Source organism: Aplidium turbinatum, chromosome 15 (assembly GCF_918807975.1).
Source record: "Aplidium turbinatum chromosome 15, kaAplTurb1.1, whole genome shotgun sequence".
Lineage (NCBI taxonomy): Eukaryota > Metazoa > Chordata > Ascidiacea > Aplousobranchia > Polyclinidae > Aplidium > Aplidium turbinatum.
Genome location: NC_137486.1, coordinates 1092929 through 1237107, shown reverse-complemented (window position 1 = coordinate 1237107; position 144179 = coordinate 1092929). Strand labels below are relative to the sequence as shown.

The 144179-nt window shown below is 38.1% G+C and overlaps 2 protein-coding genes across 3 annotated transcripts; both read right to left on the bottom strand.

The window, feature by feature from the left end:
• Window positions 1-32140: 32140 nt before the first annotated feature.
• Window positions 32141-134160, bottom strand: LOC145784625 (JNK1/MAPK8-associated membrane protein-like). 2 transcript variants are annotated; one of them, XM_082596491.1, is made up of 6 exons: window positions 133844-134160; window positions 101311-101494; window positions 72356-72562; window positions 65697-65881; window positions 46431-46507; window positions 32141-33224 (listed from the first exon to the last, which is right to left on the bottom strand). In XM_082596491.1, the coding sequence occupies exons 1-6, from the start codon at window positions 133905-133907 to the stop codon at window positions 32991-32993; spliced, it is 951 nt and encodes a 316-aa protein (XP_082452617.1). In that variant the 5' UTR covers window positions 133908-134160; the 3' UTR covers window positions 32141-32990. The 2 variants fall into 2 exon arrangements, with proteins under 2 accessions (XP_082452617.1, XP_082452618.1); XM_082596492.1 differs by lacking the exon at window positions 133844-134160 and adding an exon at window positions 129698-129859.
• A 1836-nt stretch (window positions 134161-135996) lies between these two features.
• On the bottom strand, window positions 135997-139377 carry LOC145784786 (uncharacterized). The gene is made up of 4 exons (XM_082596636.1): window positions 138720-139377; window positions 138382-138504; window positions 138108-138255; window positions 135997-137826 (listed from the first exon to the last, which is right to left on the bottom strand). Exons 1-4 carry the CDS (start codon window positions 138764-138766, stop codon window positions 137797-137799), a joined length of 348 nt encoding a protein of 115 aa, XP_082452762.1. The 5' UTR covers window positions 138767-139377; the 3' UTR covers window positions 135997-137796.
• Window positions 139378-144179: the final 4802 nt, after the last annotated feature.

Here is a 144179-nt window from a genome sequence, read left to right as displayed (position 1 = left end):
GGCTCTCGTCCATTCGACGCTCATAGTGCTCTGAAATACTGCAGATGCCAAACGGGGCTCTCTCATATCTGTATCGGCCGAATGGCGTAATAAACGTGGTTAAATCCTTGCTCTCTTCATCCAACGGAATTTGATGGTACCCCTTTACAGCATCGAATTTTGAAAAAATTCCCGATTCTTCTCGTTCTATGCTCTGACATGCTTCCAAAACCGATTTTGTTGGATAGAGTTCTCGTGAGACTGACTGATTTAAGTGTCTAAAATCAACACACAAACGAATTTTGTCCGAGTTCTTTTTGGTAGTAACGACAATAGGGCTGCACCAATCTGTTGGCTTTGTAACTGCAGAAATGATACCTTCCTTAACTAATTCATCCAGTTCGTCTTTCAATTTTTCTTTGTAAGCCATAGGAACGTGTCTAGCATAAGGGACTTTGCATGATTTACAACCACTTTCAAGTTCAATTTTAAACTTTTCACCAGGCATAGGTGTAAGTCTTGGATCAAACACGTCTTTAAACTCTTCAATCAAAGATTCTTTAGTAATCGCACGACCAACGGATTTATTTTCTGACTCAAGATTCATTACCAGTTTACCTTCACCATAAGGGAGCAATATGCTACTACCTTTTTGCAATGGGCATACCTCTTTTTCTGGCACATCTTCGGTTAAACATGGGTATTTATTGATGACAACAATACCTAAACTCTGCAACGATTTTTTAGATAAAATCATCTTGTCTAACTCTTTAAATACCACCAGCTTCGTGTTAATACTTTTGTTTCCAAATCCGATTCTAACAGGATAATATCCAAATGCAAATAATTTTCGACCATCGGCTACTTTGGTATTCTGCATTTCCCAATCTGGAGGCAAGATGTCATTTAGTGATTTCCCTACAGAAACCAACTGCTTCACACCTAAACAATCCCAATCGGACCCTGTATCTATCACTGCTCTGTGATGATGTACATTGCCTTTATCTTCAATTGCAATTTCTACAGTATCTGTGTCAGTAGATACACTATTCAGCACAGCACCAAAGCATTTGCCCTCGCCATCGAATTTGGCCAGAGGCTGACGGTCCTTCTTGCCCTTACAGCTTTTTGTACCAGCAAAATGCCCTGTTTTGCCACAGTCATAACATTCTTTGCCTTTAGCGAAGCAAATTTTCAAATGCTGCGGATTCCATGGTAGGCCACAATAAAAACAAGCCCTACTACGATATTGTTCTGTTTTCCTTGAAAATTTCTGAACAGCTTGCACATTGCCTTCACTGAAAGTTCTTTCAGAATTACTAACAGCTTCAGCTGCTTCAATTATCGCAACAGCTTTACTTAACTGCAAATCTTTTTCTTGAAACAGTTTTTGTCTGGCCACTGGATTATTTATCCCAAACACAACTCTGTTTAAGATCCTCTCTTCTCTTGCCACCTGATGGCAATTGTCACAAAAACGCGACTGAAAATTACACTTGTTAGCGGCAGCGATCACTTCTGTATAGTAATTTCTAAACGGCTGGTCCTCTTTCTGACTGCATGATTCAAAGTTTTTTCTGTGTATCCAAACATTAATGGTACAACCAGCAACATTGTCAACCAAATCTAAGAGTCTTTTTAAATTAAACTTTTGCTCAGCGGGCAAATGATCATGAAGCGATCTTATTTTATCATAAGTTTCGGCTGTAGTAGATGCCTCAACAGCAGCTAATTTATTTTCCCAACTCACGTTTGTTTCATTCAAGTATGCGTTACTAGCGAAACTTTCAAACTGTCTTCTCCAATTAGCAAAACCGGTGTCAGACTGCTGATCCAAATCTAGCTTATGTTTCACAAATGTGTTTAAGAGAGTCCATTTGATTTCTCTGCTGTTTTGGTTTATTCCACCTAAAGCGATTCTAGCAGCGTTTCTTTCATCATCGTTATTTATGGTAAGAAGGTATGTTTCTAATGCATTGTCCGCCATTTTATCTTCAGCACACAAGTTCTTCGAGTAGGCAACAACGTTTCAGCTTCCAATACAACAGTACCACTGTAGCCTAATTCAAATTGTTTGCTCGCAGCGCCATATAAGATAACCACTGGCCCTAAGCTGTAGTTACTTTTATTAATGAACGAACTTGACTAATCAGCTAGGACAATCAACTAACAGCAGTATCGAAGCTCAACTATAACCTTGACCTTACTACACACGAAAATGCCCAGTGACACGAAAAGGTTTCACAATGAATAATAATCACAACAAACACTTGGTGTGACGTCATAATCTTACAAGTGTGACAATAAATTTGAATAGCAGCTTTCTTTAAAAATTTATGCGTCTTAACTTATTATTTCTGCAAAGAGATAAGGTCCCCTAATAATGCCATAAAAATAACATGAACAACAGAAAAACTACTTTTTTGTGCCTGCAACTACTAGAAAGCATAGGCTATGTTAAATAAACGTGTGGCCCGCGGTTTCAGCCAGATATTTATATCTGCACACCCCTGATGTAGGCTACTGTAGATGCTTGATTTTGAATTTAGAATATCTCTGTGATGATGTTCTGAAAGAACATTAACTATATGATATTAATATTTGTGATATATAAAAGTAGTTTTGTTCAAAGGTGCAAGGTTCAAAGGCAGCAGTGGCCGAGTGGTTAGCGCGTTGGGCTCACAGTCGAGAGCCTGCATGTTCGACTCCAGCCACCCGCACCTGCTGTTGTTTCTCTGGGCAAGAAACTTTACGATAATTGCCTCTACCCAGTGATCGATTTCGAGTAATGGGTAGTTCCAAATTTAAGTCATAAGTAGACTAGACAACCGGAAACAGACATTGTCGTCGGCTGCAGCGTGGGTCAGGTGTACGTCGGAAGGCGTACACCGATGCATAGCGCTCAAGTCCGCTTTCCCGCAATGCAGGATAAAGATAAACAAACAAACAAACAAGTTTGACGCGCATAGCATGGTAAACTGTCAAATTCTTTTCAGGTTGCAGGGTTTGAAGTAGCATGAATTAAGCAAAGACTGGTTTGATAAGTAAATAAGCATTTGTTTCTCGGCAGCCGATTTGTAGCAAGAATTGACAGCGATAGACACGTGTTTCGCCCATGTTTTAGTTTTTTTTTTGCAATGCAAATTTTCAAATAACGATTCTTTGGAATATAGTTATAATGAAGAGATTGAGCTACTTTTGGTCTGGCCTGTTATTGCAATTGGGCTGGAGATTTTCAATTTAATCTGACGACATGGATATTCAGCCATTGTTGTCTAGTTATTGCTGAAAATCTCGGTTCAAATTGTTGGTGAATCCATGTAGGCTTGAAATTTTTTGAACCACAAATTGCGGGAAAAACAATACACAGCATCAAAACAGTGAAAATTCCCAAAAATAATTTAGTTACCATAGTTTATTACAAAAAGAAATGTTAGACTTCACGTAGTGAGTTCAAGTAAATTCTTTTCCAATCAATCGTAAGTTCGTGCAAACAAGGTTTTTTTTAATCACAAGTTCAAATAAATATCTTCAAAGAAATTCTTTTTCAACAATAAAACATTTACATATTACAATTAGGGCATACAAATTCATCATCATCTTTTGTTAAACCAACACAGTCTTCATGGTTGTCTACCATATTTTTCAACTTTTACGTTGCCTCATGTCGGAGACTGTATTTTCTAAACATACTGGGCAACACCAATCTCCTACACTTGGACGTCTTTACGGTCTTTGCATATTTACTGTTTTCCCCATTCGTTTTGCCTTTTCTCTCCCTTTTCCATACGTGTCAAACTGAGACTTCGATACAGTTGTTGCTCGATAATTAATGCTCCTTTTTCTTTGCCCCCGCTTCTTGCTTAGGGTATTTGTTGACGGTGTAGCCATAATGCTATGACATGGTGTTGATATGGGGGGCTGTATTGAGATCCCATGACTTGTTGATGGTTGAGGAGAGATCCTATGACTTATTTATATTTGTGGAGACATCTCATGACTTGTTAACGGTTGTTGAGACATGAGACATCTTATAAGTTGTTGATATTTGTGGAGACGACATCTCATGACTTGTTAACGATTGTGGAGACATCCCAAAACTTGTTGATTTTGTGGAGACATCTCATGACTTGTTGACGGTTGTGGAGACATACCACAACTTGTTGGTGGCTGTGAAAACATGTCATGACTCGGTGATGGCAGCTGAGATTGGTCATCGACTGTGTGGCCAATGTTGGTGACATCACTTGGAGCAAAGACATGGTCAGCAGTAGCCTTGTTATTAAATGGAAAAATTCCAAATCCTAATAGGCTAAAAGCGAAACCCAATTTTCGCAAAACTGGAAACAGATAAGTTATTTTGTGCCCTAACCACATGGTGGTGGTGTTTTGATCTGAGGTTGTTCTTGTTAGTTGCCAGTAAGGGAGTATCACCTGCACTGTCTTTTTTCTAACAACCCTTACAAGCCCACAATTGAATGCCAAGAGTACCTGCCCTAATAAGACCCATGGCTGATTTTGATGGGCCTTGTTAGGGCAACTCTTCACAACTACCTAAATACACTATACAAGAAAAGTCAATATGTCAATACATGTTGAAACTTTAGACCAGTGGTTCCCACCCTTTTTGTTGTCACGGACCCCTTTAGACAAATTATTAATTCTGCGGATCTCCACCTAAATTTTGCAGAAACTCAATTAACATACTATTGACTATCTAACTTTGGTTGCACCGCATGCTTTCTATTACGTAATAGACGAGCCAATCTTGATTTGACTGTAATCGACATGCGTTGTGGACTGTGCCTGTGGTAGATGTAGTTTAAAGTCAATGTACATTGTACACACTGTAGGCAGTAGTATAGATTTATTTTAATGCATACCGGTACAGTTTATGCTCGTGGGATTGAGCTTGACACATTTGCATTTAAAGAGAGAAATGAAAGTAAAAAGATCGCTTTTCGTTTTTTTTTCCAAAATTCATCAAGGTAATCAAGGACCCCCAAATGCTTTCTCACGGACACCCAAGGGGTCCGCGAACCCCAGGTTGGGAACCACTGCTTTAGACCCTTTAGCATATCTGAAACCTCTAACAAAGGTAGAAAACAAACACCACTTACGAAAACACGCCGATAGATTAAAGGAATACCATAGTAAAGGAAAAACCTGACTTGGCGATTTTCCACGTTCTTTGTGTTTAACATGCTACTGTGGCATGAAGCAGCTAAATCCGTTTTCGGGAGTTTGCTTTACTTCGTTACGTACCACCAACCTAAGTTGTTTCTGATAGAACACAAGGGTCGACTTGCCTTCGCTGAGCACCCCAACATCGAAAGCTCCCATGTAAGCTCCCATCGAAAGCTCCCATCGAAAGCTCCCATAAAAAAAAAAAAAAAAAAAGGCAACGTCGACCAACGGGTGTGAGGATTAGCGACCCTCCCCCGCACTGGTGACCCCCGACGTTCAGAACACCGCAGGGCACTCTACCTTTGCGTGTCTCGGGCCAACCCAGCCCTCTGACACTGGTGGGGTATTATGTGGCACGAAGCAACTAAATCCGTTTTCGGGATTTTGCTTTACTTCGTTACGTACCACAAACCTAAGTTGTTTCTGATAGAACACAAGGGTCGACTTGCCTTCGCTGAGAAACCCCAACATCGGGAGCTCCCACTCACGCACGCAAAAAAAAAAAAAAAAATCACGCATGTAAGGCAACGTCGACCAACGGGTGTCAGGACTAGCGACCCGCCCCCGCACTACCATAAAACGATTTTCAATAAAATTTTGCCCCATTGCGGTCTGATCAGCATTCCGCGCCGCTTTTGTCAGAGCTTTCAAAACTAGAATGGGCGTGAGCAGGGAAGCGTGCGACTGTACAGTAGGGTGGAGTGGAAATAACTTTTTCGCGAAATTCAAAAACATAGCCCCCTAAAAAGTTGCTTTTGTTCATGAAAAACACATTTGTGAAAAAAAAAGTAATGTCTTGATGAAGCTCAATCCACAAATCAAAGATGGCCGCCAACTTTGCTTGAAAATACAGTAAATTCACCATAACTTTGCCAATACTTGCCCAATTTTCATCATATTTCAACAACTTTCCTCGTTCATGTCATAAAACACTAGAAATACATATGATGACAGCGTGAGCAAATTATGACGTCACCAAATCCAATATGGCCACCAAATTCAGTTTTTCACATTTCCTATCCATGTTACACACTTCTTTTTCGATTTGCTCCTACATTTGACAGTTATATGGTTACGCTGTCTTCTGTCGTGGGTAAGATTGTTCCTTTTGATAATAGTAAATACAGATGGAAGCTTTATTTGGTATAGTATTCAACTATTCATCTAGAAATTAAAAATACCTTCAATAATTGCAACAGAGTAGGATAGCACGTTTAGCCGTTAAGCCCGTAGAATTAACGTTTACAGTTCACGCCACATGGAGGCAATCCTACATGTGAACCTTTTACGGGACAAACCGGGGATGGAATACGTTTGTCGCCCAAGGGCATTCTGGGAAGTCCAAGGGATATGAATTTCACCCCAAAATGACCTGTTTAATGTAACCTTCACTGAAATTCTAAACTTTGAAATCAGCCTTGCTGTCAAACTTTGGCATTTTGCGCCTGCTCTCTAATCGAGCCCTGATGAAACCATCTCTGTTATCTTCTCCACAAACGGAGTTTGAAGCCTCTCTCACAAGCTTAACATGGCGTTCCACAGCCTGGTTATGACTGGGGAAACTTTCAACTGTGAGAGGACTCATCGTGAATGGATTTGTTTTGATCATATTAATCAAATCTTCATTGCTAAGGTTCTTGGTGTGGGGAGGTTCAGTGACATCTTCGGTCTGCCAGTCAATTATTTCTATATAATTCCTAGCGTGAAGGTTCAAGGTTGGCACTCTAAAAACTCGCACTGTACTGCTGCTCTTGCGTTCTCTGGACTTCAGTATTCGCCTGAGAGCCAGTTCTCTGATACTGATGTTGTCGTCTGCCAACATTGCTAGCAGAACGTTTTCAGGTGCGCAAAAATGACATTTCTCTGGATAGCATTCATAACAACTTCATAACAACTCATCCTCAAGATATCTGGCCTTGTCTACCATGTTGTAGACATGTTTTGCTCCATCTGTACACAAAGATGCCTTTTTAAAAGAGAACCACATCGGTGGATACACTTTCAAAATAAAGGTGACAACAGTCTTCAATTTTATGGACGGTGCTTCTGTTGAAATATACAACCGCAATATGCGATTTGCTAAAGTCAGCCATCTTGCTTGATTAATTGTAGCCTACCAGGGCATTTGAGTGAAAGGTCCAATGGAGCAACAACCTTTGCTAATAGCCAGACAGATTTCAAACAGATACTTCTGATGGGTGCTTAAGTCTTTGGGTTGCAGTAGCCTATGTGCTCTAAATCACAAGGTATTTTGTCAAAATTTACCAGTGGTTGAGGGTCACAGCTCACAGGTATGAACGGCTTTTCCGATTGGTCCTGAAAATCCATGAGGGCCAGTAGTTGGACCATATATCTTCTGAAAAAGATACCTGAGAGGAATCTCATTTGCATGCAACAGGCAGATACACCATTGTAATGGTCTACCTAGTGACTCTTCAATTAATCGAATGACTCCCTTCTTTACACTAGTATTGACGACTGTTCCATCAGTACCAATTACATTGAGTTCATTTGTATCTATCCCACTTTTTTCTAAATAATCTAACAACTTTGAAGCTATCTCAGCCCCTGTCCCGTTACTTGCACAAAAATGCAATAAGTAAGTAGTTACAAGAGTAGGTGCTCACTGCCTACCTACAATCCTTCCTCGGTCTGCCTCAATCATAATTGCAATTGTTTCTTGATTTATTTATTGAGTTAGGATAAAAACCTGATTTTGTATAAACTTATAATGGCTTTAACAACGATAACTTAAATCCGTGGTACACATCGGCATTCCTCTAGCTTGCTATTTCGATAATAATAATAATGTTATGGTTTTTATTTATTGTCGCTCTACAACAGCTAAGGTCTTTTAGCGACAGGGCTCATTTTTTATTTATATCAGGTTTACGTTGTTATCACATTAGTACCCGACTTATTTTCACTGCGTTATGCAGGATAGAACACAATCGGTACCGTTTTTAAAGTCTTCGGTTTGACCCGACCTGGAATCGATCTCAGATCTACCAGCACCAGAGCCGAAGGCGAAACCACTCCGCCACTGAGCTGGTCTATTTCGATAATGAAATGAAAACCAACACAATGGCAAAAAGTCTCCAGAAACCACGCTCCCGGCACGCGGCAAAGGCGACAATCAGAGATTAAACGTATTGATCATCAGGCGGGCCACGTCACATAGAACAGTGAAAGAACGCAAATTCAACGTTGCTTAATTCAGCCAGCCAAGTTACAAATTTCATTACAATTATAATCAAAAGGGCAATTAACCCGCCGGAACAGTAAGATAATTCTGGTTTTGCTATAGCCTAATTGTTATGTGTTCCTCTGATATTATTTTACAGTGAAATTTGCCATCAATCTCTTTTGCATTAAACATTAATGTCTTATCTTTTCGGCCATCAAAATATAAACCTATAATCTTTGTGCTGGATTCACCTGACAAAGCTGTGCGTTTCTTCATCCTTTCCCTGCGAACTTTGCTTCTGTCGATCACCAAGGAGTTGCCGCCTTGAACATCAGCAAGAACAGAACTCGCTATGGCTGCTGCTGCCCAATCTGAGACTCCATATCTGTCACAAATTGCTGCCATTGTTTGCAAAGATTTCTTCTTTGGACAGGAAGCATCTATATAATTATGTAGCCTACCACTATTGTTAGGACATTCTGTGTCACTGTTACTATGATAAACCTGAGATGATGCAGACGATTGAGTTGCATAACTTCTTGGGGTCATTTCACAATGCTTTAACAATGTTCTCCTTTTGTTTCTTTTTTCTAGCTTTTGTGTTTCTGCTTTATCAATACTACCAATAATCATTTGCCTGGCATTTCTTTGATCTATCAGAAATTCCTTTTCGACATTAGGCAATTTACACTCTTTTTCACACTTGCAGTTATACAAGAAGTTAGCACACTTGCAAGCCGAAACGTCAAACAGGTGGTCAGCTTTCTCCTTGAACTTGCAAAGTCTTTCTTTGTAACTATCTTTGTCTTTATCTCGCTTATAGTTCTTCAGAATAAGCCTGTATTCCTTGTAGATTGAGTCCATCATTTGTTCCATCCTAAGATACGTCACAATAGGGATTGATGCCTTGTGCCACAAGTATTTCTGGTATAAGATGAACACTTTTGAACAGGTCTGCAATACGCAATCATACCCATTGAAGAAGAGAACGTAGCCTATATAACTATAAAAAAATGAAAAAAGAAATAGTAGAAATGGAAAAAATGCAAAAAAAACATAATTTGGAGGCCATATTGGATTTGGTGACGTCATAATTTGCTCACGCTGTCATCATATGTATTTCTAGTGTTTTATGACATGAACGAGGAAAGCTTGTTGAAATATGATGAAAATTGGGCAAGTATTGGCAAAGTTATGGTGAATTTACTGTATTTCCAAGCAAAGTTGGCGGCCATCTTTGATTTGTGGATTGAGCTTCATCAAGACATTATTTTTTTATTTTATTTTTTCACAAATGTGTTTTTCATGAACAAAAGCGACTTTTTAGGGGGCTATGTTTTTGAATTTCGCGAAAAAGTTATTTCCACTCCACCCTACTGTACAGTCTACGTCACTATAGGCGAGCAATCAGTTGATCGCGCAATAGTTGTTACTGCGGGAGATTTAACTGTAGGCTATGTATGTATGTATGTAGGCTACATCAAAACAGCAGATTTCAACATCAAAACATCAGACAGTTTGCTCAAAATATCAGATCTGATGTTAGTGTTAACGTGGCTTTTGTTATTGCTGTCGATAGTGACGTATTCTCGAGCAGGTTTGCACTTTTTGGCCACTTTGAAAAAAAAATGAAACATTAAACTTTGGGCCTTGCCAGTGCCATCGAAAACATTTTTTTTTTCGGTAATTCTTTTTGAAATGTATTCTTGAATGTTCAGTTTACGCATTTTTATGCTTAAATCCCGTTTGAAAATTTCATTTACTATGCCTTTAAGCAGGCCCTCCAAGAGCCCTGCTGGGCCCCGGTACAGATGTTGCTGCCGGGCCCCGCAGCGCGACATGTCGCGTGATATCTCACCAATCACAAGCAAAATTTGCGGTGCACGTTCTTACAAAGGATAAATTAAGTTAAAGTATTAACACACCATTACTTCACAAACAATGCACTATTGTAAATATAACTTTAAATTTACAGATACACACCAGTTATACACAAAGATAAAATGCTAAAACACTACATAGTGTAAATATAGCCTCAATAGCGTTGTCAGATATGGAATTCTGCCCTAATTTGAGGAAAAGTTTATAGCTGTTGAAAACAAAAACTTGTATTTTGGATATTTTTTTTAGTCCTGGGCAAAGATCAAAACCCTAACCTTTCCTAACTCTAACCCTTCCTAACTCTGGCAACACCTGGTTGTAACTATGGCAACAAGTGGGTAAAATCAGCCATTTTGAAGATAAAAATTGCAGTACTATCCGACATGGCTGACATAGCATTGCATATGTGTGCTTACAGCTTTACATTAACATGCAATACCATTTCTGACCTTGAAATCTGCAGAGACTAGGGCAGCAAACTTAGGATGAATGTGTAGGGACCCGAATGAATTTCCATTGTTTTTAGCTCTCTACAAAATGTAATTCTCACTTAATAATCTCACATAACACTTATGTTTCTTAAAAACTCACTGAACCCAACAGTGAGATTAAATAGTTGCGTTTCTTAAGAAAACTCACTTGTTGTGCACCGGGATAACTTTGATGGATCATTTTTTACTCAAATAACCTACCACCGGCAGCTTTCCTCAAGTGATTTTGTTTAATGGCAAGTCATCGCTTTCAATCTTCTCTGCTTTAACAAAACGTTACATCCGCAGTTCACCCCGTGACGGAATCTCACTAGCAGGAGTTCAACCTAGTTCGTAAACATTGTTGGAATTTGCCAATTTTAAATTACGTAACTGTTTGTTTTTTCCTTTTTCTGAAAGCGGTTTATATACCTCTGCACAAAACAATTTTAACAGAGACTCATAATATTACCGAAAACAGACTCAGACTCATAAGATAACTTTTCAAATTCAAAATCTAAATTCAATTCGAACTCACGAATAAAAGTGCTTGAGACTCATTTGCGTTACGTCTGTTGCCATCGGAGCTTTGTTACGCCAGCAGCGTATCTGCTGTCATCAGGGGAATAAACATTTAAATTTCAACAAAACCTTAAACCCCTGCAAATGCATTGCTATTGCTCATGACATTAAGAAATACCAACTTCAATATAAGAAATAGGCTACCAACTTCAAAATATTTTATGCAAAATTGACCTTAATACGCAAATTTAAACATTTTATTGGCCCCTGAACGCAAAAAAATGAAAATATTGTTGTTCTAAAAAAGGGCATAGGCCTACTCATGAGGGGGCCCACTCAAAATACAAAACTAATACTCATACAAAAAAACAATATTTTATGCAAAACCGACCTGAGCACGCAAATTTAAACATTTTGTCGGGCGCCCCTAAACTCAAAAAATTGAAAATTCTGTAATTTTAAAAAAGGGCATAGCCTAGGCTACCCCTAAGGGGGCCCCATTCGACATACGGAACTAATATAAAAACAATATTTTATGCCAAATCGTTGAAATCAATCTTTTTATCGCGTGAATTTAGACATTTTGTCGGATCCCCTTGAACTCACCGGGCCCTGGTGCAATGTACCGGTTGTCTCACCCTCTTGTGGTTCCTGCCTTTAAGTACTGAACAAACTTTTACTCCTGCAAGATAGCTTTCAGAAATTTACAACTAACTCTGCTGGCAGGTGGTTTCTTCTAGAAAACAAAATTACTTTTCTGTTCGTTCACATGATTATCGCCGCCAATTAGATTACAACAGCTGTTCCTTGCTTGCTTTGGTTTTCCAGATATGAAAGGGTGGGCCTTATTTGGGCAGAGTAGGCTACCTTAGGTTAAACTTCAGCCTTGTTTTGGTGTTGCACGTTTTTTTGCTTGTGTTTTCGCAGAGTTATTAAACTACTAGCCTACCGGTGCCAATTGTCATTTCACGGTAAACACAGATTATTTACGATAAACAGAAGCTCTTCTATTGTCAGAGGTATTAAAAGCCTTCGTATCCCCTTTTTTAGATATCCCTGTTTGCACGGCCGGATTTACCAATAGGCTAGGCAGGCTGACGCCTAGGGCCTCAACATCCAGGGGCCTCAAAATTCGGTTCGAAGTTTGTAATTCTTTTAAAAACTTGACAAGTTTAAACCCTACCTAAAGTATATATATATCAAGCTTTTTAGAGTAGAAAATTCTGTACACAACTGGTTTGACAAACTTTCTAAGCGAAATTAGAGATGAGTTTGATCAGCAAGCAAAAGCAACTTTGCCTAATATTAACTAGTACACAGCTGTCACTAAAAGACAAAGAAATGTAGCCTACCTGACGCTTTAGGGAATGTTCAAATATTACGTAACGCCTACGAGGGGGAGGGGGGGGGTTTATGCAAAGCGTTACATCGGGGGGGAGGGGGTTCAAGCAAAACGTTACGTAACGCTTTCGAGTACGGAATGGTAGTTTTTTGTGCTGAATTCGTAGTAAAAAAGCGTTACATGGGGGAGGGAGGGATTGCAAAAAGCGTTACGTTGGCGTTACATGGGGGAGGGGGGGGGGGTCAAAAATTTGGAAAAAAGGCGTTACGTAATATTTGAACGTTCCCTTAAGTGAACTCTCTTCAAAGAAAAGGTTTAAAGTAAATTCCTTTATCCCTATGCTCGACGCACTTGAAGCAAATTTAAAAAGAAGAGCTAATGTGTAAGCCTACAGTGGCATTGCAGAAATGTTCCTCTTTCTTGGTAATCTGAAAGCAACAAAGGTAGAAATTGTACGAGGCGTAGAACTTTTAACGGAAGCGTATCCGGAAGATGTTGAACCGAAACTTACTGATGAACTTCTACATTTTCATTTGTACGTGAGACAAACACAAAACCAAGGGCTTACCGGCACAGAAGAGCAATATATTTTCTTGTCTCAATGTCTCATGGAGACCTTTATGAAATTATGTGCAAGGAAAAATTAACACTGCCTTTTCTAATGTGGAAGCAATATTAAGACTGTTTCTGAGCTTAACGGTCACTAACTGCTCAGGAGAGAGATCTTTCTCAAGGCTCAAAAATAAACTGAGATCGACAATGTCTCAGAAAAGGTTGTCCGCACTGAGCATTGAGAGTGACAAACTTAAACAGATAAATTTTGATGAACTTTTGCATGATTTTGCTTTGACGAAAGCTAGAAAAATAAAGTGGTAGCCTAGTCTTACTCTGTTTGATGACTGTAACTATTTCTTATGTCCTCGTAAATAAACTTTACAATTATTGTAGCGGTTGTTTCATTAAAGGGCGGGGAAACCCAAATTCACTTTTTGCGAGTTTTTTGTTTCAGCGTGATGTCATTGTGTACAACATGCGTTTTAGCAAAAAAAAAATTCAAATTTTGTTTCCCTCGTCTCGCTAAGGCCGCTTTTGTTTGATACCCGTTTGCGAGGTCTCGCGCGCATCAAGCTGTGATTCTGTTCGCTATGACGTCACAAGGTACATATAGTTGTGGCCAAAAGTTTAAGACCAGGCTTGATTTATGACGATTTTTGCATTACTTCAAAATACTGCATCATATATTGTTTCAGTTGCATCATCTTATATCTGATGCAGTATTTTGAAGTAATGCAAAAATCGTCATAAATCAAGTCTGGTCTTAAACTTTTGGCCACAACTATATGTACCTTGTGACGTCATAGCGAACAGAATCACAGCTTGATGCGCAACGAGACCTCGCAAACGGGTATCAAACAAAAGCGGCCCTAGCGAGACGAGGGTAACAAAATTTGGATTTTTTTATTGCTAAAACGCATGTTGTACACAATGACATCACACTGAAACAAAAAACTCGCAAAGTTAATTTGGGTTTCCCGCCCTTTAAAGAAATAAAATTAAAAGCAAAACTGCCGTAACTAAATTTTTATTCTTATTAAAAATTTGCACCCATGAATGCGAAAAATGAAAAGAACGAAGAGCTTAATGCACTCATATTTTTAACAAGCGATGACATGTGATGTTGTTTAGAGAGAAATTCTGAGTTCAAAAATAGGAAGGGGCCTCACAAATGGAATAGCCTAGGGCCTCTCATGGTATAAATCCGGCCCTGCCTGTTTGAAACTATGTAAAAATGGCTAATAGGCTACATTTGTAAACTAACAAAGGCGGTTTACAGGGAGTTGCACAACTTGCCCCGTCATCAATTGCACAACGTGCCCCATTCACACTTTGTTTTAAAAAAACAAATTTTTTTAAGAAAACTAACAAATGTACGAAAAAACAACTAGGCTACCCGTACATTATATGTCTAGTTGTCTACAGACCCCTACTGCTAAAGTTTGACTAGTTCTTCTGTGCATCCAAAAAAATCAAAATTTCGTTTGCATCCGAATTTAGATCCTAAAACCTAAATACCTTAGGCTATATCGTTGATCAAGCTTAACCTGCCCAAAAAACTGAAACTGCGATTCACGTGCTTCAAAGGCATTATAGGTAAAATATAATAAGGGAACGTTCAAATATTACGTAACGCCTTCGAGGGGGAGGGGGGGGTTTATGCAAAGCGTTACGTTAGCGTCACATCGGGGGGGGAGGGGGTTCAAGCAAAACGTTACGTAACGCTTTCGAGTACGAAATGGTAGTTTTTTTGTGCTGAATTCGTAGTGAAAAAGCGTTACATGGGGGAGGGGGGGGATAGAAAAAAGCGTTACGTTGGCGTTACATGGGGGAGGGGGGGGGGGTCAAAAATTCGGAAAAAAAGCGTTACGTAATATTTGAACGTTCCCTAATGGCGTTAAAGATTCAATACGCTCTTTATTTTCTTTCAAACGGGAACTTGTACAACTTGCCCCGTTGCACAACTTGTCCCACCTTCCCCTTCTTTCTTGACATGACCTACTTTCTTTTGTCAACTACTGACGCAAAATCCAGTGGTGGAGTTAATCCCTCTTCAATTTTACGCTGATTAATTTTTTACTAGTTTTGACTAAAAGACAATAGGCAGTGCTGTGTCAAGGGGGGGGCCAAGGGGGGCCCGGCCCCCGGGCCCACCATCTCAGGGGGCCCACAAGTAATAGACTTTTGCGCGTCAGTGGCATGTTTTTTAGCTGCTAAAGTTTACTGCGTGTACTTCCATTGAGAAGATAATTTAGGTCCGGTACCAATGAGATGCCGGGCCTGGGCCCTTATACCAAAATATCTCAAAAATCACCATTTTATCTTGAATCAAAGTTAAAATAGGCTTCGACAACATTAGTAAAATCATTTGTATTTGAAACAAAACAGGTTGGTTGCAATTGAATGCTTGAAATCAAGAAAGGCCCAATTCCCACAAAGGTGTGTTTAAAATAAATGTGTTGTAGTTATTTTGTGATGGAATTTCAGGGGGCCCACAGGTAATAGACTTTTGCGTTTCAGTAACAGTGTGTTTTTTAGCTGTTAAAGTTTACTGCGTGTAGCCTACTTGTCCATTAAGAAGATAATTCAGGCCCGGTACCAATGAGATGCTGGGCCCTTATACCAAAACATCTCTAAAAACACCACATTATCTTAAAGAAAAGTTAAAATATGACAACATTAGTAAAATTACCTGTATTTGAAATAAAACAGGTTGGTTGCAATTTAATACTTGAAGTCAAGACGGGCCCAATTCCCACAAAGGTGTGTTTAAGATAAAGGTGTTTTAATTATTTTGGTTGTTTATTTTTTCGTATTTTGTGGTAGAACTTTGGAATTGGCAACTGTTGAACTGAAACCACTTTATACACTGGTAGGATCACCATACTTTGTAAGCTACTGTTAAACCACGAAGTAGACAGCTCATTTTAAAAGGATTGTCATAAATGGGCAAATTATATAAGACATTTGCATAACTTAATTGCAATGCCTTGTCTAAATTTTGCAAAAGCATAGATTGAAACCTTTCTTTAGCATACCGGGTAAGGTGAAAGCGTTCATGTTTTGTAGGTTAGCTTCTCTTTAGCATAAACTTTAAGAGTGAGGTACGATTGATTTTGAAGTCTGCCAATAACTAAACAAGACACATAAAATACTTTTTGTAATACTGGACTAGCTGAAAGTTTGGTTGGTCTATTGATATCCCTTTTAACAATAAAGTATTTTTCTACATCTACTGGTATAACATGCAAGGTAAAAGTCTTTTTTGAAGTGTCATAAGCTGCATTAAGGCTGTTGCACTTTTAGCTTAACGTTTTGGTTTTACAGGGTGTTTTGTTTTCTTAAAGGCATACTAAAAGAAAATTTCAAACCGGAATTAAGCATTAAAATGAGTAAACTGAACATTCAAGAGTACATTTCAAAAACAATTACCCAAAAAAATTTGTTTTCAATGGCGCTGGCAAGGCCCAAAGTCCAGTGTTTCATTTATTTTCATTTTTTTCAAAATGACCAAAACGTGCAAACACAGCTCAAGAATACGTCATAAAGTCCAGCAATAACAAAAGCCACGTTACCAATCTGATGTTTTGAGCAAACTGTCTGCTGTTTTGATGTTAAAATGTGCTGTTTTGATGTAAATACATACATAGCCTACAGTCAAATCGCCCGCAGTAACAATTATTGCGTGATCGGTTGATTGCTAGACTTTATGACGTAGACTTTATGACGTTCTTTACAATCGCACGCTTCGTTGCTCAGGCCAATCTGGTTTTGAAAGCTCTGACAAAAGCACGCGCACAATGGTGGTCAGACCGCAATGGGGCAAAATTTTATTGAAAATCGTTTTATGGTAGCATGTTAAACACAAAGAACGTGGAAAATCGCCAAGTCAGGTTTTTCCTTTAATACCCCTTTAAGCTTAACTTCAAAGTGAATGTTACTGGTTTACAACTGGTATAGTCCTGTAGAATTTTCGGTCAACTTAGAAAAAATTCTTATAAAGACGAATTATATATCGTTGGAAAGATAATTTTATCAGCTTTTCAATGATGGGTTTTGTCATTTTTTTTACCTTGGGGAAAAAAAGTTACGGTCAAAATCGTGCCGGGGGGGTAAAACACTAATTTGCTCAATATTATAATACAATTATAAGCTAAAATACGTTACCTTTATAACAGAATACAACACCATCAATTGGAATATTGCTATCAACAAAGCAAACTAACAATCGGAAAGCAAAAATATAAAACATAACCTAATTGGGAGGTATTTATCACACGTGTAAGGGGGTAAAAGTTGACCGAGACGGAGATAACAGGATGGATTTCACCGAAAGAAAAAGTTTTTCTTTTATAAGCAAGGATATGTAAGCAACACATAAAAGCTATCTAGGACGTAGTGAAGAAGGTTTTAGTTAAAACGCTATTTCATAGGGTGTTTTGTTACAAAAACACTGTGTCCCCCAAGTCCTGAGGTGCCAAAAAAGCCCGGTCTTGCTAGGGTTAAACCAGCTGTGGATATGTAAAAACGACATTTACAGTTTTAAGTTCTAATAAAATGTAAACACATTTCAATCAAAGTGATGCAAACGCATCCATAAAATTTCTCTCTTCTCCCAATTCGTCATCAAACACGACTGTAATATTTGTGCATGTCTGATGATAGGCTATACTCTGAGGCCGTGGTGGTATGCAGCTCGTGGTGATTGTGGAAGGAGAGCCGGATCAATGTGAGAACGATTAGACATGACCATTTCCTCGTACTTCTGTTTAGTGATTTGTGGTAAAGTATTGGCCACAGCGGTAAACCATAATCTCTTCGTGGGAAAATTGTAACATAAGATTCCCAAATCCGTTCGTCTGCATGTAGGTGACCGAAAAATAAACACTCTTTCGAAACGTCTTTTCAAAAGTGTATTCCTGTAAAATTAGCCCGCGGCTATCGAAATCGAAATACAACGCCTTGCACCTCTAAAAACTGTCACTACGATACAAATTACTTGGATAAAAGACGGAGAATTTGTCCAGCTAGCAAGCACCAAATAAACCAGTTAAATGTGCGACCGACTTCCAACAAACAACTTCGAGAATGAATCAGAAAAATTTGTGATAACTCAAAGGCACGAGAGCAGTTCGTGTGACGCAATTTCATGTCCAAACAGGTTTCAACTGAAACAGGTTTAAACAGGTTTGACACAAGTCTTACGGACGATGGTGCAATTTTGGCTCATGTTTTAGGAATTTCCATGACGTAATATTCAGTAGACCCGAACGGTTTCTACATGACGTTTGACCAGGCGAACAACCGTCTGGAACATAGCGGCCCCTAGTTATGACAGTCTGACATGGCATAACTAAAAAAGAATTGACGACAATTGTGAGCCAATGAATAAAAACACATGATACACAAATTGTTTGAATCATTCACGTTTAAGTTAATACGCAAATACAAAAGGCATGCAAAGAATGAACAGCAATAAGAATTAACACGACGATACATGAAATTGGTACCATAGGTATTAGGTACATGCAAAAAAATGACGCTATATACCATGGTTGCGATAATAACCGACTGTTCTGGGCTCAGACAAGTGTCGGCCACCGCAGACAAAACCAGGCTCAAACCCTAACACTTAGGTGTTCTTTACGGGGGCGAGGCACGAAATATCCCTCAACACACAGTCTACTTTCACTTTCCCCGTACTCTCATCATAGTTGCAGACGGCAACTTTAGCTCTACGAACCACAGGCTTCCCTTTCCTAATTTGTGGAACTACCTCATGCACCCTCCCAAGTTGATACTTCCCACGTTTACCAATGTCCTGGAGAGAACCTACCACTACAAGTTGACCAGGCTCCAAATTCTCGGCCATTTTTAGCCATTTTTTCCGGCCCTGAAGACCTGGCAAGTAAAAATCAATCCATTTACTCCAAAACTGATGAGAAAGTGACAAATTGAACCGATAATCCCTTCTTAATTGGTCACGATCATGTGGTTGCCCAACAGCACAGTATGGGTCTAAGTATGGGGTCAAAAGTGAGGCAGGGGTGATGACAGTAAAATCCCTAGGGTCGTCACTCAAAGGTACCAAAGGGCGTTCGTTCACGATCCGAACGGCACTGCCTGTGTACGTAAGCAGTTCAATAAAATTGGGCTTACGACTTGAAGAGTCCAAAACGTGAAAAAATGCAATTTTAAATTGTTTAACCATTGCCTCCCAGGCGCCACCTTGCGCCGAAGCATCACTAAACCCATGCAATTGATATGAAACAATATCATCCGGACTGCACACACCAGAGTTTGCAAAATACCATCTCGGTAACGAAAAATCCTTAAGCAGGTCCAAAGAGCGAAGCCACGACTCCCACTCTTTAACAAAGCTATCAGGGACCTCGGTGTCCCAATCAAACTTGTCTATCGCCAATTGCTGAAGTTTAAGGCGTGCTTTTAGAAAAAATGGCGCTCCAAAGCCTAGCGGATCAAAATTTTGTCCAAGCTGACTGAGCATACTTCAGCGCGTGTGTTTAGCTAAGGGCTTTAAGGAACATGCGATACGCATCTCGTCAGACTCGGTTTGCCACACACAACCCAATGTCTTCGCTGATGGCAAAGTCATATTTTCAGTCTGAAAGTCAATGTCACGAATCAAAGGTGAAAGCATCTCATTATCCAAATTTGACAAGACAATCATAGCCTCCTTGTTAGCACTCCACTTACCAAGTTTAAACCCACGGCTATCAAACAAAGCAATTGATTCATGAGTGATTTGCTGAGCTTCCTCTAAGCTATCAGCCGAAAATATAAAATCATCCATGTACATATTATTTGCAATATTGCAGAGAGTCAATTCACCAGCACTGCTGGGATTCTGCTCGATCATTTTCTTTATAGCCAAGCAAGCGATATACGGGCTACTCTTTATTCCCCAAGGGTGTACACAAAAACGAAAGGGTACCATCCTACCATTTTCAAGGTCATCATCTTCAAACCACAATATACGAAACAAATCCCTTTGCGACTCAGGTAACTTTATTTGAAAAAAGCATTTAGTCACATCAGCCATGAGACCAAATCTACCAAGCCGAAATCTAGCCAAGACATCTACCAGAGGGTTTAACAAGTCAGGACCCGAAAACATTACATCATTAACACAAGTTTCTCGAAATTCAGACTTGCCATCGTAAACAATGCGCTTTTTTAATTGTGACGTAACAAAGTATGGTAAATACCATTCAAATCCCTTGACATTTCCTGCTTCACCAGTACGCTCAATATAGCCATTTGATTTAAGATCTTTCATGGTGTCAGTAAGGAAATCACGAAGTTCAGGTTGTTTTAAAGCTTTCTTTCTTAAAGCAGCAGCTCTATCTGACGCCAACACAAAATTGTTAGGTAGATCAATATCTTCCTTCAACGGAACAGGTATCTCAAATCGACCATCTTTCAACTCAATATTCGGTTCAACAAGTTCTCTAGCCAAATTATCATTGCGAGACAATTCACAGGTTTCATTTTGCAACGTCAAATCCTGAATGACTTTATTCAGGTCTGCTATTTCCATATCACGAGACTCAATTTTACGCTGAAAGCCAGAGATGACATCCGACTCTGAAGACGTCTGCACTCTGCACACTTTAGCAACGCTTTCATCTAAGGGTGACTTACCACCACAAGCCAACCAGCCGAGAGGAGTGAGCAAAGCATGTGGTTCACTACGATTTTCACCAACACGCTCTTTTTTTGCACACATCAAATAAGCGTTGTCGTTGCCAATCAGTACATCTACAGTACTACAATCATTCAAATGAAACATATTCACGTCATGAAAATGACGGAAACCATTTAAATCTTGTTTATGCGGTAAAGTTTTAACATCATCAGCCCAAGCTGGGTTAACCACCGAGGTTATATCACAAAACAGTTCATCTGTCTCTAACGACTGGATGTTGAGTTTGACAAGGTCAGCACAAGTAGCTTTCTGACCAGCTAGGGTATCCATTTTAAACGACGCTTTATCGTACGGTTTAAGATCAAGTTCACACACCAAATCACTTGAAACAAACGTCAACTGCGAACCAGGATCATGCTGACAATACACCAACTTCGATTTGCCAGTCATTGGATTCAAAACACGAGCAGCAGTAACGCGGTTAAAGGCTGCTTTAACATTTCCAATCTTAACATTACGCACAGGAACTCTGGCACCAGTATCATCTTTGCCAACCGAATCCAGAGAATCACGTGACGTCACATAAAAATCATGCAGAAGAAAATAGTGTTTCCTATCGTTGGTAGGCCCACACTTACGACAGTTATTTGCATGAACGCAATCCTTAACCATATGCTGGCGCAAACAATTCAAGCATTTGCCAGCTTTCACAATGACATCTCTCCGATCTTTAGGTGTCAAGCGCAAAAATTCTTTACAATTAGACAAAAAATGATATTCAACTTGACCACGTGACGAACAACAAATGCATGCCGGTAGGTTTTTACGTCTGGCTTCACCACCGCGCGGTGCGCCAACAACAGTCGAGTACTGCGAACTCCCTGACATCACATCATCATGGGGTTTTACGGACGTCTGCCTAACCGGACATGAAGGCAATTTTCCTTTGCCAAACTTTTTAAATTGCTGCGACTCACCAGAATCGCCCATTAGCATAATGCTAAAATCAGTCGACTTACGCGTTTCCTCCCGTACTACAAATTCAAACAAACTCTGAAAAGTAGGCTCACCTAAAAAGTCAAGATAACGCTGCTTAGCGTCAAACGGGAGTCGCTTAGCCAAATCCAAAACAAAACGTCCTTCCAATTTGTCACGCTGACCATAAGCTTGCGCGTAAAGCAAACACTGCGATAATTCATCTTTAAACTCTTTCAGATCACTGGAAGAGGTCGAAGTCAATTTGCTACCATAGCGATACTTTCTAATTTCCGGTTCTGCAAAAAGACCTCCACGAACCCCAAAACGCTGGGACAAGCGAGCTAACGACATTTCTATCCTGTCTTCCTCTGACAAGCCAGGGGTGTCAGAAACCAAATTAGCAATCGTTTGCGCAGCTGTCCTAACACAAGCTGCTTGTAACAAAGTCAAACGAGTCCCCTTAAAGGGCGAAGCTGCCATTAAGGCCGTAACACGATTTTTAAAGAAGATAAATGGCATATTATTACCATCGTAACCAATCAAGGCCGCCTTATCGAAAAACGTCCTACTATTTTGGTATTCAAAAAAGCAATCCTGCTGTTGAGAACTCGATTTAGCGGGAGAAGACAAGCTATATCCCTTAAGGGGCTGAGTGGGCTCAGTCACATGCACAGCCCGATCACGATCCTCACACACGTTAAAATCAGGAGACGTGATACGCTTCTCACAACCACCCAAATTACGTGTAGCTGGGCGATCCACAACTAGCGGCGCAGAAAACTTTGAAGGGGGCAAAGCATTACTGCTAATGGCGGCCCCGTGACCTGTACGCTCTGGGGGAGGAGTTCGGTTGTAATTCACAGACCTTGGCTCTACAGCATTCGGAAGACCCTTAGCCGCGGCCCCGAGACCTCCTGAAACAGCTGGAAAACGTGTGGATTGCCCTGGTCCACTCACAGGTTGAACGGGCGTTTGGAAAAGGTTATGTAAATTAAACTGCGATTGATGTTCATTTCTGGAATGCCTAGAAGAGCTCTTCTTAGAGCTACGCCGGGAGCCCGCCTCTGATCGATATTCAGCTAAAACTACCTCTTTTCGTTGTTCAGCCCTCAACTGAGCGTCTTTGAGTGCGAACTCAGCAGCTCTCGCTTCGGCTCTCGCGGCGGCCTCTGCAGCTCTCACAGCAGCCTCAGCTCGTATGGCCTCAGCTCTCGCTTCGGCCTCAGCTTGTATCTGGAGCTCCTCTCGTTTTAACTGTAGGTTAATTTGTGTAACTATCCGTGACGAGCTCTCAGACATCCTAGTGCTTACGTTTGAGGCGCTATCCTCAGGATGTATGTCAGCATCCAACCTATCTGAGAACTCACTTTCTTTTTGTTCGAAGTTATGTTTTAAAGAGTTAAATTCGGGATCTACCCTATCACGAAGTTCTGCCAAGATTGCAGAGGTAAAGATTTTAGTCAAAAGAGCATGGAAATGCAGCAATTCCTCTTCTAAAGTAGAGAACTTAGATCTAAAAATTAACAGTTCCTGCTTATCACTCAAAGAACCTAGGGCTACAGAAAGTTCCCCAATTTGAGTCAAAATATCCCGTCTAAGATGCCAGGCCTCTCGAACTGACTTAGCCTCATCGTTATTGGGTCCCTCCCCAGAATGGCCTGCCCGACCGCAAAGAACATCATCAGGCTTAAACTCAGTCGAGTCTACGGCGGTCGAGTCCTTGTCGCCACCGAGTGTAGACATATTAAATGTTGGGGCTAAATTAACAATTAAAAAAATTAAGTTACACAAACACACAAAATTATTAGGCTACAGTAGTTATAAAAAACTTAACTGCCAAGACCGTAAAAATACAAAATAGAATTTAAATGCACGATACCGTAGCTGTACGGGTATGAAGTCCTAAAGTCCACAAAACTTGCTTGGATTCTTCCACTTGAATCTACAAGCACAGATGGATTGTCTTTTAATCTTCTTTCTTGCCAATGAATGTCAAAGTTATTTTTCTTCTGTACCAAACTGAGAAGAATTGTCTTTACTTTTCTTTGCTTCTGTAAGAGTGTAGACTACCAACCAACAAATCTTCTTTTATTATTTCTTGTACTTCTAAGTAGTTCTTCTGCACTAGCTGACAACAAACACGTCGTTTATTTTTATGCCTTCAAGTGCTTCTTGGCCTACCAGCTAACAAATCGTTTTTTTATTTTTTTTTGCTTTAATTTCTTCTTGACCTACCAACTGACAAGAACTCGTCTTTTATTTTTTATGTGCTTCTAGTGCTTCTTGGCCTACCAGCTAACAAGAACTCGTCTTTTATTTTTTATGGTCACAGCGGTAAACCATAATCTCTTCGTGGGAAAATTGTAACATAAGATTCCCAAATCCGTTCGTCTGCATGTAGGTGACCGAAAAATAAACACTCTTTCGAAACGTCTTTTCAAAAGTGTATTCCTGTAAAATTAGCCCGCGGCTATCGAAATGCAACGCCTTGCACCTCTAAAAACTGTCACTACGATACAAATTACTTGGATAAAAGACGGAGAATTTGTCCAGCTAGCAAGCACCAAATAAACCAGTTAAATGTGCGACCGACTTCCAACAAACAACTTCGAGAATGAATCAGAAAAATTTGTGATAACTCAAAGGCACGAGAGCAGTTCGTGTGACGCAATTTCATGTCCAAACAGGTTTCAACTGAAACAGGTTTAAACAGGTTTGACACGAGTCTTACGGACGATGGTGCAATTTTGGCTCATGTTTTAGGAATTTCCATGACGTAATATTCAGTAGACCCGAACGGTTTCTACATGACGTTTGACCAGGCGAACAACCGTCTGGAACAAGTATATGTAGACAAGCTTAAAAGTTCGAAGAACCGTATCCAAGCCCTGCCAACTTGGTGTGGAGACATGTCGTCTTCGTAGAAAACATCGGCAACATTTCGCAAACTTGCTTGATTTCAACTTCTCAAATAGACATCTTGCCGAATTTATGAACTGCTGAAGTTGTATCACAGCCACTCCAAAACAAGAACTTCTACCTTCGCCATAACATCTCTAACTCTGTAGCACTGTCTTTGCTGGTAGTTTTTCCCTCTTGTAATGTTTGGCAAGAAGATATTAGAATAGTCACGGATGCACTAGTAAAAAAAGGACATCAGTATTGTCGGAGTACACAGTTACAGGTGTCCTACCTCCCGAATCAAAGCAACTTGAACGATTGTTGTATCTGCAACACTAGGGCACAAATGAACTTTAAAACCATTCAACTCCAGTTGTTTCGTTAAAGCCAGCACAAATCTTTGTTTGTATAGTTTGAGAAAAAGATGTTCCTTTCAGTTTGGCAAGAATTTTGATCATTCAATTCAACAGTTTGAGACGTCGTACCAGAGCGTTTTTGATGGATGGAATCTTTGGTTGACACCGTGTCATTCCTTGCTTGACGATGTGCATGGTGAGCCCGCTTTCCGACAAGAGCAGCGTCTGTCACATGATCCCTTGCAGCCACATCGAAAGATTTTCAAGACATCTTCTGGTGCAGCAGCTACATCCGTCATGACTGGAGAAAACATGTCATCTTTCTTCTGCCAACCCAATGACAATGGTTTCAAATCTGAGTTGCTTAAAGTTCTCCAAACTTTCAGCTGGTGATATACTCTGAGGCCGTGATAGTATGCAGCTCGTGGTGATGGTGGAAGAAGAGCCGGATCAACAGGTGAACGATTAGACATGACCATTTCCTTGTACTTCTGTGGTCGTTTCCCATGTGAGTCCACCCCGATAGCTTAATTGGTTAGCCCGTGACTTCGTGAACGAAGAAGCTTCATCAAGCTGCGCTGGTTCGACTCTCGGTGTGTGCGCTTGAGCAACGCATTCTAAGGACTGCTTTCCATTCAGTGGGACCTAATGGATGGAATAATTTCCCGGCAATAACACTTCAACAATCGAAAACTTCACTCTGTCAATCTCGGTAAACGGCCCTGCGTCAAAAGCCTCTACAAGTAGGCTATGCGAAACTATCAGGAATAACCTATCCAGGCTTTGTCAGTTCGAGGATGAAGATGCAAAACCAACCCTGCAGCCATCAAAAACAATAACGTTGGCGCGCAAGTGCTGAAGAAAACTGATGTACTTTTTGAAGAACTCATGGAACTTCTCATTCTTCTTTCAGTCACAACACCACAACAAGGCACCGCCATCAATAATTTTAATGGAGTCAGGTTCTTTTGTCATTTCAACTTTGTGCAAGATGTATGACTTCAGTTTTGATTTTTGCGCAGTTCGTAAAACTCCATTTTTGAACAGTGACATTGGGTACGGTGATAACTCGTAGAAGAAGTATCGGTAGTCTGCAATTTCGTTTTCTGGCTTTCTCTCTATGACAACAACCAATCTCAAAAAGTGTGTTAATGGATCAATGGTGAATGGTGATAGTATCATGACCAATTTTTAGACTGGCATAAAGGCTCTGTCTGTATAGCATTTATTTGCTTCTTCCTCTTGAAGGAACAATTAGTAAAGGTTTTATCATCAAGTTCAATTTGGATAAACGCCCCTATCTCCTCAGATCGGTCACAGGTCACATACTGTTGTTGTTATCAATCAACCCTGAGTCTAGAGCCATAAGCTGAACTCCAACAGATTATGTGAACAAAACCAGGTTTGTAGCCTACTTTTTTTAAATCATCATTATCATGTTTGATTCTTCCAGAAAATGCCTCTTTGTGTTTATCATCAGAATTTGACAATGATGAGACTGTACTGAGTGCATCTGTCACTGTTGCACACCTGCGCATGGTTTTATTCCACACCCTTAATACATCATGCATGGTTTTTTATTCCACACCCTTAATACATTATCGGTGGTGCCCTTGCCGATGACTCCGCCTTTTCCTTTTAAAGAGTTCATGAGAATCAGTTCAGAATTCTGCCCATACAATTGTTTGTTAGAACGCCTGACGGTGTGATTTCCGTACATAAATTGCTGGTAGACATCTGGGGGACTTGTTTCCAATTCTGCAACTGTTTAAAGATACAGGCGACATGTTTTTGCACAATTGTTGTGACCTGTGGTAGCAAATAGCTTCAGCATGCTTTTTGACGCAGAAACGTGTAGTAACCAGTGCTTGTTCTCTCTGTTTGAATAAACTCCAGCACAACTGAAACGTAATTGACATAGCTCAACTACAGAGCTGATGTACGTGATTCTCGTGTGAACTGCTCCTTTTCATCGGTGAAAAATGCCATCATCTTATGCCCAATGTTATCATTATTATGATCAGAAGGACTGTCTGAGTCATACAATTTCTCCAAGGCACTCTGCTCTCCGGGCGTCAACTCACTCCAAAATTCTTCCAACATAAGGGACAGAATAGCTGTTGCGCATAACAGCTGACCTCGAACAGCGCGGGAAACTGCCTTCCCACTAAACATGTGCCCTACCTACAGTTACAGGAGCGTATGCTGTCTCAAGAGCTCTTCTCAAGCCACTTCCTTCCATAAAAGAACCAATTGATCCCAGAAAACTCATTAGCTGGTGAAAGCCGCCCAATCGAACAAATACGCTCATGTTCTTTGATGATTCTATGTCGTATGCATTTATATGAAGCTGTTGGTCGAAGGTTACACATGCCATTCGGACATTCAGTTTTTGGCAATGTTCAACCACAAACGATAGAAACGAGTGTTAAGCTGTTAAATCTGTGGCGTGTAAGTCGATCACCGGTAACATGGTTACAACAGACTTTGGCTTAGATTGCGATGTTGTTTTCGCACTCATGTATCCAGACCAACTGGGTGGTGACTTCTTGAAGATGTAAGATGCGCTCCAGAGAAGATCAATAAAGCGATTGTGAAGGTCCTCCTGAAAGTAAATATGAAAAACAATAGGCTACGGTTTGTGTGGCATTCTGTAATCAAATCATGATTCCAATCCTATACTGACAACGGTGTACAAGTCCATTATCATGTTCCATTTTTTTACATACAGTATTAAACAATGTCATTTTTTCAGTGTATGTTGGACGACCAGGTGTTGAATACCGAGCAGGATTTTCAAACCTTGTTCTGGATGGTAGGCCTACATGGTATCTGGCTTCAGCAAACACCAGGTTGTGTGCACTAAGCAGTCGTTTCTGAACAGTTTTAGCAAGTTCATCGTCTCTACTTTGACATAAAGCAAGTGTTACGTAATATATTCCTGACGATTTTGTCTGCACCTCTTCAAATTTATTTCGACCAGGGTGCCGTTCATCAAACATACAACTACTGTATATGGTTTGGTTTGGAATCTTTATCCTCGGACTGACAAAGCCTTGATAGGTTATTCCTGGTACTTGTTTGCATACTTGTAGAGGCTCTTGACGCAGGGCCGGTTACCGAGATTGGCAGAGTGAAGTTTTCCGATTGTTGAAGTGTTGTTGCCGAGAAATTATTCCATTCACTAGGTGCCGCTGAATGGAGAGCAGTCCTGAAATGCGTTGCTCAAACGCACACCCCGAGAGTCGAACCAGCGCCGCGTGATCTTGAACCCGGCGCGTAACCACTGAGCTAACGGGGCGGACTACAGTAATCCACAGTAAAAACACTGCTTTTTAAAGTCGAACGACTGTTGATCTGACCAGTTCGATAATGTCTTGCTACTGGATTGTTCATTGCTTGAGGCTGGACGTTTCTTGGATCTCGCATGGTTTCTCAAGAAATTACGGCATGATGTATGGATGTATGTAATATGGCCATTTTCTCTATTTTTCTCCATTGCAACCAACGTTTCACAATCCATTTTCAAAGCATGACCAATTATAGTGTCCAAAGGGTGTGTGGTAGGCTACTATCACTCTCGCAGAAATAAGCTCCAACATGACACAGTGAATCACCAGTCCGATAGACACTTAACACAAATTGCTGTTTCTTCTTGACTTGAATCTATCTGCAATGCATCACACTAATCGTAGTAAGTAAACTATAACATAATAAAGTTATAATGAACAACGACAGCTTTACTGGTGCCCCCCCCCCCCCCCGTCTTGCTCACTCTTACCCCCTGAAACAGATATATATTTCTATTTTCATTTATACCTTTTGCATCTATATCCTGCTTTTCTGTTGATAATTCATAAGTTTCTAACCTTTTGTTCACCCATTACAGGAATAATAAGAAAATAAATATTCTTATGTAAATTTTTTTTCCTAATTTCAATTTTTACCCCTCCGGCACATTTTTGGTCGTAACTTTTTTTCCCCAAGGTAAAAAAAATGACAAAACCCATCATTGACAAGCTGATAAAATTATCTTTCCAACGATATATCATACGTCTTTATAAGAATTTTTTCTAGGTTGACCCATTTTTAGACCAAATTCTACAGGACTAGTAGTCTAGTTCTAGAATGGTGTAACCTTGCTATGTACCAAGATTTCATTCAGCATTTCACAAAGAAGATGTCTTGTTTGAACTAGCAACATTCTTGCTTTGAACATTTCAGATTTATAAACAAAACTCTCAAAGAGGAATTCTTTGAAATGGCTGACCATGGAGGTTTGTCAGAACCAAGCAAACTTTGCTTTGCCATTATTGCCATTGAAGTACATTCGTTTACTATGATTACCAATGGTGCAGACGTGCTGCAAAAGTTTTGCAGATGTTCCAAACAAGGGAATGTTTTTCTCAAAGCTCTTTGCATAGTTTTTTATTTTAAAAGTTATGTTGAGCCAAATGTTAAACCTTGAATGTACCAGAAACCATGAAGCATTTAATGCGATCTTTACCCATGTCTTTAATTGCTGTGGTAAGAACCAGATAAAGTGACCAGCAGGCCACAAGCTGAAGAACGACCACCAAAAGTAAGGCAAACAATTCAAAACTGACCTCAAAGGTCAGCAAGTAATAAGCGGACATTGAGTAGTGTAATAATCAATTCACCTGCCTTTAGATGTAGGCCATAAAAATGTTTGTCTTATTTTTAGTCTATTCCATTTCTGCAGTCATATTTTGTTTACTGCTAAAAAATTGTAAACAGTAAACAAAATAGCATTTCTCATAGATTAATTAGCATTTCATTTTTAGCATTTACAATCCCGTAATTATAAATATCCCTGACTTTACAGAGGTAGCTATCAGCAAGTGTAACCAGCATACATTTAGATACCAGTATAGTAAGTATTTTATGACAGTTGCCAGGATTTTGTTTGTGATTTCAAATCGTTGCTGCTTTATATTTCATTTCTTTCATTCCAAGCAAAGATGAAGCTATAACTTTATAGACCTGTGTTTACTATAAGTTATATTTCTGCTGTGTTCTGTACACTGCTCGGTTGATGGTTGTTTATGAAGTTATAAAAGTTTAACTAGGTAGTAGTTATTGTGCAGTAAGCATTACAACATTTCATTAAGCACCAGTAACCTATGAAGGCTTTCTGAGTACTGCAAAGTTGTCAGTGAGTTATGAAGCTGTTAGACCTTACCTAGAAACCTCTTAACTAGTGTTGCCCTGTAAATATTGCTCCGTTTTGTTAAAGTTCATAGTAATTTTCTTATGTATGCTGTGATTCCTGTGAAGTAGTTGCAACATGTGATAAAGTTATTAAACTTCATCTACATAAGTCAGCATTCATGCCCATTGCCCAATGCCCATGCACCATTCCAATAACAGCTGTTTTTAGCATGACCAATGGTGTTTGCATATGAAAAAAATAATTACATGTAGTAAAGTTAATTCAACAGTTAGATTACAGCAACTGCTGCTCATAATAATTGTGCTTCTTAAATTCAACAACCACAATGTTCCAAAAATAAAGCAATTAATAAAAAAAATGTTTTAGTGAAATATAGCATGATTAACAACAGGTTTCTAATAATAGTGTATCTTGTGTGAGTGGGCCTAGTTAATAAACCATGTACGCCATTCTGTGCTGTTATAAATTAACACTGTTCTGTTGTGAATTGAAAGTATATCACTAGATTGGTAACTACTGTTTTTATCATACTAAAGTTCCTGATTATGCACATTTGAGTTTTGAGTACACTTGAGTTTTCCTGCTAGCATTTTGAATGGGTACTTGGGTAGCTTTTTGAAAGTATTGTAATGGTGAGTGGTTTAATCAATCAATCACTGGTTTATGTTTTTTCACAAAATATTACATCAAACGCACTGGGACATTACATAAAAGTGAGAGAGGAAGGAAGCGAAAGACCGTATGAGGTCACCAAGTCAGCCTCCACCCCGGTGATCCTATAAGGCAAAACATAATTACCACTTGGTGAAAGTGTTAAAATGTTGTTTGTTAAAGCATTTGTGAATTCACTTTTTTTTTGCACTTCTAAACTGTTTTGCTATGTTATGGCTATACATTTAAAAATAATAGGTTAGTGAAATTTCAAATGCCAATTGTAATTTTTGGAAAAAATTGCTTTCAAATGTATATAACTAACCAATTTAAAATTCTCATAATTTTGTCAATTCTTGTTAGATATAAAAAATTGTATGAACTCAATGTGATAAGCATGTCAAATCTTTATGCTAACTTCTACTGTATGATATAAGATCTGGGTTGAATGACCCCTACGCTTCATGACCGTTGCCAGTATGTTTAGAAATCGTTAACACTTTTGGCTTTCATTGCAAGCAAAGGTGTAGCTATGACTTGATAGACCTGTGTTTGCTCTTATTTACATTTGTATTGTTTTCTCAACTGGTGAGAAAGTCTAGTGAAGTGAACCACCTTTCCATATCAGTGCAGTTAACATACACACTATATTATCATAAGTCTGCTTGCCGATAAGGGGCCCAAAATTATTTTGGCCCCGGGGCCCACCAAGGGCTTAACACAGCACTGACAATAGGCTATAGGCCTACTACGCAAAAATGTCATTTTATTACTAAACCAAAGATGAATAAATTTTAGGAAAAATCATAAAACTTCAGTTGATTTGAGCCAGTTGATTTGAGCCAGTAGCTTTTATGTAATCGATGAAAGTTTTAAGTATGGATGGAACCCGTCCACCCGTTAGTCCGAATAGGGTTAACCGTAGGCTACAAACTTATTTTGGAAAAAGCATCCACCGTCTTTAACCTCAGTGGCATGTTGGAGATGTAGCCAACTGCATTGACAGCAAATAAATAAACCTTTGTTGACTGATACCACTATATGTGCAATGTAAGTTGTAACTAAATTACCTCACTACCTCTGTAACTAAATTAGTGTCGATACTTTAGCTGGGTACAGCAGCTAAACAGAATGTATTTTCTTGTAATTTACCTCTATCAGGTCTTTTTTTTAATGTGTGTATCTAATAATTGTAGCTAGGGCTGCTAGGCTATGTTGTGGTTGTAGGCTCTACCGGTACTTAGGTTGTAGGCTACTGACTGTGAAAATTAACAAGAGCTGGTGTTTATTTATATCCAAGTTTTCAAAATTTGTTTAGACCACGATAGTTAACGCTGTTTATGAAGCATTTTAAAAAGTTGAGAAAATTCAGATAATACGAAATCAAGAAAGTTTCCAGAAATATTTGATAAAACTACCATTCAACGTTTTATAGGCAGAGAAAACTTTTTCTCGAACCGTTGAAAATTTCATGATTAGATCACCGCTTCAATGCGTGATGGCTGTTTTTGCTTTGAACATTAAGTTTGTTTTAACAAAAAAAACCTTAAGCGAGTAATGTCGGTCTGGAATTGCATGCGGGAAGTTATTTTCTGATGTCTCTGGATTTATTAATATTCAATTGAACACTGAGAATATGTCCTTATAATGTTTGTAATGTATTGTATTGAGTTTAAGTTTAACCGTTGTTATTGCGTTCATAAACATAGTTGCACTGATGATAATTTAATATTCGAAAACGCATTCTGCAACACTGTTTTTTGCACTCTGCAATGCCTGATGCAGATTTATCTGTAGATTTCCATCATGCATTGAAGCGGTGATCTGATCATGAAATTTTCAACGGTTCGAGAAAAAGTTTTCTCTGCCTATAAAACGTTGAATGATAGTTTTATCAAATATTTAAAAAAGTTGTGATACCCATTTCAGGTTTCAGTGACGGTCATGCAAGGTGGTTTTACGATCTGCTTTGTTTTTTGAAGCTTTATGGGCCCGGATTTTTGCTTGGTACTGGGCCCGAAATGTTCTCTTCACAAACCTGCCTATAGCCTATCTGTTGTTCATGTAGTTCTCAAAGATCCAAGATTCTTTACGCCTTCCAAATGCAGCGCACCGCATCTACAATATTCGGCCGACCGCCTCAGCAATCACGTGGTGTGGATGTGAAAGCCGTTCGGTGACCATGAAAAATGCAAAAGGAACAGGCACTAGGCCAAGGTAAGAAAGGTTGGACGGACTGGAGGGGTGCGTTGCATTTCCGATCGCAATAACCGCGTATGAGAGGGCCACCAGGTGACAAGTGATAATAAATAGATGCTGCATCTTATCGTTGGCGAGGATTCGTTGAGGAGTCTGTAAAAAATAAATAGCCACTGAACGTAATTGAAGATAAGGTGATTAGTTAAGAAAACATGGTTGGCGTAACTCTATTATTGTTAAACAAATATCAAACAATTACAGCAAATTGTTGAGGATTAATGTGATTCGTAAATTATTAACCTTGACTGTATCCTCTCCAAGGTTCACTATAACGGAAAAAAATTATGTGCTTCTTACTTTTTACTCAAAATAGTTATCAGTGCTTTTCAACCAGTGGGATGGTACAAACTCGTGCGGAAAATAAAAATTTTTGTGCATGATTTTACTTTTTGCCATGTGTAATAATTCAATTAAGCCATATAAAGTATTGTAAGCAATAGCAACATGTGTGCAGAGGTGGGCACCCGCTACTTCTTCCACTACTTTTGTGTAAAATGACACTAGGAAACACTCAAGTCCCTAGTGACGCAAAAACGACCTTTAACATTCGTTTACGCTGTCATTTTGACGTCGTTATAGAAAAAACATTCTAAGGGAAATTTATTGTTACGCATCTTTCAAAAACATGAGCATTTCAAAATGAAAGCCACTAAGTCCTGCCCGCTTTCGCTTAAGCACATCGTTTCCAACAGAGAAAAGTGAAATGGGGGACTTGGGGGTGTTGTATTTAATCAACAGATGCTTTAACTCGGTATTCCAAAAGCTAAAGGACTTGCTCTTGTCCGAAAAAAAGGCGTCTACAATTGCTGCTTCCTTTTGCACGTTTCACGGGATGGCGCAAACACTCCAAAAATACATCCTCGGGGTCATGACTGGTGTTGGTGTCACTCTTCTCGGTATCAACCTGGCTTGATGTCTCCCGCAACAGTCGAATTACACCTGTCTTGACTTTTTCTCGCAGTGCGTCAGCATCATCCGTGGAAACGTAGTGCACAAATTGTAGCCACGACGTCTTGAAGGAGAGATGACATGATGCCATAACGCATTTCATGTCGTTGAAGCACTTGTTGAATCGTTTCTTCACCCCTTCAAGGACTTTCACTTTCAACTCCTTACAGGTCACAAGATCACTGATCTCGGTCCACTTCTTCCCACAAATTGTGATGGTTGGAAGCAAGACTCCGTAATATGCCTTGGACTCGCCCTGGAAAATGTCTAAAGCCTAGCAGATAGGCTTCATCACACGGAGATATTTGCCGAAGAAGTTGACGTCAGCTAGAAAAGACCAAAACTTTGCAAATTGCAACCAAACCTATTATATGCTATAGCTGCTTGACCACGCCAGTATTGCAAAAAAAAACAAGCATTTTTTTCAAGTTAAATTAAAATGTAGCGGGTAGCGGGAGTGCGACTGAAAAAAAGTAGCGCCTCTCCAGCTACCGCTACTTTGGAAAAAAATAGCGCCGCTGCTGCAGCCGCTACTCCAACTAAAAAGTAGCGCCGCTTCCGCTACTTTTACCAAAAAAGTAGCGCGCTACTGCCCACCTCTGCATGTGTGTCAGTATTTTCATGCAGTTAATTGGAATTTTGTAACTACATTTGTCCGCTTGTCAGTTGGCACTATTTTTAATCCGCCGGCTGACGTTGGCCTCACATGTAGGTTCAATGGCTAACAGGTTTCTAACAGAGTTACGGTCTTCCCCCAGAATTGAACTAGTTTTGAGTCCAAATCGCGGGAAAAGTTCAGCATTTGGGATAGTTTTGCTTTTTATTGCGGTTTTACAGTTTATTTGTTTATAACTTAGAAGTGCTACTTGTTCAAGTTTACACTAGAAAAGAGCGTGAAGCTGTTTTCTAACACGTTTGCGAGTTTGGTTAAAATGATGTTTTTAACCGTAAAAAACAGTCTGGATTTTGGGTCTTAAAATCTTAATGGATCCTCGTCATCCAAACACTTAAAGTTTCTCGTGCAGTCTCACTACCTGTTTAGCTGAAAAAGAGGTTAGCGCATTACTTGATGCAGAAAACGAGTCGTTAATGTAATAAAACTGAAGTTTCAAAACATCAAGTTATTGAAGTTTTAGTAATGACTCGTTTGCTGCTAAACATTTCAAAAAAAATTAAACCAGTTAAGCACAACATATTGCTCTAATTAAAATGACCACTTCTTTTTTCGTTGTGCTATCAACTAGTGCGCTAACCTCCTTTTTAGCCAAAGAGGTAGTGAGGTTTTTAATAAAAAATAAAGAGCCCAAAATGTAGATACTGGACTTATATTCAGCAAATGTTTCGAAAGCTATACTGTCATTTTCAGTGCTACAAATGTACGGTAAGCAATCCCTGGTGCCGCTTAGTTTCAAATTAAATTGCCTGTTCTTTTCCATAAAACTACAGAACTTTCAATACGTTTTAATGTTAAAAACGGATTCTTGTTCACTTTCTTATTTGCGATCTTCCATAATTTACCTTTTTTGTGCATCACGATTGATTTGTATTCATGTTCTAAAACTTACCTTGGTAGTTGCAATTGTAGGCTAGGCTCTCGTTGAGATAAGTTGCTGCATCAAACACTTGACTTCTGTTACGTTTTTTACTTCTTATTCATCATCGTGTGTCACACGGCCGTAGCCCAAAGCATCAAGCAAGCTCTTGCTGTAACGGTGAACTCGGCCAAATCCTGTGCATAGCACCTTGCTTTTAGGTCAGGGCATTCGAGTAGATGTAGCATCGTTTGCTCCTGTCCGCATTTGCAACTTGTGCTCCCCATGGAATACCCCCAATCCCCCATGCAGTGTCTCATCAAAGTTTTACACCTGCCAATGTCAGTTCCTGAGCAGTTGAGGCATCGCCAATACTTTCACGGGTTATGCTTTCCGGGTGGAAGGCCCTCCACGGGTGAGAGCTCCATATTGGCCAATATCGATCCGGCTACAGTCTCTCCTGCCATAATTGAACCTGCACATTGGCGGCGACATCGACTTGACCTAATGAGACAACTGAGGCAAGGAAACTTTTTCTTGACTTCAGACGCCTGTGTGCTGGAGTTTGACCGTACAGTGGGTGTCTTAAATCCATGTCCTGGCAAGATCTTTCCTTTCTGCTGGTCACGCTTCTTCTGATGTTGGGGGGAGCAATTCCAGACAGAATGTGCAGCGACGTGATGTTGGTTGGTTTGAGACAACCTGTAATCGAACGGCAGCTTTGGTTTAATAAGGGGGTCGATTTTCTTGGCAGGTGCTGAGCGTTCCCACACTGCGCAAGCATATTCTGCAACCAAATAGCATGAGGCTAAAGCAGTTGACCGTATTGTATCAGAGAGGGCACCCCAATCAGAGTTTCTGAGTTTCAGTAAAATATTATTTCTAGAAGCTACCTTAGCTCTTACTAATACTTTGTTCGTTTTTTTCACTCACAATAGCTTATTGATTAGTCCTTGTGACGTCAGCCGGAATTTAAAACGAAGCGGCTTTAGGGATTCTTACTTTTATAGCATTGAAGACAGTACTATAGTTTTCGAAACGTTTGCGGAACACGAGTTTAGTATCTTCATTTTGGGCTCTTTATTTTTTGATTAGATTGAACAGGCGTTCCAACTATTATAATGAATTTTTTGTTTCAATCAAAAGCAACCTTTCTAATATGCAATGAAGTAATCACACAGAAAGAGTGCAAAGGCCATTGCGAAAGTTGCCACAATAAGTTCAAGTTACTTAGCAGAGAAGTACGTACGTAATCAAAAGATTGTTACTTTGAAAAAAAATCAATCTATCTAACATTTATTTGTGCGCCGGTATCGGCTTTTCTTTGTGCTAAAATGGCCCCTCATACAAAAAAGGTTGACGACCCCTGTTTGTATAACCGCAGACACACAGAAACCAATTCAACTTCGACAGCAACATACTTCCCTTGTGTATTTTTTACCAACAGCTGGATAAAAAGAATTCCAGAAATGCGTAGGGGAGAGTGGGGCACAATTGGACAAAAAATAGTAAAATAGAAATCCCGTCTTTCTTAAACGTCTAACAAAATCCAACTTTTGCACAATAACAAAGTATCACACTGTTAACAAAATGAGACAGTGAAACAACACTTAAGCCTGGTCTACACTACAAAATATTTTGAGCTGAGCGTGGCTCATTCTTTGTTTATTTCAGTTTGAGCTCAGGTCTTGGCATTTTGTGGAACTTTGGTGGAAAGGCAGTTTCAGTTTTCTGGAAAGATGGTACTCTGTTTCAGTTAATAGGTTAGTTGGTGTGTGTAGATAAAAATTAAAAGGTTAGGTTTAAAAAAGTCTTACATATAGGCCTACTTAGCTGTTAGTTTGGTTAAGGTGGCACTTCACTAGGCTTTTGGTATGATTAAAGTTGGCCTTCCAGCTAGTATGGTAGTCCTACCTCTTAGACTGATTCAAACTTTCTTTAGTTGTTGGTCAGGTTCAGGTAGCACTTCACCAGGCTTTTGGTCAAACTTGGGTTGGCCTACCTGCTAGCCTTGCATTGATTGCACATTGCAGGGATCAACTCTACAAGTTATAGGATAGCTCTAGGTCTACAATACTATTCTGGATTATTTTCAGTTGACCTATTACACTGTGTCAGTACAGTGATGGATGCGTTTGATTGATAAGTTTGAATCAATTGAAGGCGAATTTCCAGCCAGATGACGTAAACAAGCAGAAAGTGACGTTGTTAGCGCTTGAATGCCCCCAGTCGCAAGATCAAATTTGCCAGAGTAGACAGCTTTTAGTCAGTCGAGGCTTGACAATGCAGGCGTTTGCGCTTTTCGGGCTTGTAGTGTAAACCAGGCTTTAGGCAATGCATATTAAATACCTACTATATTCAATTGAAAAAATATTGTTTGTGTCCAATTGTACCCCAGTAATGGGGCACATTTGGACATTTGCAAATTTTATCAATGGTTTAGAAACAACAGTTTAAACCAACACAAAAGTAATCAAGAAAGTGACAAGGACTCTAATAAATAGATTTCACTTGTTTATTGCGGTAAAATCAGGGACGTTACCACGGGGGAGGGGGTATTGGAAAAGCAATTTTACCCCCTCTCCCCTTAAAATTTTATCTTGTCTTTCAAAACATGGATTTTTAATGTTATTACAACGTTTAAATGACATTGTATTACATGAGACCATACACCATTAAAACAAACATTTTTACAGTATGATATACCACGTGTGTTGCTGTCCAATTGTACCTCAAAATTTGTGTCCAATTGTGCCCCACCCACCAACATCGATTTAAAGTTGGACAGGGACAACTTGTTCTAAAAGCCAGGTCAAAGCAAAGGCAATGAAAAGATACTTTACTGTAGGCTATATGGCTTAAACAGAAAAAGAAACTAAATTTTTTTAGTTTACATAAAAAAATTACGATTAAAACAAAATCCACAAAAAATACTATACAGTTGCTAAAAGACTTCCCACCGCCAAACTCAATACACGACCAACACAAACTCTTAGAATTTTCATAGTACAACGATTGATGTGAAACTAATTTTTTGCGGAGGCATGGAGTTCCAGAGTTTCCAATTTTTTCTATATAATACGATGTCCAAATGTACCCCATGTCCAATTGTGCCCCACTCTCTCCTACGTTTACAAAGAAGACGTTGAGCGTGTTCGGTTCAACATATTTAGGCTTGTCCACCACTAACCAGTGAACTCTAATCAAATTTGACCTACTGAAATCAAGACGTCAGTTTCATCCTTCACATCAGGGTAACACAGCTGTGTTTTACAGAATTTTTATATGTTTCAATTTATAATGGTTAAGCAGATAACTGATATGACAAAATACTTAAACCTGCATATTGCTTTGTTGTATAAAAATTATATTAAATAACACAATGTTACTGCATAATGCACCACTGTTCGAGCAAAACAAGATTATCAGATATTGTTGGCTTGCGAGCTCTTCCGCATAATCAATTTTGGACACCCCAGATATAGGGCGAAAGCTTTTAGGGTTAGTTGGGTCTTTTTCTGGTTTCAACAAGGCAATAGTTTTGGCTTTTCTCCATAGCTTAGAAGTTTGGTTAGAGCTGAGGCAGTTATTGTAAAGTTTTAGCAACCATCCGAGAGTGATTGTGTTTTTCCAACATGTTTCGTTATGGCTGAAATTTTTTATTGTAAAAATTTGATCAAAACAACTGAAAATCAAATGCATTGCTGCATAATACTTCAATAAAAATGGAATTTCTGCCAGGATTCTTGCTGTATTGCACCTTTACTTGTTTGTTATAGCCTATAGTGAGGAATCGCAAGACGTCAGCAGCATATAATCTCAAAACGAGCGTAGGCAGGCTGCGTAGTGCGTAAAATAATACGCAGTAACAAATGCATTTCTAAAATAAGAAAATGGTTGTGCGAACTAGTATTTCATGTTGGCCATTCAGTTTCTTTTATCATACAGCCTTTTTTTTTTGAAATGTTTAATTTGTTCTGTTCGAATGCCATCTAATCCAGCAGATTTATCTTGTTTTAGAGATTCAATGCCCTTCTTCAGTTCATTAATCAAGAAAAGATATGTTAAGACTAGGGTTGCGTTCATTTGAAGTCTCTCAAGTCTCTTCAGTCGGGGCTAGACTGCTTTTTTATGATATTGTTGTTATTGCCATGATTTAAAAGATGTTGATGGGCAATTTGATTGTTTTCCAGGCTTTCTGACTGCCATGGGACAGATCTGTGGATTCAATCATATCTTGCCACATTTTCCTTTTTCGCTGGCGATAGCTGCCATCACGCTTTCTCCTGCTTCAACTGTAGAGTGAGAGAAAGGATCCAATTGGAACGTTTGTTTGTAGTCTTCATAGAGATCTGCTGAGTCTGAATTCAGAGCAGGGATGTTACGTGTCCTACAGCCTCTAGGGATATTTTTTCTTGATGCTCTTCGTACAGCTTCTATGAAGAGTATTTATCTGGTGACGCATGCAACTTTGCGATGTGGAAGTCCAGATTTGAAGTAATTTCCTTCCAGTTAGCTTTTCGAAACTTATGTCGTCACTAATATGGGACATTTTTTGGAGCGATGACTGTGTAGCGGCACGATTCCAGCATTCTAACGTGACACCAATGAAGTGAAGCGCGTGACGTCAGAGAAAGCTCTCGGGCGCTACAACTGCTTTGATTTGAAGGCAAATTGGGCGATGTTAAGTGTGTGGAATTGGATCCAAGATATGCATCACACAGCCCGGAGTGATCGAGACTTGCAAAGATGAAATCTGGGTTTGAACCTCGCTTCCATCTTCAGCTGTTAAAAGAAAATGGCAGCTTGGGGTCATGTATGAAGTGCAGGTTGCATGGGTCATGTATGAAGTGCATCACCAGCCAACTTTTTAACAGCTTTTAGTGGTGTTTCTATAGCCCCAGCTCGAGCTGTGGCTGTTGAAATCGAAGATAAACAAGCCAGGCGTGCTGCCACTTTGGACCATCAGATCGTTTGGTATGAAGGGTTCATTTGGGGGCTTATAGACAGATGTCACGTCTATTCCATCGAGGTGGAGGGTCAGGCGTTCGATGTTATTGCTATCATCGGACAAAACTGAGTAATCCGGATCTTATGTAGATAGCACTGCCGTGTTTCTCAGGAGGGATTTAGTTGACAAGGTCCATTCCAGGTGTTCTTGGCCTGTGGTGTGCAGCACTTCGGTGAGCTTCCTGTGGGCAGAGGACATTGCATTGGTGTTTTTTTTTTTGCAGAGTTCAGCAAGGATGGTTGATTTTTCTGAAGAAAATCTTTCGATGTTAGCCAAGATCACCGTTAGAACAAGCCCTGCAAAGGATTGGCTAGGCTCAAGAGTAGGTATGCTTGTCGAGTGACGTGGTGAAGACATTGGTTTCACTTCCGGTGCTTGTTAGCTATGTTCTAAGTTACTTGCAGAGAAGGCCACGTAAAGGCTTCTTCATCTTCCCTGTTTTAAGATCTTGTTTTGTTTGACCAACATAAATTATGTAACTGATAAATTAAATTGCAATCAACACAAAAGAGCTTTCAAATATCAACCTCAACCCCCGGAAAAATCTTATCCTTGCATGCATGCCATAACTTTAAATGATAAAATAACATGGAGCAATTCTAAAACCGGAAAGTGATTAAATAATCAAAAACAAATGTTTTCTGAGAGTTGGTTTATCAATCAAAAACCTCATGTAATGACATATACAACCAAGCAACCACACGGCATTTAACATAATCGATTAAAATTGAACAAAACTATAAGCTACAAACGTTTTCGGCCATACACACGTTAGCCCTTATCAAGTAACAAAAAATAACTGCTTATCATATCTACAATGAAAATGAATAACTGATCTAAACACTGAATTGAAAAACGAAATGCAAAATGAAACGGCAGAACATAGGAGAAAGGCACATCACATGGCGTTTCAATTACACCAGGCAAAGACGCATCATATGACGTATCAAGAAAAGACGTTGAGTAAATAAGAAGCACCTGAGGCAAACAACTGTGTATTGAGGCGAGGATTGTATGATTTTATTAGCAAAGCCTCGTGGATTTTAGTGTCGAATTCGGTGAAACATTTATGCATAATTCTAAAGGACTCCAATGATGGTTTGTTACTTGAACATGTTTGACAATCGAATATGTGATCTTTAATGGCACTTTGCTTGTTCAAATTAGTTAAATCCAAGTGCTCCCTCACTCTCGTGGCCAAATGCCGCGTAGACATACCGATGTATGTACAATTCGCGTCATGCGAACAAGTGAACTTGTACACGACATTTAAACACAAGTAGGAGGGAGTCCTAGATTTAAGCTGAAAATAATAGCCAACTTTGAACGTTTTATACACAGGAACAATATCCACGTTGAACTTCATTTTGATAAAACTTGACATATTACTGACAATGTATGTAATGTAATGAATAATAATGATGGCATCTTTTTCCTATTATTTATTTTTTTTAAACTCTTCCACGACCTGGGTCGACACGTTGTGGTCGTGTGGAGGCTTGCAAGCATCAAGGAATCTGTCAGGCAAACAAGGTCATTGCCACAATCATTATGCATAGCTTGGGCAGCAAGCTACATTTTTGTTCTACAATAGGTGAACTATTTTAGTGCGTGATTCTGTTGTAGTGTTTCGTCGAATACTGACCGATAGCAACCTTTAGTTATGCAATCTTTTATTGTGAAATCTGCTTCTAGAAAATGTTTGTATACATGACAGTATCGAAGCTTCTTTGACTTGTTGACCAGAAGAATGAGTTGTGAAGTAATATTACCCTAGTCTCTGGAAGTTTCTGGTCCAAGCAAACCTGTTATACAATAAAAAGCCGGTGATTTGACAACAACTATTAATAGAGTTGTGTATCATGGGGATAAAAAGTTGTAATGAAAAGCGTATTGAAAACGATTGTAGAGTTCCAACCGATATTGAATAGATTGTAAAAGTGCCAACTGCAAAATTGGAAGTTATTGCCGATTGTAAAGTAGCTGTTGCAAGCAGTAAAGTAAAGGTCCCATACTCAGATACTGAGCTTTGGGGAATGAGAAGATAAGGTTCTCATTATATTAAGCCTTCGGCACTAACGAGAGTAGGGTGGCCAGTTCTTTTCTCTCGGCCACCTTTACTTCAGCAACTCCGCCCCCCTATTACACCCTGGACAGAGGTGAGCGGTGTTTTTCAACAACCAGCTGAAGCCGGGAGTCGAACCAGGTTTGCATAATTGGAAAGCTAACGCCTTATCCGTTGCGCTATCCCACCATGTATATTTATTTTGAAATCGACAAAGACGTTTGCTGTTCAAAATTTGATTTCTTTATGTGCTGGAAGTGGTGAACCATTTGTCAGTTTAAGAATTTTCATCTATCATCTCACAAGTAGAACTATTCGACCACTTATTCGTCTGTTTAACGTTTGACATCGCAATAAATTATGTCATCAATCTTTCCAAAGTCTTTTCGTAAGAACTAGACGGAATTGTGACAGTCATTAAGCTCCTATACTTTTATACTAATTTTTAGCTTGCAATGATGTTTACCGTATTTTGTGAAATTTGGTTTGAAATGAAGCCAAACAAAATCAACTAACACACAGCAACTGCTAAAGTTTTTCCAATTGGCAAAAATTTAAATTTAGTTTTGTGTTTATTTTATTTTATCTTGTGCGGATTAAGCAATGCAGAGAAACACGGGACAGGAGTTCAAGTTTAGCAAAAAAATACATTACAATACGTAAAAACAGTGAAATTTGTTCTCCCGCTTAATTGGACTAGTTTTGCTTGGTCCCAATGTGGTCCGATTAAGCGGGATTGGTTTGTATGTGCACCTTCAACTGCATAACAGTAGCAAATGATAGTCTACCTTGTATATGATTATTATACAACAAAATGATTACAAACCAAAGGTCAAGCACGTAGGGTTGTCTGCGTTATTTTAACCTGTTGGTCTTGCAGGTTAATAAAATACTTTTATGTCTACTGCATTGGGCAACAAGTTTTGACCACCTATTTACTGGTCAAAACCCCTTTAGTGTATGAATCAAGTTGCTTTTCAATTGAACTAAAAATATTACCCTCCATGTTTAGTAATGATGTTCAACTATATTTTATTTTTGATCAACAATAACCTAAATGCTGGATTTGGAACAAAAAATATTCAATTTCTCTGTTTATTTTTGATAATTCAATCAGTTGGTTATTTTAATTATTGAGAAAATTCAAATTCTACAAATAAGTTTCTGATGAACCAAAAAATGCTTGATAGAACAATGAACCATTTGCACAGCCAACTGAAGTACAAGAATTTATTCCAACAAATTTTTTTTATGAAAAACATTTGCCATCAATTTTGCCGTAAAATTTGCGCAACAATTGCCTTCCCGTTGCGTAGCACATAAGACGTAGCATGACATGTAATTAAGGTAGTAGTCTTAACGCTGTTTGATGTCTTGTTTTTGGCGGCGCTGAAACAAGAGAAAAATCCAAGATAAATATAATCTTTCGTACAAATTTTACAGGCAGCCACCTGTGGCTGCCTGACAGGTTGGTATTGGCGGCCATTAATGAAAGTTCAGGCGGCCAGGGCCGCCAGCATATCAAAATGGTCACAACTCACAACTGCTTTTATATTTCCTAAATAGCCCATAGCCCAGGTAGCCGACCATTCACTACATAAAAATATTTTTCTGGGTTTTGACTGGTTTAAACCTAGTTTTCACCGGTTAAAACCAGGTTTAAACCGCTTAGTGGTCAAAACCAGTTTTGACCACTTAGAGATCAACCCTGGCTTCAACTACAAAAATTTAAAAAAGTCCGGAAAGTCTGTCCACAACTATAAGTTTTCTTCATCATTATGACGTAATAACTTAAGTAGATTTTGACAAGGCCCGCAAATATTAATTCCACGAGTCGCACTTTGGGCACCCCTGATTTAAAGGTTGAAAAGCACAGCGTTAACTCAACCAAACATCCACTTTAGTAGAGTTAAACAATGGAGTGATTTCCTCAAAACTATTTGGGTCATTGTACAACAAGTGGTACAGAAAAACAGCCATTCATAATCCACACAAAGAATTGAAATTTAAAACATTCAGAAATCATCTTGGCTTGAAAAAAAAAATAGGTACGGTATACAATTTCATAATTGGAAAAGAATTAATGAAGTTTTCACAATTTTAATTTGTCAATATTTAGGCTAAATTTAGAACAAATATTTTCCCCAACTTTTCACAACTATTTAAAATTTAATTTACTTAAAAAGGAAAATGGTCAGAAAAGATCGCTTAGGAATATCGAGTAAGGACTACAACATAAAACAAGATTGATTTTTCCCCGCGCTTTTTGGATGTCGGAAGCAAGATGTCTGCTCTCCAGGTCCAAGTTAAAAAACTGGATTTGTGCAAATTTAGGACCTGGAGATAAGCAAACTCAAGAAAATATAAAGGAAAAATTACAATTTTCAAGAGTTTGCAAGGGAATTACGAAGCGGAATGTCAGAAAAATGTGAAAAAAAAGAGAAGACAAGAAATAAGCTTTCCAATGGGAATTCGGTCATATCAAAAAAAGCTGCCTGTGTTGGACTGAGATGTGATTATTTATCCTTAAAATACAACTTTAAATTGTGAAAATTAGTTCTTTTTGTCATCAAATTGCTCATTAAATTATATGTTGAATGGTGGCCTAACTATATTTTTAGAAGTAGTGCTGCCAGACCTTTTATATTTTTTGTACTAAAATTCGTATTATCAAAACTACTTTACTTTTGTAGCTTTAATGTTTTATACAGATTGTTGCAACTACAATCTTTCTCCTTAATTTGCTTTTGACTACAATTTTTTTTGCATTTTTATCACTACCTTTTTGGTGAAAATATAATTGCATTTAAATCGCCATAAAATTATTTCATTTGTAACTTTTGTAAAACTTTTTGAAAATGAAATTGATTGAACAAAGTTTATTTGAACAAAAGTAGTATATCTGTATTTTATTATATTTAATTATATCTCTATTTTTATTTACTTTTTTCTGAATCCCATGGTCACAACTGAGACGGTTTCCTGCAGTTTTTATTTTTCTGAGTCTTTTATCACATCACAACCAAGTTTTTGAATGCAAGACTTTCAAAGTAAAAACTCCGGAAAACTTGTCACTTTTTGAATTTCTTTTGTGTTAAATCGCCCTTGTTGCTCTTGCAAGTGTTAATTGTAGGTCTATTTTCAATTGACGAAATAAGTTTTCTTTTTTTACTTTCTTTTCTAGGTTTGGTGGCTGTGCATTTTTAAGATTATATTTTTCAAACATTGTTTTATTGATGCATATTTTAAACCTTGTGGTTTTGTCATCTTTTCCTTTTGTTGGTGTAAAATTCGCATGTTTACTTTATCGTTCTCTACATGTTCGCGCCAGTAATGAAAAATAAATTGAATTGAATTGAAAAATATTGTTTTATTTTTTAAGGCTTGACCACCTTTTCATGCAAAAGTAGAATAGTTTTATTTTTTGTTTCTTGGAATTGTGTTTCGTATCAAAAACGAGCTCATAAAAGGAAATTGCATAACACCGAGTGAAAATGAAACAGCAGTCAGACATGACCGCTTGGTATTTATAGATATTGACTTAAATATTGCACAAACTATAAGTGTTACAGAAAAAATTATCCCATCATTGTGAACTTTAACAAAAATGAATTATCAAAAGCCATGAACGGTCAAAGTAAAGATTTTGAAAATGACTAACCGTCAAAAATGATCGCTTAAAACTTCTGGCGGGACAAGCTAGACACTTCATATCATCAACAATAATAATAAGTTACACTCACCAGAGCTTCCCAATGAACACAATATATCACTAAACCCAGCAGCGCTCCAATGATCATAAGGTAAGCATAGGAGTAATCTGCAAGACAAGTAAACCGATTACGTTAAAAAGCAGGCAAAGTACAGCAAGCACCAAAAAAAGTTCAGCTAGGTATCATCCTTCGTCAAAGCAATGCATTAAAAAACAGGGAGTGTGTGAAGTATTTGTTGTGAGTTTTTAAATTTTTGAAGTAGCAGCATCGATGAACCCCAACTCTTTGGCAAGTAATTTAGCTTCTGCTGCTAATTTATTTTTGCTGACATACAGTTGAGCAAGCTGAAAGGTGTTTTGAGAAATTCTGTTTTTTTGTTACTTTTCCCATTGTGTCTCATTACGACAAATGCATTGTGACTGGCAACATTAATCAAATTGCAATTGATAACCATTGGCCAACGATTTGTTATATATGCTTGTTATAATCCATGATAACTGAAGGTTTCTTGTGGCAGTCTTGACAGTTTGAAACGAAAGAGTGTGAAGATGAAATCATGAGGACATTCCTGTTTCGTTTTGGTACAGATGACAACAGCAATATGTTGTTCAAATGGTCATACAATGCTACAGTATTTTCCACCTCTCTTGTCCCTGCTGATTTGAGTTGCGATGCTACTTCACGTCAATTAGACAATACTGTTCCCAGGGGTCCCTATCTAAAAATTCAACCTTTTTATGATCAAAACAAGGCATTTTTAATGATTTTTTCATGATTTAAATTTTATGATTTTAAATTTTTCTTTTATGCCTTGTAACAATTTTTTTAAACTTGGGGCACAATTGTAACCACATCAATTTTTTAAAAATAGTACAGACTACAAGTCAAACAGAAACGTTCATATTTTGGTCACATAACGAGAAGCACATCAAAGGAAAAAGACTTCATGCTAAGTTTGGTCAGCGGAGGAAGCAAAAAAGGTCGTCTCAAAACGAGATAGCTCAACATAGTGACAACATGGGATGGGCATGAAAGAGCTGAAGGGGGGTGGGGAATCAGGAGCTATGGAGGGTAAGGATACATAGAGTGACTGTGAACCAAAATCGACTGAACGGATGATGATGATGGCTACTAACCACCTCCATGTTGGTTGATCTAATCTTTGACAAACCGTAAAGATGCAATAGTATTTCCTGTACCAGGCCTCGAAATTCATGGCGGACAGCGGACATGTCCGCCGTCACAGCATGTGATGTCCGACTGTCCGTGGGAAGTACCATCTAGATCGGTCATATTTGTCCACCGAGAAATAACACAGGAACTAGCGATATAAATCGTCATTGCATAGCCTGAACAATTGTTGCCAGAATATAATTACCAGTGCATTCTAGCGCGCATCTAGAAAATGTGAATAATGTATCCTTTTTAGCTTCCATTCAAGCAGGAAAACTTTCGATTTTTACGTTGCTTCAACGATTCATGACATTGAATCAGCGTAACAAAGGTGAATTATACACTTAGAATCGATGAAAGTACAGGTACTTGTATACTAATCATGCGCAACTTAGTTCAAGTCTTACGTCACAATGTCTGGCTTTGATCTACGAGTAATATTGATAAGGCAAGGTTGGTTACAAAATTAGATCATATGAGTAGGCTATTACAGCAAGATGCAGCAAAATTTGTTAAGTTTTGGTATTACAGTAAGAAAAGGCCCAGGGAAAATTCACTTTTGCTCACATGACATGCAAAAATAAACCTAGAAAAAGCCTAGTGAAACTTTGCACAGCAGAAAAAAACGGTAGTAGCGTTAGTGTAGACGTTTTCCGACTCGTGTCCAGAGCATTGTGACGCAAGAAGCCACACGACCTCGATCGGTGGAAGTTAATCAGTTATGTGACGTATTAAGCAGCTGCACGACGCTTTGACTCTTTAAGCGCACATCGTTGGTCTGGTGAAAGCCTTTCAGAGTTACTTCGCTGAAATTTGAAAAAGGCCTTCTAAACCGTACCTATAGTTCTCAAATGGCAAAGAATTATCAAGATAAAGTGATTAAGCATGACGATCGATGTTAAAACCTGTGTGTCCGCCGTGAGCCTTAATTTGTCCGCCGACATAGCTGCTCAGACCGGACACGGTTGTCCGTCGTCAACAAAAACGAATTTTGAGGCCTGCTGTATTGTGAAATCATGACTGATCAAAGCTTTATTGATTAAAATACTTTGGTCAAGAACAGCATTTCCATAACTTATTGAAAAAAAAAACAGCAAAAAAAATTTTCATCAATTAGCTTGTGACATGATGCTGCAGTTTTACTTTCAGTAAGATTGAATAAACCATATCTTCCTAAGGCTTCTTGCCAGTAAGACGTTTACGTTTGGCAGTTCATCCTTGTTTTTAGCACTAGTTGCAACGTTCATGTGATGAAAGTGAAAGTAAAAGCAACTACAAACAGCTTGATTTATTGCTTTTGCACACCATCACAATGCAATGCACGTTTCGCACACCATGACAATGCGCATCCTCAGTTCAATTGCTTTTACATTCACTTTCATCAGATGAACGTTGCAACTACAGTAGTGCTAGAAACGATAATTGTCCTGATAAACACCCAAACTTTTCAGTACCGGTATTCAATTTAGGCAGTGGCTATTTGACCGGCTCCGGTCTTTTAATCTGAAACACTATTTGACCGGTCAGGACGTCACTATCTAGGCACTTTTTTCTTTTCCTCTTTCAAAGCAACAGACGAGAAAAGAAAAAAGTGCCTATATAAGTTGTAAAGTCCATGTAAATTCCAGTTGTAATATTCAACTGGATCAGTGGCACGTATGATACTTCTCGGGCTGGTGTTCCAGAGGGAATGAGTTCAATACTACCCAGAAGCATAGGCGCCGACTATTATTTTTGCACGGGGTGGCGGATAGCACATGGCAATCTAAAAACTTTCAAACTGCATGTTTTTGTTTGATTTTTACTAAGCGTGTTTCGTAGATGCAATTGTCTTATCACACCTGATTTGTAGCTCAATAATATACAAAGCAACTTTAAAACAAAGCACAGGAGGTATGTCGTAAATTTTATTGTTACGTTGCTGCTCTGACACTTAACATATGGCAAAAGTATTTTTGCGAACAGCAGCTCTTTCAATCCAACTGTTAATCAACTGGTCAAGTTGTAACCGTGAAGCTTCAGCTTGATAAACATTTAAAATTAGGACGTGGTTCAATCGCTGTTGCGTCGTGGTAGATCGCAAGTAGGTTTTTATGCGCCTGAGTGCACTAAACGATCGCTCCGCCTCGCAGGTGGTGGAAGGCAACGATAAGTATATTTTCACAATGCAGACCACGTTTGGAAGCATTAATGAAATTGTTTCATTGCTTGCAAATAGATCAAACAGTTGCGACATAGTTGCAAATCGAACAGAATGCTCTATCTTTGCATCTATCGTATTCTAGCCACGGGAATTCGCTCTCCCACGATTTTTGATAGCTTCTCCCTTCAACAGCGATTATCCTGCTCGTGCTCGGTTCTTCCACCTCCCTGATCGTGCTAACGTCTTTTGGCAGTGGCACACTTGTTTCGTTCAGGCGTTTGGTCACTTTCATGCTGGCTGAAATCCTGACTAGACGCAACAAAAATGACTCAATGGAGGGCTTCAATTTTGAGCGCTTTTTCGGTGGCATCATTAAGCTGAATAAAACTGGAATGTCGGCGAAAACTTTTACTGGACGACTTTTTGTAATTTTTTCTATGATGTAACAAGCAACTCTTATGTCAGACCAATAAATTCCCGCCTCAGACTTTTACAGGACAACTTTTCGTAATTTTTTCTATGATGTAACAAGCAACTCCCATGTCAGACCAATAAATTCCCGCCTCACAGTTTGTCACAGTTTGTCACGCATTGACACGGTGACGCAATATTACTGCATGAAGTAGATAAAAAAGTAGAAATTAAAGCACGAAGTAGATGACAGTACACTCCAATTGAAATCGGAAAATAATTCAAAAAATCTTGAGTAATTGAAACAGGTTGCTTTTATTATTGGGAATTGGCAGGGGGTGTAGATTTCCTCAAATAGAATCATATAAACGTGTAAATTTGCGGAACGTTAAAACTGCTACTTTACTAAGTGCATTTTTTAAATAAAACTCAAAAAGCTTCAAAAATTGCATTTTTTTAATGAAATTTGAAAATATATATTTATTTAGGGGGTGGAGCTATCAATCATCGAGATAATTTTGTTTCCAAGTATTTTATAGTTGGCATAATTTATAGCGATATTATGAGCAGTTTAAAAAATTTCAAAAAGATTTTTGAGGGAGGCAATAGAAAGATCGTATTTTATTGATTAATAAATCCCATTGTAAACCTAACAAATGTAACAATGACTTATGACAAGTAACAAATAAAACGATCGCAACAACAACAAGGAAAAAACTCGTAGCCACGTGTTGCGTAATCTTCACGTAGCTTGCTTGTCTGCTTTATGTTACGCGAGTATCATGCTTGTGACAAAAACAATCATTTTCTTTGCAATACTGTATTGGTTCACCCCTTGCTTTACTTGACTTGAAGCGAAAACCAATGATAAAAAAAAGATTTAAATGTCCGTTCAAACTACATTTATTTGCAGTAAGTAATGTAACCTAAATGGGGTGGCGCCACAGCGGTTACACCCCGTAACCCCGTAAGTCGGCGCCAGTGCCCAGAAGCGTTATTTTTTTTAACTAAACTTTGACCCGAAGTGACTCAATCGTTAGGCTGCTGCATTTTTGTGGTCAATTTTTAATTTGAGTAGCCTACAGCCCAATTTTTTATGTCTTTTCAAACATGAGTAATAAAGTTAGAGTTTTTTTAATTTGTTGGAATTTGAAAATTTCTCTGGGTAAGTTTCCGTTCGTCATTCCATTCAATTTTATTTTTTGCTGCTGGCGCAAATATGTACAGAACGACAAAGTAAACATACGAATTTGACATCAACAAAAGGGAAAGATGGTAAAACCCAAAAGTATAAATATACATCGATCATAAAACAGTACTAGCTAAACTACCACTATCTTAAAATTGTACAGCCACTAAACCTGGAAAAGAGATAGAAAAAAAAAATGTTTCTCATAAGAGGATGTGACCATGTTTGCTGAGTGACGCATTACATTTTTGCAAAAATATCTGCTGTGATTTTTGTTATTTTTTGGATTGCTAAAATTTATGTCTTTCCTTCTAGCATTATAATATTGGAAAAAAAGTGCTAATTTAAAGACTATGTCTCCAAAAATCCATCTATATCAGTGGTTTTCAACCTGTGGTCCGCCGACATTTGCCTGGTGGTCCACGAGCAAAGTCTGAAATCGTTGTTTTTTTAACACTTTGCATAAAAGTTGTGAATTTTATCATATCAAGCCTTATCCACCAAATTGTCGACTCTTTGCTTCATTATGTTCGAATAAGGATCTTGATCATGAACAGCTACTGATACATAGGCTATACTCAAGTTTGTTAGTTATCAAGGGGAAAAGTGCTTAACAGGCTATTTGAGTTAGGTGATGCTGTGAGAGAGTTTCTTGAAGAAAAAAAATGCAAGCTTGTTGCGCATTTCATCGATAGCTTTTGGGTTGCTGTTCTGGCTTACTTGGCTGACATTTTTGAACAACTGAATAAACTTAATTCATCGCTGCAAGGAAAGCAGACAAATTTGATTACCCTCAGTGATAAAGTGTCTGCTTTTAAGAAAAAACTTGATCTTTGGAAGACAAGATTATTGCAGGGTAACTTTGACATGCTTGATCAATTGCACGAATTCACTGAGAAACCAGAAAATGCTGAAATCAATAAACAACTGTTGATGAGTTTTATTTCTGACCATACTCAGTCACTGCAGGATCAATTTAATTTCTACTTTGGGGATTTGAACATTTAAAGTTTTTCGTGGGTTTCCAGTCCGTTTCTTGCACACACTGATTCATCAAAATTACCAACATTGGAATTAAACAAATTCATTGAACTGACCAGTGACACTACGGTACTTTGAATATGTTGCATCCGAGAGTGAGCTGGTGAAATTTTGGATACAAGCTTCACATGAGTATCCACAACTGTCTCAGAAAGCTTTGAAAATAATTTTACCTTTAGCAACATCTTATCATTGTCAACTTTTTGCACTGCACTGGTTACAATAAAAACAAAGTATTGTTCCCGATTTGAAGTCGAATATGAACTCCGATTGAATCCTTCAAATATTACACCTCGTTTGGATATGCTGTGCTCAAATGTGCAAGCTCAAGGCTCGCACTAAATGCAGCATTCTTTGTAATACTAACTACAGTTTATGACTTAGTAAGCAATAAGTGACATTTGTTTGTTACAAGGGGAGGAGGAAGGGAAGTAGTGGTCTGTGAGTGAAACACAATTTTTTTAAGTGGTCCTTGAATCTCAAAAGGTTGAGAACCTCTGATCTATATAATATCATATGCCAACTGAGACATTCCATGTCTAAATGCAGTGTGTACAAGATGTAATGAACACGTCCCAAAATGAACAAAGGAAGTGTCATTTTTCTAAATGTTTTACAAGTCTTTTTTGAAAGCACTTGTTAACATTTCGCCCATCCATGGCGATATGTAGTAGCCTAATAACTCTAATGACAGATCTTCAACAAAATGGTCAAAGTGATCCAAAAGTTGGTCACTTCCACAGTCGGTACACAACATCTGGGCGAGATCATGTGGGCGACAGTAGCGAAAGTTCAGCTGTTTGGGACGGTGGTGACCTATATAGAATACTTATCTAGATGCTTTACCCACTCAAGCAGAGCTGCATGGAAAACCTTTAATCGCTTTACAGGCCGCACCTCCAATCCTAAACGATGCCCTGTAACCGCTAACGCCATAGCACAACAACTCCTAGCCAATGGCAAATGTAAAGTGGCAAACAAGAAGCACACCCTTGCAGTGAAGCAGGAATGCAGCATGCTCTGGAACGCCCCAAGCGCAGATGGCCATCTGTCAGCCCCTTTCAACACCAGAGAACTTGCGTCTGCCATCAAACAAGTTAAAAGCGTGAAAGCACAAGGGCCTGATAACATCCCTCCAGAATTCTTGAGGCACTGTGGCTCTAAATGTCTGGCATGGTTGAAAAGGTTCTATTCTGCTTGCCTGACCCTCCAGGCCATACCTAAAAACTGGCGAAAAGCAACTGTAGTGGCTAGTGGCAGTACCTAAACCAAACAAGCCAGCTGATGATCCCAAGAGCTAACTAGACTAGACTCGAGCCAGTTGTTGATCTCCAGCTACCACAAGAACAAGCTGGATTTCGGCATGGATGCTGTACGACTCATCAAGCAGTCAAGCTGACCGAGGATATAGAGGAAAGTTTTGAAAAGGGCATCAAAGCAGTAGTTATCTTGGTAGACCTCACTGCTGCCTATGACACTGTGTGGCACCAAGGGCTAACTCTAAAGCTCCTCCGCATAATCCCAGACAAAAAGGTAGTGCGATTTCTCGCAAATATTCTTGCAAATCGAACCTTTTTGCTTAAGACGAGTGACGGGCAGTGCAGCCGGCCCCGCCGCTTAAAAAATGGTGTTCCGCAAGGATCATGCTTACCACCCCTACTTTTTAACATCTACATTAGTGACATGCCACAGACCGTGACCCGACAGTTTATCGAAAGACAATTTATCGAACGACAGTTCATCGAACGACAGTTTATCGAAAGACAGTTTATCGAACGACAATTCATCGAAACGACAGTTTATCGAAACGACAGTTCATCGAAACGACAGTTCATCGAAACGACAGTTCATCGAACGACAGTTTATCGAAACGACAGTTCATCGAAACGACAGTTCATCGAAACGACAGTTCATCGAACGACAGTTTATCGAAACGACAGTTCATCGAACGACAATTCATCGAAGGGGCTAGGAGTTAGGGGCTAGAGGTTAAGAGTTAAGGTTAGAATTAGGGGTTAGTGGTTGGGAGTTGGAGTTTAAGGGTTAGGGGTTAAGGGTAGGGTTAGGGGTTAAGGGGTAGGGTTAAGGTTAGGGTTAGTGGTTAGGAGTTAGTGGTTAGGAGTTAGGGGTTAGGAGTTGGGGGTTAAGGGTTAGGGGTAGGGTTACGGTTAGGTGTTAGTGGTTGGGGGTTAGGGGTTAGGTTTTCGATTAACTGTTGTTCCAGGCCCCTAGCCAACAGGGGGCCAGGGAGGCCTCGCCCCCCCCTAAAAACAAATTCGCCCCCCCTGGCAAAATCCAAACATTCAAGAGCAACAGCTACATTTATAATGATTTTGCCCATTTAAATTTTTTCGGCCCTCCTTAAAAAAAGTTGGCCCCCCTTGCTCTGCGATCTGGCTACGGCCCTGTGTCGTTTGATAAATTGTCGTTCGATAAACTGTCGTTCGATAAACTGTCGTTTCGATAAACTGTCGTTTTGATAAACTGTCGTTCGATGAATTGTTGTTCGATAAACTGTCGTTTCGATAAACTGTCGTTCGATAAACTGTCGTTCGATGAACTGTCGTTCGATAAACTGTCGTAGTACCGCCACAGACTACATCACGCCAGTACGGCTATGCTGATGGTACTCAATTCTGACAAGTCCTGGCATGTGGTAGAGGAAGCACTTACAGATGACATGGCCCAAATCGTAGACTACCTGAAACTGTGGATGCTGAAACTGAGTCTGGCAAAGACCACCGTCACACATGTTCATCTTTGCAACATGGAATCTACGCTCCAATTGTCAGTCTCTCTCGGACCGGAACCCACTCCCACAGTCTCTCTCGAACGGAAAACCACTCCCACACAACCCGTGTCCCACCTACCTAGGAGTGAAGCTCGACCGACAATTAACCTACAAACACCATGCTAAGCTATCAGCACGCAACAACCTGCTGAGATGCCTAGCTGGAACTTCATGGGGTGCTAGTACATCCACACTCCGTACAAGTGCTCTTGCACTTGTTTACAGCACCTCCGAATATGCTTCCCCCACTTGGTGCCGCAGCGTACACACTTCCAAAATTGACACTGCCCTCAACATTACCATGAGAATAATCACCAGTTGCCTGCTTCCAACTCCCACTGACTTTCTGCTGGTACTATCAGGCATCGCCCCAGGTAGACTTTGTAGGGAAAACCACGTACGTAGTCTGGTCCTACAATCTATGTCAAGGGATGACCACCTCCTCAACCAGATTGTTCTAAACTCGCACTCCCAAAAGCCCCGGCGCTTGAAATCTCGACGCCCATTCTCCCAACATGCTGCAGCTATGTGCAAATCAAACTTCCACATTTCCGAAGTTTGGAACCGTGAATGGAGAGAAGTTGCGAGACCAACCCAATTCACAGTCCTTCCCAATACCAACACCCCACCTGGAGCAGAACTACCTCGAAAGGAATGGGTGAAGCTCAATCGCCTGCGGACTGGAGTGGGCCGTTTTAGCAGCAACACGTTCCAGTGGGGCCTCGCCGATTCACCATCTTGTGCGTGTGGCTCAGATTTTCAAACTGCACATCACATTATCTATCAATGTCCTGTATACCAACCACAAGATAGACATGTGGACCTAACAATGCTCGATGAACACACAATCCATTGGCTGCTGCGCCTGGATGTAACAACGTGATCTGTGGCGGCCTCAAACGCAAGAAGAAGATCTAGATCAGTAGTTCTTAACCGGGTAGGCGCGCTCCCCCAGGGGGGCGTGAAGCATCTCTCAGGGGGGGCGCGAGCTCTACAACAATTTCAATTTTTTTAATTACTTTAATGTCTTCATCTTCGAAGCATTGAATACTCTCAACCTTAAGCTTCAAGGAAAAAACATCAACATCATTAAGCATCATGACATCATTCGAACTTATATAGCCAAACTCGACCTCTGGAAGAGTCGAATTGAACAAAGAAATCCAGCGAGCTTCAGTAACTTGGATTCTGCTCTTAAAGATGGTAACTTTGAGTCTGAGTTGAAGAAACAAATAGAAACCCACTTTAATGAATTGAAAGCGAAGTTTGTCAAATACTTTCCAGATCTGGATGAGAAGCGTGAAACCTGGCAGTTCATCAGAAACCCGTTTCAATGCGAAGTAGTTGATATTTTCGAAGAAGGACAAGAAGAGTTTCTTGAGATGAAGTTCAACTCCACAGCTAAAAAAGAATTCAAAGAACTGGAACTTGAAATGTTCTGGGCCAATTACCTTCCTGTTTACCCTCTTATCGCAACTCGGGCTCTTCGAATTCTAACAATGTTTGGATCCACGTATCTTTGTGAAGCTGCATTTTCTGCTTTCGTTTCTATCAAGACCAAGTACAGAAACAGGCTGAGAGTTGAAGGAGACTTACGTTTTTCACTCTCTGGAGGTAAACCTCGCATTAAAAATCTAGTCGCTAAGAAGCAGTGTCAAGTATCTCACTGATGTGTACAATAATCAGACAAAAATGCAATTTTTCTGGTATGATACTTATTTAAAATCTAGGGGGGGGGCGAGGCACATGACCATTATTGAAGGGGGGCTTGATAGAAAAAAGGTTAAGAACCACTGATCTAGATGCTTTGTGGCGTCATGGTTTATTGTGAAGCTTAAGAGAAACCCTTCAGAAAAGAGACAAACGAAGACCTCCCGAGAAGAATAGCTGAAAAGCGGTTGAAGTCAGTTATGAAAGCTCCCTAACTGTTGTTGAAACTTGTCAGTCGTAATACTGATGCTGATTACTGATGATGCATTCTGTTGAAACATTTTTCGGTATAAGCGACAGGCAGCAGAATCATCCGGCAACCACTGCAAAGTTCTGATTCCATGTGATTTCAAGTCTTAAAAGGTAATGACTGTCAGTCACAATGTGTTCTGTAAACTGCTGATGCACCTACGCAGCGTCTAGAGCAGGGGTCGGCAAACTGCGGCCCGCGGACAAACTTTTTGCGGCCCTCGAACGATCTTACTTTTAGTGCATAAACTAAAGTTTCATCAGTATCTACGCATGAATTTATTTTATATCATAACAAAAAGCCCTTTAACATGTGTCCCGAATTTACTCGGTAACTCCATGTACGCTACAAAATGTCTCAAAATTATGGTCTGACGTTACTCAAAATTATGTAGGCTACCCCACTGTCGAGGAATGACGCAAGCGAAAGCACTTATTGATTATGTGTAATTACAACGTAACAGAAGCGAAACTGATTTCTGCAGTAATTTTCCACGATTCAGTTCCAATTGCCAACTTTTATAAAGAATATGTCCATAAATCCACCTATCCTCATCTGTATGACAATGCAAAACGTGTAATGTGCAATATTGTGCATGTTTGGAAGCACATATTGCTGTGAGCCAATGCTGCCACAGCAAATTTAGAAAAAGCACAAGATTTAAGAAAAAAAAGCACAAGATTTGAATACAAAAGCACAAGGTTGCAAAATTGAACCTTTGCGACCCATTTTGTGCCAATTTGAAGAATAACATGACTCTGAAATCAACAGTTTAGAGAAGATACATGCTTATTTATCACTGTCTCAAGATTTCAATTCGTGGTCTTTAATTTAATATCATAAATCTTACAAAAGGCTGCATATCGATCAGTTTTGTCTTCTTGTATTGAACTTTTAAAATCAGGATCATTCAACCATTTGACAATTAAAATGCTGTTTCTACCACTTTTTTGTTTTGTGAATTGGTGAATGATTGTCATTATTTGATGCTGAATGCTGATGTACTCTTTTCGTTGCTCTTGTTATCTATCAACACAAGTCTGGCGACGAGCACATATCGTACTCTCTTCAGATCAAATTTTTAGCTCATCTTGTCAGGCTTGCTAACTCAATATGTAAAATCGGTCAATATGCCTAAGTACGGTACTAGAAACCTAGTTACTAAATCCTTGTAGTGCCAGTCTTTAATTCTCTACCAAACTCAAACCATGGTAGCAACGTTTAACTTGACTTTGATTAAAAAACACAAGATTTAGTCCAAAATTGATCGGAAAGCACAAGAGCACAAGATGAAAAGTAAAAACACAAGATCTTGTGCTAAAACACAAGCCGTGGCACCACTGCGTGTGAGCAGCTTTTTTCAAAAATGAATTACGCAAAGAATAAACTTCGCACTCGCCTGTCAGATCGTCATTTGAATGACGTATTGCAAATATCATCAACAAAGTTGCCAGTTGATTTAAACACCTTGGCCATGACACAGAAACAACATCATCTTTCACATTGATAAATGATAAGTAAATAAAAACCATGCATTGCGTTTTAATACGTGTTTGATAATAAATATGAAACAGCAACAAACACGTCTCATTGTGCAATAGACACAGAAATAGGAGTTGCAGGCGCGCCATGATTTTAAGGATAATGTGGCGATTGTTTATAGGTTGAAATTTATGCGGCCCGCACGTTACCGGAAGTTTGTAGATTTGGCCCAGTAGTACAGAAAGTTTGCCGACCCCTGGTCTAGAGCATTCGCATTAAAAATATCAGTTGGTGTTCAGTAGCAGAGGACACAGCTTGCTGTACTAACCACATGCAAACCAGTAGATATTGCTGCAGTAAATGATTTTATTTTAAGTGCACAAGTTAAAATTATGACTTGTGTCTCTTAAGAAGTCCACATAGTCTGTGGTGGATCATGTCCATTGCCAATAAATCGGTCAACGAGGCGCATAATGCGGTTATCAGCTTCTTTGTATTTTCTTCGTTCGCTGGCTGTTCGTATCCAGTGATCATTCGTTCGTAGTCCACATCACGTAACTACTAACTTTTGGATTTTATGAAGAGCGTTGATGAAGTTCCATAGGGATGGACTGTGAGTGTGACGTGACTGCCGTGACACCGCAAAGCAACTAGGTAAATTATATAGGTCACCACCGCTTCAAACGGCTAAACATTTGCTAATGTTGCCCACATGGTCTGTCGCCCACTTCGGTCATCGCCCACATGGTCTCGCCTAAGAGGATTTCACCCAAATGTCATGTACCGTCCACACTCCACAGTGCCCAACAAAAAGTGAACCACAATACATGTTGATCACTTGGTGACCAATACTGCAAGTGTTCGTCAAATTGTTTTTTTTTTTTTGACTGGTGATGATCTCATCAAACTTAAAACTAAATAGCTTGTTTTTACACCAAAAACAAGCATTTTTTAAATGGGTGTAATGCCGAATTGAATATGGAATTTGATTTTAGTGTCTGCCTGCTTATAATTAGTGTCTGCCTGCTTCGTGCAATTTTTTAATCTGCAATTTGCACAGCAATTTTAGCGTTTTCTTTTAATGATTTTATGCTGAATGGGACCCATGTTCTTACCATGTAAGATTTTCAAGTAAATAACTGCAAATCAGACCATGAGATGCAAATATAATGACTGGAATTGAAGAGAATGCACGATTGCATGTGCAACTTTCTTAAAAGCAGCCGGCTATTTATATGCGATAACAGCCAGCTTTTACAAAGTGATTTCAACCTCCCTATTTTCAAGACTATCTATTGTTTTTGATTGTTGACAATTGACATTTTGTCAACACATGTGGCGATTAAGGTGAAATATAAATAACTCATTGTGAAAACAGGTCACCATTTTGAAATCTCTACAACAGTAAGCAACTCAGAAGCCATCTAGTCCAGTCGCTGAATGATTTAACCCGGAAAAAAATAATACCAAGCTGAAACTTTGTCAGGAGGTTCGATTGGTGATGTGTAGTCACCAAAAAAAAGCCCCATGATTCCCCCTTGGGAATAGTGAGTTTTGGCCATTTTTCCATAATGGCCACAGCCCCCATAAGCCAAAAATTCGAAATCGTCTAAAATTGATGTTTTATACCTCATTCAAAAGATAATTTCATACTGAATCACTTTCACAAAAGAACTATGTTTGTTTGTTTGTTTATCTTTATCCTGCATTGCGGGAAAGCGGACTTGAGCGCTATGCATCGGTGTACGCCTTCCGACGTACACCTGACCCACGCTGCAGCCGACGGCAATGACTGTTTCCGGTTGTCTACTCTACTTATGACTTAAATTTGGTACTACCGATTACTCGAAATCGATCACTAGGTAGAGGCAATTATCGTAAAGTTTCTTGCCCAGAGAAACAACAGCAAGTGCGGGTAGCTGGAGTCGAACATGCAGGCTCTCGACTGCGAGCCCAACGCGCTAACCACTCGGCCACGGCTGCCGACTGGTCTGCCGACAACGGCTGAAACGGCTGCCGAAACGGCTGCCGACTGGCCACTATGGTCAAAAAATGCACACAGTTGAAGTTATTAGCCATTAAATGCGGACTATAAGGCAGAATCCAACATTAGGCTTTAGCCTGGTGGATTTTTGTGAGGAGTGACAAGCAATGAATTACTCCATGGTTAAACCAAAGCTTACAAAAAAGTGCACAATTTCCCATCCGAAGTTACTCCTCAAACTGTATTAGGAAAACCTAATGTATAAACAAAAAGTCTCCATAAAAGTGGAAAATTTAAACCAATTGTAGGTGTAGAAATTCAAAAATTGCTGAATCTATAATTTTTGCAATATTTTATCCTGAATTACTCCCAAACCAATATTAACATATTTTTGGCATTAAAATACACCACACTGAAAAAATGTTGACCGGTAAATAGCAAAATTGTAGAAATTATGTAAAAATGTTGCATATTTTATACTAGAATAAATCAAAGATATTCCGTCCATCATCATCGTCGTTATCATCATCACTTGATTCGTAAACTTCGAGTATCTAAAATTAATAATATTGATCTTTATGAAATATCTGATCTGACTGCATGTCACCAGACATAGCCTATAAATAGTTGAAGTCACTCCATACAACTAAAATGATGGTCACATGACTTGCTTCTGTTGTAGCCTAATGAATTATGGCGAAATACGCTTATTTTCATCTTAATTGACTAAAAGCTTGATTGTCCAAGAAATTAGAAAACATTGAAGTGAAGGACTGTTTACCTCTTTATTTTCACATCCTTCACCATGACAACCACTGCATGTTGCTACACAACTGAGGCCATGCTTCTTACATGAACATCTCTTTGTACCACACTGATTCTTCGTTGATTGGCATTTGCATCTTATAATCTGCAGGAGACACTCTGGAGCAACTTTATTGTCCGTCATTATTGGAGAATAATTGTTGTCTTGAAGTTTCCAGCCCCACTCCTCTTCCTTTGACTCTATTTCCCTATTGCTTAAAAATTTCCATATGGTTACTTGATGATGTGCACGAAGAGCATGGTAATGAGCTGCTCTGATTGTTGATGGCATTTTTCTGGTTCTAACACACCCTGGGTTGCCATCTCCATATACTTTCTATCACTATGTCCAAAGTAAAATTAGTAATGGAAGGTATATGAAATAATAACTTATTACAGGGATGTTTAAAAGATCAAGGAAATTATCTTAAATTGCCTCTCTTCTGCGTTAATTACCGGTACTTAAAATGTTGCACCCTTATTCACAAATGCAATGTCTTTGAGATTCGTGCTAAAATGCTGATTTGTTATGTGGTTCTTTAACTTTCTATAGGCTACTAGGGTAATATAAAGTGATCTTCAGTGAGAAATACATATGTATACACAAACAATAACTGACTGAGCCAATACTATTAAAACTAACCTGAGATTCGTTAAGGTTTCAAATTTCTTTCCACCATACATTGCTACAAAGGTTGGTTCTGCTAACATTGCAATTTGAGCTTGGTCTTCCCAAACATCGCTCAGTTTTATGGATAAATCTTTCAGTTCATCAGATTTTTTCACAAGCTTGAGAAAGCTTACTTTTCCTTTTCCAAATGGAGCCGAAACAGTATCACAGGCCGACTATGCATCACAGCCGGAACCATGCAACAGTATCACAGCCGGACCATGCAAACAGAGGATGCTTTCTGATTGTCTCCAGTGGAGGTGGTACAATTTTCATGCTCCATCCCTTCTGAGCCCTTTCTTGGAAAAATACAACATCTTGAAAATCTCCCTTCCAATGATAAAGTAACATAACAATGATGTCTGTGTCGTCGGCTACAACAACAATAGGATTTCGTCTGCTTGCAGAAAGATTGATTGCTGTTTCCACAATTTCAGTGTCAGCATCACCATCACAGTTCACCGTAGTTACTTGCTGTCCATCTTTCTTCAAACTCTCAGAAATCAGATCAATAAATAGAGCTTTGTTGTGTTCATTCGAAAGAAAACAATCTTGTGTAGCTGGTACAGAATTGATAGACGCCACTTCAACATTTAGACACTTTTTACTAGCAGTTTGTCAATTAATATGTTCATATGACTTTGTACAGTAGAAGCGTATTTATATCCATCAAAGATAACATGAGCAGAACCATAGTATCTTCCATCATAAGATACATAGAGTTGAGCCAATTCAGCGAATGTTGAGTCTTTCAACCATCTGACTCTGTGAAGTAGGGTACCTCCATCAACAGCATACAATCGGGTCCAATTACCAACAGCTTCTGTATCATTCATTAGTGCTGTTCTCAAAGCAACTTTATCAGCTTTTCTCATAAGTCCATCCTTCAAGGCTTCAACAGTGAAGGAGGATATGGTATCATTTTGAATGAAAAGTAGGCTACTTCTCAACATCGTCTTCACGTTCTGCAATAGCGGCCAGTCTTGTAAAATGAATGATTGGAATGACATTTACGTGTTCCTTGTCTATCTTTACAAAAATTCCAAGTACCTCAAGTGGTTTAATGCAGGTTTTGTGTTGAATAGTTGCAGTTGCTAAACTTTGACCATCCAATGTTTTTTGAATGATTGCTCCTATATCTTCTGATCTCTCACAATTAACCAAATCTTCTCCAGATATAGAAACCCAGCCGGATGTCAAGGAATGTAGATGCTCATCAGAAAAAGTAAATTATGGATTGCGTTGTTCAAGCCAATCTCTAAACATTACATAATCATCATAGTCGCGCTTGCGTCTGGAGTCGCCCATATGTATGTGCTGTTCACTTGACTTTATATCTAGTGCGGAAAACACCAGGCTAAAGCCTAATGGTGGATTCTGCCTTATAGTCCGCATTTAATGGCTAATAACTTCAAATGTGTGCATTTTTTGAACATAGTTCTTTTGTAAAAGTGATTCAGTATGAAATTATCTTTCGAATGAGGTATAAAACATCAATTTTAGACGATTTCGAATTTTTGGCTTATGGGGGCTGCGGCCATTATGGAAAAATGGCCAAAACTCGCTATTCCCAAGGGGGAATCATTGGGCTTTTTTTTTGGTGACTCCACATCACCAATCGAACCTCCTGACAAAGTTTCAGCTTGGTATTATTTTTTTTCGGGTTTGACCATTTTTTTCAGTTCAGCGACTGGACTACTCTTTTGTCACTGAGTGTTGCTGAGCTACTGCGTGCGGGGCAAGAGCATGACAAAATGTCAACGCATGTGCTGATAGGGGCTAAAGCAGACAATCTAAGTTTGAAGTATCGAAATTGTGTACTTGCTGTCAAGTTGCTGTAAATGCTGAAAAGTTCAACTAAACAGGTGTAGGTGCACTCATCTCACCAAGTTGTATTTACTTGCTTAAACATACAAAAGTGCTTAAATGAACATACAGATTTGGTATATTAAGATAAATTCATCATAATCAACCAATTTTGATTATACTGGCCATGGATTTATCCTCATGGAGAGGTTATGCCCTGTCAGTCTGTCAAGAGCAAAGCTAAGCTAACCCTTAAAAATGATATCAACTTGTACTTCATATGAGATACTACTACGTATAGGTTACCGGTATTATCACAATAAATGCTACAAAAAGTACTCAATGCCAAGCGAAAAACCAAGCACAGTGAGTTACATCAAAATTAGTTACGGTACTACAGTGGTTCACTAAACACCTTAACAGCTTATTTTACCTAAAAAAAATCAGAATGAACTTATTCAAATAGAATCTAGAATTTATTTAAATAAGTTACTTCTGATGATCCTATTCAGGCAGGGGTGCCTAAAGTTTTTTAGTTACGAGCCACATTTTGCTATTTGTGAGTCTTGGCAGGCCTCATATTGTAGAGAAGGCAGTCACGAAACGTTTTCAGTTATACAATCAACCCCACTTAATTGGGTCATGGTTAATCGAACTACTCGCTTAATCGGACCATTTTTTGTTCATCTCAAATCTAAATTGATTTTTGGTGCAATTTTTCTCACTCAATTGGACCATTACTTTGATCAAATGAAACACCTTCCCACTAAAAATAGGCTTTGTACTTAACGTGTTTTCCACATGTGTTTGGCGAGATTACATTTCTTTGAAATAATAATCATTTTCTCACCGTGTTGGAAATTTTCTACACTCAATTGCTAACTTTCATTTCTTGGGTGCTACTATTTCTGGTGACTCACGGTAAAAGTTTTTCTTTGCTTAATTTTGTTTGGTAAGGGTAACAGTTGCGAAGCACTGTATCCATTGATGGCTCCATCTGGTGTTAAACTGAAAAGTGCAACAGAGTTGAGCTCAAGCTTCTTATGTGGGCCATATTGAATTATATTTTCAAACTTTGCCGCGAGCCAATAAAAACTTCCCGCGGTCGTAGTTTGGACGCCCATGTATTAAGGTGAAACAGGCTGTTAAGGTTTTTAATGAACTAGAAATTAATTTTAATGTATACCGTAGGTAATCGCATATAGATTAGTGGATACTTTGTTCTACTGAACTTCAAAGTTATAAGTATTTATTTTTCACATACCAACTCACCTATGATAATCGAATTTGTTGATTTATTATTTGATAAAATGTCAAGATGATGTAACGTCATTAAGCTGATTTGAAATATAATTTCCTGATGTCATATGGACAAAAAAACTTTCACAAGTTTTATGCTCCGTTGAGAGTCAAAAAGAAACACAGATGATAAGTATTGGAGAAATTAAGTCTACTTTACAATTTAAGAATCGAGTAACACTGTCGAAACAAAACGTTTTGTTTGAATGAAAGAATCACTGCAAGTAACAATACTAAAATTTGTGCCCAAGAAACCTTGGAAGTGTGAGATATCAAGCATTTAAACAGCTTGTCAGTTTCCTACAGCAGTGTGGCGCTTTTACTAGCCTGCTTCAAAAAATGTATATATCTTCGCTGATTGTTAAAAAGCCGCAGCGAATGCATTTTTTTGCATTTTTATTATCGACCTCTGCGTAGGCAAAATTTAGTTGATACCGATATCACTGATACATAAATAATAGCCTATACGTACAATCGTACATGGTTACTTTGATTTAAAATAAAGAAATGTATGAAAATACCAAAAATGTATGACATACTCACAAACAAGTCCAGCTGCAAGAGCATGTACAAGAACAATAAGAGGATAAAAGTACATGGCGGCATAGAACGACTGCATTCCTATCTTCCTGGTAATGCTTTGATTGATGAGTTTGAATAATACCACAAGTCGCAACAACAACATCAGTAAGAGAGAGAACAGGTAATATATAAACACAATGGAATATCTGTATTGTGAGGAAACAATGCTATAATTAATGGCAATAGAACAAACTTGGGCTCTAGCTAGATTCTGATTTTATTTGTAGCAATGTGCGAAAAACTTATTGAAGTTGTGTGTGGCCTGCAATGCTTGACGGAATGACAAGTTTCAGCGAATCCAATTCGGAGAAATCCCAATTTGGAGACAGCCTTTATTGGAGACAAACGATTCAGAGAACTTTCGAGAATTTGTAAGGATTATTTATGTAGGCGGTTTTTGTGTTTACTATTCCATACCCATGCAAAAGGTCTTTTAGGGAATTAACAACCTAAAACACTGGTCAGCAAGAAATTTTTACCAGACAAACTAACAATCGTCGTCGTGTGAGCCTCTGGGGCCGAGGGTTTATCGTTTTACTACCCCAGATTCACGATGTTTCTGGACTATACTGGAAGGCTACTAGAGAGCAGCCAGTCTTTGGTTTCATCATCCATGATGTGCAGACCTTCCACTCCGTTAGGTGGCTTGAAGATTGTACAGTCACTGATGATGTAGTCTGTGGTCTGTTCCTCGGCACCACATTCACAGGAGGAGGAAGAGGCCATTCCCCATTGGTGCATGGTTGAGTGGAAAAGCCCGACGCCCATACGAGAGACGCATTCATGCCTGTCAAATAGGAACAAATGGAGTCTGGTGGTACTTGAATTCCATTTATGGTCCGCCCAAGTAACTGCATAGATATCTTGTTTATCACTATCAGCTTCGTTGAGCTGAAGTTGAGCAGCTGGCTGACCTCGTCCCCCAGCTGGAGCCTGCCAGACGTTTGAGTAGCGCAAAGCGGGATGTCAGTTTCTTGCACAGTGACATCAAATGGTGGCGGTATGTGAGCGATCTGTCTGGTGTCACCCCAAAATACCTTGGTTTGAGGCAGAAGGACAGAGATTTTCCATTGTTCTGAACATGTAGCTCACGATCAGCTTCCCGATTGTGTAGGTGGAAAGCTGCAGCTACAGTATTGGTTTTGATGAGTTTCAGTCACCAGTTCTGGAGATAAACTGAAAGGATTTTCATGTTCTGGCTCAAGGTGTCAAGCAGATTTTCCCACGACTTTGTGGAGTACAGAATTGCCATGTCGTCCGCATTTTATATTTTGCGGAGACCGTGATTGGCAGGTGGTGGGTGTAGATGTTGAAAAGAAGTGAAGCCAGGACCAATCTCTGTGGGACACTGTTTTTCAGACGTCTCAGTCTGCTTTGCCGTGAGTTGCTGGTGGTGAGGGTGCAGCTTCAGTTCCTGACAAGTTCCATAATCGTATGGAGTATTCCATAATCGGTTCCAATACGATTCCATAAATCCATAATCATATGGAGTATGGACCATATGTCAGTCAGGAAGCAGGCAAAGCAGCTTGCAAGTAAGGCCACGATGCCATACAGTGTCATAGGCAGCTGAGAGACCTAGAAAGACAGCACCGGCCTTCTTTTTTGCCTCAAAGCAGTCCTCAATGTCTTGGGTCAAGACTGTGACCTGATCTACAGTGAATTTTCCGCACCGAAACCCAGCTTGCTCTTTTGGAAGGAGCGGGTCGACGATTGGGTTGACTGGGGCATAGATCAGCCTTTTGAGAATTTTGAAAGGAACACAGAGGAGGGATATCGTACGACAACTCCTTTGGTCCTCTAGTGGCTTGTGAGGCTTACGGATTGCAAGTACTAAAGCTCTTCTCCAGATTTTTGGAATTGTGAGGTGGTGCAGGCAAGGAAGAGAGGAATCTACGTAACCAGGACTTGAGGGCAGGGCCAGCAAGGAGCACAAGCTCAGGGCAGATCTTATCCGGCCCTGGAGACTTGTGTGGTTTCACTTGGAAGAGGGTGGTGGCGAATGGGTTTGTCCCTGTTCCCTAGCAACTGGAGTGGAAATTGGCTGGTTTCTTTGGATTGAATAAGAGAGCATGATGGTTTGTAGAGGCCCAGTCAGCCAGCGATTCTACGTCGCTACTTGTGTTGTTGTAGCCCCAGTCGGTGTGATGGCAGTTGAAATCGCCAGCATAGAGACTGGGGGAGGGGAACGTTGGAAGGGATGGTGGCAACATTCGCGAGGGTGGGGGCTTGTAGATCGTCCGAGATACAAATGCACACTTAATTTCGGCATCAGTTGATTGGTCGACAAAGGTCGACTTCAGACTCTCTTGCACAAACATGGCAATGCCGTGCTTCCTGCTCAAGGTAGACCTGGTTAGTGTGTAGTTGGGAATAGCTAGCCTATCTGCAGTGGGTGTCTACGAGGAGGATGACGAGTACCCGCCACCCGGTTAGTATAAGCAAGCTACTCCACAACTTTGATCTTGCTTGTTGTGTAGCTTTCTATAGGCTGCAGAATGGTATCTGAACTTATCCATTACCCCTTGCAGCTGTGCCGTCCGTGTGGACTGTACAGGCCCTTTGTTGAAAGTTTCGTTTCTCATCTACTTATGTGCAGATGGTACTCACAAGATGGGAAATAAGGAGCCACTTGTCTTTCATCCCAACAATCATTTCCAAATAATTCTGGTGCCCAAGTAAATAATTCAATACTCATATGCAGCCAGTGCTATGCTTGGTCAAAATTAGCATGGTTTTTGAAAACTTAAACTGTATGACGTAGCTTACAAGTTGCCTTATTTTTTTTATTATCATCACTGGCAGGAGCGACTGCAACAAGCATGAGTGCTAGACCAAGTAGCTCAAGATGAGGTGGATTGAACATCGAAACAAATTTTTGCTTCGTATGCGGAGAGTAGGTACACATTTACCTTTTGATTCTGCAAAGCTGTCCACCAGCCACAAGCTTGCCTGGGCTAATAAAATTAATTTATTACGTTTTAAGGACGCGATTGTAACGAAATGTAACAAGTATGGATGAGCAATTTGGAATTGGATCTTTGCATGTATGTCTTAAACGATTATGGCTTTGCCACGTTTTCCTTTTGTTGGTTATGCCACTGTATTTTATTTCCACAACATCGTTTCTTCTGCATTTTGACAAAGAAAAATAAATATATACAGGTTACAACTGAAAATAATGTACGTTTTAATGGAGAGGCTATAATCTATTGTCACAAACCAAACATTGACTTTAATTTGTGTTTGCTTTATTTCCTATGGTGGAAATATATCAAATCGCATTAGATGCAGGCCAAATTAGGCTACTCTAGCAGGCCTTTAACCCTTTCGCTGCTATAGGTATGTATAGTCCCTGTGCTAAGCTCTTTTTTAGGAAAAAATATGCATTTTCAAATGAATGTACAAAAAGTACTACAAGAGCTTTTTTGAAAATTTTTTTTGTGTATTAGATTTTAAAAAAGGTTGGACTAATAAAAACAGGCAAAATTTTAGAGTTTTGCGCAGTTAGATTGTCACGTGACGTCATGGTTTGGATTTTTTCATTTTTGTAAAATTTGTGAAGAAAACGTTTTTTTGTAATGAAATGTAGTTAGAAAGTCTTTTTGCTTACTAAATATGGATAAAGATACACAAAACGAACAAAATCAATTACTGAATAACATTTAAAAAATGAAACTGGTAAAAAAAATAATAAATTTAAAAAAAAAAATTTAGAAAAAAAATATGCATTTCATAATGAATGTGAAAAAAATAAGCTCCTCTTAGAGCTTTTTAAAAATTTCTTTTATGTTTTAGATTTAAAAAAGGTTGAACTAATAAAAAAAAGGAAAATTTTAAAATTTTACGCAGATAGATTGTCACGTGACTTCGTGGCAGCCATTTTAGATGCTTCAATTTTTAGAAAATCTGTAAAAAAAGTTTTTTTCTAGTAAAATGTTGTTGGAATGTCTTGTTGTTTACTGAAAACGGATAAAAATACACAAAACGGACAAAAAGAACCATAGAATACCATGTAAAAAATGAAAGATACATTGAAAAATAGTTATAGTTTGTAGGCTACATAGTGATTGTAGTCTTCTATCACATAGGCTAATGCTTTTCAATAAACGTTTTTGCTTTCTTTCACAGTACAAACTTTAGGCTGTTGAGTTTGGTGAGAGCATAATTTGGACAATTACTCATAGGCTTTAGGTTACGTCTAATGAATCTCTGTTTTTTCATCAGGTGCAGCCAGGCCCGGATTTAGGGAGGGGGCAGAGGGTGCAGATGCCCCGGGCCCCCTTTTGAAGGGACCCCCGACGTAGAAAAAATGTACTTTTGTGTTTTTTTTTTCAGCCTTTGAAGTTTCTGCAAAATGCTGTGCAGTGCTGGATTACTGCTACTGTAGGCTACACGTAGAGGAGAGAGGTGGTTTATCACGCCGACGGAGCTAAAACAATTTTTGCACGGGGGCCCCCCGATCTAAAAGTGCCCCTGGCCCCCCATCAGCTAAATCCGGCCCTAAATCCGGCCCCGGCCCTACAGAATAATCCAATTTTATGTGGTAAACCCTAAAACAATCTTTATCTGCCTACAGGCCTGGCTGGCTTGGACAGTCAGGGCAAACTTGGGCGGACCATAAATGCGGCTACTTGGGCTGCCCATAACTGGAGTTCTGAATGGAAGTCAAACGCCACCAGACTCTATTCGTTCAGCCCCGACGCCGACACACGCCCCATCGGCCTAAGGCTACCAAGACAGGCATGGGTGCGCCTCAACCGTCTTCGTACGGGCATCGGGCTTTTCCGCTCAACCATGCACCAACGGGGAATGGCCTCTTCCTCCTCCTGTGACTGTGGTGCCGAGGAACAGACCGCATACCACATCATCAATGACTGTTCCATCTTCAAGCCATCTAATGGAGTGGAAGGTCTGCATGTCATGGATGATGAAACCAAAGACTGGCTGCTCTTTAGTAGCCTTCCAGTGTAGTCCGGGAACATCGCAAATCTGGGGTGGTAAAAGGATAGACCCTCGGCCCCAGAGGCTCACACGACGACGACGACCACCCTCTTCATCATAATCGGGAGACACATCCATGGATCCATCGTCAAGATGTAAATCATAAAAATCATTCAAATCACATTGCCAATCACTCCCCGGGCTGTCATAGTCAACATGCGGAAACGAATCTTCTCTATCAGCAATATCAAAATTGTCCTGGCTGTCTGTGTCAGCAAAAATCTGACCTACCGCTTCCTCCGTATTGAATCGACTACCTCGCATATTGCTCCCCGACATTTTAAAGTTTGACGTTTTTAAACAGCTACAAATAACTTCTAGTGCATAGAAACAAGCCAAGCTGGCGCGTGCAAGTCAATAACTAGCTTTTTTAACAAGGTTTTAACTGACTACCTGGTATTACCGGGTACATGCATTTCACCGACATGTTGCTATACCTGGTAACACCGGGTACACGCACTGAAAGGGTTAAGCTCGTTTGTTTTTCCGGAGGCCAAGCATGGCCTACCAGAGCTGTTTCCTGGTGGCCAAATTCTCACGCTTGGCAGCCAAAACAAAAAATCAGTTAATAAGTTGTGTTTATAAAAATCTTTTAATTGATAACCTATCGTGTCTTTGTGTTCACTCAGAGAACAATGCAAACAAGGACTTGAAACATATTTGCAGTTGTATTTAAATGCACTGCTTCCCACGTAGGTGTAGAGCTAGTGTTCAAGTTTTTATAGGTCAACAGAGATGCTCATAGTTTGCCTTGGTGCTGAAAAAATATTGCAAATGCGAGTGAAGAGAAAAACATTTCAAATGCCATCGGAATGGAGAAATGTTGGCTTGTGGATGCTGTCCCTAACATGGCCTACTGGCGCGGTAGTTTCGAAGGCCATTTAACACTTGATAACTGTTTATTTTTTTCTTGTTGAGACTTTAGTTGACACTTTTCTTACTTACTCACTGTTTGACCACTGCTTTTTTTGGTGAAGAGTTTATTTAATTAATCTCTATTGTTAATCATGAAACGCCATTGGATAACTGTTTTTTCTTGTTTAGTAGAGTTTTTTTTGCTGACACTCTACTTGGTTAACCTCTATTAGAAGGTAATTCATTTGAAAAAACAGATGCCGCTGTGGAATTTTAGAGTTCTCCAAAAAAGGCTTTCTCTGAATCGGATTCTCTGCAAAGCACTCTTCAAATAGTAGCAGACCAAATACTGTAAAGGAAATAACAGACCACTCCTACTAGTGGAAACAAAATGGTATTTGAACGGTGATTCTGTTCAGTACCAAACTGTATTTGATGAAATCGTAAGATTATGTAGACGTAGAGTGAAGTTACACTTAAGTAGTATATACTGCAGTGAGAGAATTACTCAGAAAAAACAGCAAACCAAAAACGCTGCTTGAACATTAGCCTACAATTAACTGCTAAGCTAGCAAACATTTAAACAAAATGAAAAAAAAACCTCTTGACTTAGCTGGCAATCATGTTTTTCCAACATCAGAATAGACTTTAAAATACAGTGCAAGGCTACAAATAACCAACAGAACATTTCAATTATACTTCCGTTAATTTGTAGATGTAATGTAATTTAATGTTACAGCAAAACTATAATTTGAACTTACAAAGGATACACAGCTTCCTGTGCACAAAATATTGTCTCAGTATACTTTATTTTCGGATTGTAAAACATAGTGTACCAATCCGACAATCCAACCACAGTGCAAGATGTCAGTGCCAATTCACCTTTTGGCTTGTTTACCAGCAATGAAATAAAAACTGAAATACCACTTTCGAATAAAGCTGATAGAAGTTGCAAGTTGACATGGCGTCTGCAAATACAAACTTTTGTAAGACTACCATTTGTCTGATATATTTCAAAATGGGATACAGTACACCACCTATTTATTATTACAAGCTACTTCAAAAATGGTGTAGGCAATGCTCTATTTCATTTCAAGCTGTGAAGCTAGCTGAGTGTGCACGCCTTGATCGTTGGTGACATTATACTCCAGCACCAGCTAACCTGACATATTCACTTTGTCACTTCATTTTAGGTAATTCTATATGAAAACAGCTAATACAGTAGAACTCGGTTAATCCGGATTCGGTTAATCCGGATCTTCGCCTAATCCGGATAAAACTGGAAGTACAAATGATTTGTAATCTTTTTCTTGAGAAACAGCTTTGGATTATCCGGATTATTTAATCCGGATCTTTGCCTATTCCGGACAAAAGTTGCGCTTTCTCTATCGCTTTATCTAGATTTTCCCGATTTTTTTGTAATTTTACATGCATACTGCATTTCAAAAGAACTCTATCACTGGGTCGCTAATGTGGTGATTGCGCGTCTCGGAATTGGCAGATAACCACACTAATGCGTTCAATTTCGGTGATTTTTACCGATACCCTTCTATCTAGGTGACGTCATGCTTGATAGAACCGTCATCGGTTAATCCGGACCTTCGCCTAATCCGGATGGAATCGCCGGTCAAATCGAATCCGGATTAATCGAGTTCTACTGTATAAAGATATCTTGTAATTGTATATGGAATCTCTCAGATTTTGCAGAAAAGTTGTCATACCATGCCTTAGGTTACCAAACGAAAGAATCGTAAGTTTAAAGATCAATATCTGAAACGGTTTTTCCATGGCAACTATTTGAACTTCGGGTGTTACCCTTGGGTGTTACCCTTTTGACTTGCGGGGATAGCAAATAGCAATTTCAGCCATTTTCAGAGCCCCATAACTTCTTGTACAGTAGAATTCGCCTATAACGGCACCTCTAGGGGATTGCAAAAACTGACGTTATAACCGAATTGGCGTTATAGACGAACTACCGCAAACTATTCCAAAACTGTCTTTTGATTAAAGAAAGAGGTGTATACTGTATAATCGAGGTGTATAATCCAATCAGGTTTACTGTGTACCACCAAGCTCACAAAAGTCACGCAGAAAATACAGTAAACAAATACAGTAAACAAATACAGTAAACAAAAAAAATGTTTAAAAAAAAATAACCTACAGCGAAAGGTACAGGAAATTTGCGCAATACAGCTCGTTACATAGCCTACAGTAGTAGAGAAGTTTTTACACGTGATAGTTTTTCACGCGGAAAAAAAGTTAATTCAGTTAACTAAAGTCCCTGCTGCGAACGACGTAGCAAAATAAAGGGAAGACATTTTGCAAGCAGCAGCGCTAACTGGATTAAAAGACTGACCGTTCGTGGTGAAGGTGATGGCGTAAAGCAGGGGTTCCCAACCTTTTTAAGTTCTCGTACCACTTAGCCACCACGGATTGTCAACACGTACCACTATTTTCAAAACAACTAATTTGATCCAATATTAAATTATTTGCAAGATGATGAATCTGGATGTAAAGTCAGCAAAAGTAGCAAAATTACCAACAGAACATCACAGAGTCCATTACACCACACAGCACAGAACGCATCAGAATAACAAAGAAAAAGACACAACTAAACACAAACACAATACAACTAAATTTAATGAGATTTTTGTTTTCGTTTATCTTTCACCAGTTGATCGATGCGTGGCATAACTTTGCTAATACAGTAGAATTCGCCTATAACGGCTTCGTTTATAACGTCAATTCGCCTATTACGTCACATTTCGCTCGGTCCCGGCAGAATTCCTATCTTTTACGTACATTGCAGTTCGGCTATAACAGCATCGCCTATAACGTCAATTCGCATGTAACAGCACCCTTTATTGGTCCCCAGACCTCTTTTGTTCGTTTATAACGTCACTTTAAGCTATCACCTTCACCACGAACGGTCAGTCTTTTAATCCAGTTAGCGCTGCTGCTTGCAAAATGTCTTCCCTTTATTTTGCCACGTCGTTCTCAGCAGGGACTTTAACTGAATTAAATTTTTTCCCGCGTGAAAAACTATCACGTGTAAAAAGCAGCTCTACAGTTGACCTTTAAACAACTCAAAGCAACAGTTGTACGTGCAGTACTGTATAAACTAATTAACTGAATTAACTTTTTTTCCCGCGTGAAAAACTATCACGTGTAAAAAGCAGCTCTACAGCTGTGTCAAATCCGAAACAGCTCAAGATCAATGCCTTTTTTGCTAATAAACAATGAACTTCTCTACTACTCTATGTAACGAGCTGTATTGCGCAAACTTCCTGTACCTTTCGCTGTAGGTTATTTTTTTACAACAATTTCTTTGCTTACTGTATTTTCTGCGTGCCTTTTGTCAGTTTGGTGGTACACAGTAACCCTGATTGGATTATACACCTCTTTCTTTAATCAAATCACAGTTGTGGAATAGTTTGCGGTAGTTCGTCTATAACGTCAATTCGGCTATTAGGGTCATTCCATATCAACTCAGCCACCCATGTATATGGCACCTCTCAGACTTTTCTGAAAAGTTGTCATACTATACCTTAGGCTACCAAACGAAAGAATCTTAAGTTTTAGATCAATATCTCAAACGGTTTTCCCATAGCGGCCATTTGAATTTCAGACGCTACCCTCGTTTTTGACTTGGGGGGGTAGCGAATAGCAATTTCAGCCATTTTCAGAGCTCCATAACTTTTCTTGTAATTGTGGTAGAAGACTAAAAGTTGCTGTGCTAGTTCATTATCAACTATACTACACAATTCAATAGTAACAAACAACATCTCTTGATGCATAAGTGTTAGGTGGGTCATCAAAATCCTGTTTTTTTGCCTCGTATAAGTGATTTTTTCAATTTTCAAATGCTTCTACCACCCAAACCAATCAAAATATTTCTCTAAAACCTAATTATTTGTAATATTTGGAAACTTTTCTTCTGCCAACTTGAATTTAGGAGTTGTGGTGCCATTAACAGAGATCTTATAGGGGTCTGAAAACCCTATCAGGCAGAAATGGCCCTTTTTTACCCCTATGTTTAGAGCCCTGAATGACCGCGTGGGCATTTTATGGTCATGCTGAAATTTATACCAGACAAACACATCCATTTATTCTTTCATTTCATGAAATAAAATCTTTGAGTATCAAACTCCTTCACTATAAATTTTATGTTTTTAAAATGTAACATTTTGGTCATTTTTGGCAAATAATCTCAAGTCCTTAATGTAGGTCAGAGAAAATTCAACAATGATTTATCATGAAAACAGTGAAAATAAGTAGGTACTATGCTTAGTGATCATAAACATTGGAATGTTGACATTGTTGACCATTAATTTATGTTCAAAATGATGCTTTTACCTCTTCTCACCCATGAAAAAGTACCCACCTGCAATCAATAAGCTATTATGTAGAGATAAAATTGTAGGAAAATGATCTATCCGTTTTCAAAAAATAAATTGTTTTCAGTTTGCACTATAATTCTGCATTATGTAAAATGCTTCGGAATGGCCCGTTTTGGCTAGTCTGATTCGGCTAGTTCCCTATTCGGGTACAGTCTTTCTCGGCTAGTTCCCTATTTGCCAAATTTTTTGAAACTTCAACCATAATCCTTCTGTAATCCAACAAAATCCTTTCGTAAATCTAACAAACCAGTCGAAAAAGACTGCAGCCAAATCGGACTAGCCGAATAGTAGCAGACCCAAAATGCTTAGCTCAAATCAATATTCCAATTGTGCGGTTGTTGGTACACCACTCTCACCAAGCAGTGCACAATGCTTAGGGATCTGTAGATGGGTCCTTTTAGGAGTATTTTTTAGGTAGATTTCCAATTTGGCAAAATTTTCTATTCACCTGATTTTGTATTGTTTTTAAGATATTTATGATTTTTGATTTGTCATACTTGATCCAATGTTACAGGCTACAGCACAAAATGAAAGGGAATGCATGATCCATCTTTGTGACTCACTCTTGTTACCTCATCTAAAACAGTTTATCCCAAATCTGCACAAAGTAATCTATTTTAGCAATAGTGCAGCTTCACAATATAAAAATTATAAGAACTTCACCAACCTGTGCTATCACAAACATGACTTTGGTATTTCTGCTGAATGGCACTTTTTTGCCACTTTGCAAGGGAAAAGCCCATGTGACGGAATTGGAGGCACTGTCAAGCGTCTTACAGCACGTGCAAGTCTTCAGGCCCCCAATGCAAACCATATTTTGACACCATTACAGATGTTTGAATGGGCAACAACAAACATCAAAAACATTCAGTTATTCTTCATTAGTGCAGACAATGTTAAAAAAAAATAAAGAAGAGTATTGTCGTTGTTGTGTGAGCCTCTGGGGCCGAGAGTCTATCATTTTACCACCCCATATTCACGATGTTACCGTACTACACTGGAAGGCTACTAGAGAGCAGCCAGTCTTTGGTTTCATCATCCATGACACGCAGACTTTCCACTCTGTTCTAAAGGTGACTTGAAGATGGAGCAGTCATTGATGATGTGGTCTGCGGTCTGTTCCTCGGCACCACATTCACAGGAGGAAGAAGAGGCCATTTCCCATTGGTGCATGGTTGAGAAGAGTATGAATAGGAGAGACGTTATGCCTCGACAAAAACTATTAGGGGAACACGTTCACACCATTGCTTTATTCCAATTTCCATCAATATAGTACGAATGAAAAGAATGTCACATAATTCAATATTCACTGACATCAGTGCAGAACAAATCGGTGATGCAAAACATTTGGATGAAGAACGCTTGCTTTCAGATCAAACAAAAATCTCAACTCTGTTCCAACCAGGAATATACATTGCTTGTATCTATGATGATGATTTGGTTCACTGGAAATATTATTGAACGTTCAGATAAACATGGTGATTAGAGTGGTTCAAAAAAATACAATTTTCTCAGAATCTTCCTCCACAAGGCTTAAAATGTGCCATTTCCCCATAGAAGTGCCCTTGCAAAAAATTAGACTGATTGGAAGTCGTTTAAAGGTCAATCAGATTTTCACTTTTTTACCACATTCTGCCTATGTCAAACCCTATCGCACACAGGCCGATATTGTGTACAAGAATTACAGAGGGGGAAATGCCCGCTATCATCTTGAAAACCACAGCAGAGAATGAGCTAGACTTCTATATGATGCAGAATTAAACTTAGTGTGTATGTAAACAGATTTATTAACTTAACACCCAACAAAGCAAAAATCTTATTTCCATACTAAACTATCGGCAATTCGGCATCTACCATTATTATTGAAAAACACTCGAAACCGGCATTAGTCTCATCAGTCATCACTTCAATCATTTTCATGAGACTCAGAAACAGTACCAGTACCTACTGCAGTTAGTAAGCATCTACAGGAAAAGGTTTCCGGTGCCAACCAAAGCAACCCTTAATCTCAACAAAGCCTGAAATGAGACTGTGACGAAAACAGTGGCCGAATGTCATATCTGATTTAACACCACAGTCCTTGATGCTAACATTGTATTTTAATTCATTTATCGTGATATGGATGTCTCTTTGTGATAAAAGGAAAATTGTATTATGTTTAAACTTATTTAACCTATCAAAATATTTGAAGTGATGACTGATGAGACTACTGCTGGTTTCGAGTGTTTTTCAATAAAAATGGTAGATGCCGAATTGCCGATAGTTTAGTATGAAAATAAGATTTTTGCTTTGTTGGGTGTTAAGTTAATAAATCTGTTTACATACACACGAAGTTTAATTATGCATCATATAGAAGTCTAGCTCATTCTCTGCTGTGGTTTTCAAAACAATAGGGGGCATTCCCTCTCTGTAAGTCTTGCACACAATATCGGCCTGTGTGCGATAGGGTTTGACATAGGCAGAATGTGGTAAAAAAGTGAAAATCTGATTGACCTTTAAACGACTTCCAATCAGTCTAATTTTTTGCAAGGGCACTTCTATGGGAAGATGGCACATTTTAAGCCTTGTGGAGGAAGATTCCGAGAAAATTGTGTTTTTTGAACCACTCTAATGGTGATGGTGATGTTTTCGTAAAATTCATGAAGCGTGTAAACAACATTTTAATGTGGCTGCCAGACCAAAGACAAATGCCTTGTTGGGTGCTATTCCAACATATAATTTGTTGTGTCGGTGTACCAGAAACCTAGACACAGTGCTCGAAAATACAAACTTTACCAAAAAGGTTGTGACACTACTTCCACAGTTTCTTAGACAATAGATGATATTCAAACTCAACTGAGCTGATTTGAGCTATGCATTTTACATAATGCAGAATTATAGTGCAAATTGAAAACAATTTAATTTTTGAACACGACTTGATCATTTTCCTACAATTATATCTCCAAATAATAGCTTATTGATTGCAGGTGGGTACTTTTTCATGGGTGAGAAGAGGTGAAAACATCATTTTGAACATAAATTAATGGTCAACAATGTCAGCATTCCAATGTTTATGATCACTAAGCATAGAACCTACTTATTTTAACTGTTTTCATGATAAATCATTGTTGAATTTTCTCTGACCTACATTAAGGACTTGAGATTATTTGCCAAAAATGACCAAAATGTTACATTTTAAAAACATAAAATTTATAGTGAAGGAGTTTGATACTCAAAGATTTTATTTCATGAAATGAAAGAATAAATGAATGTGTTTGTCTGGTATAAATTTCAGAATGACCATAAAATGCCCACGCGGTCATTCAGGGCTCTAAACATAGGGGTAAAAAAGGGCCATTTCTGCCTGATAGGGTTTTCAGACCCCTATAAGATCTCTGTTAATGGCACCACAACTCCCAAATTCAAGTTGGCAGAAGAAAAGTTTCCAAATATTACAAATAATTAGGTTTTAGAGAAATATTTTGATTGGTTTGGGTGGTAGAAGCATTTGAAAATTGAAAAAATCACTTATACGAGGCAAAAAAACAGGATTTTGATGACCCACCTAACACTTATGCATCAAGAGATGTTGTTTGTTACTATTGAATTGTGTAGTATAGTTGATAATGAACTAGCACAGCAACTTTTAGTCTTCTACCACAATTACAATAAAAGTTATGGGGCTCTGAAAATGGCTGAAATTGCTATTCGCTATCCCCCAAGTCAAAAACGAGGGTAGCGCCTGTAATTCAAATGGCCGCCATGGGAAAACCGTTTGAGATATTGATCTAAAATTTAGGATTCTTTTGTTTGGTAGCTTAAAGCATAATATGACAACTTTTCAGCAAAATCTGAGAGGTACCATATACAAGATATCTTCATATTGGCTGTTTTGATATGGAATGACCCTATATAACGTCAGTTTTTGCAAATCCCCTAGAGGTGCCGTTATAGGCGAATTCTACTGTAGCACATCTGAAGTCAAGTCCAGGGGCACTTAGTCGGTTTCGATTTTTTGATTTGATGTTCATAAGAATAGAAAATCCCTGCTCGCATTTCCAAGTAGAAGGAAAAATCAATAGTTGTGGAACAGCGTGGGAAGCTAGCGTTGGGTATGAAGAAGCCATACTAAGCCAGAAGTTTATTGCAGAACAATCTTTGCGTTGTTTTTTTGCTGTCTGATCCTCCTGCATGTCTATCAGTTCCTCTTGTTCACCTGTACCGACAGGTAGGTCGGCTGGGTCCACTGAGAAAGGATCTGTGATGTATGGGCAGCTTGTGGTATCTAGAAAGTAATGCTGTAATTCAGCAGTTAGCAGCGAGAGGTGCTGGGTAATTTCTCTGGAAAAGTCATCACTGATTTCTATTTCAAGGGCTGACAGAAATTTAAACATACCATAGCGCTTGTTTTCCACATTTTTCCTCCATAATTCCACCTTTCGAATAAAAGCTCCCAGTTTTGAAACAAAGTCTACGACAGTGCAGTTTTGCCCTTGAAATGACAGATTTAAATGATTGAAAGCTTCAAATGTATCTGACAAATAAGCCAATCTTGCAATGAATTCCTCGTCCTCCAGATCGTTTTGAAATTCATGGTCTTTCTGTTGGAAAAATAAAAATAATTCATTCCTCATTCCAAAAAGACGCTTAGTTGTATTTCCTCGAGAGAGCCAGCGCACTTCTGTGTGATATATAGAGGAGACAAGTGTGGTCTGAGCCAAGATCTTCATAAAGAACCTTAAACAATCGAGTATTTAAAGCTGATGTTTTAACAAAATTTGCGATTTTGACTACCCTGTTCAAGCACATTAACAACTTTGCAGGAAGAACCTTTGTGCAAAGAGCACACATGTGTATGAAACAGTGAACACTTATGACGCGAAGTGACACAGCTTTGACATGAGCTTGAAATCCAGACTTTCTACCGAGCATAGAGGGAGCCCCATATGTCGTACATCCGACAAGATTTCCCCAATCCAGTTCATTTTTCTTGAAAAAATTATCCAAAGAGTTGAAAATATCTTTTCCTTTTGATGTAGTGGACACCTCATGATTCAACAATAATTCCGTTTTTACAGCATCGTTCTGTGTAAAGCGGACATAGACAAGCAATTGGCAGCAGTTTGTGACATCTATGGATTCATCAAGTTGTAAGGCAAATCCAAACTTCGAATCTCTTACTCCTGCAATCACTTGGTCAGTGATATCAACTGACATTTCCTCGATATGCGTCGTTTCACAGTATTGTTAGAAAGCGATACACTATCCAACTTTGCCACTGAATCTTGTCCAATCAAATTTCTGCCTAATATCATTGCTGCTGGAAAAACAAGTGACTCCGCAATGACATGAGCTTTTTTGTTTTGGGCCACCTGAAGAGATACTTCATAGGATGCCTTCACAATTCCGGCATTATTTCGGTAAAACTGGCCTGTGTGATCCATGCGCTGTCGCTTCACGTTCTTCCCAAGTCGCTCAAAATAACTCTTATCTCGATTCATCTTATCTGCATGATTGGACTCAAGATGCCGCTTAAACAAACTTGGTTTCAAAGCTGCATTTGAAAGGGTTTTCATACAGATCACGCACTGAGGTAAGCTATCTCCACGATGTTGAATAGCAATGAAGCCATACTTAATATAATCTGCGCTATACTTTCGCTTCGACGTTTTCAAATATTTAGACAAACATGCAATGCTGTTCAGGATTCAGCCACTACACGTCGAAAAACCAACATCAGAATAAACGCAATTCTGCAATTGCACAGACCACATTGCACACATAATAGCTTCGTCACAGACACCATTAAGTTCGCACAGCGGCATTGTATTAATAACAATGACAGCCGGGAGCAAGATCGGCAAAAGTAGCTTAGGCTACTGAGTGCAGAGAATTTAGTACGGAAAGAAATAAAAGTGTTGTTCGCATATTTTAGAAACTCAAAATTAAATAATTGTTGCAATAGGCCTACTTTATTTAACAATACTACTACATATCGCATGCAACGGAGAGCTGCTCGCGTACCACCTGAAAAGCTCTCGCGTACCACTAGTGGTACGCGTACCACCGGTTGGGAACCCCTGGCTTAAAGTGACGTTATAAACGAACAAAAGACGTCTGGGGACCAATAAAGGGTGCTGTTACATGCGAATTGACGTTATAGGCGATGCTGTTGTAGCCGAACTACAATGTACGTAAAAGATAGGAATTCTGCCGGGACCGAGCGAAATGAGACGTAATAGGCGAATTGACATTATAAACGAAGCCGTTATAGGCGAATTCTACTGTAATTAAGACAGAAGACTAAAAATTGTTATGCTAGTTCATTATAAACTATACTACTACTACAGTATCATAGCCGATGCGGCCTTTGATGAACTAGATGCTCAGTTCATAAATTCTTCCAATGTTCCCTTTGTCGTGCAGTGTCCCAGCCAAACTATACTACACAATTCAATAGTAAAAAACAACATCAATTGATGCATAGGTGTTACGTGGGTCATCAAAATCTTGTTTTTTTGCAACGTACAAGTGTTTTTTTCAATTTTCAAATGGTTATAACACCCAAACTAATCAAACTAATATTTCTCAAAAACATGATTATTTGCAATATTTGAAAACTTGTTTTTGTTTGTTTGTCGTATCCAGGCTTACACCCGGTGGTTGAAGATTTAGATTAAGTGGACAGGAAGGCAAGGAACCCAATCTTCGTGTCCACTTTCAGGCATGCCTTTAAGTGTCCTGCCACAGACACAGCCGCATGCTCTTGAGCTGTGTCGAACCGGTGCCCTTTCGATTGCCGTTTCAGTGTTTGAAAACTTTTTTTCAGCCAACAAAAAAAAATTGTGGTGCAGAAGATATTTCGACTGTTTTTAGCTAATTTGTGGTCGCTGATTTCGAAAATGCAGTCAGTTTTTGTGTATCAGGTATGAAATCTATTCACGAGTCAAATATATTGTCAAAAGACATAAATCAATTTCAATAAGCCAACAAAGAACTTAAAAACGTACACACAAACATAGGATTAATAGACCATGGTAGCTTCTTATTCTTCACCTTGCTTAAGTGTCTGCCATAAACTTGCGCTTAAGAGATCTATGAGAGTGAACTGCAAAAGCATCATCACGCTTAATAGACCAGCAATAGTCAGCTAGCATGTTAGCATCCCATCTCCCTTGATATCTGACTTCTATCTGACTTCCATCTCACTAATTTGCCAACAAATTCTTAACAATTTTCACAAAAGCATTCCAAGCACTCAGTTCTTTCTCATTCATAGAAGATGGGAAGTTTGGATCATTGACAAATTTTCTGATTTGACGCCCATCAAATATGCCGGCTTTTAACTTTTCAATTGTTAATCCTAGAAATTTTGTGCAAATATATCTGAAACAATTTCCATCTTTATCCATAGTGCTTTTACAAATTGCTTCATTATGCCCAACTTTGCTACGCAATTTATCATGAAGGTGAAAAAAAACATTACTGTGCTTGCAACACTATCATTATTATATTAATGTGAAGAAGAGGTAACGCAATTTTTGATCCTTCCACCAGAGAATGAGCTTGAACATTTTTCTTGCCAAGAATCATTTCACTTTTCATAGACCAATGTTTTTCTTTTTCCAATGCTGATCTCTTGCCCTGCTGTCCCCAAACAGAAAAAAACAAGGAAACTTTGTGTATCCAGTAATCCACCTTGAATTCCAAGCAGAAATCCAACCATTTTCAAATCAGCGCAAAAGTCCAATTGTGTTCATAGTATGAAATTTTTTCCAAAATAAATTTGACTTCGTTGTACTTTTTTTTGAGAATTGTTGAATGTCCAAGTGGTACAGATCCATAAACATTTCCATTATGCAGTAAAACACATTTTAGACTTCGTTTATAGCTGTCAATAAAAAGTTCCCAATCTTGAGGATTGTATTCTGCTACACCAAACTTTTTAAGAAGACCTTCCACAATACAATATCATTTTCTGAGAAAAATAGGGCAAAAACTTGACATGGCGTTTCCGATAAAAAGTGATTAGAGTACCTGATTCAAAAAGATTTTTTTCTTTAGTCTTGAAGCCAGTAACTCAGAAGATTCCTTTGATAAATTTAAATCCCTTGCCAAGTCAGTGAGTTCTCCCTGAGAAAAAAGTTGACGAGGTAAAATAGCAGGAGAAAATTCGATTTCAGCAAGGGTGGAATCGAGCTTGCTCATCTTCGCTGTCAGAAAGTAAAGTCAATTGTGGCAACTCTTCAAAACCAGGAATAGGAAGTTTTTCTCTGTAGCACAGGCCTGATTGCTGAAGCGAGGTTTGGATATTGCAAGGAAGTCTTATTTTTCCTGTTTATGCCTTTTATGTTTACTGCACAAAAATAGCAGTCGCTATTATGATCTTTTGGTTCACGCCACACTATTGGAATAGCAAACCTTAATCCTTTTCTTTTAGCTCAAACTTAACGATAAAGGCTCTGCGATATAAGAGTTACAGGCATTGGAATCTATTGCTATTCACTGTTACTTTGATTATTTGTTGGAAGTGCTGAGACATTCGTTAAAGTCCTCCAAGAATTTTCATTTATCATCTTGCTACTGCTAGTAGAACTACCCAACCATTTATTTGACTGCTTTTCGTTAATATTCCATTAAACTATGTCATTAATCGTTCACAAGTCTCTTTCCTGAGAGGAGATAGAAGTAACTGTGACATTCTGAGGGCTCGTCAGGGATCATACCGAATGAACAATAAATCAACAAGCTGTCAAAATGACGGATATCGTTAAAAATGAGATGATTGAAAACTTATGGAGCATGGCTAAACGAATGAGGCTGAGTGGCAATGAGAAATCTCAGTTTGTGATAGAATATTACAAGATAATGTATCAAAAATTTCAGAGAGAAGTTGACAAAAAAGAAAGAAGAGCTGCTTGCGAAATAAGGAAAACAGAACTAGAAGCTGAAGAGAGCACAACGCGAGTGACTTCCTTGGCCAGTGGTCTTGTCCCTCCAAAACTCAAACATGCCATTGTTCGTCTACACTTAAAAAAGCATAGTCTAAAGAAAAGAAATTTTCACCTGTGTCCAATCTATCTTTTGTGTCAAAAATATTGAAAAGAGTAGTTGGCAGACAGTTAAATGATTTTTTAAACGTGCAAAATGTATTTGATATCTAGCTTATGGTCAACATCACTCCACAGAAACATCTTTAATAAAAATCCATAATGATATTGCTACTGTACTTGACTGTAATCACAGTGTTGTTCTACTTTCTCTTGATCTTTCAGCTACTCAATGTCTTCTGCAACATTCCTTTCTTCTGGAGTTGCTCAGGGTTCTGTTCTAGGCCCTGTCTTGTTTTGCCTTTACATAAAACCTCTGTTTGACATCATAAAGCGACATGGGCTTTCATACCACTCATTATGCTGATGATCTACAATTGTACTTGCATGTTAGTGATGAAGATTTATTGTGTTGTATTAAATCAAATTCCGAAAATGTATATAAAATGGTTGATATTTCAAATTGGATGTACTATATATAACATGTTGAAACTGAATCAAGAAAAATGTGAGTTTATTGTATTTACTCGAAAATGGTTGATTTCAAAGTTTAAACACATGACCCTTATCCCTATTTTTCTCATTCAATTTTCCAGCTAAATTGCTTGGTGTAACATTAAACCAACATTTGTGTTTAGAAAACTTTGTCAGTGACACTGTTAAATCTTGCTTTCTTCATCTCAGAAATATTGGTTCCTTGTAACATCCAGGCTTGATTATTGAAATTCATTGTTAAATAACATTTCGCATTGTACTATTTTGCCTCTTCAAAGAGTTCAGAATACTGCCGCTCGGGTAATTACTTTAACATATAAACATGAGCATATTGGCTTCAAAATATGTCTATAATTTATAAAGTTTTCCATAGTTTTGCTCCAAACTATCTGGACACTTTGCTTGTTCATTATAAACCTGCCAGAACTTTGCGTTCTCAACAGCAATTGCTCTTGTGCAACCCTTCATGTAAGACGCAATATGGAAATCGCACCTTCCCAGTTGTTGCTGCCAGTTGTTGCAAAATGTAAGTGAATTCAAAACTCGCTTGAAAACGTTCTATTTCAATGAACATTATGATTGAAAGTACAGTTTTATTTATTACCATCGTCATGTACAGCGCTCAGAAACATATTTTGCACTGTGGATGTGGCGCTATATACATTAGGCTGTGCCAAAAAATGGCGAGGTTCATGAATTTTTCCTTAACTTTCTGAAAAGTTGTAGTCTAAGTTTTTTTTTTGCAGACACTTTTCGGTCATTTGTCCAAAATGACTTGAAAAAATTCGGTCATTTTTTATTTATTTCAGTCATTTTTAGTCACTTTTGGTCATATATAGTCAATTGACTATACATTTTTTTGGACATTTTGACCGAATTGACTATATTTTTTTCAAACATTTTGCTAAAAAATCAATGACCGAAAAAAAACAGGTTGTAGTGGACTTTTACAAACACAATTGTGAAAAAAAATTGAAAATAATGATGTCACACGGTCGCACTGGGTGTTTCTATGGTTACCAGTACCCATTTTTATAAAACTTGTCATATTTCAAAAACCACTGGAGATAAAAAGATGAACGTTACATCAAAATCTGCAGAAGTGGCATGTTTATATCTGCTCTAAGAACACTTTTTATTCTAGGACTATTCGGAAAATATTTATAAGCAAAAAACTCAACTTTAATATTTTTTTGTAGTATAGGGGAGATGCAGGACCTATTAGACATTTTTTCATTTTTGCTCTCATTTCTTCAGCTTCAAAATAAAACAAAATTTTTAGAGAATACGGTCAAGGTTTATTGACTGTGTAAATATCTTGACAATCGAATTTATTTTTGTGAGGTTAAAGCTTATACAGTAGAATTCGCCTATAACGGCACCTCTAGGGGATTTGCAAAAACTGACGTTATAGCCGAATTGACGTTATAGACGAACTACCGCAAACTATTCCAAAACTGTCTTTTGATTAAAGAAAGAGGTGTATAATCCAGTCAGGTTTACTGAGTACCACCAAACTGACAAAAGTCACGCAGAAAATACAGTAAACAAAGAAATTGTTTAAAAAAAATAAGCTACTGCGAAAGGTACAGGAAATTTGCGCAATACAGCTCGTTACATAGGCTACAGTAGTAGAGAAGTTCGTTGTTTATTGGCAAAAAAAGCATTGATCCTGTCCCTGCTGCGAACGACGTAGCAAAATAAAGGGAAGACATTTTGCAAGCTGCAGCGCTAACTGGATTAAAACACTGACAGTTCGTGGTGAAGGCGATGGCATAAAGTGACGTTATAAACGAACAAAAGACGTCTGGGGACCAGTAAGTCCCTGCTGCGAACGACGTAGCAAAATAAAGGGAAGACATTTCGCAAGCTGCAGCGCTAACTGGATTAAAACACTGACAGTTCGTGGTGAAGGCGATGGCATAAAGTGACGTTATAAACGAACAAAAGACGTCTGGGGACCAATAAAGGGTGCTGTTACATGCGAATTGACGTTATAGGCGATGTTGTTGTAGCCGAACTACAATGTACGTAAAAGATAGGAATTCTGCCGGGACCGAGCGAAATGTGACGTAATAGGCGAATTGACGTTATAGACGAAGCCGTTATAGGCGAATTCTACTGTACAAACTTTTTTGAAGAGTGTATACTGTAGTGTATAATCGGTCCTGCCCCTGAAGGACCTATTATACACCAGCAAACATTGAAAAACAAAACATGTTTTCTCACTTTCATTGCAAAAACAAGCACATAAAAATGTGAAATAATAATACTTAGTGTCTATAAACATTTTAATTGTCAAACTAAGATTAATTATAGCTCTTAACTGTTTGAGAATTATTAAAATAAAGTTCAACCAGCCTCATGTTTAAAAAGAATATATATTTCGCTACATAATGAGCATCTTCAGTTCTTATTCAAATAGAATCTATTATTCAAATAGAAAATGATTCTATTTGAATAAGAACTGAAGATGCTCATTATGTAGCGAAATATATATTCTTTTTAAACATGAGGCTGGTTGAACTTTATTTTAATAATTCTCAAACAAAATTTTCGATGTGATCAAGTCAACCGCTTCTTGCTGACGGTGTGCCAGGGTTAGGTCTCGGTGTCTCAGAAGACATTCACTTTATCAGCTCTTAACTGTGTAAGACTGTGTAAGACTTAACTGTGTAACTGTGTATAGCTCTTAACTTGCATCAGCCGAGATAAAAGATTTTGACCTCAAACCTGCTATCCATCTTTGGAGGACATCTGGCTCCGGCTCATCTAAAAGGTCCAGGAGGCCTAACACGGGATATGTTTTTACGAGGACTGACAGGAAGAAAGCATATGCTGATTCTGATTTTGACATGATTTTGATTCTGACATTGATTTTGATTCTGACAGCGAAGAAGAGCTTGTTGTCACTGTATAATATTAATACATTCCCAATAGGCTGGCGCAAAATCTCGAAAAAAAAAAAATTTTCTTTCAAATCTTTCGTCAGTTTGTAATATTGTTCCTTTTGGTAAATGTATGTCCTACACCAAATTTCACAAAAAAATATTAACGTTTGACCCTGGTTCACCTGGTTTGAATTTTTTCAAAATATCGAGTTTTTGCTTATCCCTGAAACTGCTCACTCGCTATCTTCTTAATGGACACAATAAGGGGCAGTAACACAAACTTGTAGCAAGAAAACTAGTTTAATTAGCAACTCCATGAACACTGACACGTGTATTACTCTCAAAATGTCGAATTCTACCACATTTCAGACATGATTTTCTTTGTGCACCGTTCACCGTAGTAATATATCTACTGCTTTCAGTTTCTTGAATCATTTGACGATGTTTATCGATTTTCAAAGGCCAACAAAAAAAACTATATAAAGGCACGACATGTGAGAGTCATTTTAAGGTATTTCGAGGCCCCTGATTCTGAAAATGCACTAAGTTTTTTCGAATTGCTCTAGATTTTGAGATACAGCAAAAATATTCTTTCACGATTTTGAGCCCTTAAAATTTAACGTCGTGTCGTTTACTATATAGACAAAACTGGAAGTAATCCCAGGCACATTTCTGAGTTGTATAAACGCTATTTGAAACCAATCACGTTGATTACAACCCAAACAAACAGCTATTTAACGTTTACTGGCCTAGTAACAATCAAAATATGATGTGAAGTAAGCCTGAGGAGTGAGGATGCAAGATGTGCGTTTTGCGTTAATATATTTGTTGGTCTTCAACAGCATCAGACTTACTAACTAAGCTACTAAGTACAAACAAAATGTACCGTAAAACGCCCTAACTTTAGCCGTTTTTTTAACTGCTTTATCAATTATTTTAACAATGGTCCTTGAATAAACAAAAATTCTAAAAACATGAGACTGGTTTATTCTTCACAATTATGGTATTTTAAGACTGATTACAGTTAGCCGCATTAATTAAACTGCTTTAATTAGCCATATGGCTGCTATCTTTAACTTTAGCTGTGTTTTTCATATAATTAAGGGGGGACGTGAGGGAGGAGGGGTAAAAAAAATTTTTTTACTCAAAGTTTACAGCAGAAACACAGAAAATGAATCACAGTTTGTAAATGTACTGAAAACCAATGAACAACAGACAGAAAATCAGTCAACAGTTTGTGCATGTACTTAAAATCAATCAATGGGAAGACCTAATCACCACATCGACAGCATTTCAGATTTAATTTCAAACACCCCCTATCACTGTACGGTATGGCACATTCGCTTGAAACCTTCCCCATCATTAAATGCTGCATATTTTCTTTTATTAGACATTTTAGTTATGGTACTTAAGGGTAATATAGGCATCTGAAATGTCAAGAAAGTATAAATAGAACCTTGGTATACCATCACTGAACCATACGAATATGGATTAAGTGGCGGCCAAAGTTAGGGTATTTTGTCTGAAGTTGAGGTCCTTACTTTGGCCACCCATTATATTTTTAGTTGAAGTTGGAGTAAACTCATCAAATTTTAACATGTTACTCTCTGCCATATTACAAATCTTTCTAACTTACTGATTTTTTTCTGGATACTCAGAAAGTACATGAACCGGAGTCAGTTTTCCAGGGTGCAATTTTTCTGGTTTTAGTGAGTTTTAAAAATTGTTGATTATTAATCCCCCACATAGCTGGAGATTTCTCCAAACATCTTTAAACAATCCACATAGTCCCTACTGAAGTGTATATTAGAGTGGTTCAAAAAAACACAATTTTCTCGGAATCTTCCTCCACAAGGCTTAAAATGTGCCATTTTCCCATAGAAGTGCCCTTGCAAAAAATTAGACTGATTGGAAGTCGTTTAGAGGTCAATCAGATTTTCACTTTTTTACCACATTTTGCCTATGCCAAACCCTATCGCACACAGGCCGATATTGTGTGCAAGACTTACAGAGAGGGAATGCCCCCTATTGTTTTGAAAACCACAGCAGAGAATGAGCTAGACTTCTATATGATGCATAATTAAACTTCGTGTGTATGTAAACAGATTTATTAACTTAACACCCAACAAAGCAAAAATCTTATTTTCATACTAAACTATCGGCAATTCGGCATCTACCATTTTTATTGAAAAACACTCGAAACCAGCAGTAGTCTCATCAGTCATCACTTCAAATATTTTGATAGGTTAAATAAGTTTAAACATAATACAATTTTCCTTTTATCACAAAGAGACATCCATATCACGATAAATGAATTAAAATACAATGTTAGCATCAAGGACTGTGGTGTTAAATCAGATATGACATTCGGCCACTGTTTTCGTCACAGTCTCATTTCAGGCTTTGTTGAGATTAAGGGTTGCTTTGGTTGGCACCGGAAACCTTTTCCTGTAGATGCTTACTAACTGCAGTAGGTACTGGTACTGTTTCTGAGTCTCATGAAAATGATTGAAGTGATGACTGATGAGACTAATGCCGGTTTCGAGTGTTTTTCAATAATAATGGTAGATGCCGAATTGCCGATAGTTTAGTATGGAAATAAGATTTTTGCTTTGTTGGGTGTTAAGTTAATAAATCTGTTTACATACACACTAAGTTTAATTCTGCATCATTTAGAAGTCTAGCTCATTCTCTGCTGTGGTTTTCAAGATGATAGCGGGCATTTCCCCCTCTGTAATTCTTGTACACAATATCGGCCTGTGTGCGATAGGGTTTGACATAGGCAGAATGTGGTAAAAAAGTGAAAATCTGATTGACCTTTAAACGACTTCCAATCAGTCTAATTTTTTGCAAGGGCACTTCCATGGGGAAATGGCACATTTTAAGCCTTGTGGAGGAAGATTCTGAGAAAATTGTATTTTTTTGAACCACTCTAGTGTATATCCTATATGAATGTGATAAGCAAAGCAGTTTTGCTCCAGTACCCTTTGACATCACAAATCCGGTTTCGGCTAAAGTTAGGGTCCCGTCTAAAGTTAGGGCGTTTTACGGTATACATTGTTTTGCTTAACAAACTAGACAAATAAGCAAAACAAAGCTATCGATGAACAAACACAACTCTTTATTATGGTAGGCCTACTGAGCAACACCCATCAAGGTATGAAGGCGATATATGTAATTACAGAATACAAAGTTATGTTCTTCAGTAAAGTAGCTGCTTAGATTTTTATCCTTGTTGCGAAGAACGTAATCTTGGCCTTGGAGTCAAGAATGTCACGTTGATCGAGATGAGCCAAGATTCCAGCTACCACTTTTGATAAGTAAATCTTTTACTACTACAGTAGGTGGTAGAAATGGTTTTGAGAAAAAAGGTTGACCTTGCTCTGAAACATTGCTGAAGGTATTGAGGTTACTCTCAGTCATGCCCGTTTTCCTATTGTTTCAAGCAAATCGTCCACGCAATGGCTGCCTTGCACACTCCATGATGTTCCAACTTCCTTCGAACATGGTCACCGTGCAGAAGTATCAATTTTCATGGTGATTCCACGGCTCTCTTTATGCCATGGCACTCTGAACTTCTTCTTAGCTTTAAGCCCATCAAAAACGGGTTTGAGTGCAATGTTTGCATACTTTAGGAGGAACCCAGGACTTATCTTGGATCACCCAGCTTCATGTCAAAGTAATAATAATGCTTGTTTTTATATAGCGCTGTATCTATCGTAGAATGCGTTACTCCTATGCGTTGCCTCATGCAGTAAAATATATCTGGATTGTTTGTACAGCATCCTACTTGTCAAAGGCATATTTTACTAGCCTATATGTCACTTATTAGCCTAATAGACCAGAAAAAAAAACGTCTTGCAGCAAAGACTTGGCCTTAGCAAAGGCTTAGAGTAAAATTTCATTTGTACAAGTATCCATTTCAGTAGGCCTACCTTTTCAGTATAAGGCTGCATTCCCAAACACATTTCGGGCTATTTTTCATGTGATGTAGGCCTACTAATTTATAACTGTTGTCATTGAGTATTCATGTTTCCCTTACGTTAATCACAGTTCATTTCAACCCTTGCTTGCGTTTTGAACTTTCATACCATATCAACTAATTGAACTAGACAAATGCAATTATGACATCATAATAGCAAACAGGGCTGAAAATAAGTAATTTTTTAATTGAAAGGTTTTGAGTAACAATTTCAAAAATATTTTCATTGTCGAATATCTCGAAAACTAGAACCAATTCGAAAAAACTAAGTGCATTTTCGGAATCAGGGGCCCTGACATGCTTTAAAATAACTCTCTCCTTTTGTGCCCAAATTTTTTTGTTGGTCTGTGATTATAGATTCACTGACCGCGAAAAGGCTGTAAAATGAACTAAAAGGATACTAAAAGCATGCACTATTAATGACTCTCAGACTTGGAGCAGGGTGAAGATGTTCCACGTGGAAATTAACAGGGGAAGTGACGTCAAAATCACGTGGTCAAATTTTGAGAAATCCCCTGTTCAGATACTGCTAAACCACTTCGAAATTTACTAATTTTTCAGAAAAATTTAGAATTTCTCCTTGAGTGAACCAGGGTCAAAGGTCAAAACCCAACAAAAATTTTTGGTTTGCAAATATTAGTGAGCAAAATGGAACATTATTCCAAACTGACAAAAATTTTAAAGAACATCAAGGAAAATGAGCCACCCTAATCCCCAAGCTTGAACATTTTTACAAACAATATTTCATGTGACTTTTGTTTCGTTTTTTCTATCTTCTTTGGATTGCTACCTTGTCGTAGTTGAAGAGCACGTGTGCCTCCGTGACCTAAAGAGTTATGCTGACCCAACAAGCCAGACAGGTCTGACGGTAGAGGCCAAACCAAACGCAATCCATCCAATAGTCCATTTCTTTTCACAGTGAACGAATATTATGTATTGTACCACCCTGGCGAGCGGCTTGTTATCTCGTACTAAAGATGCACACAATGTATTATTACAACATAAATAAATATTAAGCACACACCGCATGCCACATTTATTTTTGATGTTTTAAAATTGCATTGTTTGCGTCTGTAGTACGAGAAGGCGTTTTTGTGCGTACTGAAATCTGAAAGCCTTTACTTCAGATAGTTTCAGTCTAAGCCAAAACACTTATCTTAATGCGTCATCAGACAAGTGAAAAGTCAGTAAACTGGTCTGACTAGTGAAAAATTGTGCGGGCTAGTGAAAACGGGGAGCAACTAGTCCGGTAGGCTAGTGAAAAAAAAAGTTAAGATCGACCCCTGCTTTATGTATGACATACATAGTTTACTGGAGGAGTTGGGGATACCGATCTACAACTCAACTGAACAGCGATTGTTCATAACCATAAGGGGAGCTAAAGCTGCGTCCTCCTCCATATTGGCAATTTATATGGTGTGGTCCCAATTGAACATACAATTAGTCTTCGTAAAGAATACGAAAACATAACAAGTCATTGAATTTTAGAAGTATTATCACAAACACATTTGTGATGATCTTATATCAAATATAGTTACTATTGTCTAAAACCTTTACAGGCTGTTTCACTCTAAAAGGGGATCATCAGAAGGCCCTTATTCAAATAGAATCAGTTAAATAATTAATTAATTAATTAAAACAACAAAAACTATTAATACTACAAAAAGTGGTCAATGCTAGCAAAAAGGCAAAGCAGAGCAAATTAAATTAAATTGATTTAATTAATTAATTAAATATATAATTATAGAATTAATGTAATAGAATAAATTAGTTTGATCTTAATATCATATGTGTCCTTCTTAGTCAGCAGCAGCAGGGATACACGAAGTAGTATCTCTACTATTAGACCGGGAGCCCGCGACGTCCACCCTAGGTGAAAAAGTTACCAATTTCTATTCATACAGCGATGTCCGGTGGTATGTGGGTACTCATAATCTGGAAGTCTGCCGGGCCGCCGGTGGTGGGTATGGGAATGGGGGGCGTTTTTCATGGCCCAAAAAATGCGCTAGGTCAGCTGAAATAGTTACCGCTTGAAACTTAGTTGGTTGTAAAGTAAATTGTTTCTAGATGATTGTCTGGTATGTGACAGACATTTTCGGTGGTGGGGGGGCTCTGACAGACAAGTTTTATACCCCCCAAAATTTGCGCTAGGTCAGCTGAAATAATTACCGGATAAAACCAACTGATTATTAATCTGTGAGTGTTAAGCTTCACAAAAATATATGTGACAGACAAATTTGGTGGTGGGTGTCCCCTGACAGACGACCTAAAGTAGGTGACCCCCCTAACTGTGCTAGGTCAGCTGAAATAGTTACCGGATAAAACCAACTGATTATTAATGTGTGAGTGTTAAGCTTTACAAAAATATATGTGACAGAAAAATTTGGTGGTGGGTGTCCCCTGACAGACGACCTGAAGTAGGTGACCCCCCTAACTTGAGCTAGGTCAGCTGAAATAGTTACCGGATAAAACCAATTGAAAATTAATGTGTGAGTGTTAAGCTTCACAAAAATGTATGTGACAGACAAATTTGGTGGTGGGTGTTCCTTGACAGACGACCTGAAATAGGCCTGGGTAACCCCCAGGTTTGCACTAAGTCGATTTATAGGAGAGATTTGTTAGCTGTGCTTTTGAAGTACGGTATACTAAGTAACAGAACGTGATTTATCTACTTCATTTGTCTACACAAATAAAAATAGTTTCAGTGCAAGGAACTTTATCAAGCGTTTTTGCATCTGCTTGGCTCACTACAATCTCAGCCAGTAAATCAACCGTTTTCTACATTGGTTCAATTGGTTCGACGTTGAATCAATTTAAAAAAGGGTTGATTTGCTCTCTGAAATAGAGAAATACGGTTGGCTTACTTTTAGCGAGTTTTGTGATTGGAATTTTACAGCCCAAGTGCAAGCTGTTAAATCAGTTTGAAAGGAATCATTTGCTTTTGTGTCACAGTGGGCAACGAACAATTCTAAGAACATTACTAACAATTCACTAAGAACGATGATTACTAACAATTCACTCCTTAAAGCGCTTGATCATCTGACTATACCCTAACCATTTAGCTATGTGATAACACTTTTTTCGAAACTCCTTACAATAAGCTACTGCTGTATATGACATCACAATGATAAATAATCATGTACTCTACGTTTTTTATTCCTCCAAACCTTTATTCCATGAACAAGACTTTTTAAAGAGGCAGTCAGTGACAATTTAGTTTAAGCTACGCAACAAATCAGCGATCTAACGAGTATGGATAAATATTAGTAGGCTAAGTTGAAGAATATGATACAAAAACAGTGTAAAAAACATCCTTTCGAAAAAACATTGACAGCAAATCAACCGTTTTTTACATCAATTCAACATCTGCAGACGTTGAATCAATAAAAAAAAAACGGTTGATGTGCTGTCTGGGAGTAATTAGTGTACGTTATTAGCCAATACAAGTATTGCAACTATTTGCTCCTATAGTTTGATTTACCGTACTGCATGTCTGGTAATGCCCACTGCCCAGGTAATGTCTGCAATAGGTAGGCTACTCTAACTTTACAAGAATTATCAGGTGACTTGGCTACTTTATTATTTTCAAGCCAGTAATGTTTCGCCTATCACACCAAGGTTTTATTTACCGTAGCCATAATTCTAGGAGTTACTCAAAAGATAAGCAAGATTTTTAGCAGGTCCCTGATTTTTAGTAACAAACATGTTGGAAAAGCAGCAGTAACTTAACTGGACAGACTTCAAAAGAATGTCCGAATTTCGGAGTGATATTTTACAGACAAACAATTACCAAATGGAGGAGTGTGTCTTTGATCAGTTGCCTACAATCATCATAACTCCGCGAACCGATGAGGATGCGAGTGCGACTAAGGTACCGTATAGTAACTATCATGATAAAGAATGGTATTTCGTACGCGATATGGAAGCACTTGACATGAGATTAACTCGTATACAATTACTGTATATCGCGATTTGCAACGCAAAACTATAGATTAGTAACCAACATGTTGCTAATTTAACTTTAGGTTGACGTACGTCAAACTCTTTAGGCTCACAACTATGTTTTATTTGCTGAAGCACGACTGCAGGCGATGCAAAATGTAAAGTTTGGAATGTAACAATCAGGACTTCATGGAAAAACATTGCCAGCATTCGACTACAATTATTATCATCCGATTGCTTTTCTGTCACCACACGTAAAATCATTCAGACAAGTTCCTCTGCGTTACCCACAGGTGTCTATCATCAGCCATGTCACAAAAAGTTTACCTGTAGGCTACAGCAGTTAAAAGAACATTTCAACCTGAGGCAGTTGCTTTATCTTCTGCTAAAGTCGCTAAAGTTGAAACAAGATGCAGAAGCTCGCTCCTTAAGTCAGACAAAATAGGTTTATTGAAAGGATCCTGTATATTTTGCGGCCGTAAGCAAAATACAAAAAAATAAAATACCGTTGAGGTCTCAACGATGGATGGATGCGAATCATTTAAGTCAAGAGCAGTGTTTTCTAAAAACGAAAGGATTAAATCGCTAATTCGTAGTGGTGTGGACTTAATTGCCTTAGAAGCAGAGTATCACAAGTTTTGCCGGGTTCATTTTGATAGAGAGACTAAAAGCAATCCCTAAACCACCACAAACTGGAATATTTCATCTCGCCAAACTCACTTCCTTCACCAATACCACAAAGAACCTTGTGAGGAAAATTTCTCATAAGTTTGGTAAAGCACAAACAATAAGTAGGCAATTTTATTTACACCTCACTTCTCTCCGCCCAAGAAGAAAAATATGCTCTGATAGGCGATTATAGTGCCAATCAAGATGATCAGATTCGAGCAGTGGCACTTCTCTTACGAGATGAAATATTGAACTTACGCGCTACTCAAAACCAAAACCCCAAATCCAACAATCATAGATATCTTGAAGGATATGGTCCCAAAACTTCCCGAATGATTGCAACTCTTCTATATCCCACTATTATGCGGGTTGAAATCCAAATTCAGTGATTCTCGCACAGACGCAATGGAAAGAAAAGTAGAATCAATGTAGTCAGATGCTGTGTATAACGTCAGTCGAGGTCATGTAAAGCCATGGAAGCACACAATACTTGGTTTAGGAGCAATGACAGGTTCCAAGTTAACTTTGCAGATACCTAACAGGAAAGGCCACACAATTAACTACAATGATGTAAAAAGTTTAGAGCCGGAATTTGCACACTCCGCTTTAGCACAGGAAGAAAGTAAGAATCACGTTCCGTGGGAGAGAAGCATCTGATCATATTCAGGAAATAATGGATAAAGAGTCCATCTTAACATGCAAAATGAAGCCGCTAGATATGTATTGGTTCAGCAAAAGTAGAGATTTTGCAACTCCACTCTATGCTGGTTTCATGAGCAAATATAGAGTGGATTGCCTACAGCTACAGCGAATATGTTACATGGACTCAATAACAAGATCACCAACTAACAATAACGTTGTTAAAGAAACACTGGTTACTGGTTAGAACCATGAAGGTTGCAACTGAAACTCATCAATAATATGCCGTGGTGACGTATGACGTAGCTGTTGCACACCCCTGGTTGCACAAAAAGCCTACTTTATTCAAGCCATTGAAGCCCCTCTTTTTAACAATCTCCTCATTATGCTTGGGAATTTCCACATGGATCTTGCATTTTTCGGAGCAAAAGGAACCTTCATAAATGATTGCGGGATAGAGTCCATATTGTCGGAGTCAAAGATCCTTGCCGAGGGATTATTACAAGGGTTCATTATAGGAAATTTTACAACAGGTGTACTGTACTCGTGTGCACGAAATTACAGCCAAGGTCATGGAAAGAAAGCTATACGATCGATTCTTGACAACTTTAGATGCAGATGAAATTGACAACTTCCAGCAAGTCATGTCCACTATTCCAACTGACCCTGATAAAGTAAAAGTATGCTTGGCCTGTTGGCCAATCCGGTCGTCACCGAACATCGGAAGAAGTATGAAGAATGCTTTAACAGGTCCATGAATGGAGTGTTTGGTGAAACCTGTCAGTTCTGGACACTATACGTGTTCTTAATAAACCGACTCTATCGAGAAGTGCAGAGATGCGTCAGGATGAACGACGTAAGTGGTTACATGGTTATTGAACCAATACTTTTAGAAATATATTTCGCTCTGAATCGTCCAAATTATGCAAGATGGGGATCGTTGTTTTACAACAAACTAAAAAACGCGGATCCGAAACTGAGGGCTATACTGGATAATTGTGCTTTCTTAGTTAGGCGTACCAAAAAGGATTACTCTAGGACGGCAGTCGACCTGTCTTTAGAGCAAACTGCGAATAGAGACGCTGCGTCGCAGCTAAAAGGAATAATTGGCTTTAGGAACTCAAAAAGTGCCATAAAAAGATGTTGTGTCACAGTTACACAGAGACCTGCTTCTGTAACAGAGTTAAGATATCTTGCAGGCTTAGAACAAGCCGAAGATGCCGGCATGCCGCGAAACAATTACGCAATCACAGAATTTGTTAAAGAAAACGAGCAAATGTCACTATTATGGCTGGTCGAAAGCAAATGAAGTTATCATTCCAAGCTGGTTTGAAGGCGCAGCTATACCATCTGAGCTATTTAGTAGGCTAAATCGGAGGAAAGAAGTGCTGAGGATAACATTGAGAGTTGTGATGAACAGTGGAGCGTAGATTTCGACTCGGAAGATGAATCTTACTTGGAATTATTTTTTCAGTCAATGACTCACCACCATTGCCAAACATTTTTTCTTATATAGGCTAGACTGTTCAGTGTTGACGAAAAGTTCAGACAAAAACTTTTCAAGTATTAATAGGCTACCCTTAACAGTGATTGTTATTATAGATCTAACTAACCCTAACCCAAATTGGGTGCTTGCTCAATTTGCATCATTTCTATTCTGGTATTCCATTAGTAGTTACATTGCTTGTTATACGTAATACTTATTTTCTGTTGTGCACACATAAAACAAAACACTTCTTCAAGTTTTTTTTAGCGGTAACTCCTGTCATTGATTTAGCTCAAAAAGGGAAGGGGTTACCTAGACCTACTTCAGGTCGTCTGTCAGGGAACACTCACCACCAAATTTGTCTGTCACATACATTTTTGTGAAGCTTCACACTCACACATTAATTTTCAATTGGTTTTATCCGGTAACTATTTCAGCTGACCTAGCTCAAGTTAGGGGGGTCACCTACTTCAGGTCGTCTGTCAGGGGACACCCACCACCAAATTTGTCTGTCACATACATTTTTGTAAAGCTTAACACTCACACATTAATAATCAGTTGGTTTTATCCGGTAACTATTTCAGCTGACCTAGCTCAGTTAAGGGGGTCACCTACTTTAGGTCGTCTGTCAGGGGACACCCACCACCAAATTTGTCTGTCACATATATTTTTGTGAAGCTTAACACTCACAGATTAATAATCAGTTGGTTTTATCCGGTAACTTTTTCAGCTGACCTAGCGCAAATTTTGGGGGGTACAAAACTTGTCTGTCAGAGCCCCCCCCACCACCGAAAATGTCTGTCACATACCAGACAATCATCTAGAAACAATCTACTTTACAACCAACTAAGTTTCAAGCGGTAACTATTTCAGCTGACCTAGCGCATTTTTTGGGCCATGAAAAATGCCCCCCATTCCCATACCCACCACTGGCGGCCCGGCAGACTTCCAGATTATGAGTACTCACATACCACCGGACATCGCTGTATGAATAGAAATTGGTAACTTTTTCACCTAGGGTGGACGTCGCGGGCTCCCGGTCTATATCTGTGTATGTGGAATAGCAGAGAGAAAGATTACTAGATATTGGATGGATAGGAGAAAAAAATTATTTACCCACTTATTAAAGTATTGTCATTTGTCAACTTATGGCAATTGTTTAAAATAGGCCTACCTCATTTTGGTAGATACTTGTCCACAAATTTGACAGCCAATCAAAGATAAACTTTTAATAGAAAAAATGTCAAAACTGGAAACAAAAACTTGATTATCATGTAAGAACCTTGTCAAGGGCTATCTTGAGACCTGTGTAGAGGATTACATGAAATTGTTTGAAGGTCACATCGCCTCAAGAATAGCATGGGTATTGGGTAAAGATTTATTTTTAGCATAGCCAGCTTGCTAGTTTTCCGAAAAACCTTGATGTGTTTGAAAAAGACTCCACAGAGATTTAAAGGTGATAGAGTAAAAGTATCCCTATCAGGAAAGATAAGATTTACATAATTATGGTGGCTGACTATTGCTGGAGTATTAAGCAAGACTGTCTACAGCTTGAGCAAGCCAGAAAAAATAGGCTACTGCACAAGGGTAAATTTTTGCCTAAATCTTGCATTTATATTGGCCTGCAAAAGCAAAATCCATTTAATATAGCAGAGAATAGTTGTACAAATGTTTCAGTTTAAAAACCACTGAAGGACTTTCTACTGCATGTAAGGCTTAAAACGTTTTATAGTGCAGATGTTTAAAAAGTTGTACTTTTGTGGGTTATGAAACAAAATGATAGATCGTTAGCTCAAAAATGACGTGATTCAAAAAAATGATTCAGCGTCCCAAAATTAGCTAAAAACAACTGTTAGATCAGTCACCAAAAATTGTGTTTCTCAGTGCAATCTATAAAGAAGATATTATCAAAGCTGGAAGATTCAGCTTCTGGCTGGGATTGCACTTCTCTAGCCAACATACGGCCAAGATATTGCTGCTGCATCATCATTCATCACTAGAACTAAATTAAATGGTGACAAAGTGAGTGTACTTATTTTGCATGTGCCCAAATGAGGTGTTCCACCAGAACTTTAAGACTTAGGCTATTGCATCATGTCATTTCAAAACAGGAATATTAATTTAAAAAAATTTAAACTAACAAAAAATATTAATCTGTAGACTGTAAATTTTACAACACATACTGCCATGACTGATGATAATAAAAAATGTAAATCCAGTTTAAGCATAGAGGAAGCATTGCCATAAAACCAAGATACATCCATTGATATAGCGATGGGACAACAGAACATTCTTCACATTGTTTCCGGCTATTTGTTCGAAATCCGGCTGGGCACATTGAACATTCACTCCAAATTGTCCGGTTACCTGAATCAAAACATAACAACATAAAATTCTACATAAAGATGCATAGGCGCCGGGTTTTGAAAATTGCCGGGGGGGCAAACTTTCTAGCCGACTGATTGCTTACATTCAAAATGCTGATGTTTGTTTGTCAGCATTGATGTTTGTTTGCGTCTAAATGACATTGTATATCGCCAAGCTTTATAATGTAAGCTCAGGCCTCGAAATTCACGTTGGACATCGGACATGTCCGCCGTCGCAGCATGTGATGTCAGCGGGAAGTACCATCTAGATCGGTCATATTTGTCCATCGAGAAATAACACAGGAACTAGCGATACAAATCGTCATTGCATAGCACGAACAATTGTTGCAATAATATATTTTCCAGCGCATTCTAGCGCGCATCTAGACAATGTGAATAATGTATCCCTTAGCTTCCATTCAAGGAGGAAAACTTTCGATTTTTACGTTGCTTCAACGATTCATGACATTGAATCAGCGTAAAAAAGGTGAATTCTTTGCTAAGAATCGATAGGAGTGCAGGTACTTCTACACCAATCACGCGGAATTTAGTTCAAGTTTTACGTCACAATGTCTGGCTTTGATCTCCGAGTACTAATGATACGGCAAGGTTGGTTACTAAATTATATTATACGAGTAGGCTATTACAGCAAGATGCAACAAAATTTGTTAAGTTTTGGTTTTACAGTAAGAAAGAAAAAACCCAAAAAAAATTCACTTTCGCTCACATGACACGCAAAAATAAACTTAAAGAAAAAAGCCTGTGAAACTTTGCACAGCAGAAAATAGTAGCGTTAGTGTAGAAATTTTCTGACTCCTTCCCAGAGCATTGTGACGCAATAAGCCACACGACCTCACTCGGTGGAAGTTAATCAGTTATGTGACTTTTTTTTCATTATTTATTTGCAGTGTTGTACGTTGACACCGTCAATTTGACATGTAGAGATGTATCGATATATCGGCCATTTTATGAGTAATACTGTATGTCCAAAATTGTTTGTAATTAAATTTTTTTTTTTTAATCTTGTGGTCCTTACAAGCGCTCGTGTGGTTTCGGCATTTTTATTCCCGACGCTAATGCGCCATTCATGCATCCGTGTCGGCAATTGCAAATTTCGAAGATTGATAATGAATTAACAAATTTGATCGTCACAAGTGGTTTGGTGGTGGTGAACAAATACGTTTTGACTTTGAAGTTCAGTGGAACAAAATATCCACTTTAAAATTGATATGTAATATATGTAGTCAAATCCCATATCAAATGTCCATATTTTTAAAACGGTTTATTTCAGCTCCAGAGATCAATAGGCACAGCAAGACTTTTTACTGATTGGTTCAATGAGGATTCGTGGGCCCATTGCTCTCCTTTTTAGTGAATTGACTCGCTTGCAATTCATTCTTATAAGACATTACGTAATGAAGAAATATGTGATAAGGTTAGAAGACATTACGTCAGGTATTTTCAATACAAATTGAAGTTTAAAATTTATTCTTTTGTTCATAGTCGTAACCCACCTTTAAAGCGGTATTATAAAGAACAATTTTCGATAAGGGCAGGCATCAAGAATAAGTCGACATGATTTTTAAGGTTTACATCAGCTCCAGAGATTAGTAAAAGATAAGGTTGTCATTTTAGGTGCAACAAGACCATTTATTGGTTGGTTTAGTGAGGATTTGTAGTCCCATTACTTTCATTTTGAGTCTATTAGCTCTGCCACGCTTACTTACTCTGCCATGACATTGTTTAAGTTGATAAGTGTATTACAAGGAAAGGTGGAAATTAAATCACAAACTGATAGAACCAGCTTAAGCCTACTAAAACAACCAAGTTACATGGGTTTTTTAAACGTTTAGCTACGTTAAAGCTGGGTTTAGACTACATGCGTTTTCTGTGCGTAAGCACTCCGACAATCGCAAGCCGTCGCAAGCGATCCGAACTGAGTGGAAGCTGAAGCTGTCGCAACGAATCCTAGGTCGCGTATTTGTTAAGTCAGTCTAGGTAGTTTTGCAAAAAAACACCGAGGTAGGTTAGTTTTTTGTGAAGTATTGATAGTAAAATTGCTTTTTACATCAAAAGTGACTTGTTGGGCAGATTTTGCTGAAGTTTAGACTTTTTGAAAGGGTTTTATTGTATTTTTAAGCAAGATAGATGCCTCTCAGTAGTGTTTTTCTTGGTCAAACTTAATTTATTTTTCATTCTTCAAGGTTTAGGCCACCGTTTTGAACTTTATTTTCGATAGATTGTTACACATAAAAAAATCTAGGCTATGATTATGAAAGTTTTGAAGTAAAATCAACCAGTGATCACCATGCTTATGTCATTATGAGAGGCTACCATAACCAGAAGGTGAGTAAAATGACTAGTTGACTATCAAGTTCCTACTACCTAAATGTTATTTTAAAGTATGAAGCTAATGATCATACCAAATAGCCTACCTATTCTATATTTGGAAGTGCTGATTATTTCACTTAAACCATTATGGTTTTGCCACCTTTTCTTTTTGCTGGCTTTATTGCTGTTTGGTTGTTGAATCTTTATTATCCTCTGACTGAAAAATCCTTGATAGGTTATTCCTGGTAGTTTCGCATGCCGGTACTTGTAGAGGCTTTTTTTGACACAATATTGCTTGATTTGCGTTTCAACAAAGAAAAATGAATTCAATTGAAGGCATATTTAACATTTAAAAGTCATCGCAAACATGCTAGTTATGTCCAGTGGGAGATCTATAAAAATATTTGGGGGGACACCAAAGTTTAAAACAAATGAAAATTTGTAATACAACATAGACAACGCAAAAGTTCTGAGATGCTTGCCCCCCATAAAAGTTTACCTTGCTTTGGTGTCGTTTCATGCACTTTAAGGCCTAATAATGTATATTTTGTATTAAGACACACACTTTATATTTGACCAAGTTCATTAAAACTGGACTTCTATAGAAGTTTGTATCACAAATCTTGATTTTAAATTGAAGCTTTGTTTTAAACATTTTATTTTTTATCATGGCCACAAAGAGTGACTGGTGTTTTGAAGGTTTGTATAGTGCTGTGTTGGCTTTCAATAGAGTTTTGAAAATTTGCTAATGTTGTCCAAACTTCCCTTATAGTGTAGGCCTACATGGCACATTTCACCTCATACATTGAAATAGGCCAAATTAATTGTCAACTAGTTGAGTGAGCAATGTGTTTGTAGATTACTGCTATGCCGTTCCTAATTATATTATACAACCTAGTTTATATTGGTTTGTTGTAGGATGATATTTCGGCCCCAGAACCTCATACAATTATGATCTTATTTCAAATGCATATCTTGAGCATACTGCATAAAAACAAAGTGTAGCTGATAGTTGATACAATTGCCATTATTACCAAACAGTGCGAACACTATTTTGGCTTGTCCATTGTTCTTTGTAGACAAAATAAAGTAATATTCCTTCTCAGAGGTTTATAGGCTATGTCTCTCAGTCACATATTGCTATGAACATAAAAACTGCATTTGTGTGTATCTTCGTTGATTGTAATTTCATTTGTTTTGCAGATATGTTTGTGGTCTTATCGGACTCATGATGATTCTTCTGCTGTTGAAATTTGAAGTCTTGCACTTTCTACATCAATATAAAGTCCATGATAAAGAATTTGAACTGCATAATCATTGTACTGTCATAGACATATATGTACTATATCAGAATTAATACATTACACCTACTCTAGTATGATACAATATTTCAAAAGTATACATGTAGACTTGAGGTGTACATTTGCTTATAGCCTATTTCATTTTGTTTTTGTATTTCAGTTTTGAAGTTATGGGTTTTTATGGTTACTTTGACTATGTGTTTTATTACAATCACTTTTAAAATTAATTATTCTGAAGTCATTTGTTCTTATGATTACTTTGGCTGTGCATTTCATTACAATCACCCTTAAAGGAATTTGGTGGTTAGAACACACACATAACATATCATGTTATAGTATGTGTTCTTAGGCATTACAATTGATTTGACAAAAGTATAATATTACCTGACATTATTCCATACATGTGTGACACAAACATGTCAATATAGAATATTGTAATTGCCATCATTAGGCAGATTAATACAAGAAAATTTGTTTACTGAAAATTATTTGTTGTGATGAATAACTGCCATTGCTGGCCTATAGATTTGTTGATAAACAGCCAAAAATTGTCAACTATAATGGTGGTTTATTATTATCAACATTGCTATTACAAAGAATTCTTTGTCCATATTTGTCATTGTTGTGACTTTGCAACCTTTTTAATTCTGTTAGTGCTATTTTATTTGCTTCTACCAAATTTGTAGCATCTACTTTTTTCATTATTTGTGCATAGCCTATAAACAAGTATATAATACAGAAAACTGCTAACATGCAAAAATACTATGTTTTGTTTTGATTCGCTGGTGACAAATAAAGTTGAATTGCATTCAGTTTTTTTTGTTTTAGCCTATTAATATTTTATGAAAGCAGAAAATAAACAGCTATTAAACTATAGCCTGTCATAATATCAGAAAATTTAGTCCGTCACAAATGGTAGTGATCTGTGAGGTCTCATACACCCTGTATTGTATAGTGTATATTTACACAAATATACAATTGCATTGCTCAGTGGTTTACATTGCCGGCATTTTTAGTGCTCTTTATGCTGAGTGCAAAGTAGGAAAGCAATTTTTAGCAGTAGACTTGTGGTATAGTTTTAACTTTTAACATTTAAATAAACAAACCAATCTACTAAAAAGCCAACAAAGAATTCAAAGTTATTCCTCGAAGGTTATAAAACAAGCAAGGTTGTTGAACAAAGATACCAAGGTCAGGGGTAAAATGGTTGGAATGCAAGGTCAATCTAATCAAAAAATATATTATATAGCCCAGAAATAGACAGTTTAGTTTTCGAAGTGTTTGCTAAACATAAGTTTAGAATCCAAGGTTATTCTAAAAACATAGCCTGTCTAAAAATTCCAGTGATACACTCTTGGTGTTGGTCCACATGTAACAAAGTTTATTTTAACACAAGAACCCACTCGGTGTAATTAAATGTATCTGGCATTGCTTTAAAATTCTGGATGGTTTGAAAAACCTGGATGCCACTCTGCACTCCATATTGATAAGTAATTTTTTTTTGGCTTTTCCACTCGCAATATATGACCCTCAAAAGTGTTCTACTTTGATATCATTGTGTGCTAATAGCTAGTGTAGTCTAGAGTTCAATTACTTGTGTTATGAGCTTGTTTCTTTCTGTGAAAGTCATTTGTGCAGAGGAAGTAAAACTCAACATGTATTACGATTTGCAATGATCGCATTGACAGAACTGAAGTGATGTCAAGTAGATCAGCTGATTGACATCAATGTAGGGGAATAACCTATATTTTCAAAATGACGTAACACTGGACGCATGAAAACCGCAAGTAGTGTAAACGCGAGCTGTTTGAGACAACACGCACGTAAATCGCAACGCAACAAAACCGCACGTAAAACGCACGTAGTCTAAACCCAGCTTAAAACAATGTAAAATTATACATTTTTGCTACCTGGGTAGTCTTGGCTTGGCAAAAGCTTCTCAACCAAACGACAAGCGCCCTTAGGTTGCACATTACTTGTAGAATAGTTTTTGTATGACTACACAAGTGACTTGGTTCACATTTCACATCTTATCAATTATGATAGCATATTTGGAGAGTTTGCGCAATTGCGCAAACCGTGTATTAATTTTTCAGAAACCCCAATTATGATGTAGACTAATGTTTCTTCCCTTATACCCCAGTCCTCAATCACGATGGCATTTTATTTCATTACAAACGAAATCCATAAGCGAAAATAGAATGTCTCTTTTTTGCTTAGCATAATTGTCTCCTCAGTCTTCGAAGCTAGCCTAGGCAATTGCCGACGCAGATGTATGAATGGCGCGTTAACATCGGCAATAAAAATGCCGAAGCCACACAAGCGCTTGTAAGGACCACAACATTTAAAAAAAAATGTTTCTTAGACTACACCAGACTAGGATGTTGATTCAATCTTATTATTGCTGGATGTTTTATTTGGGTCACTTCCTACTTCACCAGCGCTTAGACATGCGCCCAGCTGGGAGAATTGAATCTTTTATAGAAATATCACCCTATTTACATTGATTTAACGCCAGTTGACATCAAATTATTGTAAGCATCTACTCTTCATTGCGCCTCGCTTTCCAATATCTCGTTCAGCTGATACAGCATCTGACTACGGACTTGCTCCTTATCAAACAGACTTTTTGTTTTCGCAGTGTCGAAATTGTGCCAAAATTATGTTAGCTTATGCGTAAATCTAGGCAATCTTCTCGGTGTCTGCTACTATTCGGCGAGTCCGATTCGGCGAGTCCGATTAGGAGAGTCTGATTCGGAGAGTTCCCTATTCGGAGACAGCCTTTTTCGGAGAGTTCCCTATTCAGAGATTTTTTGAAATTTCTTTTTAAATTATTGTTAATTATTATTAATTTTAAAAATTAATTATTTAAAAATTATAGGTTTACTCTAAACTGCCACTTAGGTTTTAACTTCATCTTTAATGGCAAACGCTATTTGGCAACTGTCTTTTTTTAGTTGACACGTTTTCGCTGAGACTTTATCTCAGTAACCCCTATTGTTAATCATGAAAACTGTTGTTTTGATGTAAAACACATATTTTGAACAAACCCAGACTACAAAATTCGTCATTTTTATATTGATTCGAACGTCTGCAGACGTTGAATCAATGTAAAAATGACGGATTTTGCCGTCTGGGAAGGCACTCAAAGGTAAACACTGGATAAAATGCAAGAATGCAAAAGAAACGTTATTGTGAAATAAAATAAAAAATTCTCTAAATAAACAGAAGAATCGGACATACATCTCTCTGTTATCATTTTTAATGTAAAAATTCCTTTTTGTGGTCCCTTTGTCTGGAACAAATAAAAACTGTGCTGTTGAAATTTCCGATTGTAGTTTTGGTCACAATCTCATCATCATGATTTGGAGTAAGATGTTTGTTAGGTGATTCACAAGGCTAATTGTTCTGTGGAGTGAGCAACTGAGCATTCTGTTGCTCCGGTTTTCTTTGATTACGTTATGAATATGGAACGTACCATATCTCTAGGGTCTTTCCAGTGTCATAAATATGATTTAAGATCTCAGTGGTTAGGTCTAAAGTCTAAACCCCTCTCATCTAAAGCTTCGAGAATTCCAACTATAAAAGAAACGATATTGTGGAATAAAATACAAAATTCTCTACTATAAATAAACAGAAGGCGTCATTGGATTTAGAATTTTGTAATAGTTGAGGATTCTAATATATTCTAAGTTTGCATGCACAAGGCGATGCAGGATACACGTCAATTTTATCTGAGCAAACATTAATAGTTCAAAAATAAATTGAATTCGCTTTTTATTTTTAAGATCTCAATGGTTAGGTCTAAACCCCACTCATCTAAAGCTTCGATAATTTTAACTATAAAAGAAACGATATTGTGAAATATCCTAGTCAGCTAAAGTTCTCTTTCCTACATGATTTCAGCGTTTAGCCACGTTAAAACGATGTAGAAACGGCAATTTCTGCTGGCAGGCATAACTAGGCTACGGTATTTCAACGTTTAGCGACGTTAAAATGATAGGCCACACATTTAGTTCTCTGTTACTAAAATGTAAAAATGAACTGTTAGGCTAACTGGGTTCTTGGAACAAATTTTTACTGGTTGGGATAACTAGGCTACGGTACCCGATAATTTCCTTTCAATCCAAGCTGTAGGCCACACATTTGTTGATCCAAACCAGCGGCAATCATTTTAACTATTCAAAAGTACTAACTTATAGACATAAACATGATTTTTTTTTGTAACATCTTCTTTTTTTTATTTTCCCTTCATATCTTAAATTTTTCTGAAGGTGTTACGGCCGTGCCAAATTTCTTTCAACTCAATCACTTACAGCTACCGCAAAATGACTTCGGACCTTTTTAAATTTTCAAGAAAAACAAACATTTTCTATACAACAATATCTTTTAAAACATCGACTTTTCTTAATATTTTGTCATATTGCCCTTGTTTTTAATGACCAATTGCAGGCGATTTGGCATGTATCACTTAAACTTCCAAAAGATTTTCGGGCGATATCCTGCACCAAACGTTTTTGAGCTCCATCTTGAGTGTGTCCAGATTGGGTGTCTTCTTTTATGCCATTTTATTTTCATTATTTGCCAGCAATTTTCGATTAGATTCTAATCTGGACTGTTACCAGGCCATTGAAGCACATCAATCCAATGTTGTTCTTAAGAAACTTCTTAATCTTTGTGGCATGGTGTACCACCATGCATAAAGACCTCGCAGTCATGAATTTGGAAGATCAGCATGTGCTCCTCCAACACTTCCTGGTAAACATCAACATTCGTGTTTTTGTTCTACAAGAAATGCATGCCTGTCCTTCCTTCATCATCAAAATAACTTCTCCACACCATGACCGAGTCTGGATGTTTGACAGTTGGAATGGTATCGCAAGAATCAAAGCGATTAGATGATCTAGGGTGCCTCACTGTGGTGGAGCCCATCCAGAAATCTTGGAAGTTGCTTTCATCTGAAAACATTACACTCCTTCACTGCAATGCACAGTGGGCATATAACTTCGTTGCAAACGCAAGACGTTTTTGCTTCATTTGCTCAGTGATGAGAGGTTTCTTGGAAGCTTTGCGGCATGGCAATGCCAAGTCCTTCTGGAGGCGGTGCTGGATTGTTCGGATCTTGTCCGGATCGTGATGGTTTCCAGCAGATTTGAAGATTTTTGACCGAAAAGAAAAACTGAAACAAGCTTTTCACAGCTTTGGTAATTGACTATTATCTTCATATTGTTAGTCATAAGACCTATTGTTAGTCATATGATCTCATACAAAACGCACAGCTAAAAACCTATAAGCGTAAAATTTGCATTACGCAAAAAGGTCCGAAGTCATTTTGCGGTAGCTGTACTTCGATCACAAGCACGTTTTAACGTTCGCGTTTTGTCTATCTTTTTCTCGATCTTTGCTATGTTGACGTGTATTGTTTTTGATATGATGGCCACAAATAAAAACAACTCAACTGACATGACAAATTTTCATTTAATTGTTCAAACATTTTATTTCTATTTTCTCTGCACGATTTCAACTTTTAGCGACGTTGTAGGCGATGTAAAAACGGCAATAATAAATAGGCTATGATACCCACCCACCGATAATTTTCAAAAAAAAAATTCAAAAAATCTCCGAATAGGGAACTCTCCGAAAAAGGCTGTCTCCGAATAGGGAACTCTCCAAATCGGACTCGCCAAAACATGCCAATCCGATTTTCTCGCAGGGAGCTATTAATTTGTTACCGGTACCTGATTGAGCAATTAACGTTATTTTATGATAATTCAACGTCGCTAGATGTCGAAATAATGTAAAACAAAACATAAATTTTTTATTGGGCATTGTTGTTACGCAATATAACCTGCCTGGAAAATTAAATTGATTTGTGCTGACTCGAACGTTGAATCAACCCAAAATTAACTTACAGTACGGTACTCCAATACTCCCCCTCCCATGAGTTACCGGTATTTAACGTGAATTACAGTAACAGCGTGTGTATCGCGTTGCTCGCTTTATCGCTACTTTTGGTATTAAATCACAACAAATCAAACAATGCAGTCGTGATAGTCTACTCTAGCATATTTTTCGCTTCTCGGTTTACATGTTTTGGTACAATTTTATCGTAATAACTGTTCACAGCAATTGCCGAGGCAATCTCAACTTTTGCCGCTTGGCCCGGCCAACGTTTTTGCCGAAGTAAAAATATGCTAATTTCGAAGACTGTGTCTGCAATGTTCAAACGCAAAATAAAGCAAAGGTGAGACAGACGCAAGCGATCAAAACAAAGACTAGTGTCTGTAATCCCAGGCCATAATCTTACGCGCAAGACATCACACTGCAAACAACCAATTTTCGCACAGCTGGGCTTCATTAAAACAGAAGAGCAGACAAAAGGAATAATCCCACTTCCCAATAAAGAATGTTTAAATCCTTTTGATGTCATCCGTAGGCGACTGGCCTTCCAAGAAATGGACGCGGACAAATTATTTCAGCTTGAGAGGGAAGTGTTGGAAAGCATGTCCAAAAGTTTAAACCAGAAAACTTTGGAGAATTTTTTTTAAATTGCTGAATAAAAGTTGCCTACTGCTGTGAAATGTACAGTAGTGCGTAATTTCATTTGTGCAGTTTCGTTCAGTTGAAGAACATTGCAAATTAATTATTTTACAAGACAGCGAAAAAAACTTTTGCCTATCAAAACAAATAGTCTAAGCAACAACACTACATTTAACATTATAAAAACAAAAAACAACAAGCGAACGTTTTCGGCTAGTCATATAGCCCTTTTCAAGCCTACAAGAAAAATACATTATTGAAAGAAATGCTAAAGAATCATATAGTATCACAGCAAAAAATATGGTCAAATCTAAACATTTGAGAAACTGCCTCGCTCACACAAAATGATAACTGAAAATTACACAGCGCAACGGGTCAAGTATTTCAGAGGTAAAATTAATTGATTGTTCAGACAAGGACTCAGGCAGATTACGCAAGAATGACAGAAGCACAAGAGATAGTGGCACAAAACAAAGTAATGCGAAAAGCACAAGACGTCATAATTTAATCAAAAAACTGTTAAAAGGTAAGAAGCTCCGCAAGCAAATAATTGCCTGTTGAGCCCTGGGTTTAAAGATTTGATGATCAATGCCTCATGAATTTTGGTTTCGAATTCGGACAAACACTTACGTACAATTTTGAAAGACTGCAATGACGGTTTATTATTTGAGCACGATTGGCAGTTTCTAATATGGTCTTTAATTGCACTGTTTTTATTAAAATTAGCCAAATTCAAATGCTCTCCCACTCTCGTCACCAAATGTCGCGTGGTCATACCAATGTATGACGATCTCGCATCATGCGAGCAAGTGAACTTATACACGACGTTAGAACATAAGCGGAAAGGAGTTTTGGACTTTAACTGAAAATAATAACCAGCTTTAAATGTTTTATAAACGGGAAAAATCTTAACGTTGAACTTCAATGCAATAAATCTGGACAAACTTGTGGCAAAACGTTTGGATTCCTTGCCAACAAACGGGATTGTTAGAAAGTTTTTGAAATCAGGCTCCTCAACTGGAGACGTAGTGGAAACCGAATTCAAAAACCCTCTAAGAACCTTATTAAAAAACCAAGTCGGATAATGATTAGCACCAAAGTATGAGCGTAATTTATTAATTTCATTATTGAAACAGTCATTGTTCGAGCAAATGTCTCGAGCTCGCGAGATAAGGCACTTGATCAAAGCAGATTTGTAATTAGACGGGCAAACAGCGCTGAAATTAAGGAAAAGATTAGTGTTTGTCGGTTTACGCCAGACCCAAGTATCAAATCCATTACCATTTATTTTGATTTCTACATCCAAAAAAGGTATAGTCTCCGTGGCTTTTTCTACAGTAAAATTTATGTTTGGATGTTGCGTATTGAGTACTTCAAGAAACTGTGAACAAGAATTATCGTCATCAAATATGGCAAAAATGTCGTCAATATAACGTAGGTAAAGCTTGGGAAAGAATTGGGAAGTATTTTCAGAAAAAATCTTATTTTCAAGGTGGGCTAGAAAGAAATTGGCAAGAGTGGGACCCAGAGGCGAACCCATAGCCACTCCGTCAATTTGCTTGTACAGTTTATCTTTGTATAGAAACATGCCCTCTGTGGCTAAATGCATCAATTTGATAAAAATGTCTTTTTTGATGACATCTTTTCAACAATTACAGTACGGTAAATAGGTGATACGATTAACCGACTTCGTCTGTATTATGATACAACAATGGCTAATTTTAATAAAAACAGTGCAATTAAAGACCATATTAGAAACTGCCAATCGTGCTCAAATAATAAACCGTCATTGCAGTCTTTCAAAATTGTACGTAAGTGTTTGTCCGAATTCGAAACCAAAACTCATGAGGCATTGATCATCAAATCTTTAAACCCAGGGCTCAACAGGCAATTATTTGCTTGCGGAGCTTCTTACCTTTTAACAGTTTTTTGATTAAATTATGACGTCTTGTGCTTTTCGCATTACTTTGTTTTGTGCCACTATCTCTTGTGCTTCTGTCATTCTTGCGTAATCTGCCTGAGTCCTTGTCTGAACAATCAATTAATTTTACCTCTGAAATACTTGACCCGTTGCGCTGTGTAATTTTCAGTTATCATTTTGTGTGAGCGAGGCAGTTTCTCAAATGTTTAGATTTGACCATATTTTTTGCTGTGATACTATATGATTCTTTAGCATTTCTTTCAATAATGTATTTTTCTTATAGGCTTGAAAAGGGCTATATGACTAGCCGAAAACGTTCGCTTGTTGTTTTTTGTTTTTATAATGTTAAATGTAGTGTTGTTGCTTAGTTATGTCTGTTTATGGTTTAAAAAAGTTACCTCTCTACCCAAATTGTAAAACAAATAGTGCGCATGAAAAAAGAACTTCAGCCGTCAAAGTTTGCGTTGTGACGTCAGAGATTGGTGAGGTAAAAAAAAGAAGTCCGATTGCCGCAGTTTGCAGAAAAATGCTTTGATCATGCATGCTGGTACCATCGCTGGACGCTGGTACCATCGTGCATGGTACCATCGCTGACAATACAGCATAGTGTTACGTAACACATATATAACTAGTAAACTCTTTAAAGTTTAAACCAGAATTGTAAACAGTTGTAGGAAGTAGGCTACCAGTTGTAGTGTGCATTGTAGCCTAGTCAGCACAGACATCTTTTCAACAATTACAGTACGCCTGTTCAGGACAAACCTTTTTTTTAGCAAATTTGTTAAACGTATGAATCGTATATAATAATCGAGTATCGTATCAAAACGTCTGGTAAATAGGTGATACGATTAACCGACTTCGTCTGTATTATGATACAACAATGCGGTTGAGATTGGATTCTTGAATCTTTAATAAATAATGCCAATTCAAAGCTTTTTTTAATAGTTTTATGCAAATAAGGTAAAATTTAATATTTGATATAATTCCTTGCAAATATCAAAATTGCTTCTTTTTGTAACACTAAAGTATCGGCCTAAAAAAGTGATCGATATCGGCCAAAATATTGGCATCGGTACATCTCTAATTCTTCATAATATACAAGCTGATCTGTAGAAATTGCAATACACGAATAGTCAAATAGGTCTGCACATTAGCATTGCTTTTGCATAGTAAGAATAGCTATTAGTAAGAAGATGGTAAAAACAAGAATAGTGATTGTGTATTAGGGTGGCCCTTAAAATTTAAATTTTGAAATGTCATGCTCCAATCGTCTAATTCTTTTCCTATGCCTGAGAAAATGATTTTATGAAAGTTTGAAGTGATTCGAACAAAGTTTAGAACTTACACATCGACGTTGAAGTTTTAGGGAGGCATCGCAGCATATCGCAAGGGGGCAAAAATGCTAAATCGGCCATATTGTTTCTTCTACACAGCCTAAATCATGTTTGACCACTCAAAACTTGTAGAATGATTATGGTTATTCACTGGACTTACATAGAATAGCTTTTAATTTTGTTTAAAACCACAAATTTAGCAGAAAATGAAAAAAAACTAATTTTTTAGCAAAGTTTTGCTTAAACGGTTGGATATTGCTGTTCATATGGGATAATTAGGAATTTCTCAGAAGTGAATTACATGTGCTGAGAGCTTTTGAACATCTAATTGCAAACCTACTATAGTTGTTGTTGTTGTAATGCTTTTACTCCTCTTTCAAAACACTCTAAAATGTCTACTGTCTAGCTACAGTTAACTTAACTCCTGAAAAGATTCACATTTTTTTCTATTTAATTGCGAGGTAAATGTATATAAGGTAAAAATTTACGCCAAACTGATTTATTTCTATACTTCTAACACATTTAATGTACTGATACCAGTAACGACAATACAGCAATACAAAAACGATCTTTAAAAAGACAAATGATTGAAAAAGAACGGCAAATTCAATGTGAGAAAGACGCTATTGCAACTTCCAGCAAAGTAGGATTGGAATTATCTTCTAGCGGCAGCGATACAGACTCAACATGTGATCATGATCAAGCCACAAGCGCTGTGCAAGAGGCAAGCTTTCCGAAACAACGCAGAGCAACCAAGAATGTTTTAACTCCGCAATTAGCTATGGCTCTCGACAGGATAAAAGTAACTGACAGATGTGCTGCTTATGTTTTGACCGAAACAGTTCTTTCAATTGGTCAAGACCCAACAGAATTCAACATTAATCGTACTTCTATTCAACGATTATGCAAACGTCACCAGAAGTCAATTGCAGGATCTCTGAAAGTTGAATTTCATGCTGATTGTCCTTTAGTGGTTCACTGGGATGGTAAACTGCTTCGAGACTTGACAACCAGAAAGCATGTTGATCGCTTGCCAATTATTGTTACTGGCAATGGTGTGTCTCAACTGCTAGAAGTAGCAAAATTGCCAAATGGTACAGGATTACAACAAGCAAAAGCTCTTGATGATTGGGATCTAACAGATAAAGTTGCTGCTATATCTTTCGATACTACAGCTTCCAACACAGGAAGAAATCAAGGCGCATGTGTCTTGATCGAACAAGAGTTACAAAAAGATCTTCTGCATTTGGCGTGCCGCCACCACATTCTGGAATTGCTTGCGCAAACAGCCTTCACCACAATTATGGGGAGCACTGCTGCACCTGAAATGCTACTCTTCAAACGATTTCAGTCTCAATGGGAATTTTTGGATAAGACATGGTTCATCTCGATAGTGACAGAAAATGAAGGCATAGCTGAAACAGTTATAGATTCGGATCTTATTGCTTGGGCTGAAAAATCATTGAGAGAAAGAAAAGATCTTCGTGACGATTATAGAGAATTTATTGAACTCTCATTAAATTTTATGGGAGTTACTCCACCAAGAGGTTTTCATTTCATGGCTCCTGGTCCAATGCATCATGCTAGGTGGATGTCCAAAGTTTTACACTCATTAAAGGTTTGGATTTTTCATCAACAGTTAAACTTACTTAAAGAATGCAATGGGGTTCTGCAGATGTGCATTTTTGCTGTGAAAATCTATCTTAAAGCATGGATAGAAGCTCCTCTATCAGCTGCAGCTCCAAACAATGATATCAAGCTGTTCCAGTCTATTCAGGCATATGCTAGCATCAACAGTGCAGTATCCAAAGCTGTATTGTCCAAGTTTTGTTCCCATCTGTGGCATCTATCCGAAGAACTTGTGGCCCTTGCCTTCTTCGATATATCTGTGCCTGCCAACACCAAGAGTCCAAGAGACTTATGGTTCAAGCTATCAAAGACCACAACGAGACAGAAGATGCCTCAAAAACGACAAATGATTAATCCTTCAACAACTACTCCATTCGAGTTACCTGATCTTGTCACCAGAGGATCTTTATCGCTGTTACAAAAGCTTGGCAATTCAACTAAGTTCATGGAGGTTGATCCACAAACTTGGCCACTACGTGATGATTTTCATAAGGCATTACAAACGGTTCACACACTTACTGTCACAAATGATCATGCAGAGCGAGGAGTGGCACTCATTGAAGAGTACAATCGCATCCTCACTCATAGTGAAGAGCAGACGCAATATCTGCTACAGGTGTTTTCTGAACATCAGGAACAATTTCCAAACTGCAAAAAATCCACTCTCACTCAGTAACTAAGAACATGTTTGTGTAAACTCTATTTGTATTTATCTGCGACGGTTTGACAATGTTTTGCCTTGAATTTACAATTCTTAGAGCTCTCTGTTTTGTAATTTTGCTAATTTTCAACTTTAAAACTATCGAAAATATCAAACCAATTAAAATATTCTGCAAAACACTAAATTATGGCAATTTTTTTCACATTCTTATAAGTTAATGGTTTTGAACAAAATTAAAAGCTGTATTTTGTAACTCCAGTGAATAACCATTATAATCATTCTACAAATTTTGAGTGGTTGAACATGATTTTAGGCCGTGTAGAAGAAAAGATATGGCCGATTTAGCGTTTTTGCCCCCTCACGATATGTTGCGATACCCCCCTAAAACTTCAACGTCGATGTGCAAGTTCTAAACTTTGTTCAAATCACTTCAAACTTTCACAAAATCATTTTTTCAGGCATAGGAAAAGAATTAGACAATTGGAGTTAAAAAATTTGCAAAAAAAAAAATTTAAGTCCATATAAGAGCCACCCTATTGTGTATATTGTAAGGATGTGCCAATTAATCGGCATCGGAATCGGCAGGTATCGGCAATTTTTTGGAGAATCGACATGGAAAAAATTGCCGATTCTTTATCAAAGTTCCCTAATCAAAAGTAGCGTGAGCGCGTAGAAATACCGATCAAAGAACGGCTTCTTTGAACAACCGCATCAGCGTCATCGAGCATTCTGAGAGCAGTAGTTTAAATTATGACGATTCTCCACCATTTTGTAAACTTTTGTTTAGTAGACACCAGATCAAAATACTTTCTTTCTTTGAAATGACGAAAAACGTTCAATGATGTTATTGCATTTTAATTTACGTGCCTTCAATTTTGAATATTAAACAGCGGAAATGTTCTTTGTAATTATGTTGTAAAATTCGTAGTCACTGAAAGTTGCTTAATGTTAATTTACTAAGCAGAGAGAAGTAAATTCCAAGTATAGGCCTATTACGCTTAATGCGTTCAACAAACAATCGTCTGATTGCGCAAACTTAATCAAACCAGCTACCCGGTAATCTTTTTTCGTGTGTTTGCTAAGCAACAAGATTGGCTGCAACTCTGCGTTCGAAAACAATACTAATTTCTTCACTAGATGCTTTTCTTTTTTCGCCTATTGATGCACTTTGAATGCAAGGCTGGTGTGTTACTTTTTTAAAGGTTTTTGTAGATTCAATACCGCTGCATTCATTTTGTTTTACATTCTAGTCTTTTTCTCTTCTTGTTTCTGGCACCGTGTTACTTTTTTAAAGGTTTTTGTATATTCAATACCGCTGCATTCATTTTGTTTTACATTCTAGTCTTTTTCTCTTCTTGTTTCTGGCACCTTCTTGAATTCTGCGAGAAAAATACTGCAAACCCACAAGATACTATGTTGCACACTGCGCTACGTTGATTTTGCACTCTGTGAGCGATGGCCATTTTTTTCTTTTAACTGATTTCCACGACAAATAAAACTTGTGTCTATCACCACTTTGTAGCGCGCAAGAAGTGAAGAACTACTGTAAAAAATCACGCTGTCTAGAGCAGGCGACAAAGTGAACGCTTTTAGACATTTCAAAGGCAGCAACTTGTAACAAAATCGCAACCACTTGTAGAGCGCCAACTAAAAGCAGCTTTAATCATTTAACCAAAGAATCGGAATCGGCATTGGCAAATATTTAAGAATCGACAAAATTTTGTAATCGGCACATCCCTAGTATTGTAAGTTACACAACCTCAGCAACAGCAAAGACAATCACAAGAGTGCATCTGCCAAAATTGCACATAAGTGACATAACCGAAAAATAAATGAACTAGCCCCAAAAACAAATCCACTAAAACCCAAGCCTTAAAGCAGCCGGCCGCCATGGCTGCTAAGTAGTGCTTGAATGACCGCCGGTGCTCGGAATGGCCCGTTTCGGCAAATTCCCTATTCGGCGACAGCCTTTTTCAGCGAGTTCCCTATTCGACGATTTTTTAAAAATCCAACGACGGCTTCTGTTTATTTAGAGAATTTTGTATTTTATTCCACAATATTGTTTCTTTTGCATTCCGACAAAGAAAAATAAATTAAAATGAAATTTAGCGAAAAATGTTTGAACTATTAAATTAAAATGTTTGTATCCTAAAATGTTTGTATCCTAACTATAAAATTGACATGTATCCTACGTCATCCACCTTCTTTGCATCAGGTTTATGTCATTCGTCATGTTATTCATTTTTTAAATAAGCTGATGCTGCAACAGTCAAAGAATTTTTGATGTCAACAAACTTTTCAATGTAATATAAAGACATTTACATCGTTTTAGACGTTGAAATCATGTACAAAAGGGAACTTTTGCTGACCAGGTAGCCTATAGGTTGTACCAGAGAAACATTTACAAAAGCCATTCGATTTGTTCAAAAAACCCAATTAGCCTAACAGTTCGTATTTTCATTGTCTGAACATTGAATAATATTCAATCGTTGGATTTTCAAAATATGGCCCAATAGGAAACTCGCCGAATAGTAGCAGACCCGTCGGTGCTACCTTCTCAGTCGGCCAAGTTTGGCCGCCGGTTTCTTCTACCCAATTATTAATTTCGCAATAGAATGAGAGTGGATTAACTGTCGAAAATATGTAGTATCAAAGAGTGATGTAGAATTAGGTCAGTGATTATGTCAGTGAGTGAATTAGGTCAGTGAGTGATTACACCGGTCGACATGATTTTTATTTTTTGGGTAAAATATCACTGTTGAGATAAGTTTGTAGTGCTGATTACAAATATGAAGTCGCTCTTTCTCTATCACATCAGAATATTTTACAATTTGTGATTTAAGCTTTCGCATTACAGCTGGCTGTGAGAAACATCTTCTATTATTGCGTCATGGGTTGTCAATTGAATCACTGTGATATGATGTCATAAAAAGTAATTGTGACCTCACTGAATAGCATTGCTTTCCATGGTTGAACTAGCTTTCTTCGGCTTATTGCAGATACTGTAGTCATGGTCTCAACATTCTGTCAGTGATAAATCTTCATTTGACAGCCAATCGACAAAATGATATGACTATGACCATGATGATAATAATCAGCATCCGCAACAGTTCAGTCAAGCAGAGCTAAGTGATCTTGTCAGAAATTGGAAGTTATCAAACGAGTCTGCTCTTATTCTTGGAAGCAGATTGAAGAAAAATTGTGTGCTCAAGAATCAAGATTTATACCATTTATACCAGATTTCTTCAGTTTATTCGGCTTGCATGAAAAGTTGTATGAAAACATGAGACTTTTGCTTTGGGTGTTATAATATAACACTCATACATGGAAGATTTGTGTTGATTTAAAGTTTTATGTTACTGGATCAACAATCTAGATTACAAAGTATGCTTGTTTTATGTGCGAATGGGGCAGAAGGAACAGAAGCAATCATTGGATTAAACATGGATGGCGGTTAAGAAAGGTTCTTATATCCAAGACATAAAAATATTTAGCAACCTGTTCTTGCTGACAGATCCAGTCCAATCTTCCACCACTAACCTTCATATTAAACTGAGTCTTATGAAACAGTTTGTGAAAGCTCTCAACAAAGACAGTGCTTGCTTTAAATACATTCAAGAAAAATTTCCTACTTTGAGTGCCAAAAAAGTTTTAAATAGGTGCATTGGTTGGAACACAAATCAGAAAACTCATGAAAAACACTGAATTTCTATTCACCATGATGAATGTAGAAAGAACTACATGGCTTTATTTTGCAAAAGTCGTATAAAAAGTTTCTTGGCAATACTAAGGATCTTGACTATCACAACATTGTTTAAAAGATGTTCATTCATTTGGAAAAACTTGGATGTAGCATGAGTTTGTAAATACATTTTTTTATAAGCACAGTTGGATAGCAAAGAACCTGGTAAACGCTTTCACCAGAACATCAAAATTGAGGAAACATGGTACCAAGGGCAATGAGATGGAGCCATGATGGCGTACCACTGTTGGTGCCTGAAAAGCAACTGTACACTGTAGACCTCCCCAATCCCCGGACTTTCTTTTGTTTTCATCTATATTGTGACTTTTCTGCATGGGTTTTCAATGCTGATTTCAAAAATATGCATAAAATTTTTTTCGATCAACGTCTGGGAAGTTATTCGCTGTTGCTTAGCAACAACTTTTCAAAAAAATTACAAAAATCCCCTTTAAAACCCCTTTACTTTTAACCTAGTATGCTGATATCTAGATTATCTGAAAGCATTTCTTCTGCTGAAAAATTTAAAAAAAAATTATTAAAATTGGACAATCGGTACCAGAGTTATGACCGTTTAAGTACCCAGATTGTGCAGTCACGCATGACTGATTTTTGTTAATTTATTGCCAAATGATACTAGAAAAATGGTGAAAGTTGCTGTCAAGGGGTTTTTGAGGGTAAGGAGTTCAAAAAATATATTAAAAAGTGTCTCAGAGCAACAGAAAAAAAGTTATTAAAAAATTGATACGAACAGTCATGCATGAATGATTTTGTCGCTGTCGCTTCATTCCTGCAATGAGATGTATTCCTTAGGCACCACAAACGTTAAATGCCTGGAGTCATATACATTATATAACATGGAACCGATCATCTCAATGTAGCTAACATCTGGGTACCCATTGCACTTGATGTTAAAATACACGCTTCATTGCTCGGAAATAGCTCTGATCAAGTGCAAGATGGTCACGGTCCGCCACAATTTCAATAGCATCTCTCACCCAGCATAATGTAGTCTATGTATCTAAATCATGTGGCAAAAAATGGATTAAGTCAGCTGAACTTAACGATAACCTTCTGTAATGCATTTCAGGTTTCACTATTGATCAGTTAGCATTTTCTACTTGTATCTTGTATGATTATATAACGTATTGTATACACTTCTACTGTCTAATATTCCATGTGTATTGTGTATTCATGTATCCATCATGGAGCTGAGGAAGAGTAAAATGAACAATGGTGGTTTGCTTGGTAATTTGCAGCCTTAACATTTTAAGGAAGGACAATTTAGACCAACTACTGGAGATGTTCTTCAGAAATACATATATCATCTTCAATTAAATCCTCGTAACCACCAGAGTGGGAAGCTCGCAGCTTGGGATACAGCAGTATGTCTAGCAAAAGTATGGCAGCCTGCTTGCATTCCACTGATGACAAAACAAAATATCCAAAACAAAATTATTCGTTTGGTTGATGAATACAAGAAATACAAACATGCCAAAAAGGAATCTGCTGCCTTAATTAAATTTCGAGAAACACTGACAACACGATTTATGATATCTGCTAAGAATGCCAAAAATCTTATTAACAAAAACAAAACATTGCTACCAGAAGGTAAGGCAGAAGGTATACAGTTTCTTAATTACTTGAAACAAACCAACCAGCATCTCTTGGACCCCTTGATAGAAAGAGGTTGAAATGCTTCAAGAATTATGCATTGAAGAATCGAATAAAGGTAATAAAGTATGATGTATGTTTGTTCCCAGTATGTTTAACAGCCCAATGATTTTTAAAGTAACATACCTATTAATTTTTGATACGGATGCATAAACAAGACGTTTTTTACAAATAAATGCAGATTCTCAGCCATCTACCTCAGGACTTAATTTACTCTCCTCGTCATCTTCTGATATCATCTTCCCAATAAATTAAGTCGAATCTGCACTGAGAATCTGCATTTATCTGTAAAAAATGTCTTGTTTATGCATCCGTATCAAAAATTAATCGGAATGTTACTTTAAAAATCATTGGGCTGTTAAGCATACTGGGAACAAACATACATCATACTTTATTACCTTTATTCGATTCTTCAATGCATAATTCTTGAAGCATTTCAACCTCTTTCTATCAAGGGGTCCAAGAGATGCATGTTGGTTTGTTTCAAGTAATTAAGAAACTGTATACCTTCTGCCTTACCTTCTGGTAGCAATGTTTTGTTTTTGTTAATAAGATTTTTGGCATTCTTAGCAGATATCATAAATCGTGTTGTCAGTGTTTCTCGAAATTTAATTAAGGCAGCAGATTCCTTTTTGGCATGTTTGTATTTCTTGTATTCATCAACCAAACGAATAATTTTGTTTTGGATATTTTGTTTTGTCATCAGTGGAATGCAAGCAGGCTGCCATACTTTTGCTAGACATACTGCTGTATCCCAAGCTGCGAGCTTCCCACTCTGGTGGTTACGAGGATTTAATTGAAGATGATATATGTATTTCTGAAGAACATCTCCAGTAGTTGGTCTAAATTGTCTTTCCTTAAAATGTTTTAAAGGCTGCAAATTACCAAGCAAACCACCATTGTTCATTTTACTCTTCCTCAGCTCCATGATGGATACATGAATACACGGGTCTGCTACTATTCGGCGAGTCCGATTCGGCGAGTCCGATTCGACTAGTCCGATTCGGCGAGTTCCCTATTCGGCGAGAGCCTTTTTCGGCGAGTGCCCTATTCGGCGAGTTTTTGAAATTTGTGAAAGGAAATTATCGGATACCGTAGCGTAATTACAATTGCCGTTTTTACATCGTTTTAACGTCGCTAAACGTTGAAATCGTGCAGAAAGGAATAAAAATTAAATGTTTAAACTATTAAATTACAATTCGTCATGTCAGTTCAGTTGTTTTTATTTCTGACCATCATATGAAAAACAATACACGTCAACATAGCAAAGGCGTAGAAAAAGGTAGAAGCGACAAAACACGAACGTTGAAACGTGCTTGTGACCGAAGTAAGTTATTGAGTTGAAAGAAACATACGCGCCGACTTCCAGGGGGCGGCGCCCCCCGTAAATTTATGGTTGAAGGGCAACAAAAATGGTGATGACAAGTGGTGTTTCAAAGATAAAACACTTCGTGAAAGAGATTTAGATAATTTAAACGGTCTTAAAGAATGCCGAAAGCAAGAAAAGCCTACGTTGCTCTTGCCCGCAAAACAGCAGCTGATCGCATGGCTTTCTCATACGGTATGGAAGTTTCAAAGTAGATGGTAGAGTAACTTGCACTGCTGGAATAGTCACGTAACTATTCACTGCAATATTAAGTAAACCAGCTAAATTAGACGCGCTATTTTCAACGAGGCCTTCCCGCTGTGAGACAATTATGATTCAACAGAACGCATTGTTTTCTTCGCAATGTGTGAGAATTAAATCGAAAACCGATAAAAGAAAAGGTGGGTCTTGGTCGCAGATATTGCCTGCATTAACGACGTCTCTTACCGCTATTATCACCTAGCTAACCTGACATCATTGTTTTATGCGGCCGCTAAGGTTTGACATCGACTTCAACGATCATGGAATGTTACGTGAAAATAATAACGATTATATCCTACACGCAAAAATAAAAAAATGATCTCCTCTTTCTGTTTTGTCTCGTGAGCTTTGCATATTGCTCAACAAGTGCATAAAGTTTAGAATTGACAAGAAATCATTGAATTTGAAAATTAAGTTTGAATCACTGCAAATAAACGTATTCAAAAGTTTTACTTAGGCCGACGCGATTTCACACTTACGTAATCTACATCGACAATGATTTTTAGTGCGTTCATTTTGAAAATTGCCGAGCTGGAGACAACAGCTTGTCCCGTGTTAGTTGAACTTGTCTTTTTGAGGTGAAAATCACTTGCGAACATCTCGACCTTTACTCGAGTCTAGGCCACGCTCGAGTATAGCCTACTGTATTCAATAAAAGACTATAAAGACTTTCGATAAAAAACAGAAGAGAAAACACTTCGCAGTTGTTAACGCTTTGAAAGTAATTAGCGAAACGAGGTTAATAAAACTGATAGCGGGTTTTCACTCTGCTTGAGATCATGATTTTTTGCGTTTTATTTCGATAACTTCACTGTCTTGATCGTTGTTATTCACTCGCACGAAAAGGAAATGAATCGGCTTGTTTTCCAACAGTTCCAATTATGAGCTAACAATATCAAAATTTTTACGACTAGGCGTACTGCATGCGTAAAACTAATCCTTTCAAGCAGCGCTTCTAATAAATTCAGTTTGGGACCTATTTGTTCATATAAACAAGACACTAAGCTTAATCAAAGACTATTTTAATTGAGTAAAATAGCGTTATGGTTATGACGTCATCACCTTTCTCGCCCCCCAAGGTTTTTTGAAAAGTCGGCGCCTATGGAAAGAAATTTGGCACGGTCGCAACACCTTCAGAAAAATTTAAGATATGAAGGGAAAATAAAATAAAGAAAATGTTACAAAAAAAAATAAAATAAATTTTGTTTATGTCTATAAGTTAGTACTTTTGAATAGTTAAAATGATTAGTTTGGATCAACAAATGTGTGGCCTACAGCTTGGATTGAAAGGAAATTATCGGGTACCGTAGCCTAGTTATCCCGACCAGCAAAAATTTGTTCCAAGAACACAGTTCATTTTTACATTGTAGTAACAGAATGAAAAGGCTAACCAAATGTGTGGCCTATCGTGTTAACGTCGCTAAACGTTGAAATCGAGTAGAAAAGGGAGCTTTTGCTGACTAGGATACTTTGAAACTGAGAAACATTCACAGAAGCCTTTCGATTTGTTCCAAGAACCCAGTTAGCCTAACAGTTCATTTTTACATTGTAGTAACAGAATAAAAAGGCTAACCAAATGTGTGGCCTACTGTAGGCCGCCTACAGCTTGGATTGAAAGGAAATTATCGGGTGCCGTAGCCCAGTTATCCCGACCAGCAAAAATTGCCGTTTTTACATCGTTTTAACGTCGCTAAATGTTGAAATCGTGTAGAAAAGAGAACTTTGCTGACTAGGATACGTTGAAGCTGAGAAACATTCACAGAAGCCTTTCGAATTGTTCCAAGAACCCATTTAGCATAACATTTCATTTGTACATTGATTCAACGTCTGGATACATTATCTTAAAAATGCAACGTATCGTAGGGCTTCTGTGAATGTTTTTCAGTTTCAACGTATCCTAGTCAGCAAAGTTTTCTTTTCTACACGATTTCAACGTTTAGCGACGTTAAAACGATAGGCCACACATTTGGTTAGCCTTTTTATTCTGTTACTGCAATGTAAAAATGAACTGTTAGGCTAACTGGGTTCTTGGAACAAATTTTTGCTGGTCGGGATAACTAGGCTACGGTACCCGATAATTTCCTTTCAATCTAAGCTGTAGGTCACACATTTGTTGATCCAAACTAATCATTTTAACTATTCAAAAGTACTAACTTATAGACATAAACATGATTTTTTTTGTAACATTGTCTTTGTTTTATTTACCCTTCATATCTTAAATTTTTCCGAAGGTGTTGCGACCGTGCCAAATTTCTTTCAACTCAATAACTTACTTCGGTCACAAGCACGTTTTAACTTCGCGTTTTGTCGCTTTTACATTTTTCTCGACCTTTGCTATGTTGACGTGTATTGTTTTTGATATGATGGTCAGAAATAAAACTAACTGAACTGATATGACGAATTTTAATTTAATAGTTCAAACATTTTATTTTTATTCCTTTCTGCACGATTTCAACGTTTAGCGACGTTAAAACGATGTAAAAACGGCAATTGTAATTAGGCTACGGTACCCGATAATTTCCTTTTAAAAATTTCAAAAACTCGCCGAATAGGGCACTCGCCGAAAAAGGCTCTCGCCGAATAGGGAACTCGCCGAATCGGACTAGTCGAATCGGACTCGCCGAATCGGACTCGCCGAAACGGGCCATTCCGTGAATACACACGGAATATTAGACAGTAGAGGTGTATACAATACGTTATATAATCATACAAGATACAAGTAGAAAATGCTAACTGATCAATAGTGAAACCTGAAATGCATTACAGAAGGTTATCGTTAAGTTCAGCTGACTTAATCCATTTTTTGCCACATGATTTAGATACATAGACTACATTATGCTGGGTGAGAGATGCTATTGAAATTGTGGCGGACCGTGACCATCTTGCACTTGATCAGAGCTATTTCCGAGCAATGAAGCGTGTATTTTAACATCAAGTGCAATGGGTACCCAGATGTTAGCTACATTGAGATGATCGGTTCCATGTTATACTGTATATGACTCCAGGCATTTAACGTTTGTGGTGCCTAAGGAATACATCTCGTTGTAGGAATGAAGCGACAGCGACAAAATCATTCATGCATGACTGTTCGTATCAATTTTTTAATAACTTTTTTTCTGTTGCTCTGAGACACTTTTTAATGTATTTTTTGAACTCCTTACCCTCAAAAACCCCTTGACAGCAACTTTCACCATTTTTCTAGTATCATTTGGCAATAAATTAACAAAAATCAGTCATGCGTGACTGCATAATCTGGGTACTGAAACGGTCATAACTCTGGTACCGATTGTCCAATTTTAATAAATTTTTTTTTTAATTCTTCAGCAGAAGAAATGCTTTCAGATAATCTAGATATCAGCATACTAGGTTAAAAGTAAAGGGGTTTTAAAGGGGATTTTTGTAATTTTTTTGAAAAGTTGTTGCTAAGCAACAGCGAATAACTTCCCAGACGTTGATCGAAAAAAATTTTTATGCATATTTTTGAAATCAGCATTGAAAACCCATGCAGAAAAGTCACAATATAGATGAAAACAAAAGAAAGTCCGGGGATTGGGGAGGTCTACAGTGTACAGATAGTGACATTTCAAAAAAAGTCAAGAAAATTTATGCCTTAATTCAACAGGAAAAGCTATTCAGTCACTTGAATGAAAATTTTGTTGAAAAATAGTTTGGAGTATGTGTAGGCTTAGTTACTGTATTTACTTAATGTAGTTACTTAATTACTGTTCAGGCTTAGTTAGTGCATTTGAGTAAAATTTAAAATTAATTTTTTTAAATATTGTGACGTGATGAATAAATTCTGATTGCAAATTCGGTATCAGCATAACTAAATTAGGTATCCTCGCCTAACTGTTTGAAAAAAATAACAAAAAAGTTCTAAAATGTCGACCAGTGTTATGAATAACGTTGCTGAATAGACTTCATATGCAGCTGCATTTCAGCTCGAGTGTCAATGCGCGTGTCGTTCCCAGTGAGTGATTATAAATAACGCTGCCGAAAAAACTTGATATTTGCTGGGAATACACTTTTTTGCTGAAGCGTAGGTTACTGAGCAGAATTCTGAAAGTAGGCTATTACATTTTCAATATTATTTATTGTGGTGTTTGTTACGCTATTCTTTCAGTTTGGTACAACGTGGAATTAGTTGGTAAACAAACAAAAAAAACAATCAATTTGGTACGGCCATCGCCGCGATTAACCAATAACAACCAACATTTTGTCTGCCGGGTCTCGTCCTTTCATCTGCCATATTTGTCCGTCATAAAGTTCAAAGAAAAAATTTTACGCAAGCGGCCTTGTGAATAAAGTACTTTGCTACTTATAATCACAAAGGATTAGAAAGCAGTCAAACCACTCAATAAAATCACAATACACACTGTCTAGTAGACAGTGTCTACGCTTGAATTGTTAACATTATTGATTGACCAAGCAGCTGAAGTCTGACAATAAGCAGGATTGGAATGGCCGGTTTCGGCGAGTCCGATTCAGCTTGTCCGATTCGACCAGTTCCCTTATTGGCGATTTTTTGAAATTTTTGAAAGGAATTTTAAAAAAATAGACCTACAATTAACACTTGCAAGAGCAACAAGGGCGATTTAACACAAAAGAAATTCAAAAACTGACAAGTTTCCCGAAGTTTTTACTTTGAGAGTCTCGCATTCAAAAACTTGGTTGTGTTGTCATAAAAGACTTAGAAAAATAAACATTGCAGGAAACCGTCTCAGTGTGACCATGCGGATTCAGAAAAAAGTAAATAACAATAAAGATATAATTAAATGTAATAAAATAAAGACATACTACTTCTGTTCAAATAAACTTTGTTCAATCAATTTCACTTTTCAAAAGTTTTACAAAAGTTACAAGTGAAATAATTTTATGGCGATTTAAACGTAATCATACTGTATTTTCAACAAAAAGGTAATGATGAAAATGCAAAAAAAATTGTGGTTAAAAGCAAATTAAGGAGAAAGATTATAGTTGCAACAATTTGTATCAAACATTAAAGCTACAAAAGTAAAGTAGTTTTGATGATACGAACTTTAGTACAAAAACTAAAAAGGTCTGGCAGCACTACTTCTACAAATATAGTTATGTAATTTGATGACAAAAATAACTAATATATTCTAAGTTTGCATACAGACGAAAAATATAGTTATGTAATTTGATAAAAAAATAACTAATATATTCTAAGTTTGCATACAGACGGCGACGTAGGATTCAATGAACCCAATTAGCCTAACAGTTCGTATTTACATTGATTCAATGTCTGAATATTGAATATGTTCAATTGTTGGATTTTCAAAAAATTGTTGAATAGGGAACTCGCCGAAAAAGGCTCTCGCCGAATAGGGAACTCGCCGAATACTGTAGTAGTAGAACCAAACAGGATGCAAGTGATATCACAATACACAATAATTATCGCGCATCAGGCAATGCGATTTACTCACGCATGTCGAAGTTCCGATGGCCGCCATGTGCTTGTGATTGGCCGCCAGACAGCTTGCTTCAGTCGGAGACGTTTGGCCGCCGGAAAAAATTGTTTCGAGGCCTGCTACAATTTTTAAGTCTTTGATTTTACTCGATTACATTTTAAAAATTAGTTTCTAGGCTAGTTGTTTTTTTTACAGATATTCGCTAAAAAAAGGAAAAGGTGGCAAAAATTTCATTTTGACTTGAAAAAGTTTGTTTTAAACAATCCTAATTCCTACCTACATTTAAATAGACAAAAAAATTGAACATCTGGCAACACTGATTTTAAGAGACGACATCGGGGGGATGACATGTTCAGGGGACGACATCGGTGGCATACCAGGCTTTCACACAACAAATAGCCAAGAATGGGTAACGGTATCACCTAATAGAATCATCAGCAAACACGCCTGCACTGCCCAAACACTACGTAGGTGGGGTACTTTCAGCAGCCCAAATACCCACACTGCGAATCCAAAATTCAGGATGTAGCTCATCTCGTCAAGGATTCAGTGAATAATATGGAGCAATCAGGGGCACAACTAGGGGGGGCTGTCTAGTCGGCATGACACTAGGGTGATTCAAAAAAAAAAAAATTTTTTTTTTCATTATTCTCACCCCTTAGATATGTGATGCATCATGCAAAAACATGTATATATTCCAAAAGATTTTTGAAATCAGACATCATTTAGAGGTGGCACAGCCCATGCAAAATTTTCATAGCTTTCCTATATGCGTTACACTACCAATCTACCATCGTCTTGACCAGAACCACAGAAATTCTTGGTCGAGATGCCACTGTAGAATATATCAAAAACTGGGTAAATATTACAAGTACATGGCAGTAATTTCGTAAACCAGAAGAAAGAGTGCCTGAAAAAGTCATCACCTGGTCTTGCAGCTGCGTTAGATCGCACAGGGGTCACTGACAGGAGAGCCGTGTATATATCAGCAGAAACAGTGGCGGGGTTGGGTGGAGACCCTGCTCAATTCAGGCTAAGTTCTTCTACCATAAGATACCATTGACAAAAGTATCGACTAGACATTATAAATGAAATAAAAGATCAGTTCCATTCTAAAATCCTAATGATCCATTAAAAGTGCATTGGGATGGCAAGCTCCTCGAAGATCTGGTAGGCAAGCAGCATGTGGACCATTTACCAATACCAGTTTCCGGTCACAGCATTTCCAAGCTTCTCTGGGTACCGAAACTTGCTTCAGGAACTGGAGACATGATGGCAACTGCTGTTTTTAATGCATTTGAAGAATGGGAAGTTAGTGCGAAAGTGAGGGCCATGTGCTTTGACACCACTGCCTCCAACACCGGCCAACACGCTGGTGCATGCACTCTTTTGGAGCAGAAACTTGGAAAACTCTGCTTCACTTTGCTTGCAGATATCACATTATGGAACTTATATTGAAAAGCACATTTGAAACAAAGTTTGATATGTCCTCTGCTCCAGGCATCAGCCTCTTCAAGCGGTTTCACGAAAAATGGAACTTCATTGATCAATCCAATTACCAGCCAGGCCCAACTGATGCACATGTCAATAACTTCATCTAGCCAGTTTGTGCAGATCTGTTGACATTTGCAAATGAACAATTGTCTGTAAGACACCCACGAGATTATTACTGAGACCTGCTGGAATTGCTTATAACTTTTTTAGAACAACTTCACAATGGGGTTGCCTTCCGCTGTCCAGGTGCATTCCACCACACTCGATGGATGTCCAAGCCCAAGGTATTGTACTGTTAAAAGATCTGGCTTTTTCGCAGCCAATTTAAGCTGACTAAGAAAGAAGATACTGGACTCCGAGATCTATGCCTCTTTGCTTCATTAGTATATGTGAAAGCATGGATTACTTGCATTTTGCCAAGTGAGGCTCCACGACAAGATCTTAATAATGACATAGCTCGTAGTCTTAGGGTATAAACATATCTGCTCAGGTCTTTCAAAAGCTACTTCAAATAAACTTTCACACCACAAATGGTATGGTACATGTCAGAAGAATTAGTGGCTCTTGCTTTTTTTAATACCTCAGTGAGCTTGGAAACCAAGAGGAAAATGATAAGCTCACTCAGAATGAAACAAAACCTGGAGGGCAAGAAACAACCTCCACCCAAAATTGCTCAAAAAGAGCTGCGGGACTTTGTGTCAAAAGACACTATGGAATTTTTCCATAAGCCAGACATTCCACATGAGCTCCTTTCATTAGATCCGATTACTTGGGATGACCGATGACAGAGATGATTATGTCAAAGCTAAAACACAAGTGTTGGCTCTAAAAGTGGTTAACGATCATGTCGAACGAGGTGTGGCCCTGGTACAGCGGTTTAAGAAGCTGCTTTCGGAGACTGAAGAGCAATTTCAGTTTCTTCTTCAAGAGGTGACTGAGCAACAAAAAAATTTTCCAGACAGTGTAAGAATACTGTTGTGAGCCAGATTGAAAAACAATAATGTGCATAAACTTTGTGATAACGACTGAACAGAACACATATCTACATTACAAAATAACATTTCTGCATTCATTGAATCTTTGTAAATATTTGATGACTTTTTAAGACAGTGTTTTTGATAGTTACGAAGTATTATTGATCCAACAAAAATGCGAATTTTTTGTTGTTTGTTTTGTGTGTGTTAATTTGTTAGGTTGTATTCTAGCTTTATATAGCTTTTTTTAGCATGTATTTGTGTTTTAGGTTAGGTGTTGTTCTTCTATTGTGAAATATTGTGAATCAGTAAATCCACCATTTCAATGACATAAGAATAGGCTAAATATGTTATTTTTTAATAAAGTTCATCCAATTTGCAAAAATTGAAACTGGATGTGCCACCACTAATCCTTTAGGTAGAACAAAATTTTTTTTATGTATCATATTATTGCTTTACTCATCACACTTTTAGGGGGTGAGAGTTAAACATTTCAAAAAAATTTTTTTTTATCGATTTTGAATCACCCTACATGACAGCCTTCAAGATTTTCAACTTCAAGAAGATGGACGACTAACTAGACTGGGACATACGTATTTATTACTTAACGTGTGTCAGTTCAAGCTACGTTCTAAGCATACCAAACTTGTTTCACGCTCAAGTCGCATAAACCGGAATACAAAATATCAACAGACCGTCATTTATTCACGCAATATGATGTTATAAAAACAAAATGGCTGACTTTCCAGGGTAGTAAAACCTGAAGTGCGGGAAACTGGCTCAGCTTTATGCTTACAACAGCATGAAAAAGAAGCTTTACAAAGCCATCATTTTAACAAGTTCTCATTTTCAAGTTCAATCGTTTTCTTCTTAACTTTGTTCTCTCAAAATAACACACGCATGCACACACACGTATGGGACCTCTGTTAATCACATGCAGAAACGGATTGGCATGCACGACGCACGTGACTTGCAGGCGTTTTGCGGACGGCGGAGCATTTTTCAAAATTTTTCTTTTTTATAATTTTTTTCCTTTCTCCGTATTATTTCCGAATTCAATTACCCGATAAACAAGCAGTTTTTAGATTCGATTCTAGATGGATTAGAATCTTAAGGATTCGAAATTCTGCTTTGGGAATCCCTACTTAGGATGCAACCTTATTAACCCACAAAACTGCAGCTGGCTTTAGGCTAGTCTGATTTGTAATCTTCGTATGATCGCAACTTCACACATTTTTAAACCAATTTTTTTATAATTTTGGCATCAAAAAGACGGCAATTAAATTTTCTTTACAATCTTGTCAAACTTGACGTGTACCCAGGCCCTAAGCTTGTGTGGACTACTTTTTAAAATGTGGGCCTGGAGAGCAAACAATTTTCTGCCTACTTCCGAAAGCGTGGGAAACTTTTTTTGAGAGCGAGTAACAAGCGCGGACAGAGGGAAAAAGGTTGCTTTGCACATCACAGAATTGTATCATTGCGCTGTCAATTTACACTAGGTTAATATTATAACAATCTAAATGTGATATATCCACTTCTACAAATAATTGTTAGTTTTCTCTCTCGTTGCCGACCCCCTTTGATTTATTCTAGTTGCGCCGCTGGGAGCAATACACGTATGTGGTGACATTTTTTAACAATGGTTGAACTAGGCTAAACTCATTGTCAATGTGCATTATCTCCATAAACTTACCTTCCACTATAAGTTCTGTTCTGCCGCAATAACGTCCAGGGCAAATATCGAAATCCACTGACATTTTAATACAGGACTTTCAGTTTAAACTTCACAAGCTATGGGCAGTGATAGAACTATCCATCAATGTACCAGTAAACTATGCTCAAATATACGGTACTAATATGCTATGTTTGTTGTTCAAAATTTTCAAATTACTTTCAAAAATAACATCTGAGGCCATAAAGTAGAGGGTCTTAAACATGACAATTTTTTTAAATGTTTTTTTTCTGCTATGATATCAAAACCTTAAAGGCAGTGGCTATTTGACCGGCTCCGGTCTTTTAATCTGAAACACTATTTGACCGGTCATGACGTCACTATGTAGGCACTTTTTTCTTTTTCTCTTTCAAAGCAACAGATGAGAAGAGAAGAAAAAAGTCCCTATATAAGTTCTAAATTCCACAATAATTTTCAACTGGAACAGTGGCGCGTATGACACTTCTCGGGCTGGTGTTCCAGAGGGAATGAGTTCAATACTACCCAGAAGCGTTTTTTTTTAACTAAACTTTGACCCTCGAAGTGACTTAATCGTTAAGGTGCGTCTACACGACAACTGTTTTCTTGCTTAAACTAGCAAAACTTCTTGTTTGTTTAAGATAATCGCAGTTTGTACCGCTTACTTTTAGGCAAATAAGCGAGCCGGCAAGAAAAAATACGCTCCAGAGTGAAAAACTGAGCGCTTAAGCGAGTTCTCTTGCTTAGAAATGTTTTCACGTCAAAACCTCAGGTCTACACCAAGGCCTATGAAAAGGGGGTATGGAGGGTACGGCGTACCCTTGAGGGCCCAGGCCTGTGTTTGTTGGGGGCCCGAAATTGTGGTTTTATTGCTTACGCGCAAAAATGTTTGGCTAAAACCATCCTAAACAACTAATTTCAAGCATAAAAGTTGTTATTCTTTAGTCCTGGGGGGCCCATAATCTAGCAAAAGGGCCCAGAAAGGTAATCGAGTGCTTTGCGAGCAAATTAGGGGCCCAAAGTGGTGATTTAATGCTTTACATGCAAAAATGTTCTGTTAAAAGCACACTAAATTAAAACATAAAAGTTAGTTATTTTCCTGTCCAGTGGGGGGGAGGGGCATAGTGTAGCAAAAGCAGGTTTGAGAAAAACCCGGGCAAAAAGCCCGGGTGTTTTTTTTGTGTATTTAAAAACGTATTTGACAAAGGTAGTTTCACGCTTATTTCACTTCAAAATGAATTTCGGAGTTAGAGCCGGAGAATACTTTCGGAGCAGGACCGGAGCCGGAGTAAAAAGAGTGACTTCTCTCGTTCACCTCTGCTAGTGCTGGGCATGTGGTGAATGCAAAAGTTAATGAAGAAAGGTTAGGATTGGTCAGATGATTAACTTGAATATGTTTTAACAAGATGTTATGTTTGAGCCTTGGTAGAGAGCTTGGCTTGTACCAGATACATATAACACTCAGTAACGTTAACTGATTTAACATTAAACACACAAAAAAACATGAAAAAAACTACTAAATCCAACGTTTTCGACAGCACATAGTGTCCTATTCAGAAATAATTATAAGCTACATCTAAGAGAAATAAAAAAATTGAATTTAAAATTTTACATTAAAGATGTACATTGTACAAGTGACACCTCTCAACAGCACCATCAACTACTGACAAACAAATTCAATGCAGGATACATTACACAAATTGGTGAGGGACAGATCACATGATATGCACAACACAAAATAATAGTTTTATTGCAGCCTGATACTATTATTGGGCACAGATGTCCAATTCTGTAGTAAAATGTTGCCTAAGCAAACATCACACTTTTTGCCCAAGACAAAGGGGGCCCGGAGTGAGTGGGGGGCCCGAATGACTCTTCGTACCCCTAGTGAAAATTTCTCTCAGAGGCCCTGCTGTTGAGTGGCTGATGATTTCCTGCCCTCCAATCTAGCCTGGAAAGATCTGCTCATACGCCGATGATGAGTAGTTTTTTTGGTAGTTACATTCATGATAGGCCTATCACTAATCAACCTGTACAAATACCGGTTATTGACTACCTACTATACTAACCTATAAGAAAAACATCTGAAAAAAAATCACAAAACAAAATTACGACGTCATTCATGATGCAATGCTGACGTCATATTGGAAGAGGGAATTATTTTTGCATTGGTAATTTATTGTAACCAAAAAAGTAACACCAACAACAAACAAGAGACTACAATCAGAAAAAAAGCAAAAAATTAATGTTATGACATCATCATTAATAATATAATTTTGTGTGATGTTTATCTCGTGTATTTTGAAGTGGCAGTCAGTCCAAATAAAAAAAAAATATCTAATTGCATAGAAATGCCGTGAAGAGCTCAAAATTGATTTGAGGGGAATCCCCGATTTGGGAGTGATCACGTTACCCAAAAAGTTGCGGCACCCACTAAAATTGAAGTTAGACTCATCAACTACACAAAAATGCAAAGAAAAAAACGTGTAACACGTTTAGCCTAAAGATGCTCATTTTTGCCCCTAAGGGCCTGCACTATTGAAATATTTTTTTCTTGCTTTGTGCATAGTAGAGCTTCTAAGTTTCTTATAATTCAAATTGAAGCTTATGAAATTGTTGTAAGATTTTTTAAACTGTTCACCAAAATAAGACTTATAAACATTTTGCCTTCCTGCGTAAACAAATTGTGGGGCAGAAAAGTGGTCCGTTACCATTGACAGGTGTAGAAGTTTGCTTAATCAATTTCCTTTGTTCAACACCACACCACTTTCATTTTTCTGTTCTGTGTAGTTCCTTTTTTAACAGCAAGTGCGGGTGGCTGGAATCGAACATGCAGGCTCTCGACTGCGAGCCCAACGCGCTAACCACTCGGCCACTGCTGCCAGTGCCCAAGGCGTGTAACTTGTTCTTGTCGATGGTGAAAATTCGACTCACACTGCTAGTGGATATGGATATGCCATGTCTGAGGAGAACAGCTCAACTATCCAGTGGAATCTTTCGGGTAGCTCAAATTTGGGCAATAGGCTACACAAATAATGATATTTATTTGCATCAGACAAAGCTGTCAATGACAATATACAAAACAAAGAAATAATACACAAACTGCAAATGCACAAATAACACAACAACAACGAAATAGTACACAAACTGCAAATGCACAAAATGTCACTAAATAGGCTATCTAATGTTACAAGTATTCAGAACTGAAAGTACTGAAAGAAACTGAAAGTATTCAGAACGATAAAAACAATCAGATGACATGGCAGCCATCAAAACTAGATATCAGCATACATAAAATTATTATAATGAAGACGATAATTTGATATACGATGGCAATCGGACCTCATCAGGGAGGCAACAATAGAGTTAGACGATACTTCGCATCTTCCAATAAAAGAAAAAACATATTTCCGAAGTAATGCATCAAATGTTTTAATGTTGCACAAGACTTGATGTTCACTTACGCTATAATGTTTAGGCAAATTGTGTATAATTCTAAATGCATTATTGAAGGCAACACGAAGGCGATTAATGTTACGTTGATGATAATTTTCCCACAGATGACATGCATACATTGGAGTACAATATGAACGGAATAGAACATTTTTAATATCACTGGAGCACTTGTCAAATTTTGATTTTAATTTGTTGGCAGAACAGATCATTTATTGAAACATGATCAAAATGTCGCAATCCTCAGGCAGTCTTCTTGTACACAACTGAGATGGCAACAAGTTTCTCCACGACATTCTCCACATGCTGTTACGCACTTTAAGCCATGTTTTCTGCAGCTGCAAGACATTGTACCACATTGATTTTTTGTTCCTTTTTTGCATTTGCATCGTACAACGTTCAATAGCCATTCTGGTGCCGGATCTAAATTGGCCTTTATTGGCATAACTGCACCTGCTGCGTCAGCTTTCCATCCCCATTGTGCGAGATCCAAGATTTCAGTGTCAAGAATAAAGATGCTTCCACTGACATACCTGAAGCAACAGTTTTATATCAACTTAGATAAATCAAGTCTTGCTGCCATAAAATTTTTGATTTGTAGTACACCACATGTTTATGCTAGTCATATTATAACGCAAGTTGTTTTGCTATAACTTGCATCTTTTCCTTACAGCAGTTTAATAGCGCAATTTGTTGTAATATTTTGAAGTTACCGACAATAAACAATTCTTGAAAAATATCTTCAAGTGGTATAATCTATAGAGCAAAGACGCTTTTTGTTACAATACCATTAGGCTACGCACTATTATTTCACCTGCAAATGTACTCTGAAGGAATGAAAACGAATTGCAGCTTCGGTGGGTGGCAATCTTTCAGGATGAACAGTGGAAGCTGTTGCAACCATCTGCATGTACTTGACGTACTGTAGTTGGCCAAGTGAATCGGCAGGTTTTGCACTAAAGCTTGATGGATCAACAAAATATAGCATTACTATCGGTGAATCTCATTCAGACTGGTAGGCTACTGAGCAACATTTTCATTTCTTCTTATTTAATTAACTGTGCACCAATACAGTCCCAGTAACTAACCTTTTCAACAACAAATCTCTTCCAGCATCAGCTATTTGCTCACATGTAGAATCTAATCTCCCAAATACATCAGCAGATTGTTGAAATTCTTCCTTCTTCAGGTAATTGACATCTTTAGCTTTCCTAAGCAACAAGACAGATGACATAATTAATCATTGTCACCAAATAATGTGTGCATACACTCCATACATTGGCATTCCAAATAAAAGTATTACAATATTAGAATAATATTGAGTGGATTTGGTAATGACTGCCATCTGAATTCTTGCATATCTTTTAAAAGCTGATCAGAAAATGGTAAATGTACTGCTACCAAAGCTGATTAATTATATTGGTACCTTGTTGATATATTGCAGTTAAGTTGTATCACATCCACTCCAAGCATGAGCAAACAGCAAGTAATTTTTGACACACCTCATGCACCTTACAACTACTTACAACATGCACCTTACAACATGCACCTTACAACTAGGCTGGCCTCCTTATTTAACTGATAGTGTGTGCAATTACCAGAAAACGTATTGTTGCATGGATATCACTAGAAGCTACCAGGTCTCAATAAACACCCTTCCTTTGTCAGTTTGTGCACCAGTGCACTGGTAACAGTGGCCTACTACTACTACTACCATACTGCATTCATTGGTACAAATACTTCACACCTGCATGCAATGCCATTTAAAATCCAACATGTTAAATGAAAGAGAACTCAACTAAAAGAACAACAGAAAACTCAAAAATTTAACATTTAAGCTAGAGATGATAAGACATGCTGCATGTAAAGAACATTTAGACCTGTTTCCTTCAACATTCATCATAGCCCAGCATACCGTACTGTACCGTACACTCTTATAGGCCTAGTGCACCTGTGTAATGTGTATCGCCTGCTGCCCGGTACCGTATCTAACGTTTTGACTTCTGTTGCAAACCAAATTAAACGAATAACCTGACATAACTTACGGTACCGATAATGATGTTCTTGCAAACAGTTCCCAAAACAAATTAAACTACGGTAGGCTTGCCTGGTACGGTACTCAGTTCTGTGATATTTAGGCTAGTACTGCAGCCAGTGCAGAGTGGTAGATCAAGAATCTTTGCTGTCCCCAACCTACTCAGTACTGCCTAGTTACTGACAAACCTCATGGCTATTTTTTTTTTCTTTTTGCGCAACGCTCAGAGTTCAAGATGGATACCACTACATGGCTAATAACTAAGCTGGTCAGTGGTCACCGGACTGACCGGAGCAACTTCGACTGCCAGAATTTTGCACGGCTTGCTGTTTCTGCTGAAAACATAGCTAGATTGGCTGCGCCACTAGCGGCGCAAGGTGTTGCTTAAAAAGCGGCCACAACTTTTTTTGCCAAGGGTCCCTGGTTGGAGGAGAGTGATAATCCTAAACTAGAGGAATTAAGCTTTCCAACGATACCAAATTTGTTAAGGTCGCAATTTATTCCAGGCGGCCCTATATTTTCGCATTTTACGCTCAGACTAGTCTGAGCGTTCAGTTGTTGTTCAGTTGTTTTTTATTTCTGACCATCATATCAAAACAATACACATCAACATAGCAAAGGTCAAGAAAAAGGTAGAAGCGACAAAACGCGAACGTTAAAACGTGCTTGTGATCGAAGTAAGTTATTGAGTTGAAAAAAATTTGGCACGGTCGCAACACCTTCAGAAAAATTTAAGATATAAAGGGAAAAAAAAAATAAAAAATGTTACAAAACAAATAAACATATATAGGCTACAACTTTATTAGCCTACATAACTTTAGCTGATATATTGAAGATTTGTATGGACAGTTGCTATGAAGATCGGCCATGGTGCGTTATCAAGAGTGCTGATGGTCGTAAGGGGAACACGTCTTGATGCGTTTAGCTCATAGCAAAGAGCAAGGCAGGCAAAGAAAACCCCACAAAGAAATCCTACCACGGGCAAAGCCATTTCAAGCGCAACGCACCAGGCCTTGCACGACTCACAAAATAGATAGGCTATAACTTGACGACATGAAACAATGACAAAAAAACAAATAAAACAAACTAGCAAAAAACAACATCATCATCTTGCGGAAATTCAATTATACCCAGGGAAGTTATGTCTTAAAGATATCAAGCGTGCTTTGATAAAAGTTGCGTTGATAAAGCGATAATTTTAGACCCCTGTCAGCTAAACTCGCCACTTCCACACCGATCCAACGTTGGCTAACGTTGAATTAATGCAAAAATGACAGTCATCGCCAGCTGGGATGTAGTAGTGGTATGTCCCAGTAATATGATAAATTTGGGTTACCGTATGTTTTACACGTTAAACCATATTAAAGTGACAAAAAATATCCAATTTGGCATATTACGTTAAAAAAATAGATAAACAATCAGACAATAGCATGACGATCCAGTCCAAGATATTGAAATAAAACAACTGGTTGGAGCACATGGCCACCGCTTCACCGAAAGATGGAGATTGGTCAAAAAGGATGGAAAAACTTCTGCAGACTCTGTAAAAACTTCTGCAGACTCTGTAAAAGACAGCAGACAGCGTAAAACGTATTGACCTGGAATAAATTGCGACCTTAACAAATTAGGTATCGTTGGAAAGCTTAACTCTTCTAGATTAAGATTTTCACTCTCCTCCAATCAGAGACCCTTGGCAAAAAAAGTTATGGCCGTTTTTGAAGCGGCATCTTGCGCCGCTAGTGGCGAAACTATATTTTTCCTTTTGCACAAGTTTTTAGGCTCATTTTTAACTTTTTCCCTATGTGTATAAGAAAGAGACAACTCACATTTGATAAAATATTATTCATATTTAAATGACGTCACTATGACGTCATCAAATTAAAATTGCTTACCTATTGCTTTCAGCCCATTGATAATTGCAGATCCAATACATTTGTTGTAAAAGATCGTTTTTAGACACAACGGAGCTTCATATAATGATTTAAGGGGGCATTTTGACCCCAGGTCCGGTTTAATGACGAAACTAAGCGCTACAAGTGGCGAGAGTATATTATGGGCATTATACAAAAAATGCAAAAATTTTTAAAACTTTACTTCAATAATTATGCCGTGGAGTGTTTTTGTTTTATTATCTTTATCCTGCATTGCGGGAAAGCGAACTTGAGCGCTATGCATCGGTGTACGCCTTCCGACGTACACCTGACCCACGCTGCAGCCGACTGCAAGGTCTGTTTCCGGTTGTCTACTCTACTTATGACTTAAATTTGGTACTACCTTAAATTTGGTATTACTCGAAATCGAACACTGGGTAGAGGCAATTATCGTAAAGTTTCTTGCCCAGAGAAACAACAGCAAGTGCGGGTGGCTGGAGTCGAACATGCAGGCTCTCGACTGCGAGCCCAACGCGCTAACCACTCGGCCACTGCTGCCAGTGCCCAAGGCGTGTAACTATTGTTCTTGTCGACGGTGAAAGTTCGACTCACACTGCTTATGAATATGCCATGTCTGAGGAGTACAGCTCAACTATCCAGTGGAATCTTTCGGGTAGCACAAATTTGGGCAATAGGCTACACAAATAATAATATTTATTTGCATCAGACAAAGCTGTCAATATACAAAACAAAGAAATAATACACAAACTGCAAATGCACAAACAGGGATACCTAGACACTAACGGGATGCGAAACTCAAAATTCGTCCGTCCAACTGAAGGGCTAACCATGTTACTGATGAAGATTCATTGTGTTGTGTTAGAAACTCGACTCCCTTTCTTAAATGATTAAATTGTTTTACGCTCGGTTGATTTTCGAGCGCACGATATTCGCATTTTGCTGGTAGCTCTTTCTTTTTGCTTCGTCTATTGTGAAGGTAAGAGCTGCCATTTTTATTGTAATTGTTTCTCATAGTTTGTGTTTGTGTCTTATTGTGTCTTTAGTTGTATCATTATACTTTTGCTAACCTAGTGGTATTTGAAATAGAGTGGAGTATAGGGCAACTAGCACTTAAGCGACCAGACTTGGAGAAGTGATCTGCAATTCAGTTCAGGCAGTAGACGAAAACTTTGGCCACTTGTTGGCAACTCGTGGAGTTAACCTGTAGTTTAGGGTTTAAACTCTACATCATTACAATAAAATTTCGAAGCTTTTCCCTTTGGTGTAGTATTGTTTTTAGGGGAGACTGGGGTAAAGTGTGCAATGGGGTAAGATGAGCAACCCCTGTTTTTGGAAAAACGAGTCGGCGGAATTTTTTTATTTTTATTCTGGATGTATCACTCATATTGCCACTTCATGCAATGTATTTGTTATGTCCACTGAGAATTGCATTTTACAATGGCACGCAATTATATCAGATTATATTGCTAATGTCGAAAATTCGAAATTTTTATTTTTTTGCCAAAAACTGAATAACTTTATTGTTACACTATGTAAATCAAATCTGTTTTTTTGTATTGGTAAGTATAAAAAGTGAGGATATTCAATAAAACGTTCAGGTTGGTTGGTCTTGTAGTTTTTTAAATATTTGTAATTTTGTCACAAAAATCAGGATGGGGTAAAGTGTGCAATGCTAGTTGAAGTACTGTATCTTGGAGCAGTTGCTCAACTTACCCCAAAAGAAATAGCCTTAGCTTATTTAATGTTTGAACTGTTGAATTTGTGTCTTTTTAGGTTCGTATTGGATAAAAAAAACAGTGTTGTGTTGTGAAGCATAATGCCTCGCAATTATACAAACAAACTGACAGGGGAATGCTTCAACTTAGTCGAATTGCTCAACTTACCCCAGGTCATTGCTCAATTTACCCCATACAATTTATGCCGGGGTAAGTTGAGCAACACGCGAATAAGTATCAATAAAAAATAAAATAAAAATCGCAAGGTGATAAAACTCAATCTAAAATGTAGCTGATTCACTAGTGCTTTAAGTTTACCCTATTAAAATTTTCCAAAACAAACCGTTCTTTTGTAAAAGCGACTTAAGCAAAAAGGTGCTCATCTTACAATTTTGTTGCTATAAAATTACAAAACTTTTCTATTTAGTAACTTTAGCTTGGTACCGTATGTGACATTCACCTGGTCTGTTAGTAAAAGGTAAGTTTTGCATGTGCTAAGTATTTGGATTGCACTAAGCAATTGTGTGTCAGTCCATACCATCATTTGTTTGTTGATTTGTAAGTTGGTTTAATTGTAATCATTTGTATAAGCTAATTTCTCTTGTAGCTTTCATTAATTGTTGTAGTTTTGTTATCTTGATAATAGTTGAAGTACCGTAGCCTTGTCAGTTTATAGGCTGCTGGTTAAACTACTTGTGGATTATAATTATTGTACAATTTGGGTAGAGAGGTAACTCTTTTAAACCATTAATTATTGTGTTTACTAATTGTAAATTTACAGACATGAGTTCTGAGGCTAGTGGTTTTAACGCTGTTAAACCTAATCATGAAGCTTCCAACCCTGACCTTGCTGCTCTTTTGATAAAGATGCAGCAAGAATTAAAACTATCTCGTGAGAGGGAGGCTGAAGCTAATCTTAGGCAAGAAAAATTGATGTCTCTGCTCAAGAGCAAATTAGGAAATGTGGAGGGAGACAGTTCATTACTGCCATTGAAAGGTGCTGTGGACCTAGGTCCCAGTGAACCATTTCATTCCAAACCCATAGGCCTAACTGAGTTTGAAACTCCATTTAGTCGCCACCAATCTGACCTTCTGATTCTGGATGAAACTCCCAAACAGGAGATGCCTGAGGTTGATGACAATAAACCGTTTTTTGGGCCTATGTCACCTCGCCCTCCTCCAGGCTTTATTCTAGGGCAATCTTTTGGGCCTACGCTGCCAATCCAGCATAATGCTATGGCAGG

Excerpts from the sequence above, each read along its gene's own strand:
- LOC145784625 (XM_082596491.1), bottom strand. The coding sequence starts at position 133,907 with ATGTCAGTGGATTTCGATATTTGCCCTGGACGTTATTGCGGCAGAACA. Across the intron at positions 72,563-101,310 it reads TATTATCATCAGTCATGGCA|ACGCCATGTCAACTTGCAAC; the intron begins GTATGTGTTGTA and ends TTGTATTTGCAG. Across the intron at positions 33,225-46,430 it reads GTGTTCATTGGGAAGCTCTG|ACTCCTCAACGAATCCTCGC; the intron begins GTGAGTGTAACT and ends TATTTTTTACAG.
- LOC145784786 (XM_082596636.1), bottom strand. The coding sequence starts at position 138,766 with ATGCTTGGAGTGGATGTGATACAACTTAACTGCAATATATCAACAAG. Across the intron at positions 138,256-138,381 it reads AGAGATTTGTTGTTGAAAAG|CTTTAGTGCAAAACCTGCCG; the intron begins GTTAGTTACTGG and ends TGATCCATCAAG. Across the intron at positions 137,827-138,107 it reads CCTTCAGAGTACATTTGCAG|GTATGTCAGTGGAAGCATCT; the intron begins GTGAAATAATAG and ends CTGTTGCTTCAG.